The sequence below is a fragment of the Mustelus asterias genome, chromosome 18 (assembly GCF_964213995.1).
Source record: "Mustelus asterias chromosome 18, sMusAst1.hap1.1, whole genome shotgun sequence".
Taxonomy (NCBI): Eukaryota; Metazoa; Chordata; class Chondrichthyes; order Carcharhiniformes; family Triakidae; genus Mustelus; species Mustelus asterias.
The window spans coordinates 73,934,183-74,078,361 of record NC_135818.1 but is presented as its reverse complement, the minus strand read 5'-3'; the positions used below and the strand labels follow the sequence as shown (position 1 = coordinate 74,078,361).

The 144,179-nt window shown below is 42.4% G+C and overlaps 1 protein-coding gene across 14 annotated transcripts; it reads right to left on the bottom strand.

Annotated features, from left to right (window-relative positions):
- Window positions 1-31,374: 31,374 nt before the first annotated feature.
- LOC144507274 (serine/threonine-protein kinase VRK1-like) lies at window positions 31,375-96,869 on the bottom strand. 14 transcript variants are annotated; one of them, XR_013500064.1, is made up of 17 exons: window positions 96,769-96,865; window positions 83,226-83,329; window positions 80,753-80,949; window positions 76,686-76,901; window positions 76,432-76,591; window positions 72,189-72,244; window positions 69,878-69,947; window positions 69,139-69,226; window positions 66,678-66,786; window positions 63,807-63,899; window positions 61,502-61,634; window positions 53,784-53,904; window positions 52,061-52,119; window positions 48,737-48,915; window positions 44,563-44,639; window positions 35,439-35,529; window positions 31,403-32,254 (listed from the first exon to the last, which is right to left on the bottom strand). XR_013500064.1 is itself a non-coding variant. In XM_078234301.1 (15 exons), the coding sequence occupies exons 4-15, from the start codon at window positions 76,589-76,591 to the stop codon at window positions 32,136-32,138; spliced, it is 1,278 nt and encodes a 425-aa protein (XP_078090427.1). In that variant the 5' UTR covers window positions 80,753-80,897; window positions 83,226-83,329; window positions 96,769-96,846; the 3' UTR covers window positions 31,375-32,135. The 14 variants fall into 14 exon arrangements, 8 of the variants coding, with proteins under 8 accessions (XP_078090427.1, XP_078090426.1, XP_078090428.1 ...); XR_013500061.1 differs by lacking the exon at window positions 76,686-76,901 and having other exon boundaries at window positions 96,769-96,827; XR_013500062.1 differs by lacking the exon at window positions 76,686-76,901 and having other exon boundaries at window positions 80,753-80,897; window positions 96,769-96,810.
- Between the last annotated feature and the right edge of the window lie 47,310 nt (window positions 96,870-144,179).

Sequence of the window (144,179 nt, the reverse complement as noted above, 5' to 3'; positions counted from 1 at the left end):
TCTTGCTAATGACTCTGAAGACCTTGTTAAATGCCCATGTGCGGCTGGGCAGAGAGCAAAATAAATTAAAAATAAAGAGTGTCCTGCACTTCTCATCAGAACAGAGGTGAGTGAAATGTAGGGAGAACAAATAGATATAAATCAGACTGTGGGCTCAGCTGACTGTCAGTATTTGCAGTGCATCGGATCCTTCAGATTTACATGTGCTTGGAGGACACATCAAGAGGACCAGGAAGGGATGCGAATTTTGTTCTGATGGAACGGAGATAGAGAGGATTGCTGTTGCAAGAAGCGTGCAGAATATAACAGCATGATGGAGCAATCATATCCCACAGAAATGTATGACACAGCCGGAGGCCATTTGGCCCAGCCCTCAGCTGAAATCAACTCAAACCCCCCCTTTCCAGCTTTTGGTCTATGTAGGCTATAGCTCTTTCAAGTGGTGGAGTACTGTGTCCAGTTTTGGCCTCCTTATTGCCAGAAGGATGTGATGGCATTGGAGGCAGTTCAGAGGAGGTTCAGCAGATTGTTTCCGGGGATGAAGGGGTCGATGTATGAGGAGAGATTAAACAATTTGGATTTGTACTCACAGGAGCTTAGATGGACGAGAGGGAATCTGATCAATGCACATAAAATTCTAAAAGGGATTGATAAAGTAAGCATAGACCAAATGTTTCATCTTATGGGGCAATCTAGAACAAGAGGTCACAGGTATAGATTGAGAGGTGGTAAATTTAAAACTGAGATGAGGAGGAACTATTTCTCCCAGAGGGTGGTGAATTTGTGGAACTCGCTGCCCCATACCACGGTGGAGTCTGAATCATTAAATGGTTTCAAGAAGGAGATAGATACATTTCTCATAAAAAATTGGGTTAAAGGGAAATGGGGAACAGGTAGGGAGGTGGATTTGAGAACAGGGAGAGATCAGCCACGATCTGATTGAGTGGCAGAGCAGGATAGAAGGGCTGAATTTGCCTACTTTTGCTCTTAATTCCTACGTTCCTATGTTCCTAAGTGTATTTGCAAATGCTTTTTAAATGTGATAAGGTTTACTGTCTCCAGTACCCTTTCAGACCATTAGTCTCAGACACCCATCACCCAATGAGTAAAGAAAATAATTCCATAACTCCCCTCTACTCCTTCTGTTCATTATTTTAATTCTAAGTCCCCTGCTTAATTGACCTCTCTGTGAAGAGAAATTGGTCTTTCCTTCCTATACCATGTAGGCTTCTCATAACTTTATACACCTCAATTAAAAAATCACCCGTCAACTTCCTCTGTTCCAAAGAAAACAGTTTCCAGCCTTTTCCGATCTTTCCTCATATTTAAAATATTCCTTTCCTGGCAATATCCTGGCTATGACTTTAACACTAGATTCTGCACCCTCTCCTTTCCTTCTCCCCTATGTATTCTATGAACAGTATGCTTTGCCTGTATACCGCGCAAGAAACAATGCTTTTCACTGCATACCAATACATGTGACAGCAATAAATCAAATCAAATCAAATCAAAATATCATCATCAATCTCCACTTGCACCCTCTCTAGTGCAATCATAACCTTCCTGTATTGTGGTGACCAGAATGCAGCACAGTGGAGCATGTGGCCTGAGTAGTGTTTTAATTGGTGTGTGAAAATCTGTTCCTGTTGAGGCTTGGAATTGGGGTGTTTTTTGCAAAAACAAAATAAAACTGAGAAAGGCCAAACCTAAATGTACATGGGTAAGCAAGAGATTAATGCAATTAAAATACAAAAACAGGTGAGCGGAGGACGGGAAAAGCTTGAACGTAGCCGTGAAAGAGGTGATGTGTTAAAGCTTTAAGAAATAAATTAATAAACAAGAACCTGTGATGCTCTAGTGCCGATAAACTTAAATATTTACATTAACATGAGGATCAGAGATATTTTACTGGAGCATAAAAGTTATGTGTGGAAAAAGATAGATAACAGAATAGTGATTAAAGACATGAGACTTATATGGTTGGCTTAAAATGTTTTGGAAAGATTAAGGATTGGAAGCACTGTTATTAAGGGAGAATCTGCTGACCTGGGAAATTATTTAACCTAACATGAAGGTAGAAATAAATCTATTTCATCAATTAAATATCCCAAGTCACCCTGCAGAGGGGCAGTCAGGCAAAACAAAATTGACCCAAGAGGTGAACCAAAATTTGGTCAAAGTGATAAGTGGCACAATGGTTAGCGCTGCTGCCTCACAGCGCCAGGGACCTGGGCTCGATTCCCGGCTTGGGTGACTGCCTGTGTGGAGTCTGCACATTCTCCTCATGTCTGTGTGAGTTTCCTCTGGGTGCTCTGGTTTCCTCCCACAGTCTGAAAGACGTGCTGGTTAGGTGCATTGGCCATGCTAAATTCTCCTTCAGTGCATCCGAACAGGTGCTGGAGTGTGGCAACTGGGGGATTTTCACAGTAACTTCATTGCAGTGTTAATGTAAGCCTACTTGTGACTAATAAATAAATTTTAAAGCTTTGAAATTTTGGTTGGATAAATGAAGAAGGCATTTCAAAGGAAGATAGATGGAGAAGCATAGGAAATGGGTAGGAGGATGGTTGTGATTGCACTAGAGAGAGTGCAGGGGAGATACACTAGGGTGAGGTTCTAATGAAGAGCCACCCAGACTCGAAACGTTGGCTCTGTTCTCTCTCCACAGATGCTGTCAGACCTGCTGAGATTTTCCAGCATTTTCTGCTTTTGTTTTAGATTCCAGCTTCTGCAGTCATTTGCTTTTATTTCACAAGGTATTGCCTGGGCTGTAGTGTTTCAGCTATGAAGAGATGTTGGTTAGGCTGGGGTTGTTTTCCTTAGTTAAGGGAAGGCTGAGGGGGGGACCTGATTGAGACGTACAAAATTATAAGGGACATAGATAGGGTAGGTAGGAACTTCTCCCCTTAGTAGAGGGGTGAATAACCAGGGGATATAGATTTAAGGTAAGGAGCAGAGGATTTAGAGGGGATTTGAGGAAAAACGTTTTCACCCAGAGGGTGGTGTGAATCTGGAATTCACTGCCTGAAAGGGTGGTAGCTGCGGGAACCCTCACAACATTTAAGAAGCATTTAGATGAGCACTTGAAATGCCATGGCATACAGGGCTCCTTACCAAGTGCTGGAAAATGGGATTTGAATAGATAGGTTGTTGATGGCCTGCGCAGACACGATAGGCTGAATGGCCTCTTTCTGTGCTATAATACACTATGAGCCTATTTGAAAGTACAACTACCAAAGATGGTGAGAGCAATTATTTTAGATTTCTCTTAGTTTAGACAGAATAGACACTAACAGAGCTAACGGTAGAAAGAGAAATGATAACTTACCCACATGTGAATGCAGTGGGAGAATTAAAACAAGTAACTATGATTTTAAGACGTACAAGTTGATATTTTAAATGCATTTCAAACCATTTTACTATGATTATATTTTTAGCCAATGCAAGGTACTGACTGAAAGGCATAATGGGAAAGTTGAATAGTTGAGAGCCAAAGGCCTGGGAACCCATTAGTCAGCAATTTCATATCTGGGAGATATTTATGAGTGAACATACTTTGCAACAATATGAATAGGTCGATTCACAGCCCAAACATAGATTTGCCATGACCCTGGATGCAGGAACACATGTTTATTCAGCTTGGTAGTGAGCCAGTGGGAACCTCCAATTTGACCCTTACAGTAGCGCCTACCGTATCCAGGCAACAAGGAAGTAGCTTTAGCCAAGATGGGAGTAACATCCGGTTTGTAATGGACAAATGAGAAACCATTATGCTGGAAAGTACTAAGCAATTGGCTGTATTATCTGATAAAGATTATATTGATGTATGGGCATTAAATCAAATTACTTTTAAACTAATGTAAGGCGGAAATCAGATTAAGAAATGTATAACTGTCCTGTTTTTTTACTGATAACATTAGAATTTATTTGATTGGTCTGGGTATTATGTATCTGACACCATCGATACAATTTCTCCCATTGATTATTGGTTTTTAATAAAATTTCACCTTTATAATATGACATTGGTTTACTGAGTATAATTGCCACCTCGTTGGAAAACCCCGCCTACAGATGGGATGAAGATGATGGAAGTGAGCGTCATCAGAGAGGCACAGATTTCGAGTTGGGTTTGCAGGACTAACGGAGGTTACTGCGGTCGGCAGAGGCAAGGTCATGAAGGAATTTAAAAACGAGGATGCAGATTTTAAATTAGAAGAGTTGAGGAACTGGAAGTCACTGGAGGCCAGAAGGACAACAGCGATTGATTAGCAGGATCTGGTGCGGGATAAGATATGGAGAGCACAGTTTTGGATGAGTTGGATTTTGTGGAGGATAGAGGGCTGGTCAGGAAAATATTGGAATAGACAAGTCTGGATAGGGCAGAGGCAGGAAATAGATTGAGGCACGCAATGTTATGGAGGAGGAAGTAGCTCAGCACAGCGTCAAATAGACGCTCAGTACTCCAGTAGAAACCTAAAGCAGAGATAAAGAAGCCAATATTATGATCACTGACCAATAGAAACAACGGGGAGAATTTACTGCCCTCCCCCATGACAAACTTGGTGGTAGGAGGCATTTAATCAGTTGGAAGGTGGCAGGCGGGATCCTTTTCCATCCCATCATCAATTGAGGTTAAGTAATGCCCACTTAAGACCTCATCCTGCCACTGCCAATATTAACCCAATAGCTGGCAGTGGGCCTACTGTGCAGGGGAGCATGAGAGGTAAAAGCATGTGGGGTTGCTGCTGGGCACTCAGAGGTGGGAGGGAGGCAGTGGAAATGGGGCTCTCATCGAGAGACATTCAGCACTTCATTGAAAGACCCAGCATCAGGAAAGTGGATGCCTGCTGAGAACCTCACGCTCATCCTTGCTGCCAGCACCCTCCCAATCTCTCCCTCACCACTCCCGGCCCGTGAAGTCCTCCCCTTTCACATGTGGCCTGGGATCCAGTGATGATCATAGAATTCTACAGTGCAGAAGGAGGCCATTCGCCCCGTCGCGCCTGCACTGATCCTGCCCAAGCCCTATCCCTATAACCCCATATATTTACCCTAGCTAGTCCTCCTGATACTAAGGGGCAATTTAGCATGGCCAACCCACCTCACCCGTACATCTTTGGACTGATGCTAGGCCTTGAGTGGGTGGGTACTGGTAGCAACCACCACCTCCCCTGTACCACTGCCATTCAATAAAGTTGCTGGCATCTGATTGCCTGGCAGCACTTGATGGGTGGGACCTAAGGAACAGGGGTTCTTGATCCCAGGAAGGCCTGCTGCTGTCCCGGTAAATGCCTGAGTGGCACTTAATAGAGCCGACCTTTCCTTCTCCAACTGGTGAGTAAGATGTCCATTGCTTCCATTAAATACTGCTCCATATTATTACCATAACACTGAGAATCATAGAATCCCTACAGTGCAGAAAGAGGCTATTCGACCCATCGAGCCTGCACCAACAACAATCCCATCCAGGCCCTATCTCCATAACCCCACATATTTATCTCCCTGACACTAAGGGGCAATTTAGCACGGCCAATCAACCTAACCCACACATCTTTGGAGTGAAGGAGGAAACCGGAGCACCCGGAGGAAACCCACACAGACACGAGGAGAGCGTGCAAACTCCACACAGACAGTGACCTGAGGCCGGATTGAACCCGGGTCCCTGGTGCTGTGAGGCAGCAGTGCTAACCACTGTGTTACCGTGCTACCCACAGTGGCAAAGAAGTAAAAGGTTATGGCAAACAGAGACTGATTTGTTCTGACAGTAAATAGTATTGAAAAGAAAAGTAGTCTTTACCTGGATGAATTTGTATCAAGCATCTTTCCTTTCTTTTTTTCCCCTGTAACATGTGATTGCCACAATGCTAGCTGATAACCTTCATATTAACCATCACATTTGGATTTTTTTGGGGTGTTTTTACAGCTGGATGTCCTTCCTGCTACGAACCCTCCTCATTTATCCAGACTGGGGACCAGCACCCACCCATGCTAGCTTGATTTATTTAAGTTTATTTATTTATTTGTGTCACAAGTAGGCTTACATTAACACTGTAATGAAGTTACTGTGAAAATTCCCTAGTCACCACACTCCGGCGCCTGTTCGGGTACACTGAAGGAGAATTTAGCATGGGCTGTGGGAGGAAACTGAAGCACCCGGAGGAAACCCATACAGACATGGGAAGAATGTGCAGAGTTCACACAGACAATGACCCGAGCTGGGAATTAAATCCAGGTCCCTGGCGCTGTGAGACAGCAGTGCTAATCACTGTGCCACTGTGCCACCCACACCACTGCTTACACCAGTAGCTGGGATCTGACTTTTTGTTAAACACCGTTCCCGCCTAAATGCTCTACGAACATAGAGAAAAGTAACCAATATGATATAAAGCATGCTCTGTGGGGACATGGTGCACATACTTCGTGTCCTCGTGCCTGAAGTAGCAAATTTGTTCCTTAAGGTGATTTAACAATTAGCTCCCTGATACATTATGTGTTTAGGGTTCATTAATGGACAGAAAACATTTTGGTGCACCCACGAGGATTCTTTGTTCTAATGGTTGTGTCAATAAACAGAATGAGTATGTACATCAGGTCAACAATTGTTAAGTGCATTGATCAACTGGAGAAAGTCATTTTCTCTTTCTTGAAAGTTTGCAACTTTAGCGCAGATGCAATAATCCCAGTGTGGAGTAAGTATCAATACCCACGCCAAAGTTGGTTACTGAGAGAAAGAAGAAAATAATTGTAGTTATATAGTGCTTCCACAAACAACGCTTTTGAAGCATAGTCACCTCCACCTTCTTCCGTTGGGAGTAAGATACAAAAGTCTGAGATCACGTACCAACCGACTCTTCCCTGCTACTATCAGACTTTTGAATGGGCCTACCTTATGTTAAGTTGATCTTTCTCTACACACTAGCTATGACTGTAACACTACCTTTTGCACCCTCTCCTTTCCTGCTCTATGAACGATATGCTTTGTCTGTATAGTGTGCAAGAACAAATACATGTGACAATAATAAATCAAATCAAATCAAATGTTATAATGCAGGAAATGCAACAGCCAGTTTGAACACAGCAAGATCCTGCAAACAGCACAGTGTTGGTTGCCAATGGTGCAGGTTCAGTCTCCACATGGACTAGGTAGTTCTTAAAGCCCGTCCTTCCCACCTGCCCCAGTGTAACAATCATGGCAAAAATGACTAGGGTTAGAATGGAAAGCCATGATGCGCAAGCCTCGTAAAATAGGGATGCTTCACGAACAGAGGGAGGTTGATTGAAGGATAAATATTCGCCAGGACAATAGGAAAAATCCCCTGCTCTTCTGTGAAAGAGTGCCATGTGATCCTTAACACCTACCTGAGTGTTGGAATAACATCTTGTCCAAAACTCTGATAGCGAACCAATCCCTCAGCACATCACTGAAATGTCAGCCTAGATTTAGTGTTCAAAGTGTCTGGAGTAGGATTTAAACCCAAAACCTCCAAAGTCAGAAGGGAGAGTGTGCCCATTGAGCCTGTTCAGAAGAGTATTGTTATATATTCTATGATTCCATAGAGAAAATTATGGAATTGGAGATGTTTCTGCATTTTTATGCAATGTTTTTATCACACCCTCTTTGCTCCAATACAGCGGTTTCATTTGTTATAAAAATCACCAGACAACTTAGGCAATTGAAAACTATGCACCCAGCATTATTTCAGACGGGTCATGGTTGTTGGCTTTCTGTTGTTATCACTATCAAAATCATTTTTATTCAAGCAATGATGGTAAAATGAAAAATACATCTTTTAACCTTTACTAAATAATAGAAGAAAGTTTATGCAGAGCCGTTCTATCACAACGTGGCGGCATGGTGGCACAGTGGTTAGCCTCACAGCGCCAGGGACCCGGGTTTGATTCCCAGCTTAGGTGACTATCTGTGTGGAGTTTGCACATTCTCCCTGTGTCTGCATGTGTTTCCTCCGGGTGCTCTGATTTCCTCCCACAGTCCAAAGATGTGCAGGTTAGATGGATTGTCCATGATAAATTGCCGCTTTTAGTGTCCCAAGATGTGTAGGTTAGATGGATTAGCCATGGTGAATGAGTGGTGTTACAGATAGTACGGGAGAGAGGGCCTGGGTAAGATTCTCTGTCAGAGAGTCAGTGTGACACAATGGGCTGAATTACCTCTTCTGCACTGTAGGGTGTCTATGGTTCTCCAACATATGTTGGTTCAGAACATATAATGAGGATGTTAGAGTATTTATAAAGTTTGCAGACAGGTTGGGAACTTAATTTCCATGGTTTAATTGTAAATCGTACGCAATGAGATAATTTTAAATTCCTGTCTGTGCTTTTTTAACCCAATCATTATACCATTTATTTTAAATTAAATTAAATTCCATAAAATGTGCTCAGTGGCTTTTTTGATAGGTTGTGCATAATTGTGAGATTTGAGAATCATATATTGGTAAATGAAGAGGTTAAAATCATTAAATGCAGTGGAGTTCCCCTGTGAATTGAGTACAGCAGAATTCCCCTGGGAAGTTGCTGTGAAGTTGTTTCTGTGCAGGTCCCACAATTACAGATGGGCTGCATAAACAGGCTGAACAAGGGACAAGAGTTTGGGAACTTTGATAAACAAGAAGGAGAATAGCCATAACAACCAAGGTCTGCAGATGTGGATGTTTGGATGGTGTAGTCATGTCATATTAGTAAATGAATATAATAACTAGGCAAGTGTTTAGAGACTGTAACGGGTCAATTATATTCACCTGACATAAATGAAGTAATTAGAACTATTAAATGTCGTTGTATATCGATTACTTCAGAAAAAATGTATACGTGTGATTGGTATATGCAAATTACTTGTAAGATAAGCAAAAGTATAATTGCTTATGCCATGTATCAGTCAAGAATTTTGTATGCCACCTTGTGGAGGGCAGACTTCCTTGCTGTAGCTTGAATAAATGCCAATTTAAAAGTCCGAAAGCTTCGTCTGGTCTCTCGAGGAGAACGAAGTACAAGTTTGCTGGATAGCAGTGAAGTTCCCGAACAGCGTATATAGCGCAGAACTTGAGTATTCCTGGAAAAAGACATGTTGTTGAAGCTTTTTGACTGGCACTCATCAGGACAATTCACAAGAATACCAAATGTAAAGGAAACAACAATTTATACTGCATGAAAAGTGAGTGCTGATTGACTGGCAAATGGACTCTAGTTGGTAGCGACATTGCCAAGTGTTGCCAAATTGTTGTTTCTTTGTTCTTCCTAACCTGGGAGCTATATTAATATTGTTCAATAAGTGAGCAATGCATGTCCATTCCCATTACTGTTCTTCCTCAGCTTGCTCCAGTTTCCTCCCACACTTCAAAAATGTGCAGGTTAGGTAGATTGGCCATGCTAAATTGCCCTTTAGTGTCAAGGGACTAGCAGGTTTAATATGTGTGGTTGCAGGGATAGGGCCTAGGTGGGATTGTTGTCGGTGCAGGCTCAATGGGCCGAATGGCCTCCTTCTGCACTATAGGGATTCTATGATAAATCAATAGAGGCCCCAACCTAAAAAAGAATTGACACTACGCCACAGAGACAAAGACGAGGGGACTCAATGGCACACTGTATTGTGTTGGCATCTGTGGGAGCTCAATTAAAAAGTAGCTCAGCCAGATAGGATGCAGGTCCTGCATTTCTAACAACCATCAGCAGGATCTGGCTGTCTCAGACCATTACAGAATGCTGCAGACTTATTGCCAAAGCACTTGGCAGAAGTGTGCTCATTTTCTCTCAGATACTGGAAATATATCACACTACTCTGCATTCTTGTCTCTGTGTGAGAGGGAAAGACACTGATCTTCTAAGCTTTGAATTGTTGGACAATTCCGAAGGTAGATTTGATATTGTAATTAACTGAAGTCAGACCTGGTTGGTACATGTGCAGAGTGCTACCACTGGATGCAAACTGCGAGAATGTGCCATCTCACACCCCTATTTTTAGTGAATACACAAGCACACAGAAATAAAAACAATCTTTTGAAATAAACAATATTATTTCACGTAAACTAATGTCTGAAATACGCTTTTCAAACTGACCTTCAGAAGTCATTTGCTGTGCATCATATCAAGCCCCCCAGTCCGTCCTTCTTGAGTCCATTAATCCTCTCTACTTAATTTCCTTTACAGCTTTCAAAGTATGCACATCTTCGATCACACAAGAGCTGCCGGATGGATTTCCTTTGCATTTACTACTGCCGAATTTTGTAAAGAAGGTTAGCGTATGTTTTTGTTAATTCGCAATTTACGTTCTGAATTCACCAAAAATTGTAAACGATTTTATTTGTTTTTCTGCCGTGGAAACGATCCTGCGGTTTTCTAAAGGTTAAACCCTCGCCTCACATTTGCTTTGCGAATGACACATGCTTGTGCTTCTTATCTGCTATTTCAAACGGGGATCAGTAAGTTCCCCTGGGGTCCGAGAGCATCAATCCAGAGCTCATCCATCCTTTTGCTCGTATCCGAACCTGTATTTAGTTCTCTCAAAATGCACATTTTCTGAGCAACAAAAGGATCAATCCAACCGCTCCTCAAGATCTCCACCCTACAATAAAATCACTGCTGCAAAATATTAGTCAACAGTTTTTGGTTATTCTATATTTGCCGTGATATTCTGCCATTATTGTCAGTTTTTACAATGTAACTTAAAACGTTCAGCATTCAGATTGATAGGAGTTTTTGGTACAGTGCATGATATGATATTTTCCCACTACTGGGTGGCACGGTGGCACAATGGTTAGCATTGCTGCCTCAAAGCGCCAGGGACCCGGGTTCGATTCCTGTCTTGGGTCATCGTCTGTGCAGAGTCTGCATGGATTTCCCATGTTTATGTGGTTTCCTCTGGGTGTTCCGATTTCCTCCTACAAGTCCAAAAGCCATGCTAGTTAGGTGCATTAGCCATGCTAAATTCTCCCTCCGTGTCCCCGAACAAGCTCCAGAATGTGCAATTAGGAGATTTTCACAGTAACTTCATTGCAGTGTTAATGTAAGCCTACATGTGACACAATTAAATAAACAAATAGAGTGTAGAAATGTGCACGGGCACATTTACCTGCCCAGTGTTCATTTGGACATTCACTTGTTCTAGGAAAACAAAGGTAGTTTTAAGGGATTTATATTTGTGCTGGTAAACATTGTAAGTAAGGCATAGTTTTAAGCGGGTTTAATTTAATGCTTCTGAGCCTGGAAGGGTAAAACCTGTTGTTAGATTCATGCTAGACAAAGGTATATGTGGGTTTGGTTATGACTCTGACTCAACTGTGATTCTGTTGTGCTTAGAGAGAGCTACGGTGTGAAGAGTAAATAAACCAGTAGTTGTTGCTAAGCAACTGGGGCCTTGTGGAGTAGAGAAAATGTTAAGTTTTAGGTTTTATGAATTTGTTGGCAATTGGAGTCAGGACACTGGGGAGTGAAACTCTCTCAACTCTGCCAGGAGAAGCTGGAAAGGACAAAGGAATTGCAAAGATGCAAGCTTCCTAAGGAACAAGTTACAGTCCAGGTAACTAGGGAATTGGGACAGAAAGAATTCCTTAAGACAACTGGAGTTAAGAGAACAGAGACCAAGGTATTTATCAAAAGAATTCAAGGAAGAGTAAACATAGTGTCTTGAGTTAAAGAGACAATTGCAGTAACTAGATTTAAAGTGGGACAGCAGACTTCAAAGGTAAATGAAACATCTGATGCCATTTTAGTAAGAGTCTGGGAATTGAGAATTAAAGCAATTGTGAAAAATTTTCACAGTGATCAAGACAAAGAAATTTTAAAGGGGTTGGTGTAAAATGCAGGACTGGATTCACTGTTGAAAGTAGAGTCTCATTTGAAAACCCTGGTGTGGATTTTGGAATGCAAACGGCAAAGGGAAAGCATTATTGTGAACAACAATTTTAAAGCGTGTTTTTGGGAGTGGAGTTTGGAAACTCTCATGGAACAGTCATCTGGGGGATTCTGAAGAGAAATCCACAGACGCCAACTTGGGTTCAGAGTGGAGTATATGCATTTGACCACAGCCAATCTGTGTGCTTAAAGGGACTTTGTGTTCAGGAGACCATTGTAGCTTAAGGCCATGCTAAATTGCCCGATCCCCGTAACCCCACGCATTTACTCTGGTTTATCCAGCTCACCTACACATCTTTGGATACTAAGTGCCACCGTGCCACTTTGTGCACACATTGTGCTCAAGTGTGCAAGTGCAATCCTCCTGCCATCTGGCAGCATACCGCACATGTTAACTGTGACTGGGCACATGGAAGAATCGATAGCTGGTTTTGCCTGTTTTGCATGATTTCTCCCTCCATCACAGCCACAACACATGTGTATTTTAATCATGGAGTTGTGCTTTCTTTCAAAAAATAATTATTGCACAACATGACCTCCTTCTGCACTGTATGATGCTATGCTATGCTATGTCCGTTGTAGACCTGATTGAAAGTGTTTGTTAAGAAAAATTCATGTTGGAAACATCATCGTATGGGAAATGCAATTATTTTCTGCTGGGTAGCAGAAAATATTAGAGTTAATGACCTGAGGTTCCCTACCTCTAAAGCAGAGGAGAAACCGGCACAGACATGATGGGCCGAAGGTCCTCTTTCTGTGCTGTAAGATTCTAAGACTCTATGACAGGAGAGCTGGTCTGTCAGGTGAAAAAGGGCACATCTTTAAGAAGATTAAGGACCATGGTTTCTTTAACCAGTTTGGTGCTATTAAGAATAAATTCACAACTAGTTAACCAAAGTAGTGAAAATTTTATTGGGCTTTACAGAAAGCTGCGGAAATCACACACAAGAGGATGACCAATTAATGCTCCTCATACATGATGATGAAGGAAACATAGAAACATAGAATATAGGAGCAGGAGGAGGCCATTTGGCCCCTCAAGCCTGCTCTGCCATTCATTATGATCATGGCTGATCATCCAACACAATAGCCTAATCCTGCTTTCTCCCCAATAACCTTTGATCCCATTCACCCCAAGTGCTATATCCAGCCGCTTCTTGAAAACATTCAATGTTTTAGCATCAACTACTTCCTGTGGTAATGAATTCCACAGGCTCACCACTCTTTGGGGGAAGAAATGTCTCCTCACCTCCGTCCTAAATGGTCTATCCTGAATCCTCAGACTGTGACCCCTGGTTCTGGACTCCCCCACCATTGGGAATATCCTCCCTGCATCTCCCCTGTCTAGTCCTACTAGAATTTTATAAGTCTCTATGAGATCCCTCCTCATTCATCTGAACTCCAGCGAAAACAATCCTAACCTAGTCAATCTCTCCTCATACATCAAGGCCATTTTATTAACACTTTGGGAAGAACAATGGTCAGCTATGGTTTTGGATGTACTGCAGTGAACATCAATTTCTTTGCATAAAAGGGAAAATGCTACCTGTGCCGACACAAACAAATTTTGGTTCCCAAAACTGATGCTGAACATTTGGTGTGACGTTATGGATGTGGCATTTAACCCTTTCTTGTCCCTTTCAAGGGAGCTCGAATAAAGATCAACTTCCTTCCAATGGATGTTCCCCTCGAATCAAAAAAGCACAATGTATGGGAGAAATGATAAAAAATGTGGAACAGGAAAAAATTCACCTTGCATTGACATTATAACAATGCCTTGATGAAATTATCAATATTAAATACCACAGGATAACATTGCTTCTCTCTCAACTTATTTACATATGAGGGAGGAATAATAGCCTTTGCTTTGGGCAGCACAAGTATAATCTAGTTTCTCCAATGATTTACCAAGTTTATTCAGTGAGTAATTGATATCTTGGGACCAGTAAATGTAGCTAATCTCCACTGAGGTGGGAGCAAGTGCAGTTGGCCTTGGCAACTCCGGGTTATTACAAGATAAATCAGCCACAGCCCACACGTCTGATCACCATTCCATAACCCCGGCTGTATGTGCGGACGTGGGGTGAGATGAGTATCAGTCTTAACTCTGTTGCCCATGCCCGTGGTCATACAGTCCTGAGTCAAGACCAGGTCCAGGCAGAATTGGCTATGCTAAATTGATCCTTAGTGTCAGGTCAACTAGCTGGGATAAATGCATGGGGTCATGGGGCTAGGGCCTGGGTGGGATTGAAGTTGGTGCAGACTCAATGGGCTAAATCTACTCCTTCTGCATTGTAGGATTCTATTTTCATGAATAATGGGGCCGGATTCTCCGACCTTGCCCGCAGCTGGGATTCTCCCGTCCTGCTGCAGTGAATGGGGATTTGGATGAGCGCCAAATTCTCCATCCTCGCTGGCAACGGCAGTGGGGAATGAACGGCTGGAGAATTCTGGCCACAATCATTTCGCAAAGGTTCTATTTGCTACTGTAGATCAAGTGGTCACATGAAGACGCGGCTATTTAAAGAGTCATGTGACGGGAGCGTGGACGTTCTCCCCAGAGCACAGGCAGAGTACAAGCATGTACAGCTGCCTCGACTAGCAGATAAACTATTATTGTTCTCAGTCTTTGGTCGCCAGTGACTGGAACACAACACTTCTGCAGCTACTCTCCTTAGACTTGAGTTCATCCACAATTCTGCTGCCTGCATCTAAACTCACACCAAGTCCCGTTCCCCCATCACCTTTCTGCTCGCTGACACACATTGGATTGCAGTCCCATAATCCCTTTGATTTAAATTCCATTCCTGTTTTTAAAATCCCTCCATGGCCTCATCCCTTCCTCCCTTTGTAATCTCCAGCCTGATAACCCTTTGAAATCTCAATGTTCCTTCAATTCTTGGCTTCTTCTGCATTGCTGTTAGCTGCCATGGTTCCAATCTCTGTATATCCCTTCACCGAACTTGATGATCCCTCCATCTCTCACCTCCTTTCTGATGCTCCTTCAGACCAAGTGCTTTGTCCAAGTTTTTTGGATGCCCCTTCTAATATCTCAAATAGACTGGTGTCCCGTTTTATTTAATAACAGCCCGTGAAACGTCTTATAAGTTTGAGGGGCTACAAATCATACGGTGCAGAAGGAAGCCGTTTGATCCATTGAGTCTGCACCAACCACAATCCCACCCAGGCCCTATCCCCAAAACATCATGCATTTACCCTAACTAGTCCCGTTGACACTAAGGGGCAATTTGGCATCACCAATTCACCAAACCCGCACATCTTTGTACTGTGGGAGGAAACCAAAACACCCGGAGGAAACCCACGCAAGACACGGGGAGAATGTGCAGACTCCGCACAGACAGTGACCCAAGCCAGGAATCGAACCTGGGTCCCTGGCTCTGTGAGGCAGCAGTGTTAACCCAGATGAGAGTTGTTGTTGAAGAAGTGGACGACAACCAGTGCTTCTGGGGACCCAACCTGAGTCAGAAAATGGGAGGGGTATGCCGGAATAAAATGACAGGAAAATAAAGATACGTTTTCATTAAAAAGATAAATTGTGCCATTTTGCGGCCTGGTTGGGGGCGGTGGATGGATGAGCTTTCCGACAATGTATAATAAATTTCAGTCACAAAATAGTGGGTGATTCTCCACGTTTATACTGAGTGAGAGAAATAATAACCAAAATAATTAGTTTGCATAATATAATCAGATGTTTTAATTGCAAACTTCAATTGTTAAATGACTGTTTCAATAAAATGGATCAGAACGTGATGTGGTTGAGGTATGCCTGAAATTATGATCATGGGAATTACCCTGTACGACCTTAAAAGAAAATCAGTCTGTGCAGGCCAACGTAGAAGGGATACTACGTACTTAATAGCTGTTTCTTGAATAAACTGGAAAAAAATTGAGCCTGTCATTTTTGGACATGCTCTCGAAATGTTCACACAGTCCCCGGAGGATTTAATTATTGCATCTTCTCAGTCAGTCCAATTCGATTGAACCAAAAAGGTCATTCAGCAGAGTCCATTTCTGTTAGAGTAAAGAGTGACTGAACCTTGGCACTCCATTTATCCTCCACTCTCTGCCATCAAGAGATAAAACAATATAAAGTGATGTACCTGACAAGAGAGAGAGCCTGGATTCCGCCTTATGAGAACGTAGTCAATGCTATCAGACTCAAGGTCACATCATTTTTCACCCTGCTTTCGAACTGCACTATCAAGATGTAATTTCATCAATATTCTTCCCAGTAAATTATCTGTCGACAGAACACTACATAACTGCTTTTTCAAGTCTTCAATCTAGCCAAATGGTTCGTGCACAACACATGGCTAGACTTGTGACAGGAAAAAAAAGAGAGGATTCAGTCAACATGTCATTCATGCAATAATAAATGAGAATGCATGGTTGATAAGCGTGCATTCAATCAATAAAAAAAATTCTATTAAACCATCCTCAGAATAATCAGAGCTACACAGGGCTAGTGGGTCCAGGAAGTGTTTTTCTCTTATGTCTGGACCTCTGGCAACTTAATATTCAATAGACCGGTTAAAAAACACAGGAGGTAAACTATTCTGCTGCAGTGCCTGGCTTCTACCAGTAGAGAAAATAACAATCTACTGCCTAATGCTGACTGAACAGGTGCATCACATTTATTATGAGCTAACGTATGGGAGTAGATTGTACATCGGCACGGTGGCACAGTGGTTAGCACTGCTGCCTCACAGCACCAGGGACCCGGATTCGATTCCGGCCTTCGGTCACTGTCTGTGTGGAGTTTGCGCATTGTCTGCGTGGGTTTCCTCCGGGTGCTCCTGTTTCCTCCCACAGTTCAAGGAAGTGTGGGTTGGGTTGATTGGCCATGCTAAATTGCTCCCTAGTATCAGGGGACTGGTGGGGCTACGGGAGTAGTTCTTGGGTGGGATTGTGGTCGGTGCAGACTCGATGGGCCAAATGGCCTCCTTCTGTACTGTAGGGATTCTATGATTCTAAATTTGGCCTCTTGAGTCTGGTCCACATTCAGTGACATCACGATTGATCTGATTGTGGTGGAGGTCTTGTGGCGCATTGGGTAGCGTCCCTGTCTCTGAACCAGAAGCTGAACCAGAAGGAGGCCAAATGGCTTCCTTCTGCACTGTAGGAATTCTATGAATTCTGACCATTTTTGGGTTCAGAAATATAATTAAGATTGGTTTCTTCTGCAACTTTTGCATGACTCTTGTAGCAAATTAATTCCAAAAAAGAAACCCACCAAAGAAATGAAGATGAGTCTGCTGATCTTTGACCAGGAATTCACTTCGCCACCTTGAATAACAGACTGAGGTGGAAGGTACTTTTTTTTTTGTCAAACTAGTTACAGCTGCAGTGACCTGTTAAACACATCCAGCCATAATTTGTCTTGCCAGGACAGCTCACTAGATTTGCCCTTACACATTTGTTTCCTATTTTAACATGACAAGTTGCTGTAAGCTAACATCACATTGAGGGAACAGGGCATCTGGGACTAACCAGAATGAACGGCAGAAGCATTGGTACGTCTTCTTAACCAGATTGAAGAATTGTGAAATCAACAACGCAAGGACTAAGAAGGTGCTGTAAGATGGAACGGGTGAAATGGGTGTCTGTCTTTAAGGAGGGATGGAGTGGCATTAGAGGCCGTTCAGAGAAGATTCACTAACTTGATTCCTGGGATGACGGGGCTAACTTATGAGGAAATGTTGAGCAGGTTGGGTTCATACTCATTAGAGTTTAGAAGAATCCAAGATAATTTTACTAAAACATATAAGATTCTGAGGGAGCTTGTCGGGTTATCATTCTCTCAGAGAAATGTCCCATTTAAGAGTGAGATGAGGAGGTACTTCTTCTCTCACGGTTGTTCATTTTTGGAATTCTTTTCTTCGGCAAGCAGTGAAGCCTGAGTTACTTAATATATTCAAGGCTGAGCTAGACAGATCTTTAATCTACAAGAGGAATCAAGGGATAAGGGGAAAGGCAGGAAAGTGGAGTTAAGGCTTCCATTCCATTCCAATTCTCTTTCTGCACCTAGAGATGCACGAAGCAAACTTTAATCTGTCTCTATACCTAATTATTCCTTGAACAGGTCACTATTTTGTTGCCAAACGCTTATAGCTTGAAGGACGTCACTTCACATCAAGCATGGCTGACCAGAAGTCTCTCCCACTCTTACCACCAGTCATTGGCCTGTTGGAAGGAGTTGCAGCTTGACATTCAACCTATTCGGCCACATTATGAATGCACCTTCCTGGCCATCAAATCCTAGGGTGGGGCTTAAACCTGGAGCTTCTGGTTTAGAGGCAGGGATGCTACCCAGTATGCCATAAGACCTCCACCACAATCAGTTCAATCGTGATGTCATTGAATGTGGACCAGACTCGAGAGGCAAAATTATAGAATCATAGAATCCCTACGGTACAGAAGGAGGCCATTCGGCCCATCGAGTCTGTACTGACCCCACAACCTTACCAAGGCCTTATTCCCATAACCCCACACATTTACCCTGCTAATCCCCCTGACACTCGGGTCAATTTACCATGGCCAATCAACCTTACCTGCACATTTTTGGACTGTGGAAGAAAACCGGAGTACCCGGAGGAAACCTACGCAGACATGGAGAGAAAGTGCAAACTCCACACAGACAATGACTCGAGGCCGGAATTGAATCTGGGTCCCTGGCGTTGTGAGGCAGCAGTGCTAACACTGTGCTACTGTGCCACCCCATGACCTAATCCTGCTTCTATCTCTTATGTTCTTATGCACAGAATTAAATAGAAGGCAAGAAAAATTGGATTGAGTAAAAGATAGAAAGACAACATTTTAAAATTCCCAATTAAAATCTTAATAGTTAATTTTTAGTGCCAGAGAGGTCGATTGGCAGTATTGCCAGTCAATGCGTTATTGCAAGGTTTCTTAAACTTGAAATGAGTTTACGACAAGCTAAACCTTTGCAAATGTAGCAGCAGTCTGAAGCAGGGAAAATGCAGAGTTAAACATGAATTGCTCTGCACCATTAGCTTTACAAAAACAACATCTCACTATCTGGGCTCAACATTGAAATGCGCAAGTTTAACTTGTATCTCCCATATAAATACAGGAACTTCATAGAGTTAATGGCCTGGATTCTGCAGTGGCAATGATGGCAAAACTGTTAGCATGAACACTGACAGTAATTCCGCATAAGGGCAGAATTCCACAGATATCCCGAAGTTGCTATTAGTGATTATACGTTTCTCCAGAGGGTGTGCTGTTGAGGTCCAGTCAGAATGCAATCCCTAAGCAATCAGTAAATTGATGTAAGCTTCACTTCTATGCAATTAGTTCCACTATGAAAATCCTTGAAAAAGTTGCAGTGTTGAATGAAATGTAACTCGGTTTTTAACATAATTACTGTTAACAACCGCATGCACCCTGAAAAGCCAAGTTTATATTTGTTGAATGTCAATTTTCCGTTATGATTTAAAAAAAAACATTTTTTATAACATCTATTTTAATCCAATTTATTTCACTGATAGAACTTTTAAATTAGAAGTGAAAGGTAATCACTTTTTCACTTCCTGCTTTGCTGTCCGTGAGAATGCTTCAGTGTGATCAACATAGTGCCAGATTTAAACTACTGACATGGGGAAATCTACGTTGGAGATTTCTACATCTTCCTGAGCAACTTTTGAGGTCAACCGAGATTTATTACTTGCTGCTGATCACAAAATGCCAGTGTTGAGTCCAGATAGCAAGGGCCCTTTTTCACAAAGCTAACAGTGATGGGCAAGTCACATTTGACTGCACATTTTTCCCTTTCCTAAAGTTGCTGTAGCATTTGAAAACATTAGCAAGTGCTACTCACCTCACTCTCGCCTCAGACAGAAAATTAGTCAAGGATTATGACACAAAGGTGAAAACAGTCGCCTAAAAAAATAATGATTTAAAATTATTCAAGCCAATGTTCCAAGCCCTACATTGACCAATGTATCCTTCACTATTTTGTAATGTGTGGTCAATTCGTTTCAGTATTTGGGCCATTTATACTTTTTGGGGCAGCTGTATAGAAAACTGTACATGACCTGCACATGAACCCCAGGTTGCAATGCAGCCACACTGCCTGGAGGGGAGTGACATTTGATTTGATTTGATTTATTATGGTCACATGTATTAACATGCAGTGAAAAGTATGGTTTCTTGCGTGCTATACAGAGCATATCGTTCATACAAAAGGAAAGGAGAGAGTGCAGAATGTAATGTTACAGTCATGGCTAGGGTATAGAGAAAGATCAACTTAATGCAAGGTAAGTCCATTCAAAAGTCTGACAGCAGCAGGGAAGAAGCTGTTCTTGAGCCGGTTGGTATGTGACCTCAGACTTTTGTATCTTTTTCCCGATGGAAGAAGGTGGAAGAGAGAATGTCCAGGTGCGTGTGGTCCTTAATTATGCTGGCTGCTTTGCCGAGGCAGCAGGAAGTGTCGACAGGGTCAATGGATGGGAGGCTGGTTTGCGTGATGGATTGGGCTACATTCACAACCTTTTGTAGTTCCTTGCGGTCTTGGGCAGAGCAGGAGCCATACCAACCAGAAAGAATGCTTTCTATGGTGCGTCTGTAAAAGTTGGTGAAAGTCATAGCTGACATGTCAAATTTTCCTCAGTCTTCTGAGAAAGTAGAGGCGTTGGTGGGCTTTCTTAACTATAGTGTCAGCATGGGGAGGCCAGGACAGGTTTTGATCTGGACACCTAAAAACTTGAAGCTCTTGACCCTTTCTATTTCATCCCCGTTGCATGTAGACAGGGGCATGTTCTCCTTTACGCTTCCTGAAGTTGATGACAATCTCCTTCGTTTTGTTGACATTGACATTTGTTGAGATACAAAGATTTTCTAAGTTACAACTATTTGTCATTATCATGTGATTAACTGGCATGTGGGCTTGTTGCATGATGGAAGTCTGCCAGTCTCCTCCATAAGCACCTGTAATGTCCAAACTATGTTAAGGGTTGTGGGTTTAAAACAAAAAGAAAATACATGGTTTACACACGGTAGGTTCAAACTAACAACAACAGTTGATTTGATTTTGATTTTTTTTTTAAGAATCCCTACAGTGTGGAAGGAGGCCATTCAGCCCATCGAGTCTGCACCGACCACCTGCCCATCCAGCCCCTAACCTCATAACCCCATGTATTTACTTTGCTAGTCCCCCTGACGCTAAGTGGTAATTTAGCATGGCCAATCTACCTAAACTGCACACCTTTGGACTGTGGGAGGAAAGTGGAACAGCCGGAGGAAACCCACGCAGACTTGAGGAGAATACACAGACTCCACACAGACAGTGACCCAAGCCGGGAATCGAACTTGGGTTCCTGGCGCTGTGAGTCAGCAGTGCTAATCACTGTGCCACCATGCTGCCCTTTGATTCATTATTGTCACATATTGGGATACAGTGAAAAGTATTGTTTCTTGCACACCATACAGACAAAACATACCATTCGTAGAGCACATAAGGGAAAAGGAGGAGAAGGTGCAGAATATACTGTTGCAGTTACAGATATGGTGCAGAGAAAGATCAGCTTAATATATAAAAGGTCCTTTTAAAAGCCTGATAGCAGCAGGGAAGAAGTTGTTCTTGAGTTGGTTGGTACGTGTTCTCAGACTTTTGTATCTTTTTCCCGATGGAAGAAGGTGGAAGAGAGTATGTCCGGGATGCATTAGGTCCTTGATTATGCTGGCTGCTTTTTCAAGGCGGAAGGTAGCTTTGTTAGGAGTTTTTTCTGCAGAGTACAAACTGAAACTAAAACAGGAACCTGTGTAACACCCTAATAACATCAGGATCAAATCATGTGACTGGCTCTTAAAGCAATCATGCAACTACTTAAATATATAGCAGCACCCAAAGCATATGCCTTAAGCACATGTTAGAACACTTTTTTGAGAAATTTGGGGTTTGGGGGGGTTGTTGGTAGGGGGACGGGGTGGGGGGGGGGGTGGAATATCAAACATACTTGAGTCTTCCTTTGCAAAATTCAATTGCATGTCATAGCATCATTTGCTGGATGCTTAACAACTGAAGCCCTTAAGGGGATCACTGGAGATTGCCACCAGAAAGATGCAGCTTTTGTTTTAAAACTTGGTGGAGCAGGAGGAGTGTTCCTCAGCTCATTGCTTTCAAGCTGTAAGTACACTCATAAAGAAGCAACACAAACCACAGTGCTCTATGGTACAAAATTCTGTTTAAAGGAACTTTGGTAAAGGACAAGTAAAAACCCATATAATTTTTATAAGCCTTTCTTTTGAAACAAAATCAGGGGGGCGAAATTCATTTTGAGAGGTAACACAAAACACTTGTCTACACTTCCCATGGCCTCGGAAAAACAGCCAACATAATTAAGGACCCCACATACGCGGACATTCTCTCTTTCACTTTCTTCCATCGGGGAAAAGATACAAAAGTCTGAGGTCACGTACCAACCAACTCAAGAACAGCTTCTTCCCTGCTGCCATCAGACTTTTGAATGGACCTACCTTGCATTAAGTTGATCTTTCTCTACACCCTAGCTATGACTGTAACACTGCATTCTGTACTCTCTCCTTTCCTTCTCTATGAACAGTATACTTTGTCTGTATAGCGCGCAAGAAACAACACGTTTCACTGTATACTAATATATGTGACAATAATAAATCAAATCAAATCAAATCAAACAAGCACTGGTGAAACAATCATCTGTTTTACATTTAAGATCACGGAAAATAGCTGTCACCCAAACCACACTGCCAGCCTTGATGACTTTCACCACCCACTTATGCCTTTCTTTTTAAGTACATGATACTAAAATGCAAACAGTACATTTAAATAACCTGAAGGTTTTTACACTCAAAGCCTTTGCTGTTCTCTCGCAGTTATCTCTGAGGGATCTGCTGTTGTCAGCCGCTACGTTTGACTTTTTATACCTGACATTGGACTTTCACTTGACTTTGTCCCCAGGCAAAAAACAACAACAACCCACCATCTGTCATTGGCTGGTCCAATGGAGGCTTGCTCAGGCCAAATTTAATACTGTGTGGTCAGAATTGGCAGGGAGATTGCAATTTTGTTTAATTAGGGACTCGGAAACCTATTATTTGATCCCTATCTAGCAGATGGCAGGCTGCTATTCCATTCCCTGCTCTCTTCACAATCTGGTCAGTGAAGATGGAAAATGGGATACTCATATCAGACCACCTTTAACTCTGGCCAAATTACACTTGTGTTTCTGGTGTTCATTAGGTTGAGTGTCGATAGAACCGCACAATGGTTCTATTTTAGCTTTGCATCTGTTGAGACATCCAATCATGCCAGCAACACAGGCTCACGAGCAACTTCAGGTAACTGAATCATAATACCCTAGCGAGAGCAACCTTTCTTAATGTCTTCATTAAATCAGCATTCTTCCTTCAGCACGCTGACATACTCCCCTTAAAGCGTCAGTGTTTCAGTGAAACTTCCTACCCACTGTCGTTTCGGCAATCCCGGTTCCTTTCAATCAAGCCTCTTTTGAATAGAGAGAAAAGGAATTGTCCTGCATGACCCTGCTTTAAATATAAATGATTGCATGATAACGTTAAGGGAAAGTGGATGGCTCCATCTTACAGCTTCACGGCACGGTGGCACGATGATTAACACTGCTGCCTCGCAGCACCAGGGACACAGATTCAATTCCGGCCTTGGGTGGCTGTCTGTGTGAAGTTTGCGCTTTCTCCCCATGTCTGCGTGGGTTTCCTCTGGGTGTTCCGGTTTCCTCCCACAGTCCAAAGATGCGTGGGTTAGATTGATTGAGCATGCTAGAATGCCCCTTAGTATCCCAAGATGTGTAGGTTAGAGGAATTAGTGGGGTAAATTTGTGTGGTTATGGGGGCATGGTCTGGGTGGGGTGCTCTGTCAGAGAGTTGGCACAGACTCGATGGGCTGAACGGCCTCCTTCTGCACTGTAGGGATTCTATGAAAAACAAGTTAACTTTGAAGTCTGAGCAACTTTATCCATGCAGTTCAGTGACACAATCAACAAACTTGTAGGTGACCATTTAAAATTACTCATTCACTATTGTGGGAGCGTGGCTTTGACACAGATCACGAGGGGGCAGCAGTAGGTTTGTCACTGGAGGGTGGGGCAAGGGTGAGGGCAACTGGGAAAGACATTTTCTGCCAAGTGTTAAAAACTGTTAATGATGTTGGATGAGAACAAAATAGTAAATATAGTGATACCTGTTACTAGGGGTAACACAGGAAAAAGGGGAAAGTTATTCAGCTCCTCAAGCCTGTCCTGCAAATGATGTATAAGCAGAACTTACCTCAATGTGACAAAAACCTGGGTGTTTATATCTTTAGACTTTCAGTTTGTCCAGTTTTGTCATAGGAAATGCTTGTGGTTCAAATGTTAAGTATTTTCTCCTTCCTCCATCCTGTACCCAAAAATCAACAAGCAATCTGTTGAGGTTGTCACACTCTTAACATTCAGAAACAGATTTGTACAGTAACAACCATTCAGGGATTAAAAGTACTCCATTATAATCACCGGGGTACTAAGTTTAAGTTCCAGTAACCACCCAGATTTTTCACAAATCAAGTGTTCTGGAGCCAAGTTTGCTCAAATCTGCATGCCTACGCCCCGATCTAATGCCACACACACAAAGCGTGCGCAGAGTATTTTGCTGCTCTGCCAACCAATGCTTCATGAAGCGGCGATGCCACGGTGGGATAGCGGTTAGCGCTGCTGCTTCACAGCGCCAGGGACCCGGGTTCGATTCCCGGTTTGGGTCATTGTTTGTGCGGAGTCTGCATTTTCTCCCCGTGTCTGCATGGGTTTCTTCCAGGTGCTCCGGTTTCCTCCCACAGTCCGAAAGACGTGGTGGTAAGGTGCATTGGCCATGCTAAATTCTCCCTCAGTGTATCCAAACAAGCGCCAGAGCGTGCTGACTAGGGGATTTTCACAGTAACTTCATTGCGGTGTTAATGTAAGCCGACTTGTGACACTAATAAATAAACTTTAGGGATTTCCACTGGTGCCTGATCCTGATTGATGCATCTGGCCAGATGACGTGTGGCAACAGCTGATTGGTTGGCAGCTTGCCCAATGACAGTGAAAGGGGGGGGGGGGGGAGAGAGAGCACGAGGGAGCTCTGGAAGTGAGAAATGGTGGAGAAAATGAGCTGCCATTTGAGAGGTCAAGGGGTCTGTCTGATTTGCTGTGAACTGGAAAGGGATCATCGCCACTTTGTTGAGGCACAAGTTGATGAAATGATCTATTTGATGCATTTTTACTGATGTTATCCCAGCAGAAATTCAAGCATTTGCAGAATCAACCCTGCCCATATGAACAAATGAATTAGGAATGGGCCACATGGCCCCTCACACCTGTTCATCCATTCAATAAGGACGTGGCTGATCTGAATGCAGCTTCAACCCCACATTCCTGCCTTGTTGATCAAGAATCTATGTAGCTCAGCCTTAAAAATATTCATGCTCAGAAAGCAGCGAGCAGGAATTAAGTTACGGAGAGTTGTTAAGTTTATTTAGTTAGAGCTGGTAAATGTTAGTAAGAGGATTTTTGGATGAGTTAGGTTCACATAACAAGATTCAGGTTGAATTAGGGGTTCATTCTTTATGGATATCGACAGAGTTTGTGCCCTGTTCTCCGTTAATGATGTATGCCCTCAATCAAGGCGTTACCAGCAAATTTGAATTGTAAAAACGTACATGCCAATGGCTAAACACCGAACCTCCTCCCAAATTTCAGGACCAAGTTAAGTAACTAAGACAGCTGCCGGAATTTTACTGGCACGCCCACCCCAGAATCGGGGCTGGCGAAGCTCGCAGAACAGCATTCTCGGTGAGCCTCGGGCAGGCGAGGCAGTAAAATTCCGGCAAGCATCCCACATGCACATTGTATACTACATTATAGACATCTGCACTTTCACATCTGGCCAGAAGCAGCTAGACAATCAAGTTACGACTCCCAAAATAAAATATTTTATTCAATATAGTGTGGAGCTCACAATGGAACAATGTAGTTCAAGCAAAATTAACTGAGCATACTTGGATGATTACGACTCATTTGCATTTGAAGTGCTAATGCATTTATCTGCACATTCTGTACAAGTTTGTAACATCCCTTCCCCTACATATATGAATTAGCAGCACATCTGGAAGCAGGTAAGCAACAGAATAATCTTGGCAAAAATGTGTCAAACTCACAAATACTCGTGAGACAAATATCTAGTTCATGGTTCATGTTAATGTTTCAAAGGTAATGTTTAGTCCTGGGAAAATTTTTGTTGTCAGGCAAGGTAACTAAAATGCTGGGCTTTAGAGATTGCCAGAACCATCTAAAAGGAATTAGCAGTTCAGAAGTTTACCCCTATCTGTTTAAGAGAATCCAAATAGGAGAGATAAAAACAGGTGAGCTTACTTAGCTGGAGAATGAGAGACGTTGACAGAAAACTTTCGGCTGGGATTCTCCGGTGTAGCTGAAGTGAATGGAGTTTTGGCCGGAACGCTAAATTCAAATTCTCCATTCTCACTTGCAGTGTGGCAGGCACTGACGAGATCGGAGAATTCCCCTCACCGCCCCCCGTGATGTCCACATTACTTGAAATGAAGTGCATTCCAGAGAGATGTTTCATTTTGGGAGTTAGATCTGAATTAGTTTAAAAGCTTTCCATGAAGCCTGAAGGGCTACATTGTCATGGAGATGGGTGGAGCTTAAAAAGGTGCTGCTGTTGGCAAGCTCCAGGCAGTTAGGGCTCAGAGAAGCACTGGGAGCCTTATAGTGTAGCTGCTGGTTGTGGTTTGGACCTCATTTGGTTTGCAGCTCACAGAGAAACACTGCAGGAGCTGTTAGTTGGATCCAGGCAGTTGAGTTGAGAGAAGTCCTGGGAAGTTTAGAGGGCAGCAGAAAATCACTGGTTCTGTGCCAGGTAGTTAGGGCTGAGAGAATCCTTGGGACCATTTATAGCTTGGTGCAGCCAGGAGACCAGAGTTCTAAGAAACCCCAGGCAGTGCCAACTTAGTGAAGCTAGTGGTTTGTGAAAGAGTTTTAGTTGTACCAGCAATTAAAGGCAGTACTGCAGCTTTGTGAATCTCATGGAATGCAGTTTCAGGAAAGATTGAATCTAGGAGATAAAATTGAGAAGGTCTGAGTCAGAGCAGCTTTTGAGACAATTCAGAAGTTAAATCTTCAGAAGTGAAGAGTTGCAATTGCTTGTAAGGTAGAAAGTCTTACCAAGATTCTGTGACTTCATGGATTCAGTTTTGGTTGCATCTACCATTTTGATCAGTGTGCCTGTTAATTCATATTGACCTTATATTACTTTCAAAAGTAAGTGACAGACATTGTAGATTGTTTTGCCTTTCTTCTCTGACTTTGAAAAGGATAGTTTATTTTGTTTGTTTAAAAGCTTGGGAACTTGTGGAACTATTCTTCCAATGGGTAACTGGGATTTCAAACTTTGTCTACTTCAAAGGTCCCTAACCAAATCAGAATACTCCACTTAGTTGTTCCAATCTCAAAGCACTTTTGCATCAATATAACAACCCACCTTCTGGTAAGGGGGGAGGGTTTGGGGGAGGTGTGAAGAGAGCAGCGAAAGATATCTTGTATGCTTTTTGAAGCAAAATTGCAAACACATTCTTTGGAGGTAGGTTTTAAACTTCATTGAAAATGAATGCTCAAAGGAAATCTTCTTAACTAGTCTTCCAAGTAAACAGAGATTGCAGTAGAGATGATGCTTCAGTGACTAGCTACAGTTATGCTAATTTGAGTGAATGAGCAAATATCAAACAGGGGGAAAAAAATGACAACTTTGAACTCGTCATGTTAGAACTAACCTGATCAAAATTAGAATATTTCAGGGAACCCCAAAGTACAATAGTTCATTTTAAAGTGCAGATAAAGAGATCAGCTTAACAAGAATACTGCTCCCGCAACAATAAATGTTACTTCAGATTTTCATGCCTGTGCACAGAGATTAGAAACCATACAAAATAGGTGTGAACAAAATATCAATAAGATTAATATTCGTTTGCCTAGTCTTGAGCAACGCACAGAATTTCCTATAGGAGCAGAATCAAGATCAACCCCACGTCCTCGTCTTCACTTAATAGGAGTACCACACCAACCTTCCTTTCTTCTCTCCTGGGAGTTCAATCACTTTTAAAGTAATATGGTCTCTAATGGTAGAGAAGCAAGAGGCAATAACAAGCGTCTCAAGGTGAGTAATGGATGTAATGTTGAACAGTCAGAGCAAATTGGAAGCCATCACAATCAATGAATCCCCAGGCTTGCAACAGTGCTGCTTTTAAGAGTTTAGTGATTTCAAAAACAACTTTTTTGTTGTTGGCTATCACTTTTAACAATATTGGTTTATAAGTGGCACACATATAATTCCTGGTTTGGATACTTTTAAATTGGAACTTGATAATGAACAGGTTGGGGGGGGGGGGGGGGGGGGAGGTCTGAAATAGCAGGTGTTTTACGCTCAAGGTGTTTTAGGAAAAGCACTCTAAACTTAAATTATATAAGCTTCCTGAGGTGGGAGACAGTGATGGTAAAGGTGGTGCAAATAGGATTGGCAACTTGTTGGACAGGGCGTCACATGGCCCTAATGGTCGATGATACATGTGTGCGCTCAGCCACGTCAAGGGCAAGTAGATGGAAACACTTTCACATTTGTTCACATTGTTTTTGCCAACATGAGGGCCAGCAGCAGATCTCTTAATTATTTTGTTTCAGGTAAATGACTAGAGCAATGGCAGCTGGGTGGACAATGACAATGATCACCCTCCTGACAACCACAGCTGCACGAGAGGCACCAATCATGCATATGCCTGCATCCTAGGCAATATGTACAGCTAACCTAAGGGTGGGAAAGGAGACTGGATAAAGGAATCCAACACGTACACCTCAAATAAGAGCACCTTAAATTCACACACAACCAGACAGTTGTAGTACCCATGGTACCAAATTCAGGCAACACAAAAATGCCACCCTGAACTGACCTGGCCTGACATTGCGCTTGATGAACCTTGGGTACAACATAATAAGGTGCTGGTAACTGCAAGGTAATACAAGGTAGGCTTGAAGGACAACATTGGCAAGAACTGTGCACTGATGTTATTAATCGATTAGGAAGTATCGATGTGAAATATTAGGATTTGTCAACATGCAGCTGTCAGAAGCCAATGGTGCCCCACCATTGTGCCACCTCCCAGTGCCTGCATGATTAAGATAGGGAATGCAAAGGTGTTATTCCACGACATTACCTAGGTTACATTAGAGGTTACATACAGCCCAAGTAGAATCATCCCAATATTCGAGGTCAATTGTAACAATTCAGGATCAGTTGCTTGGGTGGAGCGCAAATTGCACCAGTCGATCACAAGAATCCAGGGGTAAGGAAGACCAAGGATAAAAACAAGTCCTTGCTTGGAAACATTTGGGGATGTTGTGGGGGTTTATTTGGGCTGCTCAAATTCAGTGCTAAATTCATGGTGAATCTGAGATGAGAGCGATTAGATTTTGTGGATGGCGCCAAGAATGCCAGAGGCCTGCAATTGGCTGCGCAAGGGACAGAATATGCAATCACAGCAGATAGCAGACTGGGTTTGGTCAACTTGGAACCAGAGAAAAGAGAACTACTGGTTACTCAGCCGACTTGCAGCCGAGAGGCTGGTACTCTTAAATTCTTATGGGGAGGGAGGGGGGTAGGAAAGTGTGTATAACAATTGCATCTCTAGGGGTAGCATATAGAGTGGGATCCTATGAATGTGAGATCACACATTTCTCATGACCTTGGCTGAGTGCTATACCAATTCACAAAATGATAGTGTACACATGTAACACCTTAAGATTGATAGGTGGCAACTCAGCGGTGATGGTCACAGTGAAGCCTTCCAGACAATCCAAACATTACCCGACCTAGTGATGTCTCCTGATAGACAAGGGTACCGATCTTTATGGAGGATTGGGCTGCAAGAACAGTAGCAACTTCTGTCTTCAGATTCCTAATTCATTAACTTGAACAGACTTCCATCTAGTGGAAAGGACTATAACAGGTATAGTTTTCAGTCCCTGCTGGAATTAAAGTTAAAGGAGGGTAACATGCCAGGTAAGGTTGCTTGAACAGCATGAGGAAAAGCACAATCAACGGCTAAAAGCTATATCCACTGATGTCAGCAAGCTATTACTAAGTGGAGGAGGGAGGGGGGGCAGCAAGCTATTACTAAGTGGAGGAGGGAGGGGGGGGGGGGGAGAGAGAGGGTGCAGATGGACTTAGCCAAAAGACTAGGGATTCCATTAATAACTGTGCCGCGGACAGCTGAATGCAGTAGAATTGGTGGGAAATGGACAGAACCACTGTCACTTCAGTGCTCATTCTGATCATGTGTCTTTGTACTTACTGTTACTTAAAATGCTTTATTTTTACAATAGCTAAAGTTGGTAATGTCGTCAAAATGGGGTTCACACTAGTTTCATCTACATCAATACCACTTCCAGAGAAGAGGAGCAAAGTCAATATGTATAGCATTTAATTCAGTGCATCGTGTTCTGGGCCTTGGTGAACATTACCGGGATGACCATCAAAGCTGCAAAAGAACTACAAATTGACTAAGGATGCAAATAGAACCAAGGATTTGTGTGGACGATCCTGTTTGCCGAGGGTCCAGTGAGATGGGATGTGACCACCTTGGTTAGATGTGATATATCCAGAGGCCAGGAGGAGGGATTGATGTGGAGAATGAGATTTTCTCTTTGGCTATATTTTTCCCACTACAACCCTTGGCCGACACATCTAGCCTGTTTCACTGGAGACGAAGTTAGTGCAGTTGATAAGCTTGAGCTATTTGCCGTTTCCCCACATTTGAACATTTCTACGAGCTTGCTTTTCTGAGTGCATGATCGAATGTACTGACCAGGGAAAGATTAAGGCCACGAGGTAAAATAAAGCCAAAATAAGACCAGGACACAGCCAGCTGAATGTTGTTCTTTTTTAAAAAAAATTAATTTGTGGGACATGGGCATCATTGGCTGGCTAGCATTTATTGCCCATCCTTAGTTGCCCTTGATGAGAAGGTGATGAGCTGCTTTCTCAAATCGCTGCAATCCATGTGCTGTGGGTTGACCCAGAATGGCATTAGGGAGGGAATTCTAGGATTTTGACCCAGCGACTGCAAAGCAAAATATATTTCCAAGTCAGGGTGGTGAGTGGCTTGGAGGGGAACTTGCAGGTGGTGGTGTAAATGCTTCTGTGACTACATTTTTTTAAAAATAAGAGACTCTGGAGTTTGAATCTCTTCCCCCACATGCTTGTAATAATTTTGTGCTCAGACTCTTAGTTTTTAAAACTTTGCGAAAACACACAACTCAGTAAATTACTATCATGCAATCAGTACCCTCAATGCAGCAGTAACTCAGAGCTTGGATGTCTGTACCAGATAATGTGCAATATAAATTGAGAACATAAACAAAGTAATCATCAAATAGGATACATAATATAGTCTGGCCTAAATAAAATTTTCATTGGAAGGTGCTTTATTTTGTTTAAAACATGTTAGCAGTTGCTTTTTACAAACAGCTTAAGAATTAAGTTATACTCTCAAGTGATCAGAAAGAAAAATAAATGTTTAAATATTTATATCGCTCAAGTAATGCAACAGTTTAAATTCGTCAAGTTTACAATATTACATTTCTTCTTTAAAAACAACAAGTTCAAAGTAATTTCCAGGTTACAAACAGAGAAGGCACGATGAATTCTTCCAGATTTCACCACCACTTAAAATAAGCTGCTATCCTGCGGCGTTCTAAGTCACAGCCCAATATCCTAGGAAATCGTGAGTAGGGGCAGATAATGCAAAGCACTAGTGCCCTGGCTATTTATCCATTTAATAAAACTTACTTTCTTTTGCTTTCCCCTCAAAAAAACAAAAGACGGCATTTAACATTCGTCATGACTTGCCATTGTACATGTTGGAACATCATGATATTGCATATTATTAGTCTGCTTGTTTAGAAAACTGAAAGACAACAACAACTCATGTCTGTGTCGGGTATAGAGAGGATCAAACTTTGAATGTTTCAATTTTTATTTCAGCAACAAAGAAGCACAAGACAAAACCCAATATAAAAATGCTTAGAGATCTTTTTTTCTAAAAAAAAAACAAGACCAATTTTCAGAACAACTTCATTCCAAAGAATCAGACTTTAATAAAAAGCAGAGGGCAATCATAATACGATTGTTTCTTTTTAACATTTACTTAGATGTTTTCTTTTGCCAGGGCTTGTCAAGACCGAAGGAGAAGTCTGAGTGCCCATTTCAACCATCTCTACTTTCTTCGAATTCCTTTTTGCTGCCGGCTTCTTGGCTTTAAATAGAAAGATATTAACGCCTTACTAAGGAGATAAACATGGCTGTACATTTGTCAATAACAACTTTATTGTGCTGCTGCTCCCCCGCCCCTTGCAGAACAAAATAACTGGTGACATTGAGTTACAAAGGGGATAGGAACAGTTGGAACAAATGGAGGCACGACTAAAGTAAAAGATTGACAAATAAAATTAAACTAAGTAAACAGGAAGAAAACATTTATAGGTCGTATAAAAATATAATGAATGCAAGGTGGTTGGTTCGTTCGTTAGTCAAGTCTTTAAAACTTCAATAAATACCAGCCCAGCGCATCAAAACAAGTGTTCAAAATTGACAAGAATACTGGCTCAGATTTTGAGACAAAATTGTCAGTACTCCTCTGAAATTGACAGCAATTCCTGGAGTCCACACACGCGCAGTTAAACTTGAAATCCAGAAGCTGCTGTCAGTAGTACTTCTTTGTTTCTTCAGAGGGTGCACTATTGAGGTGCTTCCCCGCCACCAGCCAAACAGATTTAGTGAAATGCTGAGAACATACGCTGTTTAATCTCGTTATAAAAACCCTCAACAGTTCCACTTTGTTGAATGAAGTGCCACTGGGTTTTTAATGGCATACGGAGTTCATGATTACTGCTAAAAAGCTTCACTCGCCCTGGAAAAGTACTTTTATTTCTGAGAATGTCAAGATTCTCCATCATAAGTAATTCTACTTTTTTTATTTCAGTACTAAAAATTTCTTTTGAAGTTTGATATTTTAGCTCTACTTCAATCCCAAACATTGATGCGGTCACCTTTGCTGAACGCCCGAGGGGCCCCATGGCTTGGGACCAAATTCAAGCTGAAGTCAGGGAAAAGGAGAAGTTACGATCTTTTGTGGGTAACTTCCTTCAAAGTCAGTGGCAAGTGCCATTGGTTCACCGCTAACCTCAAAATCCAGCCCATTATTCTTCTGCTCTTTCAATTACTTTTGTGAAAATTGGTGCAGTTCAAAGTTAAAAAAAAAGAAATCCTCTTCAGTGAGTGGAAATTCTAATTGCGAGAATGAGACGTGCACTTTCTAGAACCTTACCTAGGCTCTTGATGACAGTTTGTCATTCTGCAGGACATAAAAAATACAATGCATGGTTTTAAGTTGCGGCTGTTTGGTTTTACAGTTCTGCAGACTAAATTACTGACTATATATTTCACAATTTTAAAAATGTGTTAGCATCTTCTCCTATTTCTAATATTCCTTCACGCACAATTGTTTATTGCTCCATATCTGGCATTAACACAGTTTGAGTGAGGACCCACAGTTTATTTTGTTACTAATGTTCATCTAATGGACTACTGTAGGCTTTTTAAACTTGCAAAGTCCTCACCGCGTACATTTCTAAGCACTTCACAATCCCACATGGAATTTCAAGTACAACCTAACCTCTAATGAACTACGATGTACAATGCAAGGATGCAAGTAGATCTCATTAAACTAGATATGAACCTTAAAAAAAAACCATGTCTTAAATCTACAACCGTCTATTTTATTTCTGTGGATGGGCACAGTTCCAAAACTGTTTCCTACTTTATGTTCACTGTTTAATTTTGTAATGTAATTAATACTTGACTTTCCATAACTGGAAATGCGCACATGCATTCACAAGTTGCCATACTATAAGAGAAGACAGAAAGCAAAATATCGGCATCGGTAAGTTTAAGACCTCAACTTAGACACGAGAAAATTTACTCAACAGTAATAAATCAAATTACATACATTTCCATGCATGGTAAGTTACATTCTATACAAATAAATAAATTACACAGGGTTAGAGAACCATTATGACACAGGTGGTGGCTATCCGGCCCCCAGAGTCTATGCCAGCTCTCCAGAGCAATTCAGTCGGTCCCATTCACCCACTGTCCCCATGGTGCTGTTATTTTCCTCAAATGCTTATCCAATTTCCTTTTGAAATTAGTTACCGTCTCCACCTTCCATCACTTTCCTGGACAGCAAGTTCCAAGGTCACTACCACTTTCTGCGTGAAGAAAAGTTGTTCCTCACATCTCCCCTGTTTCTCTTGCCCAAATCCTCAAAAGTTGGTGTTCCCTAGCTCTTTTACCAGCTTTTCTTTAGCTACTTTATTTAAATCGGTCATAACCTTGTACAATACAATCAGATCTCCCTTCAGCCTCCTTTACTTCTAGGGCAATAATCATAGCTTTTCAAATCTCTGAGGAGCCCTCACATACTTCCTAAATTGTGCTGACCAGAAGTGGATGCAATACTCTAGTTCTGGACTAACCAGAGCTTTATAAAACGTTCAAGACAACTTCCCCACTTTTGCACTCGATATATATTTATACGTATAACATCTAAAGACCACCACTTTCACCAACGTACTTGCTGACCAGGACATTAAAGCACCATTACAATGCCAATGTTGAATTCCAACATGGAAAGTATTTTTACTCCATAACTGCTAGCAGAAAAGGCTGGGAGTAACCGGGAGACCCAGATAGTAAGTGTGTGCTTGCTCTGTGCACTACTGTTCCTTTATGTAATCAATTACTCTTTAAAGAAGAATCTAACTGCATATTTATAAGGAGATAGTGAAATAATTACAAATGAGCTTCTGTTACTATATGTAAATATTGCAACCAATATAAATGGTAACAAAGACTAGTAAGACTCCCGCAATTACCTCTTGATTTTTTAATAAAAACAACTCAAGCTTTGAAAAGGGTTTCAAGTGTTACAATATGTTAGTCTAACAGGTTGCTACATTTTCATTTCTAAGTTATCATTAATTTTTATGCTACAGGACTATGATGCCAGTAATGTCAGTTTAGGGGCGGAGGAGGCTACATTCTTAGCCTGCAACTGAAGCCGAGTGAAAATTTATAGAAACTTACTCCCAACGAAAATAGTTTTATGACAGCACAAGAATCAGAGAATAGGGTGAAAATCTCACTCTCTCCAACTGGTGTTTTCCTCTTGTTGAATTACAAGTACAAGAAAAGCATCACAAGCAACCACCAGGGCAAATAATTAGAACTTCATATCGCATTCATAGGGATCATTTCCTATCCTGATCGCAGGAGTAAACTGAGCATTAACGGTCAGTTAAGGTGCCCGGCCAGCAGTTCAAAAGGGGCACACATTCCTGACTGGCACAACACCCAAATCCTGATCTAATTGCTCTTACCTCTTGCTGTTTTTCTTCTTCGTTTTCCACCTTTTAACTCAGAATCTGAGGTGTTGCCCTCAAGATCATTCTGCTTTGAAAAACGCCGTTTCTTTTAAAAAAATGAAAGACATTGATTGGTGGAGAATCAAATATTGTCAGCAATATGTTGGTCACTGTCCTTGGGAAATAAAAGCAGCAATTAGACAAGGCTCAAAAGGACAGACTGAACAGTGGAAAGGTACCGCACAAACTTTTTTCCAGGAATTGTTGTATTGAATCCAAGATTAACACAAGGTGGAGTCTTGGGTAATGTAGCTTGGCTAAGACAATGACCTTCCTTCTAGAAAGTGGGACTTCACACCAGACTGAAGTCATAATGATGAAAGTCTCTTTCATGTATTGGTAACAAAAATACCTACCTACTGCTGCTTAGAACGGTTAAGCAGCATATATTACTAAGGGCTCCAAAGCACACACTCATCACACACTCATTTTCCAATTCAACTCAATCGGCCACAAAGATTCCTACTGCAAGAGATACACGATGGCGTATTAAATGATAAACAAGCACATTGATGGGCAGATTGAACAAGGCCTAAAACCTTAGGACTACAGCAACACCTGACCAAGAAATGATGAAAGACAATAATATTCAAAATGTTCCACTGAGCTAAACTATTCCATGAAGTGTAGGGTCGTTGTGTAGCAGCATTTTACTTCAAATCAAAAGTAAAAACTAAAAACAAATTAATCTGGTTGGATTGGGAAAGGTTGGAGCAGATAGACAATATGGCCTTCTCATTCTGTCCTTTTTATCTGCTTGAACATCAAGGGCTTGATTTTTGACTCCGGGGTGAGAACATAGCAATCAAGTCACATGCCTGCTAAGCAGCAGCAGCAAGCAGGCTCAGCCAATTTCAACTGCTGGGTCTCTTGCTGACTTACTGGCCAAAATGGCTGGAAATTTGGCAAAAGGACATGCTCAAAATTGGGAACCTGGGTATGATTACTAGAGGTATAATAGTACAAAAACAAGGAGGTTATGGTGAACCTTTCTAAAACACTAATTCAACCTCAACTGGAGTATTTTGTCCAATTCTGGGCACCAGAAGGATGTGAAGGCTTTAGAGAGGGTGCAGAAACGATTGATAAGAACGGGTTCAGGGATGAGGAACATGTGACTAGGACAGTTTCGAGAAACTGGGGCTGTTCTTCTGAGAAGGTTGAAGAGATTCGATAGAAGTATTCAAAATCATTAAGGGCCCAGACAAAGTTAATAGAACCTGTTTCCATTGGCAGGAGGGTCAAGACCATAAATAATAGAAACAGAAGTAGGCCATTCGGCCCCTCAAGCCTGCTCCACCATTCAATAGGATCACGGTTGATTCAACATTCCTCATGTCCACATTCCTTTCCCTGTATCCTTTGATTCCCTTACTGATCAAAAACTTATCTACCTCAGCCTTAAATACACCCAAGGATCTGCCCCACAGCTCTCTCCGGTTAAAGACTCTCAACCCTCAGAAGAAATTCCTGCTTATCCTAGTCTTAACTTGGCACCCTTTTACGCTGAGGTTATGTCCTCTGGACCACAGAGGATACCTGATTTAAGGTGAATGGCAAAAGAAGCAAAGCTGACAGACAGAAAAACATTTCTTAAAAAATACGAGTGATTAGAATCCGAAGTTCACTGTCTGAGAGGGAGGTGGAGGTAGATTCAACTGTGGCTTTCATAAAACATAGATGTAATTTAAGTCCAAGTTATGATATAAACTTGGAACAGGAATTCGGGCATCAGTCTGTAAATCACCAAAGAGTAACTGTTTAACTGAGGTGCCTCAACAACTTATAATATAGTGTCTTTACTATAGTAAAACATTCTAAAATGCTTCACAAATGGGGTGATCAAACAAAATGTTATACTGAGCCACACAAGGAGATATTAGAGCACATACCAAATGCTTGGTCAAAGTGGTAGGCTTTCAGGAATAAAGAGAGGCAGAGAAATGGAAGGAATGCCAGAGCTTAAGGCATTGGCAATTGAAGACACAGCTACCAAAAAGTGGAGCGATTAAATTCAGGGAGGCGCACAAGGATAAAATTGGAGGACAGCAGAGATCTGAGAGCGATAGGGTGAAGGTTACAAAGTTATAGAGGGCTGAGATAACAAGAGTTTCAAAAGCAAGGATGAGAACATTAAGATAAAAAGGTGTTGTGGTCAGAAAACCAATGTAGGTCAGTGAGCACATGGGTGTTATGGGAATGAGACATGGAGCCTAGATATGGACAGCGGTTTGGATGCGGTCAATTGTATGTCGTGTGGTAGATTGGACTCCTGCCTGGAGAGCATTGGAATAATCAAGAGAACAAAGGCTGGATGAGGGTTTTAGCAGTTCAACAGTGCACAATGTCATATACTGGTATTACAAAAGTTTGGATACAACAATAACAGAGATGGAGTTGAGTAGGTGAGGTGAAATCATTAAGTTCCAATCATTATGGCTGAGACTGCAGGAGGGAGTTTTGCCCTTGTAGCCTGCATTTAACGAATGAAAACAGTCTACAGTAGTTATGTTTAACTGAAAATTCTTCCTCATACCAATGAATGAAACCAAATTCAGGTATCCTCACAGACAGGTATAACACATTGCTGAGATACATTTGGCACATACCAATCAGTAGATAATAAAATTAAGATTGGATGGTAATCTGCTGCATTGCCAGAGTTTTAATTTTTAAAAACCACTGGTACATTAAGTGTCTTAGAGGTGACCTCACTTCAGTAAAAGGAGCTTTGCTCTACTAGTTTGGTACCAGCTCACTAAAATATACATTCCGATGGGAGCTAAAAATACATATAAATGGCTAATTCTTTGCAAAGTCAAAAGAAAACAGCTACGGCAACACGAACAAACTGAAATGTTATTGTCGGTTCAAAATCAACTGGAGTATTATGAGCCACTCTACCAGTTCAATGTTTGATTTTGAATTTACTTAGCATTGTTTTCAAATAAATTAACTGGTAGGTTTGCTTCAAACTACCTAGAAAGCAAAACTCTACTCATTTACACATTTTGCACCCCCCCCACCCAAAGTATAAATGGCAAAAATTTAAATTTTAGCACATCAGTTTCTCAAATTAATAGAAGCTTGGGCTCAATTTCTGGCAAGAATTTAAATATGATCTGAAGACATCGCCTTCAGGATCATTAACGGGCAGCACAGTGGCATAGTGGTTAACACAGCTACCTCACAGCTCCAGGGATCTGGGTTCAATTCCAGCCTCGGGTAACCGTCTGTGTGGAGTTTGCACTTTCTCCCCGTGTTTGTGTGGGTTTCCTCCCACTCCAAAGGTATGCGGGTTAGGTGTATTGACCATGTTAAATTGCCCCTTAGTGTACTGGGATGCATAGGTTAGCGGGATTAATGGGGTAAATATGTGGGGTTACAAGGATAGGGCTTAGGTGGGATTGTTATCGGTGCAGACTCGAAGGGCCGAATAGCCTCCTCTGCACTGTAGAGTTTTTATGATTAAGTAAGATGGATGCGAACATCAGAATAGGAACCTGAGAGCCACCATAGGCAGAAACGCCACAAGTGCCTGTGGCTACAGAGACGCCATCATTTGGATCAGACAAACTGTGGCACTATCTGCTGTCTCAAGTGGATGCAGACAATTTCATGGTGCTACTTTGAAAAGCAAGAAGAGTTCTCCTCTCATGCCCTGGCCAATACGTATCCCTCAATCAACGTTATTAACAGATTATCTGATTATTACAGGTGTGCGCAAATTAACTGCTGTAGTTCCAACATTACAACCGTGACTGCACTTTGAGAAGTACATCAATGGCTGTAACGCACATTGGGATGTGCTGAGGTCATGAAAAGTCCTGTATAAATGCAAGTTTTTCTTTTAAAGTTATTCAAGTTATTGGCAGGTTTAACTGGGTCATTATTAACGTTTCCAAGCACGTTACATGGAGATTTCATTTGGGTGTTCAAATGAATTTCCTTCATGAAGCACATGAGCCTTTAAGTAGACCAACAGAATCAGAAACAGCAGTGGCTTCAAATAGAAAGCAGCCAGCTTTTCATATCAAAATGTTGAACTCGTTATCCCAAAAATCAAGTGACCCCCGTTGCAAGATCTGAACCTGTGATCATGAAGTTGACTATGAGATAGATTCATCTGTCAACTCAAGTTGTGGATCATTTAAAATGTCTCCAGAAAAAGGTAATTTAAAGTGTCATTAAACCTCATCTTTGTTCAAACCATCTTCCACAATATTCTTTATCTAAGGGATATTCCTGTTCTGCTACAATGTCCAATGTGTAGGGTGCATCAGTAGAAATCTGTACATTAATGTACTGTGGAAGTATTCATCTGGACATGCATACCAACAACTCATTCCAAGTGCCCAAGAACTAAACGTTCCTTCAGTATGACCTACTATTGGTAAAAACTGATTTTTAAAAAAAATAGGGTCAGTTACATTGCTTTAATTTTAAGCCTATTTATATGACAACTGATTGGATACACTGCAACTCATGCCTTCACAAATGAGTATCCTATTCAATGAACAGAAAGGTTATCAAAGATAAAATACAATAAACTTAGGACAACTGGTCTCGAGGTATTTAAAGACTGTAAGTGATTTGTAGACAATAGCAAATATTTGAACCTGTAAGCTAATCGAATAGAAATGGTTTTATCTTGGGACGCTAGTTATTGTCATGTTGCTCTTTGTTTTTTGTCAACTGCTGTTCATAGCAAATATCTTTCTGCATATTGCTATGTAACATATGTGGGTGACACAACCTATCTTTCTGGTCACCTATGTCTCCTGACATTGTAACTGGTTCCCTCTCCAGAAACTCCACCCTTAACCTTTCTGCAAATTACTGGCCCAGTTCCAATCTCCCTTTCTTTTTAAAAGTCCTTGGATGGAAAATTATCCCCCAAATGCATGTCTACCTTTTCTGAAACTCCGTATTCAATTTTCACAATAGCTTTCTGTCCATGCCACCTGCACTGAAATGGCCTGAATCAAAATTACAAATGATATGCCCTGTGACCCTTCTCACCTATCTCATCTTATTTCCATTCATTGACATGGTAAACTACACCATTCTCCATGAATGCCCATTCTCTGATGTACAATTCCATTGTTCATCTCTTACCTACCCAATAATATCCAGCAATGGCTTGCTTCCTGTTCCACACACTATGATCTCTGAAGTCCTCCAAGTATCTAACCTTGCCCCCTTCTCTCTTCCTGCATTCCCTTTGGTAGCTGTATCTTTGGCCATCTAGCTGTCTATACTAGAACTCCCTCCCAAAACTGCTCATCCTCTCTCCTCCAATACCTTCCTTAAAACCCATGTCAGAACAAGCATTCAAGTCGCCTCTTTCAGTGTCCATTTTTGTTTGATTGCAATTCTTTGGAACAGCTCAAGTTGTATTTAAAGGCACAATGTCATGGCAAGTTGTTGCTGTATATAGACTGATAAACAGGATTGAGATTTACAGTGATGGTTAACATTGCTCGCTCTTTGTTACCCTTGGACAGAAAGCAGGAAATTATAAATTGCAACATTTGGATAATCAACAGGTTGCATAAGGATACTCATGATAAATAAATCATACATAGACTAGAGATGGAGTAGGTTGGTTGGGTTGAAAGCTCTGCATTTTATAACTAAATTCGGAACAATCTAAAAGCACATTCACTTTCAAATTATTCAACGTGATATATAACTAATTGCTTCACAATTTTATAAACCCTTTTCCTTATTGGGTGACACACACAATTTGAGAAATAACCTGCTTATAGGCTTCTGTTGGAATTCTCTAATCACCAACCAGCTAACTGCAAAAAGCATTTTATTTGTGTGCGCAGTACCATTCTGCGTTGATCAGCATCCCAAGACAGCACCCACAACTACCAACACACTTGGAGGGGGCGATGCGAGAGGAGAGAGATGAGAACTGATTGACCTGCAGACATACTGAACAGAAATCTTCAATATATTAAACCAATTTGATATGTCATATAATTATAATGCTGGTAAACTACACAATATGCAAAGTAAAGAGGTGTTCAATCTAATGCTTGAGTGACAACTGAACAGTCATCGTGAGCTTGCAAACACCCGATGGCTCAAGCCATCTATTTTTTAAAAAAATGTTAGTGAACAGAATAATTATTCAATATCATAGCTGTTCGTCCGCAGAGTTAAGGGCTTAAAAAAAGGACGAGGAACCTTTCATTGGCTGAACGCAGTTAATAGCTGGAATATTTCAAAGGATTGCACTCCATTTTGCAGCTGCATGTATGCAGAAATATACATTTGGTATGAAACTGCATGTTTAAAATCTTAAATTCTCCTGCTCTTCATGATCCTGCCCATTCAACCCTCCAATGACCCACAGCTCAAACCCTCCAGTCTTCAGATTCTAGTTAAGTTTACAGCCATTCCTTTTCTCCACCACAGACTGCCATGTCTTAACCTGCCGAGACTTAATGCTTTGGAACTCCCTCAGCCTCAGTTCCCTCTCCTCATTTAAAGCGTTCCCTAAAACCCTTCAAGTTTATAAAATTACTAATTGCCGCTCACAATCCTTTATCTGACGCGGTATCCTTTTTTTAGATTATGTTTGTGAGGCAATTGTTTTTTTTCCTACTATGCTATGTAAATATAATGTGTTGCTTAAAAACACATCATGTGCTTTATTTTCAGACAAGACCATGAGCCATAGAATAATTCTACCTCAAGAATAATTCTACCTCAAGTGTATCATTAAAATTTGATTTAATCACTACTATTTGGAATACTAGCACAGTGGATTAGTCACAGATGTGTGGAATAGACAGTTTAATAAAATGTAAATTCACACCACTTTCATCGTTTAATTTAAAGTCAGAATATTCAGCAATACAGTTCACGTAATCAAACAACGTTTAGTAGCCATCCACAAGACAGCAAGTACTGTTACTTAGATGATATAAACACTAAAGGAATCATATCATGCAAGATACACATTTGAAGCAACGATTAGATCAGACTGCCTGGTTTAATTTGTTGATTTAGGAAACCTTTACACCAAACAGAAACGTGCCCAAACGTGCACACATTTCAAGCAGCCCTACAAGAAAATAATGCCGCTGGCAACCGAACAATTGTTTTACAGTAACAGGTACAAGTAATGATCCAACATACGTATATTTATTAAAAAACACACACACAGCATTATATTTGTTTTAAAAGCTTTGGACAGCAGCCTAAATAAGCAGACAATAAAAAGGATAAAGTCAAGACTTAAGCTGCAATTAGTCAAATACTATGGCAGATCATTGTTTAGCTAATTGTTTTCCCATAGCCAAATGGCGAGCTCAGCCAAGGAATCAATACAAGGATCACGGTTGGTGCTTGCTGGCTCAAGAAATTGAGTACAGCTAATTCTCCTCCGTGTTTCAACAAATTTTTGAAATTCTTCTATTTCCATTTTAAACCTTGGATACTGTCCAGGGCACACTACATAGTATTTTATCATTTCATAATAACTCTGAGCAAGTTTTAAAATGTTTAGCAACAACTGGCTTAGACTCTAATCACAGCAATTATTTTAACATGCTGACTGCTACTTAATACTGCATTTCATTTTAAAGATGTTACACATTTTTCCAACTGCTTGTGAAAAAAGGGTTTTGTGTAGCTGTTAATGAAATTTGGCATTTTGTTTTCCTTTTTTTTAGGGGCTTATGTCGCTGCTTTGTGCACTACCATCTTGGCCAATAGCTGCTACATGTAATCAACAGGCCACAATGGCTCATCTCTGCAATGGCTGATTTTACATTGAAAATGTAACAGCAGGTTGCTAAGAGTTTTCTTTTGGATGCGCAGTAATGAATCAACAGCTAGGATTCACAGCTACCAAAGAGTAGTGTGCATCTTTTCCCTTCATCTCTGCCTCATCATTACCATCTAAACCCTGCTGCGCTGAACAGATTGGTTTGATAATTACACACAATAACTGCAGTGGGCACATAACCCTCAGCTGGCACAGGGCAGATCCCGAGCGGCAAGTTCCATATGTAAACTACACTGATTAAGTGTACGAGGTACATCCTCCCCTGCCTGTCTGCAGCTCTGATTAGAAGCATTCAGACACTGATATTACCATATGTCATCAAAATCATGAGGTAGCAGGTCAACCAAGAGTTATAAAATTTTCAAAGTGCTATTTAATCCATCACTTTGTTCTACTGTGGAACAATTACAGACACAGTACAGCCCTAGATTAAAAGCTGTAATCTCAAATGTAAACCTTTAATCAAGATTTCACGCCACTTCAGAAATTCTCATTTTTCACTTAATAGTTTTTCCTCTGTTATCATTCCCTTTTCCATTTCCCTGAAGGCAGTGACACTTTGCAAAGCGTCAGCAACACTCTGGTACCTCACCCAAATGGTCATCTATCACACTTGAGCCAAGACAGCAAGTGCTGGCAGATGAGTTGTGAGCACAGGGCTTCAGTCAAGCCCAGCCTCATCTCAACCCCAATGCCTATATGCATACTTTCCAGCAGGAGTCACTGGAAAGCTTTCAGGAATGGGAATTTTGGATTTTCTTCCCCCTCATTAGCTTAGGGACACCAAGAAAGGCAATTATATAGCACCTTCTGTCTCAAACATCACACAGCACTTCATATACTATAAATTACTTTAAAGGGCAGCTTATGACAAAAAAAAAAAATCAGATATTTTGGAACATTTAAGGACACCTATTGTTGAGTGGACACCTATTGTCCAGTTCATATGGACTGTTAAGAAATGTTATGCCCAGTGTCAAAAATATTTTCATTCCCATCATATCTTACCTATCCCACCAACTGTCTAAAGTTAGTGCTTTTGCAATAGTATAATACACATGCCAATAAAGCATCAGCTAGGTTCAATTGGCAGCATGCTTGCCTGAGTCAGAAGGTTGCACGTTCAAGTTCCAGCATTGGTTTCTGAAATGATCTAGGTTAGCAATCCAGTGCAGCACTCTTTCCATATTAACTTGTTAGATCACAAATAAGCCGAGAACCTGTCTGCTCAGGTGGACTGCCAAATTAGAGTTCAAGGTGCATTCTTACCAACATTCCTCCCTCAAGCATCATCAAAAACAGATTATCTGGTCATTCACGTACTGAATGCCCTTGCAAACTGGCTGCTGTGTGTACGGCAAGAAAAATGAATGGTTAAAGCAACAATGAATATTTTATTTTTTATAATCAATAGTTTCTCACACCAGCTCACCCTCAACTGAGGATTTGTCAACTCAACTACTCGAATGCCCTCTGGTTGGCCTACCATTCTCCAACTCATCTGTAACTCTGTTGCCCAGCAAGACCTGCTCAGCCATTAATCTCTATCCTTAACAATCCACACGAGCTCCTGGTACCCCCTCCTGTCAAATTTATGATCCTTATCCTTGCGTATAAATGTCTTCCTGGCCTAATGGCCCTACTCACCTCGCACTCTCTCCTAATATGTCCCTACCTCCAATTCAAGATTTGTGCGCTTTTTTGGCTAACCCTTTTATACATTCTGCATTCCTTTGTCCCACCATTGGCAACACTAGAATTTATTTCCTAAATCTCACCATCTCCCTCTCATCCCTTAAAATTGTTCTTAAAAGTCCATTTTTGGACCAAGCATTTGATCAAGCTCTTCTAATACCTCCTTTTTTCAGTGAGAATCAACTGCACCTTTACATCTACTTTAAATAATTAGAAATTTCACTGGCAAAGGCGAGGTGAACTTTATGCATGAAATTACAGAAACGTAGAACCTGGCTTTCCCCAATTAGATGAGTTAGAATGGTTGCTGCAACTTGATGTTATCCATCACACAATTCCCAGAAGCAATGTCACCAGTGCCAAACTGGTCGATGCAAAATAGTCACACGAGGAACTACAACCTTTTAAAAACCTAAATGCAAGTTACTGTCTAGTGGGTGCATCAAAGGAGCACTTGTATGCTTGACACATATGCTGACGGAACTGGTCTGGGCAGTTATCCATCTGTAATAGCCAGCTGCCTCATTCATTCTGACACATGCTGCAGAATCTGCTGTAGCTTAAATGACAACCTCTGAAGTGTCTGTTCTTAGTTGATCTTTATCAATTATTTAAATGGCTTCAATCTGAATGGGCCAATTGCCTTTGGCCAGCAAGCATTCCCTTCTATTCCTCACCCAATTTATTTGGGACTAATCATCCGAACACTTGCACCATCTTCTCTTCTGGCTTTAGAATACAGACAGTAAAATAAATCCACATCAGATGCAAGCATCAACTGTATCAACACTACCAGCAAATCAAACTTGCTCCTTTACATTAAACATCAGCAGTGCATTAGCCCAATTTTTAAAAATATAATCGTATGGTGTGCTGGCCTTCATCGTTCGAGGGATTGAGTTTAGGAGTCAGGAGATAATGATGCAGTTTTATAAGACCCTCGTCAGACTTGGAGTACTGTGCTCAGTTCTGGTCGCCCCATTACAGGAGGGATGTGGAAATGATTGAAAGGGTGCAGAGAAGATTTACAAGGATGTTGCCTGGATTGGTTGGCATGCCTTATGAGGATAGGCTGAGGGAGCTCGGTCTTTTCTCCTTGGAGAGACGAAGGATGAGAGGTGACCTGAGAGGTGTACAAGATGTTGAGAGGTATAGATCGGGTGGATTCTTGGAGGCTTTTTCCCAGGGCTGAAATGGCTGCTACGAGAGGACACAGGTTTAAGGTGCTGGGGAGTAGGTACAGAGGAGATGTCAGGGGTAAGCTTTTCACTCAGAGGGTGGTGGGTGAGTGGAATTGGCTGCCGTCAGTGGTGGTGGAGGCAAACTCGATAGGGTCTTTTAAGAGACTTCTGGATGAGTACATGGGACTTAATAGGATTGAGGGTTATAGGTAAGCCTATATATAAGCCTAGGTAGGTAGGTAGGGACATGACCGGCGCAGCTTGTGGGCCAAAGGGCCTGTTTGTGCTGTATTTTTTCTATGTTCTATAATTATATTTCACTTAAATGTGGAAGACTGGGGAAAATTGGAAAAACATGGTTTTCGGACGCATGCAATCTTTGGGAAAATTCACCCTTCCTATTTCTTCCCTTTGCTAATTAGATATTTCTTCAAGAATACAACACTACTTCAGCAAAACAGATAAGCTGAACTGGAAGTGTCCAGAACTAGTTACCAAGTACAAGAGGAGTTCATTTTTACTTTCTAAATTTCCTGAAATTACTATTTGGCAAAAGGAAAGCACAGATAGGCAGGAAGTACAAGACTCAAGAGAGAGAAAATACTTCAGAATGTCCTCAAAAATCATATCTGTTATTGTCTACCATGCACTAAACTTTTTATAATGTTTTCATGATTTCAGAACAATACAGTATTTTGAAGTGTCGCCACGGTTGCAAATAGGAAATGCAGCATTCAAATCATGCCAACCAAGCACTCAGAAACAGCAATGGGATAATAACCAGATAATTTCTTTTAGTGATGGTGGTTAATGGTATAATATCGGCTCGAACACTCAACTGCTCTTCTTCAAAACAGAAGGTGGCACAGTGGTTAGCTCTGCTGCCTCACGGCGCCAGGGAGCCGGGTTCGATTCCCAGCTTGGGTCACTGTCTGCGTGGAGTTTGCACGTTCTCCCCGTATTTACGTGGGTTTCCTCCGGGTGCCCCAGTTTCCTCCCACAGTCCAAAGATGTGCAGATTAGGTTGATTGGCCATGCTAAATTGCCCTTAGTGTCAGGGGGACTAGCTAGGGTAAATATGTAGGGAATGGGGATAGGGCAAGATTGTTGTCAGCACAGACTTGATGGGCCGAATGGTCTTCTTCTACACTGTAGGCATTCTATGATTCTATGCTGCGGGATTTTTTTTACATCCACCGGAGAGAACCGAGGGCAAAGCTTGGCTGAACAACTTCAATATTGGTTAGAAATGTTACGGTTATACATTTGCAGTCATCTTGAAATATTCCAATTTACAAAGTCAGAATTCAGACCCGTCTTTCACCTTTAAAAAAAGGGGAACTGGAGAAATGCATCAATTTAATAAAATGATTTGCAATGTACCCGTACATTATACAAATTTGCAGTTTCATCAAAGGGAACCAAGCTTAACAACTGGCAGTTCACAATGTTGGATAGTTACATACATATTGGAACAGACAGTCCTTACCAGAGTAGTTGTACTTTTCTACCTCTGTGCTTAAAAAGTCTAATAACTTGTTTGTAGTGGCCAATGTTCTTCTTCTCTTCAAAAAAAAAGCAATTTGGCTCACTCTTTCCTATAAACATTGTTGCTTTAGAAATAAAAGTAGCCTTTTGATGGGTTTTATTTATTCCAGAAGCCCCAAATGCAGAATTACTGCCAGTACAAGCGAGCATCGATTTAATTAGCAGCAAATTAACCATGTTCCACCAGCCTACCTTTCCTTCAAATCACTTTAACAGGACTAATTTCAAATAAGGCACCATATTCTCAGTGCAGCAAGCTGGAACTCAAATTAGAATTTACAAAAAAACTTTAGACACAAGGAGAGTTGCACTCACTTTCAAGTGTTCCACTGTGCCAAGGGGAACCAATTAAAGAAATTCCAATTTTAAATGTTCAAGTGGAGAGAACACCACTAGCAGTGGCCATTTTTTGCAGCCAGACTGTTTTCAGATCTCCTCAACCGGTTTTCCTTCAAACACCTATTCGACTTGATCCTGAACGCTGAGCTAATTTCAGCCTCAACCACTGATCCTGGAAGTAAATTCTAGTCTTGAAGCTCTACATGAAGTGGTTTTTCCTCCCTCTATAAATTTTGTGTGTTCATTCTTGTATCTATGGCCCTTTATCACACACTGGAAACCAAGATGTGGAGATGCCAGCATCGGACTGGGGTGGGCACAATAAGAAGTCCCACAACACCTGATGAAGGAGCAGCGCTCTGAAAGCTCGTGATTCCAAATAAACCCGTTGGATTTTAACCTGATGTTGAGAGACTTCTTAACTGTGTACACACAGGAAAATCAGTTTCTATCCACCTGTATTCGTAACATTAAATATATCCAAAAAGCCCCTATAGTCTGCGCTGACAAAAGAAAATTGATTTTTCCAACATATTCTTCATACACATCTCTTCAATCCAGGCAGAAGTACTTTGGAATGTGAAAGCACCTTTAATGATAACTATTACCTCGATGTCTGAAAGGCACACAACTGTTGCCGTGGAGGTTTGGGGCAGGAACATTATAAATGCAAGTTGTACCTGTGGTTTGGATGTTGTTGGGGCGTCACCATTGGAAGATGCTCCTGAAACCAAAACACCATCATCTATGCAGCCTATAGATTTAAGTCCTTGCTTGAGGATGTCTCTCAGTCTCTGGTACTGGGGTCGGTCTTTGTAAGCCAGAGATAACACATCTTCAAAATATTTTGCCAACTCAGCTGCGTTAAAGAAATAAAATATTTAAGTCACTTTGGAACAATGGTTCAGTGTCCAACTAAATGTATCAGAGAAGTAAATCTTTCTCTTCCAATTTTGCTCAGAGGTCAAAGCCACACCTCCAGTAGTCATACGAACATACAAACTAGGAGCAGGAGTAGGCCATTCAAACAACTTGAACCTTCGCCACCATTCAATGTGATAATTGCTGATTTGACTGGGGCCTCAAATCCACATGCTGCCAATCTCTGTTGACCTTTAACTTGTTTGTTAGTCAAGAACTCTATCAACCTCTGGCATAAAAATATTCAATGACCCAGCCTTCATCGCTGTCCAGAGAAGAGTCTCAAATTCACGAACAATGAAAAAATGTTCTCCTCGTCACTATCTTAAATGGGAAACCCCTGGGGGGGGATATCATATGGTGCGAGCACAGGAATAGTAACGTTTCCAGAAGCTTTGATGATGCTTGTTTTTTAATTCTTTCTTTAGGTATTTAGTTACCAAATTTTACAACTTGCTATGCTCTAAATCTGATGATATTACATTGGACATGCTGCCGGCTTGGGGGAAAGACCTCGCGGTAAATATTGACAAGGAGACATGGGTTATATTTGTCAATGTGCCAATAGAATTTCAGTTTGTAATAGAAAAGAATACAAAAGAAACTCAACTTAATATATTGCACCATCTGCACATTACTCTAAGCTTGCGACACAGGTTCGGCCCCACCATATCCTCATTGTGCCAGAAGTGCAAGGTGGATGTGGGAGATTACCTGCATTGGTTTTGGTCTTGTGTCAAAATTAAGGCCTAATGGTTGAATGTTCTTAAAGAGCTTTAGAGGATCCTTGATTTGGCCTTAGATCCCTTGCATCTGATACTGATCTTTTTGTCTGGGAGACGCAGTAATGCAAACGTGAAAAGGCTGTACAACATCCTAACATTTAGCAGCAGGGAAGGGCGACACGGTGGCACACTGGTTAACACTGCTGCCTCTCAGCGCCAGGGACCTGGGTTCAATTCCAGCCTCTGGTCACCGTCTGTGTGGAGTTTGCACATTTTCCCAATGTCTGCGTGGGCTTCCTTCTACAGTCCAAAGATGTGTGGGTTAGGTGGATTGGCCATGCTAAATTGCTCCTTAGTGTCAGGGGGATTAGCAGGATAAATTTGTAGGGTTACAAAGATAGGGCCTGGCTGGGATTGTTGTTGGTGAAGGCTCGATGGGCCGAATGGCCTCCTTCTGCATTGTAGGTGTTTTGTGATTCTAAGACTATCTTTTGTTGGTGGATTAGTGACGTGCCTCCTTCAATTTGGAATTAACATAAAATCATTCTGGAATGTACACCAATGGAATTTTTGACTTGTTTACTTTGAACTAAATCGGATACATTCTGTAAAGTTTGGGATCTTTATCTTAAAGTTCTGGGCTCCACCTTGTCTAGTTTACTCCTGCAAGGTTTTCCATAAGTTCTGCAACTCAGTCACTGTTGTCTTGAGAGCTTGGCTGTGCACCGCTGGGCCAATTATGGCTGCATCCTGTTATCCCCCCTCCTCCCCATCCTTCTATATACATCCTTCCATCTCTTATATGGTGGGAGGCGCAGAATACAATGAATAATCTGAACCAACATTGTTGGTAATTTTTTCTCTCTCTCTACTTGTATTTGTTTAGAGATGGTCTGGTTGTACTGTACCAGGCTTTGAGAGTTTGTTGCTTTTTTCCATGCAAAATGGAAACAGATTCAATAAAAATATAATTTTTAAAATATAATTTTAAAAATCTGCATCCCATATTTCCAGCATCTCCCACAAGGGACATCCACCCCGCCAACTCCCCTCAGGATCTTATATGTTTCAGTAAGATCAGTAAAAACATTCAGTCTTCTCAACTCCAATGAATACAGACCCAGCCTGTCCAACCTTTCCTCATAAGTTAAACCAGTATCAGTTGAATGAACCTTCTCTGAACTGCTTCTAACCCAGTTAGAATACAATTACCCAAATTCATATACAATCAGTGATAGTATTTTGTAACCAGCTATCAGGAACAGCATACATTGACAGACTACCCCAACATAGCAACCACAGAAAGGTTGCACTGCCATCAACAACACAACAAACTGAGGGCAGTCATTGAAAATAAGTGAAAAGGAAGGGCCAGCAATATTAAACACTCAAAGCTTTGCAAGAAAATCTGATGTAGCACTAAGGCATATAGATCAGGATTCAGGAAGGTCCCAACCTCAACCTAAGAGCATAAGAACTTGGAGCAGGAGTAGGCCATCTGGCCCCTCGAGCCTGCTCTGCCATTCAATAAGATCATGGTTGATCTTTTCGTGGACTCAGCTCCATTTACCCACCCGCTCACCATAACTCTAGATTCCTTTACTGTTCAAAAATCTATCTATCGTTGCCTTAAAAACATTCAATGAGGTAGCCCCAACTGCTTCACTGGGCAGGGAATTCCACAGATTCACAACCCTTTGGGTGAAGAAGTTCCTCCTCAACTCAGTCCTACATCTGCTCCCCCTTATTTTGAGGCCATGCGCCCTGGTTCTAGTTTCACCTGCCAGTGGAAACAACCTCCCTGCCTCGATCTTATCTATTCCCTTCATAATCTTATATGTTTTTATAAGATCTCCCCTCATTCTTCTGAATTCCAATGAGTATTGTCCGAAAGCCAAGGTTCTTGGATCCCAAGCAACGTTGCTTTAATTGATTTCAGTGCCCCGAGCCCAAATTCCACCAAAACAAACTATGATGCCCAATTTTACTCCACCTGCCTAAATACTGTGATATGGTGACATTTTGGGCACTTTCGTTTCCTCACAAGAGCAGGCAAATGCTCGATGTTGCTGAAAACAAATTCAGCAGCATGGTTAACAGGTCAAGTTCAGAAAGTTGTCCTCGAGAATTATATGCAGTGCACAAAATAGCTCTAACAAACATTGTTGGTTCAACCATCAAAATCTTATCCCAGTTTAATGGAAGTACAACTGGATTGGAAATAGGACCTGGAACACACTTTACCGAAAAATAACTGATCTACTTACTGAGCTGAGGCAGTCACCAACTCCATCCCCAGCACCTACCCAATCCCTCCTTTAACCAGGTAATTCTAAACAGCAATTTGGAATTTCCCACCTGGCTTATTCTTGCAAGGAAAGCATTTATCCATCAAACCTTGAATGTTGCTTCTGTATCTAGTATAGAAAACAAAAACAGATTTAGTAAAGATTTAAGCTTATTTTCATACTATAGACTTTTCTACATAGTAAGAATATTAGGTTCAAAGTACCAATTCAGGAATTAAATTGTATTGCAGATCGTCACTTGCATCCCCAATAAGCAAATTTGTCAGGCTTGACTTTGGGAACCTGAGAATAATCTTTCAGCGTTCAAGCTTTGTAAGATGGCGAAAGAGCAATAGCATCCGTTTAATTATTTATCAGTCCCTGCTACCGATGCCACATCATGGTAATCTTCACATTCAAGTACAGGTGTGTGGCAACTTTGACTAGTCACTCACTATAATAAAGTTTGAATTCCATTTGAATTTGAAGCCAGTGTTCTATCCAAGGGCGGCACGGTAGCACAGTGGTTAGCACTGCTGCTTCACAGCGCCAGGGTCCCGGGTTCGATTCCCGGCTCGGGTCACTGTCTGTGTGGAGTTTGCACATTCTCCTCGTGTCTGCGTGGGTTTCCTCCGGGTGCTCCGGTTTCCTCCCACAGTCCAAAGATGTGCGGGTTAGGTTGATTGGCCAGGTTAAAAATTGCCCCTTAGAGTCCCGAGATGTGTAGGTTAGCGGGATTAGCGGGTAAAATATGTGGGGGTAGGGCCTGGGTGGGATTGTGGTCGGTGTAGACTCGATGGGCCGAATGGCCTCCTTCTGCACTGTAGGGTTTCTATGATTTCTATGATTTCTATGAATTGGCAACCAGTTCAAGGGACATCACTTTATTGCAAATCAAATGGATCACAGCCTCATCAACAAAACAAACTGTCCTAAGGAGCTTCACAGTTAATAGAACAACATGGGGAGAAAGAAACAACAGATGGGGACAAGTGCTATCAAGAGAATTTTGTTGGTAGGGAGATGCATAAAAAGATGAACACCAGAAGTGGTTTGGGCTGGTCCTTAGCCACAGCAGTCTTAGAATAAGAACATTTTTACATTCATTCACCCAACCTCTTGCTCTATTTCAAAGATTCCTCCAATTTTCCTTTCAATCGAGTGTTTTGTGTCTCAGCCACTTCATGTGGCAAAGCATCCCATGCTTCAAACACTGTGAAAAGAAATACTTAACTCTCTCTACTTCACATTCCATCTCAATACTGCAGTTTTCCCATCCCTGGCATCAGCCTGCTAAATCTGTGGTGAACAGTATTAATGTTTCTTTTTCAAAGAGGCACTCAAATTTATACATACACTATTGGTGGTCTAATGTCTTGAATTAATTCATCATTATTTCTTGACTCTCTCTCTCTTGAGGTCATCAGCCCTGGCTCAGTTCTGTACTCTTGCATCAAAGTTTTATGTTCAAATATCACTTCGGAACCTTGAATACATAATCTAGGCTAACACTTCATAACAGTACTAAGAATTTGCTGAACTGTGAGAGGTGCCATCAACATTTGCTTGCTTAGGTGGAAGTAAAAGATACTACTGCATACAAGAACATTAGATTTCTCCAGGTGTTCAGACCAATAACTGTGGAACAGGCAGTTTAACTAACCAATTTGCTAACCAAGTAAGGGACAGCAAAAGAGAAAGCAGGTCCATTAGATTTGGAAAGAAAAGGGGAAGCTAAAGCTTCCTTGGTGCTATATAATTAAGTTCAACATGGCATAAATCCAGTTTCTTACTTGAGTTTTTCATCTCTGACATAGTTGGCATCCTTTAGATTGTCCTCCCAGGGAAGTTTCCCACTGAGCCACTGCAACATGCAATAGCCCAAGATTTCCAAGTCACCACGTCTAGAAGCAGCTGAAGGTGGAATATATCGTCAATAACATAAAATGTATATTTGATAGAACTGAAATAGTAAGGAAAAACCTTTCCAATTCATTTGAACAAAGATCAACATCCCTTCAGAGAACAAGGATGCTGATCATTCAAGCAGCTCACCTGAAACAGTATTAGCATTTAAATACAAAGAAGCTAACAGTTCAATTAACTTACATTAAAAGTTAACTGCGGAGGAACCGATGGAGTGATCTTAAAACCTGCTGCTGTGCAATAGAGCAATTGATGCTGTAAATTGTCATGGCAAGTCACAGATGTAAGCTTTGCTATCATGCGATGCTAATTGGAGGTCAGATATTGTTGTGTTGGAACAAGTAGTGGTGAGAATGTTTAATTCTTATAGATCTTCTGATTTACAGCAGTAAGGGGCAGGGTGAGGGCAAAGTTATGTTCAAGTTATAGTAGAAGCATAATCTTTAGCAATGTAGTACAATGGTGTAACCATACTTAATCACAAAGTATAAAAATGTATACTATTGAGGCATATTGTATAGTTTTTGATTTGATTTATTATTGTCACGTGTATTAGTATACAGTGAAAAGTATTGTTTCTTGCGCACTATACAAAGCATACCGTTAATAGAGAAGGAAAGGGGAGAGTGCAGAATGTGTTATAGTCACAGCTAGGGTGTAGAGAAAGATCAACTTAGTGCGAGGTAAGTCCATTCAAAAGTCTGATGGCAGCAGAGAAGAAGTTGTTAGTCATTTAACAGCAAAATAACTTTTTGAGAAACCCACTCGACCCTCATACAAAAGCCACTTTGACTTTGCCATATATTATCAGTTGCCAACAATATGAAGAGGGAGAGTTTTCTAACAGTGATGTCAGTAGGAAATGAATTTTTGCTGAGTCTCCCAGGAGCTGCTATCAAATGGGTGGAGTCTGTTTCAGCATGTCTGTACAGTCTGACCTTTATGGTGGAAAATTTTTCAACAGCTGGTTGGCTGCTTTTATAGTCATCATCAAATTATAATATCACGTGTGCGCGCGTGTGTATATGGAGGCAACCAATTCACTGGGTTCGAAATCCAGAGCTGGCCCAGATAGCTCCAACTACACTCAGAATTCTGCGAAACTTGTACACGGCTCTCCTGGGAAACAGACTATGATAAAATAACACCTCAAATTGGTCTTGTATGGACAGAGGTTCGGAAATGCCAGTTTTCCCACCTCATTGAATTACTGGATTAATATAAAAATCATTTCAAACAAAATGCTTCATTTACTGAGAAGTACTCGTAGGTTTTAAATTACTGGTTCCATAGTCATAATAGCAAAGATGGAGCACACTGCAGCTGCTCACAAACAACTAATTACTAACTGCTTACTAATTTAGAAAAAAAGCAATTTGGACCATCTTAAAAACAGACACGTCCTTGCAAATTCAAAGCATTAAAAATCTTGCTAGATATCGAGCAGACATCAAGGGCAATGACTCCTCCAGCAGGGTTGCAGCTTGCACATTATCTGAAAATATAGCTTCAGAAAGTGTAGGGTTTCCTTGGAGCTCAGAGACTTGCTTATTAAGGGCATTCAGATGTACAACTGTGGAAGAGTGCAGAAACGTACAACAGCTAGCGGTATCATGTGACGCTAATTGGAGGTCAGATATACTTGCGTTGGGTCAGGAAGTGGTTGAGTTTTTAATTCTTATATATTTGATTCTGATTTAGAGAAGATAGGGGGCGGAATACGAGAGCAAAGTTATGTTCAAATTATAGTAGAAGCATAATCTTCAGCAATGTAGTCCAATGCGTAACCATACTTAATCACAAAGTATAAAAATGCACATTAAAGATCTACAATTTCTGCCGTTTGGTTGAGTGGCTATTTAATCCAGCACCAAAATTAACATCCAAGCACCATTTTAACACCTTGGGTAAAAGTTCTCAGCCCAAGTTAATTAGCTGGTAGGAGGTCAACCACTTTGAGCGTTGCCTCCTGGTTGCTATGAAACCAATCTAACGGTAAGCTCAAAAGGAATGGGGTTGTTTAAAGTTGCATCATTGCTCAGTTCTTTACTGAGGCCCATTTTAGAAATAATCTGAATGACTTGAAATCAATTTCATCCCGATCATTTTTCTTCTAAAAAGTGATTTGAATTTTTATTATAGTCATCTACGGTGCTTCTTAATCAGCCTCAATACTTAACAGGCCATTGGTCAATTTGAAAATATGAAATTGTTCTTTAAATTAATCAGGAGGCTGCTGAATGGAAATACAGCAGGTGTAACTCTGGGAGAATGCATTGACACCACAAAATGAACAGGAAGAAAATGCAATATGTTGAGCTTATGAAAAGAAAAATAGCACTTCGTTTGCTAGGATTTAGAATATATTCAAAATAATATTTTACAAAACACACAAAAGCATGAAAAGAATGCTTCATTAGCCACACAGTTAAGGTGACCAAAATAAATTTTCCAGTCATATAAAGACATGGGTAATTTGTGTCTGCTCAGTATAAAATAAAGGTTATAGTTTAATGTGATAAAGTGTTTAGTTAACTTTCTCACTAATGACTAGAATCAAACCTTGCATGATAATGTTAAAGACTGCTACCAAGATGTAGCAATAGGCCAATTATTAATAAGCAGAATGTCATGTGAATGAGATTATCCAGAGATAAATGACAAGTTAGTTAAGGGTCACTCAGGCTCTGGTGGAAGGTCATTCTAACAGCTGACTATATTCATTAAAGTGCCATTTACTCTCTCTCTGCAATTCACACTGCACATTACAAATTATTCAACTAGTCGACTCGAGATAAATGCACACCTGATCCAAGCAATCAATTTTAATATTTCCTATTCAGTCCAGTGTATGCACAATTCTACAACAAATACTCCAGGTCCAAATAAAACATCATCAATTTGTTACATTTAGCAATCCCAATATGGTATTGACAATTCATCCAATTTAACAAATTAACTGCAGTTTCATTTCATTTTCTCTATCTGGTAAGTGCTCTAAAAATTGTACTGAAAGCAAAATTACAACAGTAGGCTGCTTTAAATTGATAAAAACATATTTGTCTCAAGGATAGTTTTTAGAAATCAGGATTGAAGAATAGTGAATTTGAATAGAACTGATAGCAAGGACAGATAAATATAAAGCAAACCAACCAAATATAATAACCCCAGTACCTTTCATGGATCTAAAGCTGGTGTATAACAAGCAATGTGGACATTAAAAATCATATCTTGTCCAGGGCAAACAGCCATAATTCCAGTCTTGTCCAGGCCAAAACAAGCCAAAATCAGAGAACACATGGCAGCCAATTTTAGGATTAACAGGATGTTACAGTTGGGACTTTTTCCTAACACTTTTTCTCATGTTCACAGCTAGACTCTGTTCCAAAAGCAGCCAGCGTCCCTTATGAACCCAAAGAAATTTGCCAATATAAATGAAAAATCATTCAGCAAGATGAGATACTCAAGACAAAAACAAATGTATCTAGTTTATTCATCTAAATAAAGGGGCACCCTACTTTCTGATCTGTCTTTGCAACAAGGCCAAATAATGCATCAAAATATCAAATAAATTGGAGACAAACCTCAACAGCTTGACAAATGCTTTCAAGGTTGTCATGGAATGTATCATTCAAATTTAATCCCTTAATTTTTGATTTAAAAACAAAGACCAGATCAATTATGAAGAAACTGGCTTAAGGCTCCTTTTTCCAACCTAACCTTTTAACAATTCAACAGGGATTCACAAACATGCAGAGCAGTACCTTGTAAATGCAAATCTTTAAACTATATATTGTGCAAAAGACAAAAGGGGAGATACAAGAAAATGATAGCCACATTTGCATGATTTAAAATATACGAATGTGACAGTGCTTCTAGCCATCTACAAACTTCAGAAATATATTCCAGTTGTTATGGGTTTCTTCCTCCTTTTCCTATTGTGTTGAAAAGGCACGAGAGGAGAGAATGGCAAGAGCTGAGGCACGAGAAGGAGAAAACGGGGAAAGAGTAGAGGCACAATAGGGGAGAGTGGAGAGAGTTTAGAGAAAGTAGAGAGCAGCAAGAGCTTAAAGAGGGAGAGAGTCATGTAGTACAGAGACCCTTAGCCCATCTAGTCTGTACCAACAAACCTACACTAAATCTACACTAATCCCACTTTACAGCACCAAGCCCAAAGCTTTGAAAGTTATGGCATTTCAAGTGCTTATCCATGCACTTTTTAAAAGTTGAGAGGTTTCCCGCCTCGACTACCCTCCCAGGCAGTGCACTCCAGACTCCCATCATCTTCTGAGTGAAGAAAAGTTTCTTTCGATCCCCCTGTATCTCTTGTCCCTCACCTTAAAATTAGGCCTCCTCTTTCTTTACCCTTCAACTAAGGGGAATAGCTACTTCCTAGCCACCCTGTCCATACCCCTCAAACGTAAACACCTCAATCATGCCCCCCTCAGTCTTCTCTATTCTAAAGAAAACAACTCGAGCCTATCCAGCCTCTCTACAACGCTAAAATACACCACTCCAGTCCACTCACATCACAAGAGGCGAGAAAGCAGTGAGGGCTTAGACAGGCACAAGGGGGGTGAATGCAGCAAGAGCTTAGAGAGACATGAAAGGGGAGAAAGCAGTGGCCGGGGTGGGGGGGGGGAGAAGAGACAGGAGGGGTACAAGAGGGGAGAGAGGCAAGTGCTCGGAGAGACACAAGAGGGAGAGGGCAGCAAGATTAAGAGAGGCACAAGAGGGGAAAGAGAGGCAAACGCTTAGAGATACACGAGAGGGGAGAGAGATCAGTGACCAAGGCTGGGACATAAAAATTGAAGAGTATTCAATATTTATATTAGGTAAAAAGACAGGAAGCTAGGAAAAGATGATGGGTAAGTTCAATTAATAACATCATTGGTATAATAGTAAGAAATGACCTTGGCTTGAAACAGCAAGATGTAGAATCAGCTTGGGTAGAAAGAAGAAATAGTAAAGGCAAGAGATCACATCTGCGAGTAGTCAGTTAAAGAACACAACAGTAGTTACATGGTAGGGCAAAGTAAACAAAAGGAGATAACTGGGGCTTGTAAGAAAGGTACTACAGTAATTATAGGTGATTTTAATCTACACAAAGATTGGACAAATCAGCCTGGCAATGCTAGCCTAAAACATAAGTTCATGGAGCATATTTGAGATAATTTCTTAGAGCAGTAGGTTGTACAGCCAGGGAGCAGGCTATTCTGGACCTGGTAATGAGCAACAAGACAGGATTAATTAATAACCTCACATTAAAGAGCTTTCAGGTGACAGTGACCATAACATGATAGAACTGTATGTTCAGTTTGAAGGGGAGAAGAGCCAGACTAAATTTAGTGTTTTAAACCTGAATAGAGGCAATTATAAAAGTATGAAAGCAGGTCTAGATAAAGCAAATTGAGAAATTAGGTTAAAAGGTAGGACAGTAGAGATGCAGTGGCAGATTTTTCAGGAGATATTTAACAACTCTTAGCAAAGATTGATCCCAATGAGAAGGAAAGACTCCGAGAAGGATGCATCATTCATGAATAAGAAGTTAAGGAAAATATTAAATTAAAAGAAAAAGTGTACAAATCTTCAAAGATTAGTGATTGGATTGGTCAAATCATAAGAACCAGCAAAGAATGACTAAAAATAATAGAGGGAGAAAGATGAGTACAAGAGAAAACAAGCTAGTAATAACACATAGTTGAGTGGTTTACAAGTATTTAAATAGGGAAACATTGGTCCTGTGTCTGGGGAATTGATAACGGAAAACTAAGAAATGGTTTACCATGGCATTGAACAGGTTAGTCTTCACTGTAGATTTAGAAAATTTCTCAAAGACGCTTGAAAATCAAGAGATTAATGGGAGGAACTTAAAACAACCACCATCAATTGGGAAAAGGTGTTGGAAAAACTAGTATACCTAACGGTGGACAAGTCCCCAGGACCAAATGGTCTGCCACTTACAAGTAGTGGCTGCAGAGAAAGTAGATGCGTTGGTTTCACTCAGAGGGTGGTGGGTGAGTGGAATCGGCTGACGTCGGTGGTGGTGGAGGCAAACTCGTTGGGGTCTTTTAAGAGACTTCTGGATGAGTACATGGGATTTAATGGGATTGAGGGCTATAGATAGGCCTAGAGGTGGGGATGTGATCGGCGCAACTTGTGGGCCGAAGGGCCTGTTTGTGCTGTGGCTTTCTATGTTCTACAATCTCCAAAACTGCTTAGATTCTGCAAGTGTCCCAGTAGATTGGAAAATAGCTCATCTAACACCTTTATGCAAGAAACAAGAGAGACAGAAAGCAGGAAGCTACAGGTCAGTTAACCTAACATCCGTCATAGGGAAATTGCTAGAATCCATTATTATGGTGGCTATAGCAGGATATTTAGAAACTCAATTTGATCAGATAGAGTCAACATACGGAAATTGTGTTTAACTAATTTATCCGAAGTAATACACCACTCCTTATCCTCGTCATCTCCTCCACCCAGTGCAACTTTGCGTTGAATAAATTCAGTGACTCAGCCTCCGCTGCTTTTTGAGAAGGAGAATTCCACATAACGATTCTTTGAGAGTAAACATTTCTCCTCACTTCCATCTCAAACAAAAGACCTCTTATCGACCACCACAAGTGGAAACATCTATCAATCAAATCCCCTTAGGATCTTCTATGTTTCAATAAAATCACCTCTCGTACTTCTAAACTCCAATGGGTATAGGCCCAACCTGTTGAACCATTTTTCATAAGATGCCCTTTATCCCAGATGAGTCAAGTGAATCTTCTCTGAACTGCTTCTAATGCAATTATATCTTTTTCAAATAAGGAGACCAAAGCTGTATGCAATATTCCAGAATTGGTCTTGCCAAGGTCCTATAAACTGCAATAATCTTCACTACTTTTATATTCCAGCCCACTTGCACTAAATGCCAACATTTCATTTGCTTTCCTACCCAAGACCAGAATCAAACCCAGGTCTCTGGCGCTGTGAGGCAGCAGTGTTAACCACTGTTCCGCCATCGTGAGGTCAAGTATAACACCAAGTTGTCATCAGTTTCAGACAGTTGACAGAGGCAGGGATGGAATCGGTCTCTAGGGAGTGAACTTTGGAGTGGAGACAAAAACAATGGCTTTAGTAATCCCAATATTTGATTTGAAGAGATGCTGGCTCCTCCAGTGCAGGATGGGAAACAAGCAGCCTGACAATTGAGAAACAGCGGAGAGGCAGAGAGAGATGGTATTAAGGTAGAACTGACTCCCATCAGCTGACCGGTTGAAAATGACACTGTTTTTAGATGATGTACGCAAGGGGGCAGGGAAACAGAAATGAGGCCCAGACCGTGGCAGAGCTCAAAATTTATGACATTAGACGACCATCTGTAAATCGACTACTGTTAAAACTGATCACCGAAATTAAGGAAACTAAGAGATCATGACTTTTATAGAGAAAATATTGGCTATTTGAATGAGGACCATACCAAAACAGTTCCACTGTTAACTTAAAAAAAACATCGTAACCAGAGCAGTACAAGTAGCTTAGCATATGCTTGTGTATAACCTGAAAAACTATCTAAAAATTATTAAATATATACCTGCTCCTTTGTGTGCATCAGTACTTGTAAACTCAAGGGTCCCATCGTGGCAACGTTTTGGATCTTCCTTGTATTCTTTATGTACTCCTTCTGGACAGTATCGATATGCAAGGCCATAATCAACTAAATATACCTGGGAGAGTTAAAAGTACAAGGTTGAGAAAGTAGGAGGTGGATTTCATGGACAAGATCATCTCAGTGACGGCATGAATGGAAATAAGGGAGAATCTAAGCGAGCGCAGGACTAGCAGGGAACAATGATTTGAAAAAAACCCACCTCATTAAGAGATGGATGCACTTTTTCAATGCGCGTAAAAGCCAAATTAAACGTCTGACCATATAATAATCTAGCTAGGTCACAAATCAATACAATTTCAATTGGTAAATTTGTGAATGACCAAATACGTAAAGGCTTATCAGATAAACCTTCATAATCATAGCTTCATAAATGCAACAACTCGATGAAGATTACATCATTCCAATTAAAGATTGAGACACTCATGATTGACTTTTTGCTAGTCAGCTCCAAATGTGAAACAATAATCAGACCTTTATAGTTGATAAAATTTGTCTGAATTCTGAATAGAAAATAGTAAGAAACCAGCTCAGTGGATAATACTAACCTGCACTAACAAACCTACCAAACATAAAAGTTCACTGAACCAATAAGTGTCATTACCAAGCAGTTTAAATTAGATTAGGATCTACGAAGATAGATTAATTCAGTGATGTAGAACAAAGCGATTGACCGTCACTGCTGGGATAAAACATCCACTTTGGCTTTTTCCTACAGAGTTGTTTTCATTCCCTCAGCATTAACACAATGAAGACATTTAAATCCTGAAAACGTCAATTTTCACAGGGGCCAAACAGTGAACTTTTCTAAATCTGACCATATTTGTGGGCTTTGGGATCATGTGAGGAAGTGAACGAGAAAGGAAACACAAATGCTTTTCTGATTTTTTTCAAACTTCTAAAGATCTGGCAGTTTCTCAGCTTCTTTTGCAAGAGTAATTCTCTTTCATAATCCTAAACTTCTTGAAGCAAAACACAGAATCTCTACAGTGCAGAAGGAGGCCATTCGGCCCATGGAGTCAGCACCGAATCCCACCCAGAGCCTATTCCTGGAACCCCTCACATTTACCCTGCTAATCCCCCTGACACTAGTGTTAATTTAGCATGGGCAATCAACTATCCACACAGCTTTGGACTGTGGGAGGAAATTGGAGCACCTGGAGGAAACCCACATAGAATAGGGGAGAGTGTGCAAACTCCACACAGGATGACCAGAGGCCAGAATTGAACCCAGGTCCCTGGCACTGTGAGGCAGCAGTGCTAACCACTGTGCCGCATAGTGAGCTACTCATACTAAAGAATATCTTCATGGTAACTTTACAAATCCACTGCAAGTACGACAGCATAATATTGAAACAATATTGGAATATCTACTGTTTCCTTTCACAAAAAGTCCATGCTATCTTAGTTACACATTGAATCAAATCATTCTCATGGCAAATTAATAACTGAGTATCAGATCGGAAGCTTTGATGTCCCCGTGGCCAGGGAACTCCAATGTAGTAGCTGCACTCTCCTGCTCATATATTCAATTTCTTTCTAGTGACCTTCTACTACTGGACAGGATTCATATTGCCCTTCGACCACAAGGATTCAGGCAGAAATATTACATGGCAAATTGGTTAAAGGGAGTACCTCAAATCTCCCCCGCTAAAAGAAAGTTCCAAAGAGGATCACAATTACCCAAGCATCACCCAAATTAAAGACTCCATTGATGCCAAGCCAGTAACTCCTCTAGAAGCAAAATTTAACCAGCACTCTATTGAATGACAGAACAACAAATCATAATTTGAGCTAAGAAAGAAAGAGCTTGCATTTATTTAGCTCCTTTACACTTTTAAAAGCACTTCACTGGCTCTGAAGCACTTTGGGCCATCCTGAGGACACAAGTGACTGTTTGTAATGTAAACACGGGGACAATAATTGCCCTTGGCATCAAGGGAGCTCTATTGCAGACGGCACTAAACTAAGGAAACCTACTATGACTGAACTCAATTAGGATCAAGAGGCAAAGTCTTTAAAGATTGATTCATTCACTAATAAAGCAGCCTTCACTTCAAAACATGAAATCGTTCGATTGCTGGTTAGAAAACATTAGCCTTAACATTTTGGTACCGTTGTAGTTAAAACGAGAAGAGGGAGAAAAAATTGAATAAAATTTTGTTCTTTTCCATATAGGCACCACAAGCAATTTACGATTGTACTAAATAATAAGCAAGACACAAAGAACCTCATTAGGATTCTTGTAACTGAGCAGAAGATTGGATGCTTTGATGTCCCCGTGCACGTACTCATGGTCATGGATGTATTCTAGAATGTCAATCTATCAAAAGGAAACAATTGCAAGTTAAACAGCTTTGGATAGGAGTCATTAGGATCCTCATAGCATTTTGTAACAATTATGTTAATATAAAGTTTCATTCATGCAAAAGAACATCCATCTATATACATATTCAAATTGTATATCTAATTTAACTGTTAGGCTGTTAATATTTTATGAAGAAAAATAAGTTTAAAATTTGACCACATCTGAATTAGACCAACTGTTATAATAACTTTCTGATGAACAAGAAGCCACACATCTGAAATAGTTACTAATTCTACAGGAAGGATTTGTTTTGGACAGCTTGTGATTTTCATACACGTAACAAAAACTGCACATCAATCAAATACACAAAAAGCGCAAATGAAGTCTTCAAATTGAACAAAACATGGTTAATCATCACTGATGAAGGGTTCAGCTTATCCAAGAGTGGCAAGGTTCACCACATGTTAGCACCTTGAAAATAAAATTAAAACAGATGAAAACTGGAACCTCTGAATCTTCCTCTGCACATCCTGCACTTCACAAACTGTCATGCGCGCACTTGTGAGATAATTTGTGGAAGATAGCTCAAAAAATAGCTTTCTAAAAGCCATTTTCACCTCAGATTATTTTCCTTCTGCGAATACCATGGAAGCAAAACGTGCTTGCTCCAAGTTCCCCTATGCAGCAGTGGTACTCTGCTCGTTGCTCAGGAAAAACAATGTGCTCGGGATCAAGACAATTTAACTAAACACCTTTGTTTAAATGCTTATGTTAGATAGTGTTTTCCAAACGTGTCCCTCTCATCAAAACACCTTTGTACAGTAGCCAACTGGATTTTGTAATGTCAATTCTCTGTTGCACTTCACTCATGAGCCAACTCATTGATATACATAACGTTCAACATGGATGCAGCATTAGTCATGCATTGGACGCAGTTGGATGGCCAGCTATAAGAATTCGTCAGTCTCCTGCAACTTTTTAAAAAATCTACTAAGCATTGAATCATATCCTTCTTCTTTGACATGCTGTTCAACAAGGATTAATATTCCTCAACAAAGAGGGCATAGCAGCTATATTTCTTACCTGTGTAGCAAATCCATGTCACCATCAAAGTGCGCCTAAGATTTTGCCTTGAAATGTTCAGCTACTTAATGTTTTCCATGTACACTTCCTATTTCAACAGCCAGTTTTAACCTCAAAAATCTATGTTTTGTGGTAAAAAATGTCTTTAGATTGTGTATTCCACACCAAATGTTTCCTTTCCATGACACAATACGCTTATCCAACACACTGGCATTTTTACTATGACCTGGATGAAACCTATCCCAGAGGCTGGTGGTAGAGTCTCCTGCTGCCAACCCAGCTACGATCAACCAACGTAGCACAGGTCACGAATCAAAGCAGTGGGCCTTGTGGCCCAGCACTGTTACATGATGTATTTAACAACTGAGTCAGAGGAGAATTGCTGATAGAGAACAGTGTGGATATCCTTCTCATGCCAACAGTACACATTAGTGAATGACAAGTAAAGAAGGATCATTAAAACTGAGATGGCAAAAAGCTATAGTGCAGGTCAGCATTAGGCAGAAAATAAAAACTAAGGGAAACCGTGATTAAGCAATACCAAACTGAAGTTTTAAAATCCTTTAGATTGTGAGAATTTTCTCGAAATACCAAAAGAAACAATTACAGCAACCGTCATTGTCTCATCCTCATTCTATCTGGTAAATCCCAGGGGGTGGTTAGTGCGAAACACAAACAATACCAGATTGAAAAGACAACGAAGGAAAGGCTAATTACACTGTTCAGCTTTATAATAATTTAGATTGTTATAAAATCATTAATAGTGTGAACAACTCATCCAAATCAATTCTCCGAGGCCTAGGGTATCCAAACTAAAGCCCAAGAGCCACATACGGTGCTTGAACCCTGGCCACCTAGCCCATGAAGCTTTAGTGAAATAGTTTATTTTTGCCATAACACATATTAATGTGCAAGATGTTTTTAATTAGACAAAATTAATTTTAAACTATAGTCTACAACTTAGCTTGCAGGGAATGTTTTTATGCAAATTTAATTACAGAAAATTAGATTTTAATTTAGAGTTGTGATTGATGTTCTGTACTGCAATTATTTATACGTGGGCAAGAAGCTCCATAGCACATAAATAAGTGGCCCGTGAAGACAGAACAATTTGAATGCTTATGTCATGTAACTTTGCATTTCTTTTCTTACCTACAAACTCAGTACTTCTTTGCTGGGATCTCTTTTCAAAGGCAAGGGTGTAAAGCTTTGCACCATTCCCAAGTAACCATTATTCAATGTTTGAACTATCCCATTATGGAAGTGCAACTCAGTGTAGTTACCAAGCCGAGATCATCTAACTCAGCGCAAGGCGGAAGGTCAAACTTGCTATCTTACCAGGCTAAGAGTCTTCCTTTCCAAGTTACCAGATGAATGCTCAGTCTGCAGTATTAAATTCCAAAAGATCCCAGTCCCACCACTGAAAAATTCCAAGGACCAGAGTATTTCCAAAAGGAAGACTGTTTATAAAAAAAAAAGCCATTCCAGGCCAAGCTCACACTGGACAATCAATTCAAGATGAATACTGGCAGAGACCTGGAATTGGCTGAGAAAATAACAATTCCCCAGCAAGAATACAGCAACAGCAATTTGGGACAACCTAAGCATTTGTTACAAAAATGCCAGGTTTTCACTGAGACTGAACAGAGATAGATTAAAAATAATTGTCGCCACAATGGCACCTTCTGGATAATAAATACTAAAACTTACCAAGCGAAGACCCAACTGCAGCACAAATTTCTTTGGGAAAATTTTATGATTTTGCTCAAATATTTTCTGAAGATCAGATCCAAATCGATCCATCACCATAAATCTATAACTGAATTCAGAAAATCAGTTTAAGCTTAAAATGCATGTTTCTAGCACTCATTTGTGATGAGCAGTTCTCGTCAACAATTTAATTTGATCAATTAATATTTTTGCACTAAATTCTTAAAATTACACTCACAAAAGTTAGTAAGAATTTGAACTATAACTTGGCATAATGTACATGTGCACATTTGCCGGACAAAAAGGATGGCAGACAGGAGAGAAGAGGGAGAAGTCAGGGTATAACAGAGGGGTTTTGGTTTCTTGCTAGGAATTTGATGGTGCCACGTCAATTTGTCTGGCTGTAATATGGTGGACGGTGTGCGGTCTCATTATTATGTGCCCTGCTGGAAGGATATTGTCTACCAAATTTGAAATGATGGACAGACAGAAATGCAGGGTTTGCATCAAGACAGGTATTGAGTCCTCTGTTTACAATTCAAATATAACACCTGTTGGTGGCCCAGTGTGAAAGCAGGTTTAGGAAAAGATGGTCTACAAAGAATCATAGAATGACGCCACACAGGAGGAACACCATTCAATCTAGCATGCCTGTGTTGAACATGCCCAGGCTAACTAGTGGCCCATAACCGGCTGGAAGGTAACACCTAAAATGCAAGTGTTTAAAAAAAATGCTTGCCTAGATACAGAGCCGGGTACCTTGCTGGCTGACTGCAGTGTCAAATACCATCAACTCCCTTTCAATCCTTTTCCCCTCTCCCAAGAACTACTGCTACTGACAACATACTAAAATAGAAATTCTCTTCTGTGAACTGCATTCCCAACAGGTGCCTGGAGCCCTGGAGTGTGCCATGACTTGCCCAATAACCAAATAAATGTAACAAGCTTAGTATTCGAACAGAAGACCTACTACTATATTTACTTACCAGCAAACAGGTAAATTATAGGTAGCAAGAATTTGTAACTATGTATGAAACCTCCCTAGGAAATATAAGGAGTATTTTCCTGTGTTAATGCTTAATTTAAAGATTAGGTGGGGGACTTTGTTATTGACCTGAGCAGGAACAGGCTCAAGGAACTAAATGGCCTATACCTGTTCCTATGTCCCTACCTACTAAAGTGGCTGGCCTATCCTTATCCTTAATTACACTTCTTGTAGGCAGGCAGTTCCAGGTATAATTTTTGAACATACAATAAAACAATGAGATCACATGTTTTAATGACCTCAAATTCAATTACAGCTGCTAAGTAAGTATAACAGTATCTACAAGATGCTGTATTGACTCAATTCTAAGTCATTTAATCCAGTTTTTTTTAGTGTGATGGTGTTGCAAGAAGAATCTCTCAATTAATTTGATTGGTCCCCAAGAAACAGTTCAGACAGGTTTGCAAATGATATCCCTTCATTCAAATGACAAGACCTGCCTGAACTATACTTAGTCCCACTGTATCAGTGATTCTCAAACTGGGATCCTTACAAATGTTCAACAACAACCTATATGTATACAGCACCTTTAACAATGAAACAGCCCAAGGCATTCACCAGGAGCATTATAAAGCAAGTATGATACAGAGTTATACAAGGAGAAATGTCAGATTATCAAAATCTTGGTCAAAGAGGTAAGTTTTTAAAGAGTGCCTTAAAGAGGGGGAAAGTAAGATAAGAGAGGTGGAGCAGTGTAGAGGTGGTTTTTCAGAGCCAGAGTGAATCAACTGAAGGCAAATCACCACACTCCAAGGTCTGGGAAATAGTCAAGCATAATGAGTGGTGGGAGGAGGCAGGCTTTCTGAGAGTGGTGAGTGGAGGGTAGTCATTGCAGTGGGCTGACTGTCTCACCTTAGAGAGGAGCCAAGAGCAGCAGAAAGATCACCTGGTAGATTCATAGTTATGATGTGGAGATGCCGGCGTTACCAGGATTGGTGGTGGGTCAGGTGAGTTTAGCCTTGTTGAAGAGAGGGGAGCTTTTCTTCGCATTTAAGTACAATATACATTGCAAACTCAAAGAAAGGATGCCAAAATACAAGCTCGCACAGGTAATATAACGTAATTTAAATGGGGCAGGAGTAGGTCTGTGATTATTAGTTCACTTCAACCAAAAACGTTGGGAATACCTACATCAGCAAGATTGGGCCTTTCAAGTAAACTAACCTAATTTTATGACCGGCAAGAAGATTTGACTAATAGCTTATGCATCACAGACAGAAATGCTTTACTTTTGTCACAGCCACCTACATACATCCAACTCAATGGCTCAGCAAAACCAACGGCCACATAACTAAAGAAAATGATTTCATTGCGTAATCACTGGGTGTTAATGCATTTGCTGGGGTCAAATACTACTCCTTGAATTTACACTACATTAAAGCTTACCAGAACTTCAAACAGAATGGCTGCACTTACCTGTTTCCCCCTTTATCATATAATCCTGACCCCCAATACTTAGGCACACCAAGGTAATTCAACTTGCGGGACGCTATCCAGCTATGAACTGCGGAAAGGACATAACAACAAAAAACCTCAGGCAAAAATAATTTGCATCACACACACCATTCAAATTTTATAATCCATGAGAAGCATTAATCATATTTTCAATAACTTTTTAAACATGATCCAGGGAGCAATGCTTTGGAAACATTTATTTGAAGACAGCCACCAAAATAATTATTTTACTGGAATAAACGTGAGCAACAACAGCACTTCACACAAAATCCCACTCTTGCCCAGGTTACCAAGAATTAAAAATGAAAAAGGCCAGCATTCACAAACTAGGGAACATGTTAAAACAACTAATTACGTATACCATATATCCAAAAACACTTAGCTGCAGAATTAAGAATCTGACCAAAATAAATTTTCTGTGCTGCCTCAAAGGACTAAATACTGTAAGTTTCAAATGTTTATTTAATGGATGTGAGCATTTAAACTGAACTTTTACAAACTTGGGATGAATCAATGGGTACAGGAATGATGCAACAGCCCAACTAATCACAAGCACAATGTGTGGTGGGAATGCAGGTGTAATAAATATTTAGTAATTACAAACATATGAATTGTAGAAATTCAAATTTCGATGTAGGAAGGTCAGTTACCTATACATCAAATTACATTGGACTTTTCACATAAAATAGACTCAACTTACTTAGCTCTGGTTTTGCTGCTCTCATATAAAACTTGAGTTCTGAAAACAGTGGTCCATTGGTACTGGGTTCCTAGAAATAGAAGCAAAAAAAGCAGATTGGTCCCTTCAATTATGTACTATTGAAATCATAGCATTTTGCCTGACAGATTAAGTACATTCTGCAAGAAAACCAGCCATATAACTATATTATATATGGTATTAACATAGTAAAACATCCCAAGTCACTTCATAGGAGTATTACCAAACAAAACTCAACTAGGTCAGGCGACTAAAAGTTTAGTCAGAGATGGGCTCTAAGAAACATCTTAAAGAAGGAAAGGTAAGAAAGTTTTCAGGAGGGTATTGCTGAGCTTAGAGCCTTAGCACCTAAAGACAGACAGTGATTAAAATCAGGGATACTCAAGAGAGCAGAATTAGAAGAATGCAGATATCTCAGAAGGTGGGTATGGTTGAAGGAGACTATAGAGAAAAGGAGCAACGCCAGACAGGATTTGAAAACGAGGAGAATTTTATGAGTATCTCCCATCTGATCCACCACGGAGGGTTCCCCCCCTCCCACCATACCGTCATGGGTGACCCCGCCAGACACATCCCTCTCGGGATCAACGGAACATTCAAGCCTCTCCACCATGGCAAGGTGGTAATTCAAGGAAAGGCAAATAATTATAAATAAAGAACTTGGTAAATAATGACCCCGGAGAAGAAATGACACTTGAAATGAGTCCCTTAAGTGTCTTTAATTTGCAGGTTTCACTGTAAAGCCAAACAAAATATAGTAAAGGGAAACCATTTTTCATAATATTCGACAGCTTAGCCAAGTGCTGCGATGTAAACTAGATTTGCTCACTAGATTTACTCATTGTACCCCATTGCTCAACTAGCTCAATGCTGGTAATGTCTGTAGCAAGTGCACTGTGACAGAGCCATCAACTGTATACAGTAATGAGGGAATTTCTGATTCTTCACATGGGATTTTCCAAATTATAGTAGATTATTGAAGTCTCAATACCATTTTTCTTTCAAGTATTCTTTTTAATGTGTCTGTTGCACCTTATCACACAACTGCTAAATCTATCCTGTGAGCTGCACAAATCAAATAAATGGATAAACAAATGAAAGACATACTTGTGCAAAGAATCTGGCCTTACTTATTTTCTCCATATTACTGCCTGCTAAAGCCAGAGAGTAAATTTGCGCATTCAAAAAAATTAAAACTCAAATTTGTTCATTTTCAGACCAGGTCTTAAAGCCTTAAAAGTCTTAAATGTTAAACTAATGGCCATTTTCACACAGTCTGCAGGCCTGCACCTCAAAGAAATCTGGATTGTTAAGGTTAACAGGCAAGCAAATGTTAATATACTTTACTCATAAAATTTGTGTAGATACATTAATTCAAGTGTGGCACTTCATATAGTGCAATATAGATTAATTAAGTTAAATACAGTACAGGCACATAGATTACATCTACATTCACAGAACACATTTTCTAATAAGCCGGAGGGGGTTTAACACTGATTCCACCCCTTGCTGTACTATGGCAAGAGGGCCCTAAACTATATCCTTGCCCCAGATCCTATGTGGCCGCTACCCTAGGCTTCAGTGCACCCCTCAGCTCGTAGTCCTGGGACTTTGGAATGCTCCAGTCTGCAACACAATTGTGGACAGTTTATTATGCTGGAAAACCAGCAAATTTCAAGCAGACCAAAAGGCGTCTTTAGCAGAGTTGATGGTACTCCAAGCAGTAGTTGACATTTGTCTTTAGCGTGTCTCTTGGGACAATCCCGAGTACAGTGTTACGGATTTGCTCACGATGAACATTGATCAATACCACTACAGCTCTTTCCAGACATTCCCTGCAAATGAAAATTCCAGAACAAGGTGAGCAATGATCTCTTTCCCACGACAGCTGCCTTGAGAACAGCAGTGGCACTCAGAATCTGGGTGTGCATGAATGATTTAATGAAGAGGGTCCTTCTCACCACCAGCATGGCTACATTATGGGAGTCTGTTTGAAGACTCTGGCCATGAAACGTACTGCCAAATGATTTTGACAGGCTGATGGGGGAAGCCATCCGATAGGATCCGCCATTTACTTTTGCCTCAGGTCCTCAATGATGTTGTGTCGATTACCGCCTCATCAATGTGGTCAAATGTGTTTTTCTGCCCAAATCCTTCAACAAAGGTCAGGTGGTAAGACACAGTACAACTGAATGGAGCATTCCAAGGTCTCAAGAAGAAATGACAAGTTAGCACATCAATGCATTTCAATGTAATTCACGAATCAACATAAAAAGGTCCAACTACTACTTACCACTTTAATGACATATGAGGCACAATTTCCAACTGCTTTCTCAGAATTTTCATCAGCTGAAACAAAAAGTTAAAATATAAATCTAATAGCTCCACATAGTAGTCAAAATGCCACGGGAAAAGTCGTCCAACTGTGGCTAACAGAGAAGAGAAAGATAGTATTGAAGAAAGAGGCTGATAACATTAACAAGACTAGCAAATCTAAAGATTCAAGAATATTTTAGAGTTCAAAGCATAATCAAGAAATTGATAAAGGTATACTATGAAATAGAACAGAGATTTAAAACAGATCATTAAAGGTTCTATAGGTATGTAAAAGGGAAGAGATGAGCAAAACTAAATGCAAGACCCTTAGAGGCAGAGAAATTATAACATGGAATAAGAAAAGGAAACATCTGTCTTCATGGTAGAAGCTTGAAGATCACATGATTGGTGATGAGATCATGTGACTGGCGATGAGCGATCACATCCAAATTAATCCTGTGACAGACTCCGCAATCTAATACTTGAGCGAATGTCTCAGGACATAGGATGGATGACTCAGCAAAATACAGGAAACGAACTGATGGTTTGTAGTTTAAGCTGCTTAAACGCTAGCAATATAGGAAGGGGGAGAAATATCTTGGCCCTTGCCCATCCATACCTAGGTTCACTGGGTATAGATAATTGGGTGTATGGCCTGAAGGAGTGTGTATAAACTCCCATATTCTACAATCAGAGATTCTATATATGTAATGGCATGCTTTTGTAATGCAGCCAAATGCCTCACCCTCATATATAAGATTTTACAAATCCAGGTACCAAAATGCGCCAGGAGTAATTGCTGAAAAAAAAGTTGGATTTTTCTTCCTTTCATGACAAAAATGTGGAGCAGGTGTAATACAAGTATTTTCAGATAATCTGTCCTATCCATGCCTTTACACAAGGTTTGGTGCAATGTACACAATTACACTTGGACACTTCAGCAGGGAAGGTTTGTATTTTTCATTGTCATCAAGACCCCCAATGGCAAGTGTGCACTGGATATGTTAGATGAGGGAGAATTTGGGTGAGCTGTGATGTGTTTTATGTTGGAGAAGCCTGATGACTATCTCAGAATATCTGCACAATTCACTGGAGTCCTTTGGGGTTATACTCTTACGATACTCATCCCTCAGGAAAGGAGAAAGGACCATTTGGGGGAAAAAGATTAGCTCCTTCAACTTAAAATTTTCACCTAATTTAAAACCAAACTGACGATACAATAATACAATTCTACTGTGTCTCTTCTAAAAATGCACATGTAATTCATTGATGCCTAAAGAAACGGTGAAACGTTCCACTAAAACATGAGGAAACGATGATTTGAATCTGAAACCTATTCTCGCCACCCCTACTACATTCTGACTTGCAGAGTTGGCACCCCTTTCATCTTTAACCTGAACTCACTGGGAATTTAAAAAAGGAATCAACATGCAAATTATATAACCTACATACATTGCAAATTAACAAGAGAAAATCAAAACAATTAATGAGTTTATTTGGACTCGGGCTCCCTACATTACATACAAAAAATACTGATGGCAAACCTACAATCTTTGGGCGACAGTGATCATAGGAACTAGACTGTGGCAAGTAAACTGCAAAGAGCAAATACAGATGTGACGCTGATGATCAATTGCTTAGTAAGTTCAATATCATCATGGTAAACCTTCTTCCTTTGCAAGTTTGCTAAACATTTTGGAGCTGGAGCATGCAGAGCAAGATGTATAGGGAAACCTGACCTGCATTTCCTTTTCTATATCTGCAATTTAATGATTTCTATTTGAGTGATCCTGCTAGCTCTCAATCTGGAAGCAATATCGTTTATTTCAGACCTTTCTATTATATAATATATCTATTACATTTTATTTCCAGGTAATGCAAATCAAGCCAAAATTAGAAATTCAGCTACCTTTTGATGTATTATTTACACCCATTACTGGTAGATTCTTTCCTTTCCTAAAGGTACAAACATGGGTTGTGGTTCCAACAGTTCTCTGGTGCCTAATCCAAGTGGTCACGAGTGAACACCCACAGGGCGGTTTAACAGATTTCTTAGTTCTGGGAGTCAATAAATGCCGATCCTGCCTAATCATAAACTGAAGACAAAAGCATTTCCCCACAACTGCACCTCCCACTTCAATCATATATACTTTAATAACGTGTTGATAGGTACACAGTCACAAGCCTCCAAGTTGATTAACTGATACCTGTTTATTTTTCATCTTTATGGAATCAGATTTATTTATTTAATAGTTTAACCTAATCAGGAATCGAATTCAAACCAAACAGACAAGATAATTGAATGCACAACTCCTTTAAAGTTTAAAAATACAATTACAGTAATTCTAAATTGCTGTTAGCTCGGCATAACTAATTATTTCAGTACTGTGGCTAGCTTATATTACATAATTTTAAAAACAGAAGGAATACAAAAACATGAACTGAGGAACTGGCACATCAAACTATTCCTTGATTAATTTCAAAAGATTGCATAATTGTATAACCTACTTAACGGCATAATGTGTTTCTGGGTCCTGGAAAACACACTTAAATGAATTGTACTATTTTTAAATACTCAGTCGGCTAGTTAGTAAAATTAGATGTTGATGTTTATCGTTGTATTATACCATAGACGACAGTTCCCAACATTGACAAGTTCAAAAGGGCCTCAAAGAAAGAAAGCAACTCATCAAGATCGGCATATTTGGTCACCTCATCATCGATACAAGTGTGGAAGGAAATGCAGTTATTTAGCAGAACACAGAGTCGCACCCAAAATTTGCATTATACTTCATCTGGAAGCCTGTCCAAGGAACTCTCCAAAATGCTTTCGACAATCATCATTTCACTGCTTTCTAATTCATTTTTCACCCTTTTTCTAAACAAGGAAAGGTTAATACCAAGCACAAAATCACTGAGAGATCGCATGCTTGCCACAAAATACCACTAGCTCCAAAATCTCTCAGTTGGGACACAATGCACTGAAACAAAGCTGCTCTCCTCCTCTGTTTGGCAACTGCAGCAAGGCCATCTCAAGAATGGATGGCTTTTTACCTTCCCAGAGCTCAGAGGTATATATATACATATATATATACACCTTGCAATGCCATCTGAAGTCTGTTTCAATCAAGATTAAAATTTCAGCTCTCAAGAAATTTCAGAAGATTGGAAATTGACACCCTCTCTCTCAGGGACATGGAAAGTTAAAATTCACATCCTTTTTTAGAATCTCTCCATGGCCTCACCAATTACCATTCTGTAATTACCTCCAGCCCCCAACCTTCCAAGATATCCGCGCTTATCAAATTCTGACCACTTGCGCATCCCTGATTTTAATTGCTCATTTTGGTTGCTGTGCCTGCAGATGCCCAAACCCCAAGCTCTGGAATTCCCTCCCAAAAGATCTGTGCTCTCTACCTCACTTCCCTCCATTAAGATGCTTCCTAAAACCTACCTCTATGACCAAGCTTTTAGTCATCTGATTTAATGGTCCTTTTAGTCTCAAGGTCATCAGGGACTCTTCGCACAACTGAAGATCCCTGTGAATGGCAGAAGTTTCAACTTCCAGCAGATAATTCCCCTGCTCTCCAGGATCCTCAGAATATCTCCAACTCTGAGTTTAGACTTTGGACGGTTCAGCAGTACTCACCTGGATAGTTAATCAGGAAATGTTAGACAGATTAAAACTTAGTCTAATTCCTGGGTAACTACAGAACCGACCTCCCCAAGAACTCAGACTGACCCTCTCGATTACCCCAAGCCCCTCACTAACTCCCAACCCCTGACACCAACCTCCACACCTTGACCCCCAACTACTCTCCGCCCCTTCTCCTGTCATGACACTTATTATTTTCTTTTAGTATACTCCTGTGAAACGCCTTATTGACAGACCAAATGAGAAAGGCTAACACTGGGAAAAAAACTGATACAATCTGGGACATTCCTGGCATAAACTTCAGAAAACTGCTATTCACCAACAGTACAATAAGCTACTTTTAAAACACATAGGATACTACTTTTATCCCATTCATGGAGAAATTCACTTGTACCTGTCACTCCTGAACTACATTCTCCTATCAGAAACTGACTTTACATTTATCAAACTGTGAGCTGTTAAACCTTACGCTTCAGGTGTTAAGACAAAAATCAACCTGACAGTTAGCGCATGCAATCCCACATTAGAATCACTCTAGGTCCATTAGTCTATAATCTGTATTTACCCAGGTACAGGAGGCCAAATCCTCCCTTCCCAATCGGCTTCCCAATTTTCCATTGCTTTTTTGCAGTGTCAGTCAGCACTTCCCCTGGTTTAAGTTCCTCTGCCATCTTCCTCTTGGGTGGAGCTCTTGTTCTGACAGCGGCAACACGTTTGGGAGGCATCTGCAATTTTAAAAATATACCTTGTGAAATAAAGAACACTACCTTTGGACAACTTAAATGTAGAAGAATAATCAATGTAATGTCATTTCTTTACAGCAGAAGTGGAGGTGCTGAGAGTTGCCACAAAAGATCCTTAAACGGTAAGTGTGTCAGCAACACTAAGGAATCCTAAAATAGAGGTTTCTGCATACTTAATTAGAAGTCATTTCTGGGCCAAGAGGTAATTTACTTCCAAGCACATAGGCATCTCAGAACATGTTGTTTTGCTGATTATACCTCCAGCCTGCGAACTGTTACTCTCCATCACTTCCTAATTGAGGAATAAAACAAAACCAAATGCATTTTTAAGATTTTGTAAATGACAGCCTATACTCGATGGAATGTAGCACAAGAAAAATTGGCATTTATACAGTCTCTTTCACAGCCTCGGGACATTCCAAAATGCATCACAGCCAACAAATTACTTCTCCAGTGTGGTGACCGGAAGCAGCATGGCAGCCAATTTGCATGCAGCAAGGTCCCACAAACAGCAACAAAAGAAATGAGTAGATAATCTGTTGCATTTGAGACCCCCATTGTTCTTGCCCCACAGAACTAATTTCTTATCTTGACACCCCACCCCTTCATACAGTCTCTTCCCACCTCCACCCATGACTCTTCCCACACTTATCTCTAGCAGTTTCCAGATCCTAACCACCACCTTTTCATCACGGGGGTCAAATCACTCTGCAATTCCATTCCTCATAAGTACAGCCCGAGGACTCTCTGCTTCTTTCTTGAACTGAGGCTCAACTGGTCTCCATTCACCATCATTACGCTCCTGGTTGAACTTGTTTTCACATTAAACAACTTCATTTACTCCATTCATTTCCTCCAAATAAAAGCTGTTGCTATGGGAACGCATTTGGGTCCTACCAGTACTTGCCTTTTCATGGGATACGGAGGACATTCTGAGCTCCAAACCTCCTCAGGTCTCCTTCCCTACCTCTTTTTCCAGTGTTTTGATGACTATATCAGTGCAGTTTGCTGCTCTCATATTGAACCAAAAATGTTATTTCCATCATTTCCAATTTCCACCCCTCCTCTCATCTTAACATAGTCCATCTTTGATTCCCCCTCCAACCTCAACTTCTCAGTCACTATTTCTGTGGATAAGCTATAAAATCCACTACAAGCTCATTGACTCACATATGCATTCTGAAAATACTCTACTCCAGTCTCCCAGATTCTGCATCACCTTCCATATAAGTGCTTGCAATGTTATCCTTTTCACTCAACCATGATTGATGAATCCCTCAAGCACATTTGTTTCAATGCCCACACTTCTGCTCTCACCCTTCCCCTCCCAGAATCACAAGGGGGTTCATGTTGCCCTGACTTGTCACCCACATTCAACAGGTCATCCTCTGCCATTTCTTCCGCACCAAACGCATACGCTCCTCAGCTTTCAGCATCACAAAAGACTGTTCCCTTCTACAACACCCTGGGCCCATTCCACAATCTATACAACAGCCCTTCCCTTCCCGAGCAAGCATAAAGATGTAACAGCCTTTTATCTCCTCCCTTCCCAAAATCCAGCGTCCAAAACACTGCTTCGATGTGAAACAGCGACTTACTTCTTTCCATTTGAGCATTGTTGAAAGAGACAATTTTGTTGAAGCTTTTCATCATGCACTCATCAGGACAATCACAAGAATACCAGTCAACTGTCAAGCACTGTTTGAAATTTAAACCAAGTAGTTTGACTCTGATTGGCAAGACATTGTCCTGAAGACGAACCAGTGGATGGCTGTCACCTATTTTGTTTAGCTGAAACAGGCGGAACGTAAAACTTCAAACAATGCTTGACAGTTAGCTGTCAGTCACCATAAACTGGTGCATTCTCCATGGCAATGCCTCCTCCAGGGTTCACTTGCCAACCAATCCACACTCACTTCTCATCAAGTAGAAATCTGTTATTTCCACTGACATTGGTATTCTTGCAAGTTGGCCTGATAAGCTGTGACAAAAAAGAATCTCTTTTTTTTCCAGCAATCGTCAAGTTCTGTACTATCAAACAACTATTCTTTCCATTTAGTACACTGTATTTGCTGCTCACAATGCAACTTCCTCCATTCTGGGGACAGCAAACACCCATGGGATGTCCACTTTGTAGAAAACCTCTGTTTAGTCTATAAGCGTGCCACCAAGCTTTCTTTGTCACAAATTCATCACCATCTCTGTCTTCACCCTTCTGCACTGTTCCAATGAGGTGCAGTGAAAGTTCATGGAAGACTATCATCTTTCGATTGTAACCTCTGCTCCCATTTTATCAGACAACAGCTCTTGCTGATGATACTACTAAATCCATTTACACTTACTATAGACCCATCCTTTGATTGCAATTTGCCAGTTATCATCTCCTTTTGCCTCACACCATCATTGCTTTCATCATTTAATCTCCTCTGGTTTTCACTATCACAGACCTTCGCTTTGGTCCTTCTCTCTCCTCCTACTTTTCTCACTTCTATATTTCCTTAAAACCTGTTGTTATACTTCAAACATTTTCCAGTTCTTACAAAGGTCATCAACCCAAGATGCTAACTCTAAACCTTGCTCAACAGATGCAAAGAGCCTTGAGTATTTCCAATGTTTTATCTTGATTTCAGGTTTCCAGCATATTTTGCTTTGCAAAACTTTCACAGTGTATTGGTTCATCAGTGTCAATGTCAAATGCCTTTCTGAAATCTATTGTCCCTTCCCGAACTATCATTTCTCAAAGTCATCCAATAAATTAGTCAAGCATGATAGGTACTGCAAATCAGTGCAATATTCGGTGCTTAGTTCATGTTCCTCAAGTTGATTGCTAATATTATTCTTCATACACTTTTCAACCACTTTCCCAATGGACTCCTATTTATCGACTACAGCTCAGCCTTCAACATCATTATTCCTACAAAACTCATCTCCAAACTCAGTGGCCTGGGGCTCGGTTCCTCCCTCTGTGACTGGATCCTAGGCTTCCTAACCCACAGACCTCAATCAGTAAGGATAGACAACAACACCACCTTCACGATCATCCTCAACACCAGTGCCCCACAAGGCTGTGTCCTCAGCCCCTTACTATACATCTATGACGTGTGGCCAAATTCCCATCCAACTCGATTTTCAATTTTGCTGATGGCACCACCGTAGTGGGTTAGATCTCAAACAATGACGAGACAGAGATCTTTCTCTACACCCTAGCTATGACTGTAACACTACATTCTGCACTCTCTTGTTTCCTTCTCTAGGAATCGTATGCTTTGTCTGTATAGCGCATCAAACAATACTTTTTACTGTATACTAATACATGTGGCAATAATAAATCAAATGCTTACAGGTCTACAATTTTTATGAGTACCGATTAAATTGAAGTCAATTTCATATTTTTTACAATCCTCTGGGATTTGGTCAGAATCCAGTAAATTCAGTAAAAGATGACTTGCAATCATTCGTACCAATTCATTCATCACAACAAATTAAAATAGTCAGAATCAGCTACATTATCTACCTATAGTATCAACAACCTTTCCAATATGTCCTCCCCTATGATTTTGAAGTATTTCAGTCTACATTCACTGGCAAAACTGCACCTCCAATTGCGGCATTTCTTCTATTCCTTCCGTGAACATTTGAAAAAAACCATTACATACCTCACTTCTATTCTTAGATGTCGTTTCCCAATTGTCATATCTCAGTGGGCCACCATGTCTACGCGCCCTTTGATTATTATTGACATACTTAAAGTAGAACACTAAAGCATGGTTTTCTTTTCCTCATGATTTATTTTTCTGGCCTCAATTAGTTCCTTAGAATTCCTCGGCAAATGGTCATCATCTCCCTACACTATTCTTTTCTTGATCATTTAAAACATTTTATGTGCGTTCTGTTCCCAAAATGTCATTCACAAGTTTGTTAGTAAGCCAGACAAGCCTTAGTCTTTTATTCCATCCATCCCCTACCAATTTCAGTTATAAAATCCAAAAGGAATTTATCAAGTGCCCTTTAGAAACTATTCCAACTTTCCTTCGAGTACCTCTTCCCATTTTACCATACCCATACATTATCTTACACCTTTAATAAGTTTTCTTTATAAATTAACTTGTTAATTGGCTTCTTTTTCCCTCTAAATACTTTTGCCTTTAGCTAGAAGGTTGTAGGTTCAGGTCACACTCCAGAGACTTAAACGGATAATGTGGACTTTCTAGGAGGTGCTGTCTTTTGAAGGTGGTGTTAAATCGAGGCCCCGTCTTCCCTCTCAGGTGGATGTACAAGATGCAAGGCACTATTCGAAGAGCAGGGGGGGATTATTTCGATATCCTGGACAACATTTATCCCTCAAAAGAAAACAAAGCAAATGATCTTGTCATTTATTACATTGCTGCTCATCAGAACTTATGCACGAATTGACCACCATGTTTCATACATTGTCAATGATCACAAAGCTATAAGAAATAGGAAAAATCGACCATTAGGCCCATCGAGCCTGCTCGGCCATTCAATATCAGAGCTGATCTGATTGTAGCCTTAATTCCACTTTCCTGCTTGGACCCCATACTCAAATCTGTCTAATCTTAAATATATTCAATAACCCAGCTTCTACTGCTTGCTGGAAAAGACCATTCCAAAGTTCCTACAAGGAGAGAAATTCTCGTCCCTGACATGTTTGCAAGACTCCTTTTTGTAAAAAAAAATGCCCCCTTGATCTAGGAGCCCCATGAGGAAAGAGCCCTCCTCAGTATCTGCCCAGTCAAGCCCCCTCTCTCAACTTAAATAAAATTCTCTATTTCCATTCTTCCCATCAAAGTAAACAACTTCATATTTTCCTGCATTACGTCCCATCTGCCAATTTTTGCCCACTCACTTAAGCTATCTACATTCCTTTGCAGACGCTTTTGTATTTCATCACAATTTGCTTTATCTATCTATGTATCATCAGAGAATTTGGTCATAACAATCTGCCACTTCGTCCAAGTTGTCAAGATAGAGCAGCAATAGTTGATGCCCTGGCACTAATTGCTGCAACTCTCCGCTAGTGACTCACTAACTGAAAATTATCCATTTATCCCAATTCTCCGTTTCCCATTAGTTAGCCAATAATCCTCTATTGCTAATAAATCACCTCTACAACCTCGAGCCCTTATGTTCTGCAGTAACCCTTTACCTGACACCTTACTGAATATAAATTTAAGAATCGAAATGCACTACATCTACTGGTTCCCCTGTATCCACCCTGCTCGCTATGTCCTCAAAGAACTCTAAAATAAATTTGTCAAACAATGCGACACTTCAAAAAATGATTCCTTTGGACACCGGTCCTGAAGAACACAATATAAAGACAAGTTTATTCCTGGTTTTTATATCTAACCTGAATATCTGTACACTATGTTTACAAAATATTCCCTTACACCTACTGCGTGTTGCTCCTCAGGTGTTAGTGAGGACTCAATGGCAGCGCTCTCACCTCAGGGTCAGGATGTTCGAGGTTCAAGTCTTATTTCAGAAATTTGGGCAAAACAATACGAGACTGCCTCACCGGTGCAGTGTCAGAAGTGGTGTTTTTTTTGATGAGGCATTAAACTTCGCCCCATCTCCCCTCTCAGGTGGATGAAAAAGATTTTATGACACCATCCTGAAAAGCAAGGAAGATATCCCCAGATTCCGGGCACTAACCTGTTTTGAACTCATTTACCCGATTTTGAGCCCTGTCCGTTATTACCGAACCAACAAAAAGAAATTAAAAATATCTGGTCTTTATTATGTGGTTCTTTGTGAGGCCTCGATGTATGCAAATTCACTATTGCGTTTCATATAGCACAACAGTGACTACACTTCATAATCATATCAAAGTGCATGACAGCCAGAAATTGTATGAAGTGCCATATAAATACAAGTCCTTTTGCTTTTTTTTCCCACCACCTTCATCTTCTGACTTTGGAAATGTATTTCCTCAGCAGTTTACTCCTTCATTCTAAATTGATGCATATTGAAAACATGCTTTGATACTGTAGTGAATTCAGCTTCAATGACTGACTGTTATGATGACCTTGACTGCTGATCAAGTGCATTATTGCAGTGATGTAGCTGGATTCATGACCTCACGTACTAACGCAGAGTGGGGTTTAAAACCTGCAGAGCAGGTGTGAATATATTTTCAGACTTTTCTTTGCAACTGAATTTAAAGACAAATTAGTGAAAAAGTGAGCATAAAGCCATTAGATTACCATGAAGACTAACTGGTTCACTAATGTCCTATGTGGAAAAAGATCTGCTGTCTTTATGCAGTCTGGTCTGAGATGCCATTCTCTCACTAAAATGGCTAACTCTAAAATGGCATCGCAAGCCACTTAGTTGTGTCAAACCACTACCATTGGAGGACTAGATTGACTAGTGATTCAAGCAGGTGGCCTCTACCACCTGCTCAGGCATTGGCAATGAATGCTGATTCAGACATCAATGCAAGATACCCCAAAAAATTTGAATTCTAAGCATTTTCTGTGAAGATGCTTTCTGAACAATAAGCTTTGACCGTGTTACAAAAGGATAACGCTTAAAGAGTTACACATCAGCAAAATGTTATGTTTCTCTCAATTCATAGTTCTTAGCAGCTCACCTCATAACAATCCTGGTCTACGATACTTCTCTTTTAGTACCACGGGACATAGAGTCCAGCAACCATAACATTGGCATTTACAGGAGATACGAGCAACAGAAAAACTACATACAAAAAGAGAGTTAAGAGAAGATCTGAATGATTATAAGGTCACTTAACTTCCACTGTCATAGTTCATGAAGTTACACAAACACAATTGCTTTGTCAGCCTCGTAATATATTGTAACACAATAAAAGATAACGCATCATAAACCAAAATAGTTAAATGCCAATAATTTCTAAAGTCATCACAAGTCCTAGGAATGCAGTAGTGCCTTGTTCAATAAAATATAGCTGGTTTGCATTTGACAGAACAACTTACTCAGTGCAAGACTTCGAATTTAATGCCACTTGAAGTGACATCACAACAATCATGACATGATGGTCTTTATGATGTGATGCTCTTTTGTCCCCCCAATCACAAATTGCTCACCAAATTAGGACACAAAAGCAACATTATAGCAGTATTTGAACAATCATCTACAGACAAACATCAGAGAAAATAGATTAAGCAAAGAATACTATCTAAGGTTTCAGGTGGATTTATTTTTAAAACAAACATTGAATGATTCCCCAAGTTAGAAGACAAAAAGCACAACTGTTTCCCATAACGGTGGAGAATCTACTCTTCCCATGACATAACAAGTTGATGAGTCCAAACTATTAACAAGCACTGCTGATTGCATTGTTCCCGATCACTAAAGCCTCAGTCTTTTTCAGGAGCATTCACTGTTATTCCTGCCAGTTGGATCAATTGATATTGCAACAGCTGACCAGCTCTCCCGTGATTCCAGCTGCTGAACCTGCCACAGAAACAGCACATATCGCTATTAAACCCATCGTGCTAGCTCTTTCCCCTTAGCCCCGCAACTTCTCATTTTTCAAATAGATACCCAATTCCCTTCTGAAAGCTACTATTGAATCAGCTTCCACTGCTCTTCCAGCTGGAGTCTTCCTGTTTAAAACAAGCTGCCCATAGATTTTACAAGCTTCCTGCCATTGGAAATAGCTTTTCTCATGTACCCTACTCTTCATATTTCCGATCCCCTCGAGTAAATTACCCCTTAACGTTCTCTGCTCCAAGAACAGATTTCTCCCACTTCTTAGGAACAGGAGTTCAAAGCCTAGATATTGCTCTTCAAAGAAAGTGCATATGGAACTTATTTTATTAAATGGATGGTAAAGACTATGTAAATATTTTGAAGGGAAGAATAATGCTTTTGCTAATACACATTAGTGGAGGTGTAAACCTAGATTCTTTTCAACATCCCATGTTCCTTCCTAACTGCTTGTTGCACTTGCATACTAACAGTGATCCTTGTACAAGCATACCCAAGTCTCTCAAAAAAAATTTAAATGTTTCATCGGTTTTAAAGTATATTCTGCTCTTCTATTCTTACAACCAAAGTGATTATCACAGTAACACAGCCCTCCATCTGCCACCTTGTTGCCCTCTCACTTATCCTGTCTATGTCTTTGCAACCTGTGTCCACCTCACGGATTACAGTCACACCAACTTTGTATCATCAACAAAAATGGACCCATTACTCCGTTGCTTCAATTGAGATATAATCCAGATTATAAATGGGCAAAGCCCCAGTACTGATCCTGAGGGCTCTCCACTAGTTACAACATGCCAACTTGAAAATGCCCCATTTATCCCTACTCTCTGCTTCTTGTCCATAACCAACCTTCATCCATGCAAATACACTACCCCAAATCAGTGAACACTTATCATGTGTATTTTATGTTTTGTGTAGCACCTTACCAAATCCATTTTGGAAATCTAAGTAAACAATATTTGCTGGTTACCCTTTGTCTATACTTCTAGTTACATCAAAGAACAAAGAAAATTACAGCAGAGGAACAGGCCCTTCGGCCCTCCAAGCCTGCACCGACCATGCTGCCCGACGTAACCAAAACCCCCTACCCTTCCACGGACCATATCCCTCTATTCCCATCCTATTCATGTACTTGTCAAGACACCCCTTAAAAGTCACTACTGTATCCGCTTCCACTGCCTCCCCCGGCAACGAGTTCCAGGCACCCACTACTCTGTGTAAAAAATTTGCCTCATACATCTCCTTTAAACCTTGCCCCTCGCACCTTAAACCTCGCACCTTACATCCTCGAAAAAACCTCTCAAACACAACTTCCCTTTCGTAAAACCACATTCATTTTGACTGATTATACTATAATTTTCTAATTGTGCTGTTGAGATTTCCTTAATAATAGATTTCAGCATTTCCTGATGACTGATGCCTGGGTGACAGGCCTGCAGTTTACCGTTTTCTCTCCTTCATTTCTTGAATAGAGCCATTATATTTGCTAACCTCCAAACCACTGGGACAATTGTAGAACTCTCAGCATTTTGGAAAATCAACACCTTCGCTACTAACTCTTTTAGAACCCTAGGATGTAGGGCATCAGATCCCAGGGTTTTGTCGGCTTTTAAACCCTCCAGTTTCTCCATATATTGTCTCTGCAAATTACTGTGGATGCCTTTTGTTGACATGGTACAGTGCTGTTCACTGATACTTGTGCTTGCTTTACTGTCAATTCAATAACTTCTCATTTGTATGTTATTGTTTTGAATATTTACATGAATTGTATTGTGTAATTTCTGTTGCTGTGGCATTAGCCTCTTGGCCAGCTTGTTATTGTAAATGACAGCTGGTTCTCAATTGACTTACCTGACTAAATAAATAATTAAATAAGTTGCTTTAACTTCCTCATTCCCATTAGCCCCATGGTTACCCTTTATATCTGCAATGTCATTTGCATTGTCTACTCTGAAGTCTGACAAAAAATTTGATTAAATACCATAAGAAATAGGAGCAAAATTAGGCCACTCGGCCCATCGAGTCTGCTTCACCATTCAATCATGGCTGATATTTTTCTCATCCCCATTCTCCTGCCTTTTCCCCCATAACCCCTGATCCCCTTATTAATCAAGAACCTATCTATCTCTGTCTTAAAGACACTCAATGACCTGGCCTCCACAGCCTTCTGCAGTAAAATGTTCCACAGATTCACCACTCTCTGGCTGAAGAAATTCCTCCTCATCTCTGTTTTAAAGGATCGTCCCTTTAGCCTGAGGTTGTGCCCTCTGGTTCTGGTTTTTTCTACTAGTGGAAACATCCTCTCCACGTCCACTCTATCCAGGCCTCGCAGTATCCTCTAAGTTTCAATAAGATCCCTCCTTCATCCTTCTAAACTCCAACGAATACAGACCCAGAGTCCTCAGCCATTCCTCATACGACACGCTCTTCATTCCAGGAATCATTCTTGTGAACCTCCTCTGGACCCTTTCCAAGGCCAGCACATCCTTCCTTCCTTAGGTATGGGGCCCAAAACTGCTCACAATACTCCAAATGGGGTCTGACCAAAGCCTTATACAGCCTCAGAAGTATATCCTTGCTCTTGTATTCCAGCCCTCTCGTCATGAATGCTAACACTGCATTTGCCTTCCTAACTGCCGACTGAACCTGTACGTTAACTCAAGAGAATCTTACGGTTAACGTGTAGGTTCAGTTGGCACGTTAAAGTCGCTGCCATTTCCTCATTTTCATGGTAATTTCTCCCATCTCTGTTTACTATAGCTTCTCTCCTCTTTTTCATATACCTATAACAGCTCTTGCTATATATTTATTCCTGGCCTGTTTATTCTCATATGTATTCCCTTATGAACTGTTATGGTGTCCTTTGCTGGTTTCTAAAACACTCCCAAGTCTCAGGTTTTTGTTACTCTTCTTCACAACATTATACGTTTATTCTTTTAATATAATTCTATCCTTAGTTTCTCGACGGATGAGTCTTTCTCAGTTTTATTTTATACGGAACATACTTTTTGAATTTTAAATTTTTTTATGGACTCAAGTACATCAAACTGAAAACCCAATATGGAATTCAACTTTATTATAATCACTTTATTCCCAGAGAATCTTTTACAATGTAATTACGAATTAACACTGCCTCAAAGGGCAGCACAGTGGCACAGTGGTTAGCACTGCTGCCTCACAGTGCCAAGGAACCGGGTTCAATTCCAGCCTCCTGTCATTGTCTGTGTGGAGTTTGCACATTCTCCCCGTGTCTGCGTGGGTTTCTTCCAGGTGCTCCGGTTTCCTCCCACAGTCCAAAGATGTGCGGGCTAGGTGGATTGGCCATACTCAATTGACCATAGTGAGAGAGGGATTAGTAGGGTGAATGTGGGGAGTTATGGGAATAGGACCTGGGTGGGATTATGGTCAGTACAGACATCAATGGGCCGAATGGCCTCCTTCTGTACTGTAGGGATTCTATGATCATTATATTTAAAATAGCTTTATTGGGTAAAGTGGTGGGGCAAATTGAGAAAGTGAGAATAAGGAATAACTGTTCACAGCTTTACAAATAATGGCATATAGTACAAAATCAAGAAAGTTATAATGAGCCTTTATAAAGCACCAGCTTATCATCAATTTGCGTTTGTGTCCAAGTCTGAGCACTACACTTTCAGGAAGGGCGTAAAGGTTTTAGAGAGAGGACAAAGGATATACAAGAATGGTTCCAGAACTGGGGGTCAGTTGCAAGGCTAGGTTAGAGAAGCTAAGGTTGTTCTTCCTAGAACAGAGAAAGTTGCGAGGAGATCAGATAGACATGTTCAAAATCATGAAAAGTCGAGTCACAGTTGATGGAGAGGAATTGTTCCCACTGGCAGAAGAGTCAAGAAACAGAGGACACTGATTTAAGGTGACTGGCAAAAGAAGCCAAGACATGAGATGAGGATCTGGAGTGTACTGCTGGAGAGTGATGGAGGGAGATTCAGTCAAGACTTTTGAAACGGATAAACACCTAAAGAGAATAATTGCACAGGAAAAGGAATGCGTGTGGGACCAGCTAAATTGCTCTCGTAGAGAACCATGCTGTAACCATTTGATTTAGGAGTATAAGCACAAACTTTTCACAGACTGGAAACCTCACCACACAAGAAATGCAGCAGTCCTACAGGCACTTGGAGTCAACAGTACAGCATAAAACCTGCAATGTGAAGAAAATGCTGGGTCGAACGAGCACCGGAATCACAGCAACTCAGACACATCACCGTCACATGCGGTTTCTCCAGCACTGTCAAACTATCTGTAGCCCAAGCACGCAAGCTCCCGCGTAGCCGAGTCAAGCTGGGGGTGGGAAGCTCATCAAGCAAAGGAAAGGCAGTGCTTGCTGGAAAAAGCATTTTGAAGAATTCCTCAACCAAGAGTGTCTTCAACTTGAATGTCCTCAACTCCATTCCTCAATGCACCATCTGCTTAGCTGCAGTACCACCCCAGCCAGAGTCAAAATTGTAGAAGTATTTGACAACTGAAAAACAACAAGGCCTCTGGAGCAGATGGAATCTCTGCCAAAATCCTGAAACACAGCAGAGGTGCATGCCTCCTATGACTGCGCAGCCTTACATCCCTCACCTGAGAAGAGGAGTGCACGCCAGGAGATTTCAGGGACGCAGTGATTGTGACTATATTTAAGAAGGGGGATAAGTCCAATTGTAACCACAGAGGAATCTCCCTGCTGTCTGCCATAGAAAAGTTCATTACAAGGATCCTCCTTAGTCACCTCCTTCCAGGGCTAGAGTGTGATTTTGACCTATCGCGAGACACTAAAGGCAGGATAATCACTATGCAGACAATCCACTGCCTGAACAGAACAGCACCAAAGGCTGCACATGGCCTTTTTGACCTCAGGAACGTCTTTGACTCTGTCAATCATGAAAGCTTATGGAGTATCCTCTCAAAAATGGCTGTCCTCAGAAATTTGTCACTGTCCTCTGCATACACCACGACACGCAAGCTGTGATCCTCACCAACAAAACCACTGCGGACCCTAGCTCAGTGAAAACTAAAGTCAAGCAAGGCTATGTTATCACAAAAACCTTTTCTCCATCTTCCGCCCTGCAATAGTGCACCTCACCTCCAGGGAACTGTCCACAGGCTTGGATGAGCAAATTGCTTATCAGTGATAAAAAGTGTGTGCTGGAAAAACTAAGCAGGTCTGGCAGCATTGTTCAGATCTTCAGCATTCACAGCATTTTGCTTTTATGCTCAGTGATATTTACTCTTGCGATACCAGGTTTTTAAGCAGTACGATGGATTTACCGTCACCATGTAAATCATAGAATCCCTACAGTCCAGAAAGAGGCCATTCAGCCCATCGACTCTGCACTGACCACAATCTCACCCAGGTCCTTTTCCTGTAACCCCATGTATTTACCCTGCCAATCCCCCTGACACGAGGGTCAATTTAGCATGGCCAATTGACCGAACCAGCACATCTTTGGACTGTGGGAGGAAACCGGAGCACCTGGTAATGGCTTCAGGGATGGCAGTTCAGGCAGTATGCTGCATCTCCTGTGGGATGTATGTGGTGAGGAAATCCAGTAGTGTTTCAGGAGATTTTAGTTGTAAGAAGTGCATTAGATTGCAGCTTCTGGAGGAGCGTGTAAAGGAGCTGGAGGGGGAGGTAGAGGAACTCCGCATAATTCGGGAGGCGGAGGTGGAAGTTGATAGGAGTTATAGAGAAATAGTAACTCCTAGAAATGAGGCTTGGGTCAATGCCAGGAGGAGGGGTAAGAAGCAATCGGGAAGACAATCCCCTGGGGCGGTTCCCCTCCATAATAGGTTTTCGGTGCTGGAGGCTACAGTTGAGGAGGAATCAACTGAGCATAGAGAGCAGATCTCTGGGGGTGAGCCGAGTGAGAAAGCTCAGGTGGTTAGGGGCTGTAAAAGACTGGGCCTTGTGATTGGGGACTCCACAATTAAGGGGACAGATAGGAGGGTCGGAACTAAAGGTAGGGACTCAGGGTTGGTGTGTTGCCTACCAGGGGCTGGGGTCCGGGATGTGTCTGACAGGGTATTCAGGACTCTTAGGGGGGAGGGAGATAAACCACAAGTTATTGTACATGTGGGGACACACGACATAGGGAGGATAGGGGAAGGGGATATTAGGCAGGGATTTATGGAGTTGGGGTGGAAACTAAAGGCCAAGACTGACAGAGTGGTTATCTCTGGACTCTTGCCTGTACCACGGGATAGTTTAGAGAGGAATAGGGAGAGGGAAGGTTTGAATTCATGGCTGAGGGGATGGTGCAGGAGGGAGGGGTTCAGGTACTTAAGCAATTGGGGCTCGTACTGGGGAAGGTGTGACCTCTATGAGAAGGATGGTCTACACCTTAATCAGAAGGGGACCAATATCCTGGGGGGTAAATTTGCTAAGGCCATGCAGGGAGGTTTAAACTGATTCGGGGGGGGGGGGAGGGATCCTGAGTAGTGGGGCTGAAAGTGAGGGATGCATGGATGGGGACTGCAATGCACGGCATTGCAGAGGTGGGGTGGAGCAGGGTTTGAAATGTGTATACTTCAATGCCAGGAGTATTCGCAATAAAGTGGGTGAACTTGCAGCGTGGATCAGTACCTGGGACTTCGATGTTGTGGCTATTTCAGAGACATGGATAGAGCAGGGGCAGGAATGGATGCTGCAGGTCCCGGGGTTCAAATGTTTTAGTCGAAGTAGGGAAGGAGGTAGAAGAGGGGGAGGGGTAGCATTATTGGTCAGAGATTGTATCACAGTGTCAGAGAGGAGGTTTGATGAGGACTTATCTGTTGAGGTAGTATGGGCGGAGATTAGAAATAGGAGAGGAGAGGTCACCCTGTTGGGAGTCTTTTATAGACCTCCTAAAAGTTCTAGAGAGGTTGAGGAAAGGATTGCGGAGTCAATCCTGCTTAGGAGTGAAAGTAATAGGGCAATTGTTATGGGGGATTTTAACTTGACTAATATTGACTGGAATTGTTATAGCTCTAGCTCGTTAGAGGGGTCAGTTTTTGTTCAAAGCGTGCAGGAAGGTTTTTTGACTCAGTATGTAGACAGGCCAACTAGAGGTGAGGCTATATTGGATCTGGTGCTGGGAAATGAGCCAGACCAGGTGCTAGACTTGGAAGTTGGTGTGCATTTTGGTGATAGTGACCACAATTCGGTTACGTTCACCTTAGTGATGGAAAGGGATAGGCATGAACCTCGGGCCAGTGGTTTTAGCTGGGGGAAGGGTAATTATGAGGCTATTAGGAGAGAATTAGGAAACATAGGTTGGACTATGAGATTACAGGGACTGGGAACGTCCGACATGTGGAGTTTTTTCAAGGAGCAGCTACTGCGAGTCTGTGATAGGTATGTCCCTGTCAGGCAAGGAGGAATTGGTAGGGCTAGGGAACCGTGGTGCACCAAAAAAGTTTCTTTGTTGGTTAAAAAGAAAAAGGAGGCTTATGTTCGGATGAGACGTGAGCACTCGGGTAGTGCACTAGAAAGCTTTAGATTGGCTAAGAGGGAGTTGAAGAGCGAGCTTAGAAGGGCTAAAAGGGGACATGAGAAGACTTTGGCGGATAGGGTTAAAGAGAATCCTAAGGCGTTCTATAGGTATGTCAAGAACAGAAGGTTGGTTAGGGCAAGTTTAGGGCCAGTTATAGATGGCAGAGGGAAGTTATGTGTGGAACCGGAGGAGATTGGTGAAGCATTGAACCAATATTTCTCTTCGGTGTTCACGCAAGGGGACATGAATATAGCTGAGGAGGACACTGGGTTGCAGGGGAGTAGAATAGACAGTATTACAGTTGATAAGGAGGATGTGCAGGATATTCTGGAGGGTCTGAAAATAGATAAATCCCCTGGTCCGGATGGGATTTATCCAAGGATTCTCTGGGAGGCAAGAGAAGTGATTGCAGAGCCTCTGGCTCTGATCTTCAGGTCGTCGTTGGCCTCTGGTATAGTACCAGAAGATTGGAGGTTAGCGAATGTTGTCCCATTGTTTAAGAAGGGGAACAGAGACTTCCCCGGGAATTATAGACCGGTGAGTCTCACTTCTGTTGTCGGCAAGATGTTGGAAAAAATTATAAGGGATAGGATTTATAGTTATTTGGAGAGTAATGAATTGATAGGTGATAGTCAGCATGGTTTTGTGGCAGGTAGGTCGTGCCTTACTAACCTTATTGAGTTTTTTGAGAAAGTGACCAAGGAGGTGGATGGGGGCAAGGCAGTGGACGTGGTATATATGGATTTTAGTAAGGCGTTTGATAAGGTTCACCATGGTAGGCTTCTGCAGAAAATGCAGATGTATGGGATTGGGGGTGATCTAGGAAATTGGATCAGGAATTGGCTAGCGGATAGGAAACAGAGGGTGGTGGTTGATAGTAAATATTCATCATGGAGTGCGGTTACAAGTGGTGTACCTCAGGGATCTGTTTTGGGGCCACTGCTGTTTGTAATATTTATTAATGATCTGGATGAGGGTATAGTTGGGTGGATTAGCAAATTTGCTGATGACACCAAAGTCGGTGGTGTGGTAGACAGTGAGGAAGGGTGTCGTAGTTTGCAGGAAGACTTAGACAGGTTGCAAAGTTGGGCCGAGAGGTGGCGGATGGAGTTTAATGCGGAGAAGTGTGAGGTAATTCACTTTGGTAGGAATAACAGATGTGTTGAGTATAGGGCTAACGGGAGGACTTTGAATAGTGTGGAGGAGCAGAGGGATCTAGGTGTATGTGTGCATAGATCCCTGAAAGTTGGGAATCAAGTAGATAAGGTTGTTAAGAAGGCATATGGTGTCTTGGCGTTTATTGGTAGGGGGATTGAATTTAGGAGTCGTAGCGTTATGTTGCAACTGTACACAACTCTGGTGCGGCCGCACTTGGAGTACTGTGTGCAGTTCTGGTCCCCACATTACAGGAAGGATGTGGAGGCTTTGGAGAGGGTGCAGAGGAGGTTTACCAGGATGTTGCCTGGTATGGAGGGGAGATCCTATGAGGAGAGGCTGAGGGATTTGGGATTGTTTTCGCTGGAAAGGCGGCGGCTAAGAGGGGATCTTATTGAAACATATAAGATGATTAGAGGTTTAGATAGGGTGGATAGTGATAGCCTTTTTCCTCTGATGGAGAAATCCAGCACGAGGGGGCATGGCTTTAAATTGAGGGGGGGGTAGTTATAGAACCGATGTCAGGGGTAGGTTCTTTACCCAGAGGGTGGTGAGGGATTGGAATGCCCTGCCAGCATCAGTAGTAAATGCGCCTAGTTTGGGGGCGTTTAAGAGATCCGTAGATAGGTTCATGGACGAAAAGAAATTGGTTTAGGTTGGAGGGTCACAGTTTTTTTTTTTAACTGGTCGGTGCAACATCGTGGGCCGAAGGGCCTGTTCTGCGCTGTAATGTTCTATGTTCTATGTTCTAACACAAGCAGACACGGGGAGAATGTGCAAACTCTGCACAGACAGTGACCCAAGACGGGAATCGAACCCAGGTCCCTGGCACTGTGAGACAGCAGTGCTAACCACCATGCCACCCTCATGGGCAAAACATTACTACAAATGTACTCTATGTGCATTGGGAACTGCACTGCCAGTAACGGCACCAAAAAAGAGCTGCAACAGAATAACAAGTTTCTCAACATGTGCTCATTTTAAAATCATTCAGCTAAAACTATAATCTATTAGGTGACCTGAGAAGACCCTTTGACTTAAACCACTGTAAACTGAACACACATAAAACCAGCAAATGTTGGAAACACTCAGCGGCTCAGGCAGCATCAGTGGACAGAGAAAGCAGCAGTTGGCTTTTCAGAAACCTGAACTGATGATAGGCCCTCAACCTGAAGCATTATTTCTGTTTCTCTCACCACAACAGATGCCAAACCTACTTATTTCTAGAATTTGCTGCCATTATTTCAGACCCCGCATTCACAGTATTTTGCCTGTGATGGATACAACCAGAGTGGCTTTCTCCACCAGTGGTTCTCAAATTGTTTGGTTGAGGAATCATTTTCAATTAGTCAAAATGGACCCTCACTTCCTCATCTAAATTTGTCATAGTATATTCTCCTTCCGCATTTATGTTTCAGAGTGTAAAGTTTATTAGTGTCCTGATAAAGGGACTTGCTTGAAAGTTCGTCAGCGATGTCTAACAGAGTGAAGGTTGACGAGATTGGTAATGATAAAAACTTTTATCTTACCTTCATCTGAAAGGTAACCCTACAGGTTTGGCAACGTGTTTATACATACTTCACCGTGTATCAACTCCCTGAGATGTTCCTGTTGGGAACAATGACACCAGGCTGGTTGTAACCCACCCCCATCACCCACTTATTTGCTAATTACGTTGCCCTGAATCCCAACACTGCAAATCCATTCCGAGTGACTCCTGAGGCTCCTCGTGGGATTCTCAAGAGAGGCCACTAACCCAATCACATCCACTTCCAGAATTGCCCCAGTCCCAGCACAGCAATCCATTGTGAAGCAAAATAGTGGCCGACACAGCATGTATCCAAACCACTCCATCACAGCAAAGGGACTGTTCAATTTATTCCAGGAATCCCCAGAAAGTCTCAACAGACCACCTAGGTGCGCGACTGGAGACTCATCTTGCCTAGTCCTGGTATGATCAGAAACTTTCCACACACAAATGAAATTATTACAACAGTTTCACTGTCACTTTTTCAGATACCAAATTTTGATATCCAGATTTGAAACAAATGTATATCAGCGTGATGGAATTAGCAATAACCATCAAACCCCTTCAGTTGATGTTAAAACATTGTTGCCATTTGAGCGGATGATATAATGGCTGCCTTGCTTTCCCAGACCCAGTAAAACCTCCTCAGGACAATGAGCGAGTTAGGAATTTTCTCGCCACCCACTTGAAGACAGAAAGAGCCTGGGAGTGATTTCTGTAGTCGCAGCAAAGAAGCAGGGACAGGTTAAACCAGCCACACACACACAGACAATGCTGTCCCCCTCCTCATCCAACCCCCTTCCCTAGTGTGGGTGAGGGGGGAATCAAAAGAAAAACAAAGAACAGTACAGCACAGGAACAGGCCCTTCGGCCCTCCAAGCCTGCGCCGATCGTGTTTACCGATCTAACCAACCGCTTGTATTCCTCTATTCCCCATTTGTTCATATGCCTATCAAGATAAGTCTTAAATGTGACTAACGTAACTGCCTCAACCACCTCACTTGGCAGTGCATTTCAGGCCCCCACTGCCCTTTGTGTAAAAAAACTTCCCCCACTCATCTCCACTGTACCTTTCCCCCCTTATCTTGAACTTGTGCCCCTCAATACCCCCATATTACAAAGAACAGTACAGCACAGGAAACAGGCCCTTCGGCCCTCCAAGCCTGTGCCGCTCCTTGGTCCAACTAGACCAATCGTTTGCATCCCTCCATTCCCAGGCTGCTCATGTGACTATCCAGGTAAGTCTTAAACGATGTCAGCGTGCCTGCCTCCACCACCCTACTTGGCAGCGCATTCCAGGCCCCCACCACCCTCTGTGTAAGAAAACATCCCTCTAATATCTGAGTTATACTTCACCCCTCTCACCTTGAGCCCGTGACCCCTCGTGATCGTCACTTCTGATCTGGGAAAAACCTCCCCACCGTTCACCCTATCTATCCCCTTCATAATCTTGTACACCTCTATTAGATCTCCCCTCATTCTCCGTCTTTCCAGGGAGAACAACCCCAGTTTACCCAATCTCTCTTCATAGCCAAGACCCTCCATACCAGGCAACATCCTGGTAAACCTTCTCTGCACTCTATCTAACGCCTCCACGTCCTTCTGGTAGTGCGGCGACCAGAACTGGACGCAGTACTCCAAATGTGGCCTAACCAGCGTTCTATACAGCTGCATCATCAGACTCCAGCTTTTATACTCTATACCCCATCCTATAAAGGCAAGCATACCATGTGCCTTCTTCACCACCTTCTCCACCTGTGTTGCCACCTTCAAGGATTTGTGGACTTGCACACCTAGGTCCCTTTATGTTTCTATACACCTGATGGCTCTGCCATTTATTGTATAACTCCTCCCTACATTATTTCTTCCAAAATGCATCACTTCGCATTTATCCGGATTAAATTCCATCTGCTACCTCTCCGCCCAATTTTCCAGCCTATCTATATCCTGCTGTATTGCCCGACAATGGGGACAGAGAAACAGGGTGTTCTCTGTCCCCCCCCCCACCACTGGAGGGAGGAAAATATCCTGTCCCCCCCACGCACGGGGGGGGGGGGGGGGGGTGAAAATAGCCTGTCCCGGACAGGGTGAGTCCTCCCCCCCGCCTGTGGGGACAGGGTGCTTCGCTCTACTCCCCTGCCTTATGTGTGTGGGGGACAGGCTATATTCCCCCCCATCCCCCACAGTGCGTGTGGGGGTCAGGCTATTTCCCCCCCAGTGCGTGTGGGAGACATGGTGCCTTACCCTCCCTCCAGTGTGTGGGGTATCCCCCCCCCCCCCTCCCCCTCCCTTCCAAAGTGTGAGGGACAGGCTCCCCCTCTCATGATGGGGACAGGGATGGAGAGGGCCGGATCCCGGCTGCGGTCTCAACTTTCCCCGGCCGCTCTCCGTTCTCTGGTTCCGCGGTAACTGTCCCGCCCGAGCGCAGGGTTTGAGCCGGGGGTGAGGGGGCGGCGGCGGGGCTCTGTCCCCGGGCTGACACTCACCCTGGCGGCTTCTGATCAAGATGCCGATCTCTCTCTCTCTCTCTCTCTGAAATTGGCGCACAAACTGCCAGCGCCACCTCCCAACAACCGCTCCTCTGATTGGACACACTCAGTCAAACCGCCTCCCATTGGCCGGCCCCGCCACCCCGCCCACCCGCTCACCCTCCAGCCAATCGGTGGCCGGTGGGCGGGGACTCCGCCTGTCAATCAAACCCTGCCCTGCTGTCATAAGAACATAAGAAATAGGAGCAGGAGTAGGCCATCCAGCCCCTCAAGCCTGCTCCGCCATTCAATAAGATCATGGCTGATCTGATAGTGGGTTCAGTTCCACTTACCCGCCCGTTCCCCATAACCCTTAATTCCCTTAATGGTTAAAAATCTATCTATCTGTGACTTAAACACATTTAACGAGGTAGCCTCTACTGCTTCATTGGGCAGAGAATTCCAAAGATTCACTACCCTCTGGGAGAAGAAGTTCCTCCTCAACTCCTCAACTAAATTGAGTGCCCTGTATTTTGAGGCTATGCCCCCTAGTTCTTGTTTCCATTGTAAGTGGAAATAATCTCACTGCTTCTACCCTGTCGAGCCCCTTCATTATCTTATATGTCTCGATAAGATCTCCCCTCAACCTTCTAAACTCCAATGAGTACAGGCCCAGTCTACTCAATCTCTCCTCATAAGCTAACCCCCTCATCTCCAGAATCAACCTGGTGAACCTTCTCTGTACCCCCTCCAAAGCTAATATATTCTTTCTTAAATAAGGGGACCAAAATTGTACACAGTACTCTAGGTGCGGCCTCACCAGTACCCTGTACAGTTGCAGCATGACCTCCCTGCTTTTATACTCCATCTCTCTCGCGATAAAGGCCAACATTCCATTTGCCTTCTTGATTACCTGCTGCACCTGCAAACTGAGTTTTTGTGATTCATGCACAAGGACCCCCAGGTCCCTCTGCACAGTAGCATGTTGTAATTTTTCACTGTTTAAATAATAGTCCATTTTGCTATTATTCCTTCCAAAGTGGATAACCTCACACTTACCAACGTTATATTCCATCTGCCAGATCCTTGCCCACTCACTTAGCCTATCCAAATCTCTCTGCAGACTCTCTGTGTCCTCCACGCAATTTGCTTTCCCACTCATCTTTGTGTCATCCGCAAACTTTGTTACCCTACACTCGGTCCCCTCCTCCAGATTGTCTATGTATATGGTAAATAGTTGAGGCCCAGCATCGATCCCTGCGGCACACCACTAGTCACTGATTGCCAACCGGAAAAACACCCATTTATTCCGACTCTCTGCTTTCTGTTAGATAGCCAATCCTCAATCCATGCTAACACTTAACCCCCAACTCCGTGTACCTTTATCTTATGCAGCAACCTTTTGTGAGGCACCTTATCAAATGCCTTCTGGAAATCTAAATACACCACATCCACTGGTTCCCTTCTGTCAACTGCACTCGTTATATCCTCAAAAAATTCCAGTAAATCACACACTCTCTCACACTCTCTGGGGATGGAGTGATGGGGGAATGTGAGGATGGTGGGGTAGTGATGGTAGGGATGTGGGGATGGGAATGATAGGGAGGATAACGTGCTTCCACTACAGGTTCAATGGATTCTGACGTGGCCACGAAGTCCAACATGTGGTCTGCGAATTCTGCCGCATAAGGGAAGGTGGTGCTTGAAGGGTCAGGCTTACGCACTCCCTCCGATGCCTCAACTTTGCCTCTGCACCTTCCTGACAAAGCCTCTCGATGGGGTGGCACAGTGGTTTGCACTGCTGCCTCATGGCACCAGGGACCCGGGTTCAATTCCAGCCTCGGGTGACTGTCTGTGTGGAGTTCGCACGTTCTCCCCGTGTCTGTGTGGGCTTCCTCCCACAATCCAAAGATGCTAAATTGCCCTATCGTGTCCCTCCCAACATTTCACGGTGGCACAGTGGTTAGGACTGCTGCCTCACAGTGCCAGGGACCTGGCTTCAATTCCGGCTTCGGGTCACTGTCTGTGTGGAGTTCGCAGGTTCTTCCCATGTCTGCGCGAATTTCCTCTGGGTGCTCTGGTTTCCTCCCACAGTCCAAAGATTAGGCGGACTGGCCATGCTCAATTGAAGTTTTCCCACAACCTGGCAGATTCTGCAAAACCTTGCTACACCTGTGATGAGATGAGGCCAGTAAAAATGTTGACTCGTGCAGCCTGGGGCTTTTTGCATATCCGCATGCCCAGCCATTGGAATTGCATGCGCTAGCCGTAATATTTCCTCCATTGTGCTTCAGCAGCACTACTACCTGATGGGTGATAGTCGACTTCTCATTGCCAGTCTGTGAAGAATTCCAATTTCCTCATCAGCACCTCATTTTTAAATGTGGTAACATTCAGGGATTGCCTTTGCCTCAGCTTCAGACTGGGCAGTCTGAGCTAATTTTTTTAACAGCAGGTCACCTTGCTAAATCCCAACCAAGGAGGATTTATCTATTGCCTATTGACCCAGGTTCAATTCCCACCTTGTGTGACTGTCTGTGGAGTTTGCACATTCTCCCCAAGTCTGCATGGGTTTTCTCCAGTTTCCTCCCACAGTCCAAAGATATGCAGGTTAGGTAGATTGGCCAAGCTAAATTGTTCCTTATTGTCAGGGGGATTAGCAGGATAAATACATGGGCTTACAGGGTTAGGGCTTGGGTGGTATTGTCATCGGTGCAAGCTTGATGGGCCAAATGGCCTCCTTCTGCACTATATTCTATGATTCTGTGATTCTATTTGATGATTCTATGGTCTCACCATTGATCTTATTCAACACGCATTGTGTTGTGGGAGATGATTGGAAGAGCAACTGAGTTTTGCAGATGTTTAATGAAAGGCCCATTTCCTCATATGCTTCAGAGAGGGAATCGACAATGGTTGGGAGCTCAGTTTCAGAGTGAGCACACACACAAGCATCATCTTTGAACTCGAGCCCAACGACTGAGCTAATTTCGGTTCTGGATTGAAGGTGGCACAGGTCACCTCATCGTAATTTAATGGTAGTAAGGTGTAGTATTGAAGCAAGGAAGATGGGGAAAAGGGCTGGTGCAATGCCACAGCCTTGTTTGACCCCAGTCCTCCTGAGATAGGATCTGTGATGATTCCCTTTTGACAATCACATCTTGCGCTCCACATCTTGGCGTAAGCAGAGGATGGCGAAAAGTTTTGAAAGGCAACCAAATTTAAAAAGGATACCCCATATGTTGACAAAGTCAAAGGCTTCAATGAAGCGAGAAAAGGTTATATACTGCAGTGTCCTTTGCATTTTTCATCATTTTGCCATGCAGTGTCTAAGGTGTCTCTTGATGTGCAAAAACCATAATGAAACTCTGGAAGAAGATCTTCAGCCTCTGGGAAGGAGGCAATTGAAGAGGATCCTTGCAATGATCTTCCCTGCTCCAGCAAACAGACTTGTGTCCCTTCTTAACTAGCATCTCTGAGATCCCCTTTGGCTAATCCAATCAAAATCTCCCTTGTGTTCAACCCATCAGAATTTTCATGTTCCCAACCCACATTTCATCCTGATAACGGGCCTTGGACGGACCTGGAACGATAATTCAGCCCCTGGTTATTTGTTGTTGGAAGTCCCATTAACTTAATGCAGTTGGCACCAGTCACCAGTTTATTTCTTGCTCTGCTGTCTGATGGCTGCCAGTTTGAGTGATCAGGCCCAATCTGTATGCTTTTCAAAGCTGAGGGAGTAGGCTGGGTCCAGAGGCTCACCTGAGTTAGCTGCCTCAGCATAACAACCATACAAGAGAGAGGGACAGGGAGGATGAAGGAAGGCTGAAGGATAAAACAGGTACCTGTTTAGAGAAGGATCACACATGAGGAGAGGCATAGAAACATAAAAAAAAGGAGCAGGAGGAGGCCATTCAGCCCTTTGAGCCTGCTCCACCATTCATTATGATCATCCAACTCAATAGCCTGATCCCATCTTCCATATGTTTGATCCAGAGAAACATCAAAAAATAGCAGCTTAAACAAGGTGAACTTTTGAATGAAAAATCCAGAGACTTGAGAGTATTGCAAGAGGGCAAGCGAGGCTTAATTTTATTTAAAAATCACATCCCACATGATAAACCGGTGAGAGTTGGTATGTTATGGGCTGCTCAAGACCAGAACTGAAGGAGCGCAGGGAGCACTAAGAGTTATAGCACTAGTGAAGGTCACAGAGGTAATCGGGAATGAGGCCCTGGAGGGATTAAGTGACCAGTTTAGAACTTGATTATCATATTCCAAGTAATGAAGACAAGCTTAAGAAGGAAATATATCAGAGACATTACAAAGATGGAAGTAAGTGTATTTTAGTCCTTCCATTCATTTGACTGTGCAAATTCTATCTTGCCTCTCACGGGCCCTGCACCGTTCAGTTAATGTCTAGATGGAAATTTCTATACCAAGACTCATTGACATCTAAAGTCTACTAAGAAATAATTCAAAATATTCACCCATTGCCACATCTCCATTCGGGAACACTCTGGAAAATATTGGGGCGGCACGGTGGCTAACACTGCTGTCTCACAGTGCCAAGGACCCAGGTTCGATTCCTGGCTTGGGCCACTGTCTGTACGGAGTCTGCACGTTCTCCCTGTGTCTGCGTGGGTTTCCTCCAGGCGCTCCAGTTTCCTCCCACAGTCTGAAAGACGTGCTGGTTAGATGCATTGACGCGACCAGTCATCGAAGCGTGGCGACTAGGGGAATTTCACAGTAACTTCATTGCAGTGTTAATGTAAGTCTTACTTGTGACTAATAAATAAACTTTAACTTTAACCTATCAAACACTGGCAGTGGAGGATCATTGTATCCAATGGTGTATCTCATTATCTCAACTTCTCAATGGTTTTTATTGAGAGCCTTACCCAAATAAAGGACAAAATACTAGACTAGATTTTTGGATTGGCTTACTTTAATGGTAGATCTAAAATGAGGTCTATCAGAAAATGTAGGTAACTTTCTCCTAATTTCTTATGTTTTCTTGGGCCCATGTTCTCTGATCCTGTGCTCACTGTATAGGGGTTTAGCTTGTTTATATCTCAGTGCTCCAACTTGGCCTGACAATTTGACCTTTGAAGTCCAATTAACTTGGTTTAATTTGTACTTTTTATTCATGTTCGATAGTATAATTGTGTTTAATTTTTGTAGCCTGGAGGTTTGGAAAAAGCTATCCTTATTCTTAATTGCAATTGTATACATGTTGGTGAGACCAAATCTGGAGTATTGTGTCCAGTTTTGGTCTCCTTATTTGAGGAAGGGTGTGGTGGCATTGGAGGCAGTTCAGAAGAGGTTCACCAGATTGATTCCAGAGATGAAAAGGTTGAAGCATGAGGAAAGACTAAACAGTTTAGGCTTGTACTCACTAGAGTTTAGAAGGGTGAGAGGGGATCTGATCGAACTATATAAAATTTTAAAAGGGATTGATAAAGTAAATGTAGACCAAATGTTTCTTCGTATGGGGCAATCTAGAACAAGAGGTCACAGGTATAGGTTGAGAGGCGATAGATTTAAAACGGAGATGAGGAGTAACTACTTCTCCCAAAGGGTGGTTGAAGGCGGGGATTCGTAACCGGCTAATAAGATTGATAGGCAGAATGCAGTCTTTCAGAGGACAAGAGATCAGTAAGGAGTTAAATGATTCTTAAGACAAGCTAACACAAACAGTTTACACATATGTGAATGCAGTAAGACAATCAACAAGTAGTTATGATTTCAAAACATATATGCAGATATTTTATGATATTCTTTGATATTTTAAAAGTAATGTTCACTTTAGCCAAGAAAAGTTACCAAAAGGCATGGTGGTAAATGTCAATAGCTTAAAACCAAAGGTCTGGGAACCAGTTAGTCAGCAATAGTTTATCGGGAGGATTCCTAGAAGGGAATGTATCTTGCAACATAATGAATAAATGCATTCACTGTCCAGACACAAAGATGGATATGCCCCTGGATGCAGGAACACATGTCTATTCAACTTGGCAGTGAGCCAGTGGGAATGCCTACTTTGATCGTATGGTAGCACTTGCCGTTACCAGGCAACAGGGAAAGAGAGCCAAAAAGGGAGGCGACATCTGTATTAGTTGGACGAATAAGATATCACCATGCTATTAAGCATCAAATGGTTTGCTGAGGATCTTTATAGAAATTTGTATTGAAGTATGTTTATGAAATGAAATTGATTTTAAGCGAATGAAAGGTGGAATTATTGATTAGAAAAACCTATAATTGATCTGTGTTTGACTATGTACTTCAGATCTTTTGGAGAGGTTCTGTTGCTCTATTCCCAGAGCTATTTAATCCTATGGAACTCTCAGTCGGGTGTATGTTCGTTTGTTTATTCTATGTATTATTTGTAAAGTAAATTTGTTACGTCTTTGCACAAAGATATTTGCCTTGCGAGTTTTGCATTGTCTTAGTTTAAAGACACAATTGGCCACCTTCACATTTCCCAACAACAGTGGTGAACTTGTGGAATTTGTTGCCCCATAGCGTGGTGGAACCCGAATCGTTGAATGGTTTCAAGAAGGAGATAGGTACATTTCTAATTTTTTAAAAGGGATAAGGGGATATGGGGAGCAGGTGGGGAGGTGGATTTGAGATCAGGGAGAGATATGCCATGATCTAATTGAATGGCGGAGCAGGCTCGAAGTGCTGAATTTGCCTACTTCTGCTCCTAATTCCAAAATTCCTATATATTATTGTGAGAAGTCTCACAACACCAGGTTAAAGTCCAACAGGTTTATTTGGAATCACGAGCTTTCAGAACGCTGCTCCTTCATCAGGTGAGTTATATATTATTATAACAGAAAAATCACTTATTATCAGCAACTTGAGAAATAGGGAAAACAATAGGATCATGGGTTTAAACTTTACATCTGGCGCTCCAGGCTCCATGATATGCAATTGCACAGCCCATGAAGGCAAAGAGATCAAATGGTTCACTTTACATCATCTCTTCCTTTTTGCATTTTAAATACCAAGATCAAGTTTCCTCTCAAGCAATGTTTTCTTTCCCATGGGTTTGAAGTGGAAGCTATGGAGGATACAACATTAACAGTGGGGTTTTTTTGAAACTGAGTTGCACAATGGATGTTATCATTGGTGGTATCAGCTCGTTAACTGCACATTCTGGGGCCAGCCTCATCCTTTCCGTCTAGCTGTTCATTCATGTAACACATCACTACTGCCAAGAGGCAGGACATGGAGGTGGATCGATTACTACCAATAACCACTCTCGGGGGAGGAAAGTTAGGAAGGAAAATTCATAAAATATAAATTAATCATGGGTCTTGTAGACTGGTATGTCGTGGCAAATCTACTTGAGATCAACATTTTGTATTTTTAAATTATTCCATGCATGATATTTGTCAGCAATACAATGAGAGCTGGCAGTATTTGGTATAACTTCACTCAGCCGATGTACATTCGGATGTCTCCGGTTATGTCAATGCAATCTTTATAGCATCAAGCATTCAAGGGAAACAAACATGCCGACAAGATATGGCGCACATGAAATGTAATTAAATATTTACTTTTATGAAATAAAATAATTTGCACTGGTAAAATGTGAGAAAGGCAAAGTGAATGTGGAATTCTCTGGTTCCTCAGACAGCTTCATGTGAACTTCAGTTTCTTATTAAATTATTAAAGTTCAGTGAAAGATATCACATGGACAGTGCTGTGAAACTGGAGAACGCTACGGCTAAGTTTTCACATCAGGCCATGAACAATGAGATGAGTGCAACAGAAAATGTCTATACTGGAGAGCTGCAAACACCTGCATCCTCTCACGATGTGGATACCAAAGATGCCTGTCCTGTTCAACAGGATAGAGGTCTAAATGACGGGTGGAATGTTAAACCATCAAAACGTGTCTGTTTTCCGCCAGAGGGAGAGATTGTTTCTGGATCAGCAGAACCCTGGAATCCGTGGGATGCTGGTAAGTTCAACACATTATTATACAATAATGGGGGGTGGCACAGTGGCACAGAGGTTAGCACTGATGCCTCGCAGCGCCAGGGACCCAGGTTTGATTCCCGACTTGGGTCACTGTCTGTATGGAGTCTGCACGTTCTCCCCGTGTCTGCGTGGGTTTCCTTCGGGTGCTCCAGTTTCTTCCCACAGTCTGAAAGACGTGCTGGTTAGGTGCATTGACCCAAACAGGCAAGTGTGGCAACTGGGGGAATTTCACAGTAACTTCATTACAGTGTTAATGTAAGCCTTACTTGTGACTAATAAACTTTAACTTTTCAAGTATGTTCGACTGAAGTGAAGTTTTTACGTTACAGACTATTGGATACTGCTAATGAGTTCTTATCAGTCATTTTTGTAAGAAGGAAGATTTGCATTTATGTAGCACTTTCCATGATCATCAAACATCTCAAAGCGCTTTACACCCAATGAAATGCTTTTGAAGATTAGTCACTTTTGTTACATAAGAAACTTTGGCAACATTTAAGAGGCATCTGGATGGGCACATGAATAGAGAGGGAACAGAGGGATATGGACCGAGAAAGGGCAGAAGGTTCTTTTGAGTTTAGTTAGGGCATCATGATCAGCATGGGCTTGGAAGGCCATAGGGACTGTTCCTGTGCTATACTTTTCTTTGTTCTGTGTTCTACAACACATGAAATTTATATCGTGGCTCTAATATAGGAGAATGTCCCAAGGTGCTTCAAAGGGGTGTGATTTTCAAAAAATGTTGAGCTAAAATTCTCCACCTGGATGGAGGTAACAACCTTTAAGTGGGCTGATAAGTTGTGTGATGATGGATGTTATTTTTTTGTTAATATTTTTGGTAATATAGTGGCATTGTTTGTGTATCCATGATTAATTAAACTGGGGAAGGTTAATGGAGAAAGCCTGTCTGTGAGAACTGAGAGATAATAGGATAAGGTGCGAGATGCATGCATTTGGAATGGGAGGCGATGATGAGGTTGGATTTACAAGCAAATAGATTCGGTTTAAAATTTGTATAGAGATATACATAGAAAATGAAAGCAGGAGTAGGCCATTTGGCCCTTCAAGCCTACTCTGCCATTTATTATGATCATGGCTGATCATCAAATCCAATATCCTGATCCCGTCTTCTCCCCATATTTCTTGATCCCTTGAGTCCCAAGAGCTATATACAATTTGTTCTTGAAATCAGACAATGTTTTGGTCTCAACCACTTTCTGAGTTGGTGAATTGCACAGATTCACCACTCTCCAGGTGAAGAAATTTCTCCTCACCTCAAAGATTTATTTGTATTATTCTCTTATCCTCAAACTATGACCCCTAGTTCTGGATTTCCCCACCATCGGGAACATTCTTTCTGAATCTACCCTGTCTAACCCTGTTAGAATTTTATAAGTTTCTATGCGATCCCCTCTCACTGTTCTAAACTCCGGTGAATATAATCCTAACCGACTGAGTCTCTCCTCATTCCTGCCATCCCAGGAATCAGCCTGGTAAATCTTCACTGCTCTCCCACTATAGCAAGGACATCCTTCCTCAGATAAGCTAGGGATCTGGCTTTTCAGCTGTTAAATTTAAAAGAGGAGTTGAGAAGCAACAAGGGACTTTTACAACTCACAAATGTTTCATAAGTAAACAGGGGAAGCTCATTAACATTCTATTGGTCCAAAAGTAGAGGCAATAGGAAAACATGAAAAATATTTATATTTTGGAAAAGTTGAGTTCAAAGAGATGCTTGAGGACAATGGAATCTGAGATAAATGGAATGATGTGGAGATGCCAGCGTTGGACTGGGGTAGGCACAGTAAGAATTCTCACAACACCAGGTTAAAGTCCAACAGGTTTATTTGGTAGCACAAGCTTTCGGAGCGCTGTCCCTTCATCAGGTCACTCACCTGATGAAAGGGCAGCGCTCCGAAAGCTCATGCTGCCAAATAAACCTGTTGGACTTTAACATGGTTCTGTGAGACTTCTTATTGAGATAAATGGGGGAAAGAATACTTAAGGAAAGATGTTGAGCTGAGTTGAGGTGGCTTGAGTTGTGTGGAGGAGATGATCAGAGACCAGCTCTGTGCTGGGAGAAGTTGTGAAAGTAACAGCCATCCAGCCAAGCCAGAAGCACCTTCAGAAAGCAGTTTGTTTTTGAACTTTCTTGGATTTCCATAACAGAATGGAAGAGTGTAGAGTGTGAGAAGTCATGTAGTGTACCTTTATCAAAGTGGCAGCAGGTTTTTACTAGATTTTTATAGTTTAAAATCTAGAAGGAAGATGTTGCTAAGAAGGTAGTTTACCTGTGCGTTTTGTCCAAATGGGTTTTTGTGGATGTTTTGTAAGATTGTTTTAACTGTATAACTCTAATCTTATATGCTTAAGTTTGTTCTTCTTGTTAATAAATCTTTTAATTGTTTAAACCCTAAAAGTGTTACTGGAGTGCTATGCTTCTGGGATCAGTAGTTTTTCCTCCTAATTTTCAGAATTTAAAAAAAGTTCATGATCAGTAAGCCAGGTTTCCCTCTACAATCTGGCTAGCTCAGCAAATAACATCTGCTGTGATTGTAATGATCGCAAGAGACATTCACGTCTCATAAGTGCCAGGCAGTGACCATCTCCATCAAGAGAGAATCTAACCAACTCCCCTTGACATTTAATGGCATTACCATTGCTTATTTATCTTCTTGCTGTTTGTTGGATTTTGCTATGAACAATTTGAAGGCTGTTTCACCCCTCCATTATAACAGAGACCACTGATGGGATTTTCCAGCTGCTATGCTCACCCCAAGACTGGAAAATCCCACCTGAGGTCAACGGATCTTTGCAGGTCCTGTCCCGCCCACTATGATTCCTGTGGTGGGCGGGACTGGAAAATTCGCCGCACAGGTCAAAAATGCTTAATTGTCTGTGAAGCACTTTGCAGTGGTCCTGAGATCATGAAAGGCATTCTGCAATTGCAAATTCCTTTCTCAGGAATTTATTATAACGTCCAATGACTTTATTAAAGTCAGTCCAAGTATTGTTCTCTTTGTTAAGACTGATGTTAACCACCAGCATCATGAAGTTGTTGGAAACTGATCAAGACCACATCTATAGTGTGTTGAGTCTAAAGTGAAAAAACTGTCGAAAATAAGAATGAATTAATAATTCATTGCAAAGGCTGCTGTGGTTTTATATTACTGTGCTGACTAGTTTGGTTGCTTCAGACCTTTGAGACAGTCTGGTCACTATGAATAATTATTAGCTTTCGACATCTCTGCAAGGTCACAGTACATGAAGCGAGCAAGATTAGAGTTTAGAGAACTGGGGATGGGAATGTCAATGATATGATTGTATTTGTGTTAAGTAACTCCTATCACAGACTCTAACTTTACTGTTTCAGTTCTTTTTTAATAAATCCAATATTATCAGTTATTTGAAAAGCAACTCACAACTTCTGGTATTAAATGCCTTTTCCGTGCCTCTGGCATAACTGCAATTAGTTTGAAGTGCAGTTCTTTTGGTGCCAACCTCAATTAATATAGCATTATTGAATTAAATATATGCTTTGGGGACCAGGGCTATTTACAGTTGCATCAGGGGGATCATATCCAATACTGACTTAATATGTTATGATTGCAATCAGCATCCAGATCTCCCCATTATGCCATATCTGGTTTGCTATCTCAGCCAGCATCAGGTTTTAAGAAAGGAATGCAGGGAATACTTGAATATATAGCACACCTTTCACCATTTCAGAATATCTCAAAGCACATTCTAACCAACAAATTACTTTTGAAGTATAGTCACTGATGTAATGTAGAAAATGTAGCAGCCAATTTGTGCACAGCTAGCTTCCACAGACATGATAATGGCCAGTTAGTCTGCTTTTGTGATGATGATTGAGGGACAAATATTGGCCAGGGCACCAGGGATAATACCCTGGCCTTCTTCGAAATAGTTCTCTGGGATCATTTATATCCACCCCGAGAGAGCAGATGGGACCTCAGTTTAAAGTCTCAAGAATAAAGAAAATTACAGAACAGGAACAGGCCCTTTGGCCCTCCAAGCCTGCACTGACCATGTTGCCCGTCTGAAGTAAAATCCCCTACCCCTCCGGGGACCATATCCCTCTATTCCCATCCTATTCATGTATTTGTCAAGACGCCCCTTAAAAGTCACTATTGTATCTGCTTCCACTACCTCCCCCAGCAGCAAGTTCCAGGCACCAACAACCCTCTGTGTAAAAAACTTGCCTCGTACATCTCCTTTAAACCTTGCGCCTCGCACCTTAAATCTATGCCCCCTAGTAGTTGACCCTTCCCACCCTGGGAAAAAGCTTTTGACTCTGCACTCTGTCCATGCCACTCATAATCTTGTAGACTTATATCAGGTCAACCTCAACCTCTGACATACCAGCGAGACCAAATCAAGTTTCGGCAACCTCTCCTCATTGCTAATGCCCTCCATACCAGGCAACATTCTGGTAAATCTTTTCTGTACCCTCTCCAAAGCCTCCATGTCCTTCTGATAGTGTGATGACCAGAATTGAATAATTCTCATCTTGAACAATGGCACTTCTGACAGTGCGGTACTGCCTCACTACTATGCTGGAGTGTCAACCGACACTTTATTTGTACAATTCTCTGGACTGGGCCCTGAACATACAAATATACAAGTTAGGGGCAGGAGTAGGCTACTCTGCCCGTCGAGACTGCTCCACCATTCAATGCGATCATGGCTGATCTGATTGCAACCTCCCTCTTATGCCTGATAACCTTCCATCCTCTTATTTATCAAGAATCTATCTACCTCTGCCTTGAAAACATTCAAAGAATCTGCTTCCATTGTCTCTTTTTTATCCATTTGTGGGACATGGGTGTCGCTGGCTGGCCAGCATTTGCCCATCCCTAGTTGCCACCACCACCTAGGTGGTGGTGAGCTGCCTCCTTGAATCGCTGCAGTCCACGTGCTGTGGGTTGACCCCAAAGCTGTTAGGGAGGGAATTCCAGGAATTTGCGAAGAAACGGCGATATATTTCCAAGTCAGGTTAGTGAGTGGCTTGGAGAGGAACTTGCAGGTGGTGGTATTCCCACATATCCGCTGCCCTTGTCCATCTAGATGGAAGTGGTTGTGGGTTTGGAAGGTGCTGTCTAAGGATCTTTGGCGAATTGCTACAGTGCATCTTTTAGATAGTACACACAGCTGCTACTGAGCTTCGGTGTTGGAGGGAGCGGATGTTTGGAGATGTGGTGCCAGTCAAGCGGGCTGTCTTGTCCTGGATGGCGTCGAGCTTCTTGAGTGTTGTTGGAGCTGCACTCATCCAGGCAAGTGGGGAGTGTTCCACTCCTGACTTGTGCCTTGTAGATGGAGGACAGGCTTTGGGGAGTCAGGAGGTGAGTTACTCACCGCAGTATTTCTAGCCTCTGACCTGCTCTTGTAGCTGTTGTCCCTGTGGCGAGTCCAGTTGAGTTTCTGGTCAATGGTAACCCCGGGGATGTTGGCAGTGGGGGATTCAGTGATAGTATCACTGCAATCTCTCATCATTTAGACAGTGGTGGAAGGGGGGTTTCATCAGCCCCATTTGCAACTTGCAGGAATCCCAATGGCCTGCTGAATAGGGTATCAGAGCTAAAATGGGATTACTGCCTGGGATCAAAGCATTTCTGATTCACCCTGCCTGCTGCACCAGTCCCGATCAGGTTCCTGGCCAGAGCAGGCAGGAACCTGATGATTATGCCAAAATGTTGATTTAAATGTTCGAGTGGACTTGAAGCCTGATTTAATGCCCTGCGGCCATTCACCCGCTTGCCCTGCAGGAACAGCACCGAGCAAGCTTTGGCGCTTGTCATGACAAGCATAGACCTGGCGCATTGGACCCTGAGGGGGGGTCAAGGAGTAAGTATGATGCCCATATGCCCTCTGTCACTGCCGGGCTGCAGATGGAGGGTGCCTCAAGGGTCCTGGGGGTTGGGTGAGCTTGGGCTGGGCGAGCGATAGGGATCTAGTGGTTGGACTGCCCTTCCACCCCCGAAGATCAAACGTAAAGATCAGGCATCTCACTGATCAGCTGTTGGCTGTCCCACCCAGCCTTCTCCCAAAGGTAGAAATTCCGCACACCAAGCAGCATATCAGCGATATTCCAACGCTGGCAGGGTGGTCAACATCAAAGGTTTGGAAAAATCTTGCAACACTCAGTAACTGTGCAGTGAGTAAATGAACGATGGAGAGGTTTCACCTGAAACTCCCATCAGGAGACACTGTTTCTAATCTCACTTTGGGAAGAGCAGGGAGGTGCCACACAGTGAAATATTCAACTGGCATTTACTGAACCTGCAGGGTTATCTTTCAGCTGAAGGGAAAATAAAAATGTTCACATCACCAAACATATCAACTTTTGCAAATATTCAGATGCCAGGAAGTCCCTTTCACAGGACATTGATAAAATCATAGAATCCCTGCAGTGCAGAAGGAGGCCATTTGGCCCATTGAGTCTGTACTGACCACAATCCCACCCAGCCCCCTATCCCCATATATTTAGCCTGCTAGTCCCCCTGACACTAAGAGGCAATTGAGCACGGCCAATCAACCTAACCTACACATCTTTGGAATGTGGGAGGAAACCGGAGCACCCAAAGGAAACCCATGCAGACACGGGGAGAATGTGTGAACTCCACACAGACAGTGACCCAAGCCGGTAATCGAATCTGAGTCCCGAGCACTGTGAAGCAGCAGTGCTAACCACTGTGCCACCCTTAAAAATGTAAAAACAAATTACTGGAATCCGAAACAAAACAGAAAATGATGGAATATCTCAGCAGATCTGACAGCATCTGTGGAGAGAGAATAGAGCTAATGTTCCAAATCTGGAAGAGTCATACCGAATTGAAACATCAGCTCTGTCTCACTCCACAGATATCAATAAAAGGTAACTACAGAAGGAATTTATAGTGTAATAATTTAGATTTTGGGAGATAGTGTAGTCAGTAATTACAAATCCACTTGAAAAGGAGTCTTTCAACTAAAAATATTTGAGAAAAGTAAATTGTAGTTTATTTCTTAGTCGCAAGTAGGCTTACATTAACACTGCAATAAAGCTACTGTGAAAATCTCCGAATCACCACACCCCAGCACCTGTTCGCGTACACTGAGGGAGAATTTAACATGATCAATGCACCTAACTAGCATGTCTTTCGGATTGTGGGAAGAAACCAGAGCACTGGAAGGAAAACTACACAGACACGAGGAGAACATGCAGACTCCGCACAGTGACCCAAGCCGGGAATCGAACCCGGGTCCCTGGCGCTGTGAGGCAGCAGAACTAACCACTGTACTACCGTGCCGCCCATGGTAACAGAAAGGAGGCCATTGGTGGATTTGGCAGTTTTGGGGCTGTGGGCAGGACGGCACGGTAGCACAGTGGTTAGCACTGCTGCTTCACAGCTCCAGGGACCTGGGTTCGATTCCCGGCTTGGGTCACTTTCTGTGTGGAGTTTGCACATTCTCCTCGTGTCTGCGTGGGTTTCCTCCGGGTGCTCCAGTTTCCTCCCACAGTCCAAAGATGTGCGGGTTAGGTCGATTGGCCATGCTAAAATTGCCCCTTAGTGTCCTGAGATGCGTAGGTTAGAGGGATTAGCGGGTAAATATGTAGGGATATGGGGGTAGGGCCTGGGTGGGATTATGGTCGGTGCAGACTCGATGGGCCAAATGGCCTCTTTCTGCACTGTAGAGTTTCTATGATTTTATGATTCTGGGCTAAAGATATGCAAACTGAAGAATATGCGCTGCTTAGAGAACCATAGAGAAGAATGGGAGGTTGGAGATATGGTAATAATTAGAGCAGACAGAGGGATTGTAGGTGGACCTCTGATCATAGAAATCATACACTGCAGAAGGAGGCCATTCGGCCCATCGAGCCTGCACCGACCACAATCCCACCCAGGCCCTACCCCCACATATTTACCCACTAATCCCTCTAACCTATGCATCCCAGGACTCTAAGGGGCAATTTTTAACCTGGCCAATCAACCTAACCCGCACATCTTTGGACTGTGGGAGGAAACCGGAGCACCCGGAGGAAACCCACGCAGACACGAGGAGAATGTGCAAACTCCACACAGACACTGACCCGAGCCGGGAATCGAACCCGGGACCCTGGAGCTGTGAAGCAGCAGTGCTAACCACTGTGCTACCGTGCCGGTATGAAGGGATGGGCTCAGTCCTGCTATGGAAGGAGCAAAGAAAGAGCAAATGTAACAAATTGAAGGACCAAGATGTGAGATGATTTACAAATCTGAAACAGACGTAAAAATTGTTTGTGGTGTTACCATGCGTGCAACAAGCATAAGGATCAAACTGTGGAACATCAAGTTCGGAGAAAACATCAGTCTGAAGAATTTAGGAGAGCCAAAGGTGCAGTTACAAGTTGAAACTTGCAAGGACACAAAAACAGAAAGTGTTGGACAATCTCAGCAAGTCTGACAGCATCTGTGGACAGAGAATAGAATTAATGTTTCGAGTCTGGATGACCCCTCGTCAGAGCCCTTTTTAATTTTTCTTCTGACGAAGGGTCATCTAGACTCGAAACATTGGTTCTATTCTCTCTCCACAGCTGCTGTCAGACCTGCTGAGATTTTCCAGCATTTTCTGCTTTTGTTTCAGATTCCAGTACAGGCAATATTTTGCTTGAAACTTACAATGAACTGGTCTGATCTAGTCAGTGTTGAGGCAAAGACACAGGAAGGTGAGGTCAGTAGAGTCTGACCTGCAAAGGGCAATGAAATGATAGAGATGAGTTCGTCAGATGGGCAGAGCAGTGGGAGATGGTATTTAACCCTGGTAAGTGTGAGGTGATGCACTGTGGAAGAAGAAACAAGACAAAGGAGTATTTAATGGATGGTAGGACACTGGGAAGTTCAGAGGAACAGATGTATCTTGGGGTACTTATTCATAGATCCCTGAAGTCAGCAGAGCACATGAAGAGGATAGTTAAGAAGCAAATGGGACACTTGCTTTTGTGAGTTGTGGCATAGAGTATAAGAACAAGGAGGTAATGTTGAAATTGTACAGAGCATTGGTTAGGCCACAACTGAAGTACTGTATGCAGTTCTGGACACCTCACTATAGGAAGGATGTGATTGCACTAGAGGGGGTACAGAGGGGGTACGCCAGGATGTTGCCTAGGATGGAGCATTTCAGCTATAAGGAGAGACTGATAGGCTTGGATTGTTTTCTTTAGAGCAGAGAAGGCTGCAGGGGGACATGATTGAGGTGTATAAGATTATGAGAGGTATGGACAGGGTGAGTATGGAGCAGCTGGTCCCTTTGTTTGAGGGGTCAATCATAAGGGGGCATAGTTTTAAGGTAAGGGGCAGGAGCTTCAGAGAGGATTGAGAAAAAGCTTTTTCACTCAGAGGGTGATGGGAATCTGAAATACACTGCCTGGGAAGGCAGTGGAGGCCGGAACCCTTACAACCTTTAAAATATATTTGGATGAACACTTGAAATATCATAATATTCACGGATATGGAATTAGCACACCTTAAGTGGTAGTTATTGTCAGTGCAAATTCGATGAGCCAAAGGGCCTTTCCTGCACTCTATGACTTATAACTTCACTAGCTAACCACCGACATATTAAGTATTTAAAGAAGACCTGTTTTATTAAAAGGACAAGCAAAGACACTGATCAAAGGTAGATGCCAGTAGTCACCTGATGTCATAGAACAGTACAGCACAGGAAACAGGCCCTTCGGCCCTCCAAAATGTTGTTGTATGTTGGAGAATGGTATATAGCTTGTGATAATGCACTCTGGGTACTGTTGTAGACACACACGTGCACACGCACGCACACGCACGCACACACATACACATGTGCAAATCCTTTTTCCATCATTTCCAAATATTAATTCATCATTTTTAGGGATGTACTTAGTACTTGGGGCAATTTTCAATTTTTCCTAGTTGGCCATAGCCTGGCAGAGCAGATCACCACCCTACTGTAGTAACCGCTCACTGCTGCACCTTCATGATCTATGTGTATCTCACAATGGCAAAAACAATGTCTTCCACCCAGGTTGCTTTTGTGTGCAGTCTTCCACTGGTCATCTGTCTGCCCGCATTCCAGCCTGCCGCAACAATCTTCTGCGGATATCCAAGGGACAGCTGATGTCCGCACCCAATTTCTCACTTATTAGCTGCCCATTTCACAGCCTAGAAGTGGACAGCTGACAAAATTGTACCAATAAAGTAAACAAAAGCTAATATTTGATGTATTGGCACCTTGGGTTGCCTGAACTGAAAAGAGGGGCGGCATGGTGGTACAATGGTTCGCACTGCTGCCTCACATCTCCAGGGACCCGGATTCAATTCCAGCCTTGGGTGACTGTGTGGAGTTTGCATGTTTTCTTGTGTCTGCGTGGGTTTCCTCTGGCTGCTCTAGTTTCTTCCCACAGTCCAAAGATGTGCGCATTAGGTGGATTGGCCATGCTAAATTGCCACTTAGTGTCAGGGGGATTAGCGAGGTAAATATGTGGGGTGACGGGGATAGGGCCTGGGTGAGACTGGTGTCAGTGCAGGCTCGATGGGCCGAATGGCCTCCTTCTGCACTATAGAGATTCTCTGATTCTAGGCCTGCCAAGTTGGGAAGGCTATTTGTTCTTACGTTTCTTCACAGTTCATGGAGGCATCATACAAATAAAATCACCGTTACACTTTATATATATATCATAATTCCAAAACTGAAAGCTCATAGTGATGGGTGCTATTTTCAGCAGCTGTTTCTAGATAAGTAATGCATCATATATAAATATATATCCCATTAAAATGATTCATAATGTTTTTCTAGTCAAATAAAAAACACATATTGACAGAAAAAGAGTCTTATCTTTAGCACCGACTTGTTCTGAGAAATATAATTACTAAGCATTTAGACATATGGTAACACAGTACCATGAGCAATCTCAAAGCTACACTGCAGTGCAGTATAACACTGAAAGATTATGATACATGCAATCATTTGAAAATTAAAATCCATCTTGTGCATTAAGTTCTTCTGTGTATCACTACATCTGCTAAACTTCCACTTGGGACATGATAGATAAATATTATAATGATGCTTGAATATTCAAAGCCAATTTCTTTGCTTTCACAGTTAGCACTAATTTAAGGTTTGGATCAAATATCATTATTACGTGATAACAATGTTGTGAAACTGCAGGAATTATCTAACGAAGGACATTGGTGGTATAATGAGATTACACCGTGTCCTTTTAACCTTTGAGTTGTTGATTGGCTCTGTCAGAACATTAGGATGCATGTCTCCTTTTAAGCGTCCACCAGTGAAGTGGCTTTGGACAATCCCTTTTCATGCCTATCACTAATTTTGTCCAACAATCCTTTCCCCCGTCCTTCCTTCCCCAGTGTTGATTTCCTATATTCGTACAGGTGCTGGTAACCCTCAAATGGTTTGTCCCAGTGGTGGCTATTCATAACTGAGCCCGGACATTGGATGGAACCTTCAGTTCTGTAGTCTAAGTTTGGTGGTGGGTGGAGAGGTGGGAGTGATTTCCACTTGGGTGGGGGGAAGGGGGAGTGGGATGGCTGACCACACGTCATCTTGGGCTGATCAGCACATTACAAATGAACCTTTGACGAAGTCAAAGAATCTCATGGTAGGGACTGGCAGGAAGTCGCTATTTCCAGCGTTACCTCATGGGGTGCCATATTTAAAGGCCATCCGGTCAACTCTGCAAGTCAGGAGTTCCAGATTCAGCTGAGACCAGGATGTGGCAGACCAGACAACGTGGGGCCCTTTGGTTTAGCACAGCCTCCCTTGAAATTCTCCTCCAGGTTATTCAGGAAAGGCTGGGGAGGAGGGCGGTGCTTTTTCCCAGGAATGACTGCAGGAAGCCTTCCCATCTGGCTTAGACCACCACTGAGGAGAATGTATCAGAGGATGCAACACTACAGAAGTCAGTTGTAATTATATGTTCACATGCACTGTTTGGAAGCTCTCTGGATTCCATTTTACTGCTAATTCTTCAATGGTCAAAGGCATTTAAGAGGTGGAATTTAGGCTCCCATCAGAATCTGACAGCAAACTCCAAAAGATTCCGTTATCAGGCTATCAATACAGTGATAACTCAATAATCCCACATGTACATGATTAAGCACTGACCATCATTTGTGAGTGTGCGGTGCGGCCTGGGCACACATCATGCAATCCATTCTGTGCAACTCACCCTGTTCCTGAGCTCTGAAAATGATGTCTGCACAGAATGTTGAGCAAGATCGTTGCATCTCCTGCTGCTGTTGCCCAGATGTGAGATGTGTGGGTGGATGCCACCAATACTCAAGGGAAGCTAAACATGCTATGTGCGTGCCAAGGAAAACTGTAGATGCAGGTTCGGGGCCGAGAGTGAATCTCTACAAAATCTGCTTAACTGTAGAAAATCAGAGGCTGCCCTGCATATCTTGAGGAAGCTGTGGTGGTGCAGTCATTAATGACCTTCCTTGGTGAAGTGACATTTTGAGCTAACATGCAAGTGAAGGTTACAAGTAAGGAGGCAATGGGCAAGTTAGGCTTGACTGCAAGAGGGGTTGAGTGTTGGATTGAAGTGAACACTTAGACATACAAACATAGGAATTAGGAGCAGGAGTAGGCTACTCGGCCCCTTGAACCTGCTCCGCCATTCAGTAAGATCATGGCTGACCTGATTGAAACTTCAACTCCACATTCCTACCTACCCCCGATAACCTTTCACCCCCTTGTTAATTAAGAATCTATCTAACTCAGCCTTAAAAATAATCAAATACTCTGCTTCCACTGCCTATTGAGGAAGTGAGTTCCAGATACTCACAACCCTCTGAGAGAATAAAATTTCTCCTCATCTCCATCTTAAATGAGCAGCCCCTTTTTTAAAATAGTGATCCCTAGTCGGCGATTCTCCGACAAAAGGAAATGTCCTCTCTACATCCACCCTGTCAATACCCCTTGTCAAGAACCACATGGATGTTATATGCGAGGGCGTTTAAACTTGAAACACTAGTTTGTGGTGGTGCATAGTTTTGTTTTGCTTTTGGAATGGTGTGAGGAATCTTGTGAAATCCCCAGTGAGAATAACCAGCCCAGTCATTGTGTAACAATTACTGAAGATCATTTATTGAACTAAAGAAAAGACAAATACGCACGACTAGGACGATAACACTCTAAGACAATTAAATACATGAATTACCAAACACGCACAGTTTATATAGAAATTACCTCTCGTTTCAAAATATATATCTGCAATCCTTGAAATCCCTAAGACTTTCTTGTTCCCAAACAACATTCAAATTAAATAAATCTATAGGTCAAATCCAGCTTACAGTTACCACAATATACAAGGCAGATAATCAAGACTTGAGAACATCTTTTCCTGGTCCAGCGAAGTATTTAAACTGCCTTGGTGGAGATCTCTGCACTGCCTTGGCTTTAAGCCTTCTTAGATGTTACAATGCCTCTTGGCTGTGACATGTAAATGAGCCTGCCTGCTTCTGCAGGTGCTGGCAATTATATCCTCGTTCCTCGTTGATTCTCCCCTCTGTGTATATGGGCTGTCTATTGGGCTGACTGCATCTCTCACATTACATGACTTTCAAAATTAGCATCTCTATACTCCCACTGATTTCTCAGTCATCTAGGTAAGCTGTTTCCTGATGATAGAGCTATTTACACCTGATTCTGGCTGGATGCCCACTAATCTCGTTACTGGGAAATGTCACATCTAATCATCCCCTTTGAATGTTGTCTACCGCTGTCACTGAGCAGGTTTTTATCTGTTGCTGGGGAAATCATATCCTAATCATTCCTCGTTAAACTGTTTGTTTTGTTACTAGGCAGATCCATAACACCCCTCATGATCTTAAATGTTTGAATCAAGTTACCTTTTACTCTTCTAAACTCGAGTGGATACAAACCTAACCTCTCCATCTTTTCCTCATCAGACAACCTGCCCATTCCTGGTACTAGTCTAGTAAACCTTCTCTGAACTGCTTCTAAAATATTTACATCTTTCCTGAAATGAGGGGACTAATACCCTACACGGTATTCTAGGTGTGATCTCACAAATGTCCTGTATAACTGAAGCCAACTTCCCTACTTTTGTAATCAATTCAATTTTATAATATATATTATATTTGCCAGATTTATGCCTCCTCACTTAATCTATTTATGCCGGCTTTAAAATCCTGAGAATTTATCTGCTAAAGTTAATCATGACATCAGGAAACTGATTTATGGCCTCCCGCCAAATTAAGTCCCCCTCCCCAACCCTCTACCCAGCAACCCTCTCCTGGCAGGTCCGGAAGCTTCCACCCATTGAATACTTGTAGCCTCTGCCTGTGGAAATCAAAACTGAGCATTATCATGCCTTCATCATATATCCACAGAAGGGGATCATTGGAAAGCTAATGGCCTGTTCTTGTTTGTCATTTACATGGTTCCTCTCACTGACATCATCTGAAGGCAAAGCTGGGTGTCATCAGTACACTGATGACACCCAGCTGATTCACACCCATGACTTGTATCCATAACAATCTCTCTTTGCTCCCACCTGATCTTCTATTCTGCTCCATATGCTCCATCCCCTCTTTAAACGGTATAAAATCCATCACATTTATCCCTCTCTTTAACTCTGAAGAAGAGTCATGTAGACTTGAAACGTTAACTCTGTTTCTCCCTTCACAGATGCTGCCAGACCTACTGAGTTTCTCCAGCATTTTCTATTTTTATTTATAATTGCTCCAACATTGGTGGTCTTCTCTCACTTGTCCTCCTGTACTTGTCCTCTCTCACCCTCGCTTTCCTCCTTTAAGTCACACCTTAAAACCCCCTCTTTGACCAAGCTTTTGGCCATCTCCTGATGTGGCTTGGTGTCATACTTTGTTTTATAATACTCCCGTGAAGCACCTTGGGATATTTCATGATGTTAGAGACATAACCAATATTCTCCTCCCTAACTTAGGGAGGCTAAGGACAATTATTGTGCTCTTACTGCCTAGCTTCCCCCCACCCCTCCCTCCCTTCTATCCAGTTCCTTATCCTGCGTCCCCTGGTTGGGATCAGCTAATTCAGCATTAACCAGCAATCAAATTTGGAAATTTCCTGAATTGCATAATTCTGACAGTTGGCTGGAAGACTCAATGAGCCCTAGGAAGAGACTGAGTTAGCCCGATCTCTAACTCACATGGGAACATAGCATAAAGTGGCCTTAAAAGCGGGTACTTAAATTGTCAATGTCACTCGCAGCATCCATAAGGCTAACCAATTTGTTGAAGTGAGAGATTCTCTTTTCAAGAATTAAAGCGGATTTATAGGGCCGGTAGAGCAAGCTTCAGCCCGAATCAGAGCCATGCTGTACCTGACCAGAGAGTGCTTGATGTTGGCACTCTGTTCCAAAAGTGGGGGGAATAAAAGATCCATTCTCTGATGTTAACTTTCCCCGTTGTCCTTGAAGAGCAGTAATAATGTTCCCTTCTGCTGTGTCTAGAGGTTTGCACCCAGGGATTTGAGATGTGGAAACCCATGACATGAAGTTGAACAACTTTGGCACTTAAAAGTCTTCGGTTCTATGGTGTATGAAGCAATTTCAGAGCCAGAATTAAATAGTTCAGAAATTAAATAATTTTGAAGATTAATCAAAGAATCAATTTGCTTAATTTATTCATCTATAAATCTAGGTATTTATTAATTTAGTAATTCACTCCAATTAAATCAGGAATCAATGTACTAATTGATAAATATGCATGTTTGTAAATTAATTTTTAAATTAAAGAATTCCCAGTTACCTCCCTCTCCCATCCTCATTATATTCTTTCAATTAGAAGTTTGTCTTTGTTATAAGACTATTGGAGCTTAGCTCTCAATCTTTTTTCATGACAGATTGTATGCTATGTCATGGTACATTTGCTACGGCATCATAACGTGAAAAAAATGCACACTTTGGCATAATGGTTAGCACTGCGCCACGGACCTGGGTTCATGTTCTCCCCGAGTCTGCATGGGTTTCCTCCGGGTGCTCCGGTTTCCTCCCACAGTCCGTAAGATGTTAGGTGCATTGGTCATGCTAAATTTTCTCTCAGTGTTCTTGAACAGGCGCCGGAATGTGACGACTAGGGGATTTTCACAGTAACTTCACTGCAGTGTTGACGTAAGCCTTCTTGCGACACTAATAAATAAACTTTTAAACCGGCCGCAGAATTTTGTCTAAAACATTGGGCAAGGTTGCACTGCTCTAACTTTCTTTAACAACACACTCAGAAGTTCTTTAAGAAAGATGGGAACATAACGCTCCCGTTTACAGCTGTTTCCAGACAGCAACAGTCATGAATTATTAAAGAAAAAGAAAGAGTATCATGTTTATGGACTAAAGGGAACTTCCAACCAAATCATTCCATTTACATGGTGTATCTCAGTTTTCTCATAAAATGTATTTCTAAATTAAATGTATAATTAAGGTTGTGGTCCCCTTGTGAGCGTGTAATGTACTGTAATGAAAGGAATTACTCCAATGCCGGGGTTTACTATAGCTCCCCTTGATAGGATTGTTAATGTAACAATATAATCAGGGTATGTTATAAAAGTAATGGACTAATTAGTTTGTAGAGGTAATCTGCAACAGCAGAGATTTGTAATACTTTTTCTCTCCTGTTGAAATCAATAGCAATAGTAAATATGTACAACGTAAGGCAGCATGCAGCTTTGCTGCCCTCTTATTGCTTGTTTTGAGCAGGACAAATATTTTATCCTAGATACACATTAGACAATTTTTAAGTTAAAATAACTTGTAGTTATCTTGCTGTTTAATCTTAACTTTTAACATTGATTTGCTGTCACCAAGGCAAAATGATCACAGAATGTGAGCTTTAAGACACTGCTGGACTTTCCAGATGTAGACCAAATGTTTCCTCTTATGGGGTAATCTAGAGCAAGAGGTCACAGGCATAGGCTGAGAGCCGATAGATTTAAAACTGAGATGAAGAGGAACTACTTCTCGGTTGTGAATTCGCTGCCCCGTAGCAGTGGAGTCTGAATCGTTGAATAGTTTCAAGAAGGAGATAAATATATTTCTGATTTTAAAAAAGGGATAAAGGGGAAATGGGGAACAGGTGGGGAGGTGGATTTGAGACCAGGGAGAGATCAGCCATGATCTGATTGAATGGCGGAGCAGACTCGAAGGGCTGAATTTGCCTACTTCGACTCCTAATTCGTATGTTCCTATGTCCCAGGGACTTAATAAAAGTGGAATATGATGAATTCAGCTATTCCAGAATTCTGCAATGTTCACGAAATAAAGGTACTGGGGTTGCCTGCTGTTTGTGCTAACTTTGTACCCATTGCTTTATCATCTGCTTTGAGGATTCACTCGGTTTTAATGATAGATGTAACCAGTCCTGCACAAAGTTGGACCCTCTTGCCAAAAAGATGTCCAACATAAGTAATTCCACTCGATCTGTGAACAAGTAAATTGAATCAGTCCAACCTGTTACATGAGCAACTGAGGCTGCATTTTTACTGTTGCTGTATGAGGATTCCACTTCACTGTTGCGCAAATCCAGAGGAACACTAGAAAATTCCCTGGAGGAGGTAATCTCACAATGCACCATGTCTCCAATGTAGCATCAAACTAAGATTTCAAAAGCACTTAGAGCAAGGTGACTTGGATCACCTGACTACTTAAAAAACCAGGTTAATTGAAATGCTCAGACCTCAGGGTGGCATGATGGTTAGCACTGCTGCATCACAGCGCCAAGGACCCGGGTTCAATCCCTGCCTTGGGTGACTGTGTGGAATTTGCCAGTTCTCCCTGTGTTTGCGTGGATTTCCTCCGGTTGCTCCGGTTTCCTCCCACAGTCCAAAGTTGTGTGGGTTAGGTGGATTGGCCATGCTAAATTGCCCCTTAGTGTCAGGCGGATTAGCAGGGTAAATACATGGGGTTGTGGGGATGGGGCCTGGGTGGGATTGTTGTCGGTGCAAGCTCGATGGGCCAAATGGCCTCCTTCTGCACTGTAGGGATTCTATGATTCTATGATTTACAATGCTAATGCCCTATGCTGTCTAGATACTAACATTTTTGGAAAGGAGTTGACACATTTACACCCACGCAAAGGTTTGTCCTGAAGTTCAAGTCAGACAGCGTAAGTAGGTTGTTCAGGACTGGAAGAGATCTTAAGACAGGCTGCTCAATTATACTGAGGCTGGTTGCTGCAGTATGGCTTCCTCCCATGACCTAGTGATCTAGGTCACTGAACCAGTAAACCACAAACCGAGAGCCGGGGTCCTTGGTTTGAATCACACAATGGCAGATGGTAAAATTGTCCTGTGGCAGACATTGTGTCCATGATGTGGGCCTGTTAGAATATGAGTTCCCTGATTGAAGACATTAATGGTGTCCAATCCAAGGGCCCTGCTGAGGTAAATAATGTGGAGTGTCCGGATTATCTGCACTCATGGTCAATACTCTGTACTGGGACGTACCTGTCTGAGTATTACTAACTATTGTAAATAAATCTGTATTTGGTGAAGGGACACCGGAGTTATTTCACATGGGTGAACTGAAAAAATATATTTGGTTCATTATTGTCACATGTCCAAAGATGTGTGGGTTAGGTTGATTGGCCATGCTAAATTGACCCTAGTGTCAGGGGGATAAGCAGGGTAAATGCGTGGGGGTACGGGAATAGGGCCTGGGTGGAATTGTGGTTGGTACAGACTCGATGGATCGAATGGCCTCCTTTTCTACTGTAGGAATTCTATGATTCTATGTATTGGGATACAGTGAAATGTATTGTTTCTTGCACGTTATATAGACAAAGCATACCGTTCATAGAGTGCATAGGGGAGAAGGAAAGGAGAGGGTGCAGAAACAGGACATTATTAGAGAGTTAAAATCATAGAATCATAGAAACCCTACAGTACAGAAAGAGGCCATTTGGCCCATCGAGTCTGCACCAACCACAATCCCACCCAGGCCCTACTCTCATATTCCTATATATTTACCCACTAATCCCTCTAACCTACGCATCTCAGGACACTAAGGGCAATTTTTAGCATGGCCAATCAACCTAACCCGCACATCTTTGGACTGTGGGAGGAAACCGGAGCACCCGGAGGAAACCCACACAGACACGAGGAGAATGTGCAAACTCCACATAGACAGTGACCCAAGCCGGGAATTGAACCCAGGTCCCTGGAGCTGTGAAGCAGCAGTGCTAACCACTGTGCTACTGTGCCGCCCCTAAAATGAGTTAGAGTACAGTTTTAAAAGCATAGAATGAGATTAAAAGTTAGAATTAGAGGGTATACTGGGGACAGCTCGCAAGAAGGTGCCACACTCCGGCACCATCCTGATTTTAATATATAGAACTAGGAGGAGTTTGCAATGTGAGCACTTTTGTTGGGGTAGTGACAATGTATTTACAATACAGATTTACACCACATCCAGTTGTCATAGTACCTATATAGTGTATGTACTTTGACCAAAGAACTACCAAGTTGTTAATCACATTTATTCTGTGTTGCAGCTGGTAGTGTTACAGTGGAGGAGATCATGGCATCCTACAAATTAACCTGCCAAAAACTTGGTGTCCACCCCATTCACAAATTGCTGACCCAATTACAGGTAAGCTCCACCCAGACATACTAACCAACTTGACTTTTAACATTTACCTTTCTCCCTCTCAAAATAATGTAATGCGATTAGCATTGACATGATTTTACAAAGCAACTCTGTCATTATTCATGCCAATTTCTTTGTTTAATTTTCTGAAATTTGTATGATCAGTTATGAAGTAGTATCACTTTGCTCTCAGTGTAAACAGATATATCTTTGACTGGGTATTATGAAAAAAATTAAGGCCTTGTGGCGCAATGGGTAACATCCCTACCACTGGACCAAAAAAACTTTGGGTTTGAGTCCAACAACAGTAAGAAGTCACACAACACCAGGTTAAAGTCCAACAGGTTTATCTGGTAGCAAAAGCTATTGACAAAGCTACTTTGTAGCTTGTGCTACCCAAATAAACCTGTTGGATTTTAATCTGGTGTTGTGAGACTTTTTACTGACCTTACCCCAGTCCAATGCCGGCATCTCCACATTTTGAGTCCAACGCCAGGACTTTCTGGCCACGGAAGGAGCATTCAATGCGGTTCAACTGGCTGATCATTTTTTTAAAGTTTATTTATTAGTGTCACAAGTAGGCTTAAATTAACACTGCAATGAAGTTACTGTGAAAACCCCCTAGTCGCCGCACACACCAGTGCCTGTTCGGGTACACTGAGGGAGATCTTAATATGGCCAATGCACCTAACCAGCACGTCATTCAGACTGTGGGAGGAAACCCGAGCACCCGGAGGAACCCATGTAGACACGGGGAGAATGTGCAGACTCCGCACAGACTGTAACCCAACCTGGGAATCGAACCCTGTTCCTCGCGCTGGGAGGCAGCAATGCTAACCGGAATCCTTCTACCACTTTTCCCATTATTTCCTAAAGAGTAAAAGCAGTGTGGGTGTGAAGATACGCTAAACAAAATGAAATAAATTGGAAAAAGTTGTTTTGATCTCTGTTAATTTTGTCTCCCTGGTATCTTTGAGCATTGCACTCACGTCATGAAGGAGGGAAAATGACCTGCTCAGATTATCTTGTCAAGTCGGGATTCATTAACCCAGTGAATAACCCACTGATCATTACAGAGTCAAAAATATTTTAAGTTTCCCTAAATGGGCTGGAAAATATTCTAAGACTTGGAGATCAGAATGCTAAGCAGAATAGAACTGGGATCAATCTTTACTGTAGCCTTAAAGAAAAAAAAAGAAAAATTTGCAATTACGTAACACCTTTCACAACTTTGAGGCATCGCAAAGTGCTTTTTGAAGTGTTGTCGTTGCTGTAATATTGGAAATACAGCAGCCAATTTTCACACAGCAAGTTTCCATAGTTTCCACAAGGCGGCACAGTCGCATAGTGGTTAGCACTGCTGCCTCACAGCCCCAGGTCCGATTCCCGGCTTGGGTCACTGTCTGTGTGGAGTTTGCACGTTCTCCCTGTGTCTGTGTGGGTTTCCTCCGGGTCGTCCAGTTTCCTCCCACAGCCCAAAGATATGCTGGTTAGGTGCATTGGCCATGCTAAATTCTGCCTCAGTGTACCCGAACAGGCGCCAGAGTGTGGCGACTAGGGGACTTTCACAGTAACTTCATTGCAGTGTTAATATAAGCCTACTTGTGACTAATAAATAAAAACTTTAAACTTTAAACAGTCAACATTGTGATAATCCATTTTGGTAAAGTTGCTTGAGGAACAGATATTCTCCCAAGACACCAAGGATAACTCCCCTGCTCTTCTTCAAAACAGTGCCTTGGGATTTTTTTTTTACATCCAACTGAAAGACAGTAGATGGGGCCTTGGTTTAATAGATCCAAACATTCAGCAACTCGCTGGGGCCAGGCAGTGAGGCCCCAATGAGGGAGATTTGGACAGGGCCGGAGGGTAGGTTGAATGGGAGGAGGCGAAACTGCAGGGATGGATCTATGATTGGCATTGGGGGTGCCAGCAGGAGGCAATTCCTGCATTTAAGTGGCTAGTAGCTTGAAGGGTTAAACCCATCAGGCTGCAAGTTGAGCCCAGGCCTTTCCTGCCACCCTTCTCATCAGAGCAGCAGCAATAATTGCCCATTTAAGAGCCTCAGGCGGCTGACACACCGGATGCCTCTTGTAAAATCGTGGTAGGGGCAGGTAGGCCAGCAGCTGATACACAGCTAATGGCACAGCACTGTAATTTACAGGCCCCTGCCTGCATTCCTGCCCACTGATGATCAGTAAAATTCAAATGTTGCTGAAAGCAGCAGATTGATAGGTCACGGTATAAAGGATACTAACTTGAATATGAAATGTGAACTTTGGTCAAAGTTGCCTTCATGATCGAATGATACATTCCAGGTTTCTGAAGTTCATTCCACAAATGCTGCCTGACCTGCTGAGAGTTTCCAGCATCTTCTGGAATTAGCCTATGGTTTTAAACAACTTCAGATTCAACCTCTCGTTGCAAACTCATCTCACATCTTTGGGCTGCATTTTACAAGTAGCTTAAATTTAGCATTGCTAAATTTGTACATGCTGACACTCCAGGAGAGATCTCTCAATGTTCAAACTTGGGCTAATGTATCCTTGCAGTGTCTGCACTATGTGTCAATATCGTGATGCCTCAGAAATCATGAATTGAGGAGAGTGGGAGATTGAAAAGTGCTCTTTACAATTAGATTGGGAATGATGCATTTGCACTTGCCGCAGATTATATGGTTCCTTTCCACCAAGATACAGCCAAGATATAATTCTGATACAACGCAGCTCCCATCAGAAAGTCAACACCTAACCCCCAATTATGCCCTCTTCCTGGCCACTCACTTAATCCAATCTAACCATGCGTAATTTCAGTGTACTGTTTGACAGTGAGGGGAAGCTTCAAGCCTGAATCCCAGCCCTTACTAATACTACTTGCTTCTGCATTCTGGAATGTTCCCAGTTTCCATCCAACACAAGAGGAGAGCCCCCTGCTCTTCTTTGGTTGACATCTCGAGCTCTTTAATATTCATCTGAACAGGTAGCCAGAGACCTTGGTTAAGTGCATTGGGATTAGCACCTTGTCAAGAACATTCATCAGGCACATCAAATGAATTCTTCTGCACACCACACCCCTGCCACCACACCCCATCACCCACCTCCCACCACCCCACCGCCCAATCCCTTCCACTTGATTTCTTCATCAATGTTCCATCTATATTTACCATCTAGTTCATACCTAGTAGGTAATGATGTCTAAATTTGGTTTTCTGAACTGCCTTACATCAACCAGTTTGGATAATATTATCATCTGTACTGCCAACTTCCCATCAGCATCTATACAAGAATTAATTAACTCTTTCTCGCCAGATATCAAAGAATTAGTCACACAACAAAGTCACGAACTAGCAATTGTTTATTAACCTTAGAATCCTAGTTAGCAGCCATTATAATTAAGCATTAAGCATGCAAATAATTACTGAAGGTAATTGACAGAATAAATAATGGAGGTTACTAAGGGTGTTGAGTTATCTCTCAGTAATTCAGCATTAACTGCTTGCTGATAATTACTTTACAAGTGAGATCAATGTTTGAGATTGATATGAATTGGTGAAACTGATTTAAATTTAGATTGCTTAGATAGCTGACAAGTTAGAAACATCAGATAGTTGGTCTATTTAATGGATTTAAATCTATCGCTGAAGTCTTGCTTCTGTTTATGCCGATGGAATCTTACGTTCTCACTGATGGTGCACCCCTGCTGTGGGTTTCCCGGAGGCATGGGGTGCATTCAATGGGAAACCCCGTTGACAACGATGGGACCATAAGATCCCACTGTCAGCAAGCGGCGCACCACCTCCCTCTACCGCGAAACATGCCGTGGAGGGGGAGAAAAATACTGCCCTATATCCTTATAGTTAGCAATATTTCCAGAAATTATATAACCTTGTCCTTATGAGTTGGAGTGCATGTGAATTGATTACAGTCCTCCGAGAGAATTTTAGCCTTCTGAGACATCAAAGCCACACAATTCTGTGGATTTACTACCCATTCTTCTTAGGTCCTCCACGGCTGGTAAATTTTCTTTATGCTTGCAGCTGTAGCTGCACCAGTTGGTTTAAATTCTGCATCCCTTCATCTTAGGATAACCTATATATCTAAATAACATACTTGTATCTGCTGGTATAACCATATAATTTTATCTTCTGCAACCTTTCTTTGTGTAAGGAATGTACTTTCCAATTCTTTCCAATGAGAACTTTTGCTACAAAGACTATTAGAATAGAATCATGGAATCCCTACAGTGCAGAAAGAGGCCATTTGGCCCATCAAGCCTGCACTAACAACAATCCCACCCAGGCCCTATCCCCATAACCCCACATATTTACCCTACTAATCTCCCTGACACTAAGGGGCAATTGGGCGTGGCCAATCAACCTAACCCACATATCTTTGGAGGATTAAAAAGGATCTAGAATTACAAAGAACTAAAGTCTGAAAACTAAACACTGAGAACTAAGGACTGAATTTCAGTGCTGGAACACTATCTTATATCTCCTTACTTTCCAATGTAATCTCCTTGGTTCTATTGACTGCCTGAGTGACATATATGAAAAGAGTTCAGCCCTTCTGGGGTTAACCATCGTTCGCAGACCTTTTGGTACCATTAATGGCCTCCAAATCAATGAAGTACCTGCACCTAGACATGTCAGGTCATTTACTCCTTAGCTTCTCAGATTTTTACTCACAGAAGGATCACATACAGCTCCAGAAAAGACAGGGCATCTTTTTGTCCTCCTTAATGAGTCTTAGGTGGGCCTTTGGTCTTGATGACCTGTCTTCAGTGCCAAGTGTGGCATGTTTTGTTTGTATAAAGTTTTCAAAGTTTAATTAGTATTAGTCCTTTTCCTTTTCCTAGCATTCAGTCTGATGACTGACTCCACTTGGGGACACATTTAATGTGATTATTGGGGCATCCCTCCTGCAATATAAAGGAGACCAACTCCAACAGCACAGCAATCTCTCACTATTTAGATTGACTTGAAACTCCCAGTGCGGTGATGCTCCAGTCCACTGCCTTCTGACCCAGGAGTAAGAGCCAAATTGCTGCACACTGCAAGCAGATTTGAATAAAAGAATTAATATTAATTTGGCAGTGCGAAAATGCACAACACTCTAACCAATTAGAATATATTTTTCATGCCATGATGCACAGAATTGTGTTTTGCATACCAATTCAAGCCAGCAGAAAAATAACATTTAGCTCAAAAGTATTCATTCTTAGACGTAGCTTTGGAAGCTCCAAGCGCGAAACAAGAACTCAGTTCTAAAACTATCTGATTGGATGACCACTTTTTCATATATCCGTTCCCAGGGAAAAGTGTTCCAGTCAGTTTTGTTTGTTCTCTTTAGGACCTGTACACCTGCGGGCAGACAGTGGGAGAATCAAATCAATAGCAGTTTCCTTGCTCTGCTGTTTAATCAGCATATTGCTCAATGTAACAAAAAAAATGTTCACACTGTATTAATATTAACTTGGAAGTGCTAATGAGGGAACCAGGCAATAACAGGCTAAGCACGAGTAGTTAAAGAGTGGGATCTTTGGGGAGATAAAAAATAGTGGATAATGTAATAAGTGAAATGAGAAGCAGTAAAGCTGCTGGGAGAGACAGTATTTCAAATGAAATTATACAGATTGCAGATTGAAGAGAAGTATTAACACCTTGTTTAATGAGATAATCAGGGTTGAAGTAGTCACTGTGGAATTGAATAAAAGTTGCCTCCTTTTTTTCTTAATTCTATCTTGGTTTTCTCCATTCTTGCAGCCTGTCTGCTGAGCTCCCCATTCTTTGATATTGTTTGCTAAGTGACACAGTTCATGTTGGCGCTGAGTAAACAAGGTTTCCAACACGCTCACTGTGAGTTATACGGAATAACTAACTAATATTAAAATCATATATGTAAGATTTTGTTATTCAAATCGTCTGCTTCAAAGGAGAATACGTTCACATTCTTATATTTGAAACAATCCTGATACACATGGGATTCAGTTTGAGATCATAATGACCTCACATGGCTAAAGCCAACAGACCCACCCACAGACATTAACATTAAAGGTTATGGAAAGAATTAATCCCTACAATGCAGAAGGAAGCCATTCAGCCCATCGAGTCTGCACCGACCACAATCCCACCCAGGCCTTATCCCCATAACCCCATGCATTTACCCTAGCGAGTCATATTGACGCAAAGGGACAATTTAGCACAGTCAATCCACCTAACCGTTGGATGTATTCAAGAGGCGGCTGGATATAGCACTCGTGGTGAATGGGATCAAAGGTTATGGGGAGAAAGCAGGATTAGGCTATTGAGTTGAATCATCAGCCATGATCGTAATGAATGGCGGAGCAGGCTCGAAGGGCCAAATGGTCTTCTCCTCCTCCTATGTTTCTGTGTTTAACCTGCACATCTTTGGACTGTGGGAGGAAACCCAAGCACACATGGGGAGAATGTTCAAAGTCCACACAGACAGTGACCCAAGCCAGGGATCGAACCTGGATCCCTGGTAGGGTGAAGATACGCAGAGGGACCTGGGTGTGCAAGTCCACAGATCCTTGAAGGTGACGTCACAGGTGGAGAAGGTGGTGAAGAAGGCATATGGCATGCTTGCCTTTATAGGACGGGGCATAGAGTATAAAAGTTGGGGTCTGATGTTGCAGATGTATAGAACGTTGGTTCAGCCGCATTTGGAATACTGCGTCCAGTTCTGGTCGCCACACTACCTGAAGGACGTGGAGGCTTTGGAGAGAGTACAGAGGAGGTTTACCAGGATGTTGCCTGGTATGGAGGGGCTTAGTTATGAGGAGAGATTGGATAAACTGGGGTTGTTCTCCCTGGAAAGACGGAGGATGAGGGGAGACTTAATAGAGGTGTATAAAATTATGAAAGGCATGGATAGGGTGAACGGTGGGAAGCTTTTCCCCAGGTCGGTGGTGACGTTCACGAGGGGTCATAGGTTCAAGGTGAAGGGGGGGAGGTTTAACACAGATATCAGAAGGACATATTTTACACAGAAGGTGGTGGGGGCCTGGAATGCGCTGCCAGGCAAGGTGGTGGAGGCGGACACACTGGGAACATTTAAGACTTATCTAGATAGCCACATGAACGGAGTGGAAATGGAGGGATACAAAAGAATGGTCTAGTTTGGACCAGGGAGCAGCATGGGCTTGGAGGGCCCAAGGGCCTGTTCCTGTGCTGTATTGTTCTTTGTTCTTTGTTCTTTGGTACTGTGAGGCAGCAGTGCTAACCACTGTGCCACCATGCCGCCCAAACACTTTGTGACTACTGAAGTATGGTTATCCAGGGAGCTCTTGCTAATTTAGAGGTGTTTAGCAGCATGTTCCCCTTGGAAAATCTTTGCTTTATTAGAATAGTGAATCCTGTGCATTCTTTGGGCAGCAAAGACACTTCAATCATTAACAAGTAAAACTCTAGCTTCTTAAATGCCAGATTATTTTGCATGTCCTCTCAAACTGCCTTCCACTCTCCCTCAGTCCAACATCGATGCATAACACAAGCAATATCAACAGTAAGTCATGTGGATCTACCATTCAGACCTGAGATGGACTTAATGCTGATGTCCCAAGGCAAAAACTCACAACTCCGATTAGATGTTACCCTTGAATCAAGGGACAGTCGACGACGGACTTAAGCAACTCGTAAATCATGGCCCCACATGAGCACTATTACTCCACGTCGACGGAATTAAGTTGGCTTTGCAGGTGTCAAGTGTGCACAATCATTCCTCTTCTTAATTCAACCCAAAATCATCGGCCAGAATCAACAAAATAATTTTGCATTATTAACGTGGCTACATGGAAAAGTGCAAATATGTCATCTCTTCCTGTTTCCGGGACTGTCATCTCTACAGTTCCTTAAGAATCTATCCCTGGTTTTCTTTACTTCCTCGTCCACTTGTTGGATAGCAGTGACATCATTAGCCTCCCCATATACGCTGATGTCAGCAAGTTCTACTTCACCAGCACCTCCTCACCCCTTGCTTACCTCTGTACTGTCACATGACTTATTTGGATTCCAGTCCTGAATGAACTATGACTTCTGCCCTCTGTCCCATACACTCCTCTTCCTTGCTATTGCATCCATCCTTTTTCCTAGCCAATGTTTCCAGTTGAATGAGTCTGGTTTCAAAGATAGCATCCTGTTTAAACTTAATTTCATACCTTGGCCAGACATCTTCAACCTTGCCTGCAGCTGGGATTCTCCAGTCCCACTGCTGAGCACCAAATTCTCCATTTTCACTGGCAGCGGTGGTGGGACGAAAGAGATCGGAGAATTCTGGCCCTTATTTCTACCATTACAGCTGTCTATTTTTGCCTAGTGTCCACCATAATACTCTCCTTGTTGATTTCCCATCTTCTATAAACTCCAACTCATCTAAAGCTTGCCCTCTGTATCCTGCCCTGCACTCAGTCTTGTCTTGCCCTCACTGAACTGACCTACATAGGCATGTAAACTCTAAATGGTTTATTTGTGAAACCTTTAGACTCTAAATATATCCATGCCCTCTCTTTGTCCTACCTCAACAACCTCTTTCCAGCCTTATTGAAGGAGGTAGTATAAAACTCTTAGTTTAAAAGGCCCTTGTTTTAAATTTACTACAATAAGTAGACTAAGTTAAGGTGAAGATTACAAGGTTCCTTATATATGGAATAAAGATTCACCATGTGCCTAATGCAATATATGCAAAGGTATTGTCTGTATAAATACAAGTTAACCAAATATTATGAAATTAAACTGTATTCTTAATGTGTGCCTTGTGAACCTTGGCCAGTTGATGATCTAACTGCTCAACATGATGGGAAGTAGACAGTGGCAGACAGACTGAATTCTACAGGCAAGAGAAGTGACTCACTTTACCAATTAAAATTTGCAGGTGTCAGAGAGTATCCTTGAATCTACCAGATTTACATAGTTAGGTTTCTTAGTAACAAGGGAGGGATTTTTGGGTGCAGTGGATTAATGAGTTCCTGATCTTGCTGACTGGTGGAGCGTCATTGTCTAAGGTAAAAATGTGTAATATTGTAATTGGACCCTCCAGTTTGAGTGACAAGCTGGGCAGGAGATCTAAGTGCTCAGGAAGAGTATATCTATCTCACCCATGTACTGTTACTTCAGAGAGGATAGTCGGCACTCCCCAACTATCTTGTCTCCTGATGCATGCATTAGCAATAAACTTCCTTTTGTTCTTTAATATATGCTGTCTTTCGTGGTCTCTTATTGGCTGAGTGAGGTCAGCTGAGTACAAGACCCTCCCCCACCCCTCCAGACCGACACCTCGGAAAATTCCTTTTACACTGATATTCCTTCAAACAGTCTGGTATTCTGATTCCGTCCTCACTCCTCACACTATATCACACCAGTTACAAGGCTTTCAAATGACTATTTCTTACTTTTTTAAAAAACCTCATTCAAAATCTATCCAGAGACACCGCCTGCATATTTTCAGCATTTTCTATCTGTATTACATGTTGCCACTGCTGTGACCCAGGCTGTGAGTCTTCAGTGAAGTCACAACAGCCCAAAGATGTGCGGGTTAGGTTGATTAGCCACAATAAATTGACCCTAGTGTCAGGGGGATTAGCAGGATAAATATATGGGGTTGTGGGAATAGGGCCTGGGTGGGATTGTGGTCAGTGCAGACTCGATGGGCTGAATGGCCTCCTTCTGAAGTGTAGAGATTCTATGAATCCCTTTCTCCCCCATTCTTATATGAGAACATAAGTCAAATTTAGGTACACTTTAATCACATTTTCTGTTAAGTTCTGCTGCCCATATCCTATCTTGCACAGAGGCCACTCATCTATTGCCACCCATCCCCAAATAACTCACTGACCTACATTGGCTCCAAGATTTCCAGCTTAAATACAAATGTATGAATTAAGAGAAGGCATAGGCCATTGGGCCCATCAAGGCTGCTCCGCCATTCAATAAGTTGATGATTGATCTGACTGTGGCCTCAAATCCACATTCCCTAACCCAGTAACCATTGACTCCTTTGCTAGTCAAGTATTTTTCTACCTCTGCCTTAAAAATATACTTTGCACTCCATCTCCACAACTCTCTAGGGAAGAGAGTTCCAAAGACTCATGACAGAGAAATAAATGTCTCCTCGTCTCCATCTTAAATGAGAGACCCCTTATTTTTTTAAATTTGGGTACCCTAGTTCTCGTCTCTCCAACAAAGAGGAACATTCTTTCAGCATTCATCCCGTCCAGTCTCCTCAGGATCTTTCTTGTATGTTTCAATGAAATGACCACTCAATCTTCTAAACTCCAGTGGATACAGGCATAGCCTGTCCAACATTTCCCCATAAGATAATCACCCATCCCTCCCAATCCCAGGTATTGGCTGATTGAACCTTATCTGAATGTTTTCTACCACATTTTTATCCTTAAATAAGGAGACCAGAACTGTGCAAAGTGCTCAATGCCTTATACAACTTTAGCAAAACATCTCCAAATTATATATTTCAGGCCTTGTTTATTACTCCCTTCACCAGCATTACTCCTCCCTGTTTCTGTAACTTCCTCTGGATTTACAGCATTCCCCCCATCAGACCTTTGAATGGACCTACCTCGCACTAAGTTGATCTTTCTCTACACCCTAGCTATGACTGTAACACTACATTCTGCACTCTTTCCTTTCCTTCTCTATGAACGGTATGCTTTGTTTGTGTAGCATGCAAGAAACAATACTTTTCACTGTATACTAATATATGTGACAATAATAAATCGAATCAAATCAAATCAACTCTGCATTCCTCTGACTCCAGCCTCTTGTGAACCCCCACTCCCATGCCTTTTCCATTGACTACTACACCTTCAATCAATTATGTGGCCATTCTCTGGAATTCCCTCTCTTATCTCTCCTGTGTTTCCATTTTCCACTCATAAATTAAGACTCTCATGAAAACCCACCTCTATGAGCAAGATTTTAGTCACCCTTCCTAATATCTCCCCATTTTTATTTCTGTCTTTATTCAAGTGGCGTGGAATGTTTTGTTCGATATTAAAGGCACCAATAAATGCAAGTTTTTATTTTACCATGCTGTATTGGCACATAATTCATTCACGTTCAGCAAGTTCGCACAAGTGGATGATTGTGTATCTAGTTTAACCCTTGTGGTAGCAATACCGATTGAAGAAAGAAATACATCCGTACGTGGATGATCACTTTGTCGTGTGTGCATAATAAATGTCATTGTTCATCTGTATATCATCTTTGTGATTGAGATAAATAGCAGCAATAATCTCTCACCTCTAGGTAATTTAACCAACACAGGAACAAAAGTTAAATCAGCGAAAAGCATTGCCATTGAAAAGCATTAATTACTGTGCAGTGGATAAAGGTTAAGCACATAGACAGAGTATGTAAACGCTAAATAGACACGCTTTAAGCACCTCTCAAAACCCAAGAAACTATTGGCGGGGTTACACAAAGCGCATTGAAGGTCTGAATTTGCAAAGAAGTGCTCGCTGCAATTATAGGACTAGTTAAGGTAGAAAAATGTTCTATTAAATTGGAATGCATTCCTGAATGTTATAAAGAGAGACATCTTTGTCTCTAATTCACCACTTGTCACCATGTTTCATGCTTCAAAATTTCCAGTTGGAAGCATCCTGGGAACAGATATTTCATTTAAAGTCCCACTGATGGAACATCATGAAATTCCGCACACACAGTCCATTTCTACGCAGCATCCAACTTGCATTTTTTCAAAAACACAATCCACGGTAATAGTCCCAGGCATTTGTTCAAAATGGTCTGACTGAATCATAGAAACCCTACAGTACAGAAAGAGGCCATTCAGCCCATTGAGCCTGCACCAACCACAAACCCACCCAGGCCCTACCCCCATATCCCTACATATTTACCCACTAATCCCTCTAACCTACGCATCTCAGGACACTAAGGGCAATTTTTAGCATGGCCAATCAACCTAACCCGCACATCTTTGGACTGTGGGAGGAAACCGGAGCACCCCCACACAGACACGAGGAGAATGTGCAAACTCCACACAGACAGGGACCCAAGCCGGGAATCGAACCCAGGTCCCTGGAGCTGTGGAGCAGCAGTGCTAACCACTGTGCTACCGTGCCGCACTGATGGTGTTCAGAACTGGTGTACACAATATAAATAAAAACACCCTCTCAGAAAATGATCGGATCTCAGTGGAGTGCAAGATACAAATGGATTGGGGGAAGGGTCTGCTATACTAACATTAGGCAATGTTAAGACCCAGGCCAGAAACTCCAAGGTGCTTTATGAAGATAGCCTCGATCTTAAGTTTTTACATTGGAATTTGGCATGGGTGAGCATCAGGTGTTTCACTTTCAGGTATGATTCAAGTGACGCATTAGGAAGCTTTTATGAAACAAAGTTTACTTAAGAACACAGTTAAAATACAATAAAAAGAATTAGCATAAATTTTACCAATTACAAGATTCAAACATGATACAGTATAAACCTTAACAGCTAGCTATCTATGTTGTTCCATGTCAAACTCCATCCCATTGACATACAGCCTCCTCTAGACTTGACACAAAAAGCAAGTATGCTCACTGGGTTTTCAGCTTTTTAACGCCTGATGTGAATTGGTCCTTTGAATGTTGGTTTAAATCTCTGAGGCTTCGCAGTCCTGGTACTTTCCAAAAAGCCTCTGGAGAGAGAGTGTGAGAGACAGAGACACTGCTTTCTTCCACCAGCTTCCAACAGCAACAGAATTTCCAACTCCAGAGAGAGAGAGGAGAGAAACATTGTTGCTTCTCTTCTCTTCAGGTTACTAATGAAAAGCAAAACTCAAGACTGTAAAAACAAACTGTCCCCAGGCATCACCTGACCTGTCAATCAAACCCAAATCAGACTCCACTCAGCAATCCCCAAAGAACCATAAGACCTCAGGACACTGCATTAGGCCAGATTAAAATCAACATGATGTCAATTATATTGCTTCAGTAACAAGTAGAGACGTCGGCTGCAGACAAAACTGTGCCAACAACTTCTAGGGCCTGCTAGAAATATCCTGCAAAGGATCATGATTAAAATACATTTCTTAAAGGCACAGTATCATCACAGCAAGATCAAAGGGTGCTGTCACACAGCGGGAAATGCATACTGGGATCCATCCCTGGGCCACTTCTGGCATGAATCCTCACAGTGAAATTTAAACTCCCAGGGTGTGGGGGCAGTTTGGGGGGAGGGGGGGGGGAGGGGGCGGGTGTGGGGGGGGGGCGGTTGGTGGTGGTGGGGTGTGGTGCTATCTGCCCTAGTGGGCAAGAACGGTTTGTCACTGTGAAACCATCAGGGAAATGGAGGTATGGGGTTAAGGGACAGGGGGCTGATTATGAAAAGGAAGGGGAAGCAGAAAGGATGATAAGGGGGTGGAGAGAAAAGTGAAACTACTTAAGAGATCTTCCCTGACCGGGAAACACACTCTGCCCAGTTCAGTACTATGTCAAATGGATCGGGATTGAGGAGGTAGGAAGGGCTGATCCCGGGAGGTGCCAAAGTTCATGGAGCTACTAATGGTCTCAATTGCCCTGGATAGGGAGAGGTCTGATCAGCAAGGATCCTGGACTGCTTGAACTTACTAACTTCTTGAACAGGCTGGAGATCTTTTCTCCAGAGAAGAGAAGATTTTAAAATTACAAAAGCATTTGATCAAAGATGTTTCCACTTGTGAGGAAGTCCAAAAATAAAGGCCATAAATATAATAGGGAGAATTTAGGAGAAACGTATTTACCTAGAGAGCGGGGAGAATGTGGAACATTCTAGCACAAGAAACAGTTGAGGTAATGAGCGCTTAAGACAAAATTGGATGCACAAATAATGGAAGAAGAAATGGAAGATTATGTGGATGATGTGAGATGAAGGTGGGTATGGAAAGTGGTTCGTGGAGATCTTGCAGGCCAAATGACCTGATTTTGTACTGTAAAATTTATGTATCAAGCAGGCTATAAAATACTAAGTGCACGGCAATAACTCTTTGTTATGTTTAGGATGATGTGAACGCAGTGCTACTTTAAAGGGACAGTGTGCTCATAAAAAAGGCTGAGCAGTTTTTCTTTTCTCCTCCACATCTCTTGTGAAGATGTTGGCTCAGAGTTTCTGGCCTTTCATGCCAGCGGGACCTTCCGCTCCCGCAGACAGAGCACCCCTGCCATGGGTTTCCTGGCGGCAAGGGGTTGCACTCAATGGGAAACTCCATTGACAATGGCAGGACCAGAAGATCCTGCCACCAGCCAATGGCGGGCCACCTCCACGCGGTGGGTGGCGTGGAAAATCCTGCCCATTGAGTCTTTTTCGGTGGGCATGGCTCCCAGGACAGTTGTTGGGGCGGCGCAGTGGCACAGTGGTTAGCACAGTGCCTCACAGTGCCTCACAGTGTCAGGGACCTGGGTTCAATTCCCACCTTGGGTCACTGTCTGTGCAGAGTTTGCACATTCTCCCCGTCTCTGCATGAGTTTCCTCTGTGTGCTCCGGTTTCCTCCCACAGTCCAAAGATGTGCGGGTTAGGTTGATTAGCCATGCTAAATTGACCCTTGTGTCAGGGAATTAGCAGGGTAAATGAGTGGGGTTGCGGGAATGGGGCCTGGGTGGAACTGTGGTTGATGTAGACTCAACAGGCCAAATGGATTCCTTCTTCACTGTGGGGATTTATGGCACTTGGTACTCGTCGATTCCTCACTGACATGACCAATATTCACCTGTGTTCCTGCACAATAGGTGTTGACAAGCTCATCGATCATAGGGGCATTGCAAATGAGCTTGAACGACCCTCACTCGCTATCCATATGATTGCTTACTGTTGGAATAATTGGATTACGATTAATAGCAGGAATCACGGCCAATATTCTCCTCCTTAACCAAGATAATTAAGGCCATTTGTAGTTCTCCTACTGTGCCTTGACTGAGATTAGATAACTCAGTTTATACGAGCTATATTACAATGGGTTGATTGTCCTAACGCTACCCCTAGATTGAATTTGGGAATTCTATGGTTAGGGTGAGGATTACTCACTGGATTAACTTGCTGAGCCATTGGAGGAGCCACTTAAATAGTTGCATAATATTAAAAGCTGAAGGAAAATCAACAAAGATAGCGCATGCATAGTTGCCTAATCTATCTGTGTGCTGTTGGATCAGGTGAACAAAGGTCCGAACATTATTGCTCACTGAATTATGAGGTCAATAGGTGAACTGTAACTGATCAAAATGTGGAACGAGAGCATCTCAAAGACACTTTGGCACAATGGGGCGAATTTTACTGTCCCGCTCACCCCGGGAATCGGAACAGGCGAGGGGCGGACCATGGAAAGATCTATTAATGTCAGGTGGGATTTTTTGGTTTCGGGGTGAGCAAGGCCAGAAAATCCCGACCAATGGGCCTTATTTTACCATTTTGATTCTAAGTGCTGGGCGGACTTGAAACTAAGAGTGTTTCAGATCTGACTTTTAGACCCGTTCTCAGGTGCCCCCAGATGCACTCTGCCTGAAAAAAAAATCAGCAATTCTGAATCGCGCAGCACAAGCCTGTGGGCGGGGCTAAGTGCGCCTGAAATCCTGCAGCTCCGATTGGCGCCTCCACCTGCGCATGCGTAGAAAAAAAATGATAGAATGCGGCTTCCCTGCCACATCCCTCCTGGGCCGGAATAATACCTCCCCATGGCCCCCACAAACATTGCCACATCCCCACAACATTACTGACCCCTTATCCCTCCACCCCCTCTGCCACCCAGACTGATCGCGGTCTTCCTCCCCCCTTCCCCCTCACTGATCTCAGGCAGAGTGGCAGCGGACCCCCCCTTCCCCCTCACTGATCTCAGGCAGAGTGGCAGCGGACCCCCCCTTCCCCCTCACTGATCTCAGGCAGAGTGGCAGTGGATCCCCCTTCCCCTCCCCTGATCTCAGGCAGAGTGGCAGCGGAACCCCCTCCCCCCTCACTGATTTCAGGCAGCGTGGCAGCGGAACCCCCATTTCCCCTCACTGATCTCAGGCAGAGTGGCAGCGGACCCCTCCTTCCCCTCCCCTGATCTCAGGCAGAGTGGCAGTGGACCCCCCTTCCCCCTCACTGATTTCAGGCAGAGTGGCAGCGGAACCCCCTCCCCCTCACTGATTTCAGGCAGCGTGGCAGCGGACCCCTCCTTCCCCCTCACTGATCTCAGGCAGAGTGGCAGCGGAACCCCCATTTCCCCTCACTGATCTCAGGCAGAGTGGCAGCGGACACCCCTTCCCCCTCACTGATCTCAGGCAGAGTGGCAGTGGACCCCCCTTCCCCCTCACTAAACACAGGCAGAGTGGCAGTGGACCCCCCCTTCCCTCTCACTGATCTCATGCAGAGTGGCAGTGGACACCCCCTTCCCCCTCACTGATCTCATGCAGAGTGGCAGCGGGCCCCCCCTTCTCCCTCACTGATCTCAGGCAGAGTGGCAGCGGACCCCCCCTTCCCCCTCACTGATCTCAGGCAGAGTGGCAGCGGACCCCCCCTTTCCCCTCACTGATCTCAGGCAGAGTGGCAGTGGACCCCCCTTCCCCTCCCCTGATCTCAGGCAGAGTGGCAGCGGAACCCCCTCCTCCCTCACTGATTTCAGGCAGAGTGGCAGCGGACACCCCTTCCCCCTCACTGATCTCAGGCAGAGTGGCAGTGGACCCCCCTTCCCCCTCACTAAACACAGGCAGAGTGGCAGTGGACCCCCCCTTCCCTCTCACTGATCTCATGCAGAGTGGCGGTGGACACCCCTTCCCCCTCACTGATCTCATGCAGAGTGGCAGCGGGCCCCCCTTCCCCCTCACTGATCTCAGGCAGAGTGGCAGCGGACCCCCCCTTCCCCCTCACTGATCTCAGGCAGAGTGGCAGCGGACCCCCCCTTTCCCCTCACTGATCTCAGGCAGAGTGGCAGTGGACCCCCCTTCCCCTCCCCTGATCTCAGGCAGAGTGGCAGCGGAACCCCCTCCTCCCTCACTGATTTCAGGCAGCGTGGCAGCGGACCCCTCCTTCCCCCTCACTGATCTCAGGCAGAATGGCAGTGGACAACCACCTTCCCCCTCACTGATCTCAGGCAGAGTGGCAACGGACCCCCCTTCCCCCTCACTGATCTCAGGCAGAGTGGCAGCGGACCCCCTCTTCCCCCTCACTGATCTCAGGCAGAGTGGCAGCAGACCCCCCCTTCCCCCTCACTGATCTCAGGCAGAGTGGCAGCGGAACCCCCTTCCCCCTCACTGATCTCAGGCAGAGTGGCAGTGGCCCCCCGTTTCCCCCTCACTGATCTCAGGCAGAGTGGCAGTGGACACCCCCCTTCCTCCTCTCTGATCTCAGGCAGAGTGGCAACGGGCCCCCCTTCCCCCTCACTGATCTCAGGCAGAGTGGCAGTGGACACCCCCTTCCCCCTCACTGATCTCAGGCAGAGTGGCAGCGGACCCCACCTTCCCCCTCACTGATCTCAGGCAGAGTGGCAGTGGACACCCCCCTTCCCCCTCTCTGATTTCAGGCAGAGTGGCAACAGACCCCCCTTCCCCCTCACTGATCTCAGGCAGAGTGGCAGTGGACACCCCCTTCCCCTTCACTGATCTCAGGCAGACTGGCAGTGGACCCCCCCCTTCCCGCTCACTGATCTCAGGCAGAATGGCAGTGGACAACCACCTTCCCCCTCACTGATCTCAGGCAGAGTGGCAACGGACCCCCCTTCCCCCTCACTGATCTCAGGCAGAGTGGCAGCGGACCCCCTCTTCCCCCTCACTGATCTCAGGCAGAGTGGCAGCAGACCCCCCCTTCCCCCTCACTGATCTCAGGCAGAGTGGCAGCGGAACCCCCTTCCCTCTCACTGATCTCAGGCAGAGTGGCAGCAGACCCCCCTTCCCCCTCACTGATCTCAGGCAGAGTGGCAGCGGAACCCCCTTCCCCCTCACTGATCTCAGGCAGAGTGGCAGCGGAACCCCCTTCCACCTCACTGATTTCAGGCAGAGTGGCAGCGGACCCCCCATTCCCCCTCACTGATCTCAGGCAGAGTAGCAGTGGAACCCCCCTTCCCCCTCACTGATCTCAGGCAGAGTGGCAGCGGACCCCCCATTTCCCCTCACTGATCTCAGGCAGAGTGGCAGCGGACCCCCCATTTCCCCTCACTGATCTCAGGCAGAGTGGCAGCGGACACTCCTTCCCCCTCACTGATCTCAGCCAGAGTGGCAGTGGAACGCCTTTCCCCCTCACTGATCTCAGGCAGAGTGGCAGCGGAACCCCCCTCCCTCTTCCCCCATCGATCTCAAACAGAGAACCGCCGGATGCTCAACGCTTACCTCCTCACTAACTGGAGCGCCCAAATCGGACTTTTATCGAGCATGTCTGTTTTGCGCCAATTTTGGATTGGCAAACGCAGTGGTAAAGGGTGAAGTGCCGGTAAGGTTGGACGTGCAGCCCATTAAGGTAACTTAAATCCATGCAAATGGCCGTCACGCCCGTTTCGGGCGTGGTCCCTATTGCGGTCAGTTTCGGGCCTTGGTAAAGGAGGAACCGGTGCAGAGGTGGGCGCGGATCGCAGTACTCACCTCACACCCGACTTTACCAAGTTTTCGCGGCCGAAAACGGGCCTAACTTGATGGTAAAATTGGGCCCTATGTGTCTGAAACACTGGGCGCGATCTAATCGGCCGTTCATGCCAAGCTCCCGTTGCAGCGTGGTTGGAGAATTTGTCAGCCAGCCAAATCTCTGCAGCGGAATGGAAATGTCTCGCCAGCGTGAATGGTGGTAACATTCCGGCCACTGATTATCGACATAAGAGCGGCTGGATGAGAATTGCCTGTCCCAGTATTACTGCTGGCCGCATTCAGGGAAAAGGCGCCCATCTCTCAGATACAGGACAAATCAGTCCCTGAACTTGTTTGTGTGCTTCTCTGTAGGCGTTTGATGTATGGATGGGGATAGGTTTGGAGCGTGTGACTCACTGACTCACTGACTGATTATTTTAATGTATTGGAGTAGTTTTTAATACATATAGTTGAATTAAAGTTAGATCCTTGTGATAGGGTAATTTCCTTTCTTTGATTGCTGCCATTCATTCATAGTCTCTTTGTGGCCTCTGTTATTTTCTTTTTTCACCTTCGCTCTGAACTTTCTATATTCAGCCTGGTTCTCACTTCTATTATCGACCCTTCATCTGCTTCATTTTCCTCTCTACCTCCTCTTCAATGGCATTGGTTGCCTTAACTTTGACACTTGAGGGAATGTAGCTCGCTCATACCCAAACTATCTCCTCTTTAAAAGCAACACATTTGCCAGAGGTTTTTGCTCCCCCACCAGTGGGTTTTAAGACGGGGACGGGGGAGCATATAATTGAAAGAAAGGAATTTCCTCCGGGTTCCCGTCCACCCCCACCACACAATAATTGTGGTCGCTGGGGTGGGCAAGGCCTCGGGCACCCACTCTTGCCTCAACTGAGGCCCTTCAGAGGCCAATTGTCAGCCACTTAAGGGCCATATCCTGCCCAACTTCAATCAGATTGGCCGTCTGAGGTGAGACTTCCTCTTGAGGGGTTAGGGAAGTCCCTGCAGCCATTTAATGCTGATTAGAGAGTGAAATGCATGTGGGGCGTTCAGAGTCAGCAGGAACTCTTCAGATGGCGGGAAGTACGATCCCCAACATCTGAAAAATTCAGGCCACTGTTCGATTGCAGTTTTGCCCTTCAATCTCTGATGCTAATATCCCTGGGTCATATCTGTTTTCACCCCGAAATTGGCCAATCTCCAATTAAGTCTAAGGGCAAAATACTAAGGATGCTGGAATCTGAAACGCAAGTAGAA

Coding starts and splice junctions, on each gene's coding strand:
- LOC144507274 (XM_078234300.1), bottom strand. CDS start 76,591: ATGCCTCCCAAACGTGTTGCCGCTGTCAGAACAAGAGCTCCACCCAAG. Junction 66,787..69,138: donor TATGATAAAGGGGGAAACAG/GTAAGTGCAGCC, acceptor TTCTGAATTCAG/TTATAGATTTATGGTGATGG. Junction 48,916..52,060: donor TCCTTGCAAGAATAAGCCAG/GTGGGAAATTCC, acceptor TCTTTAACGCAG/CTGAGTTGGCAAAATATTTT.